At 36.7% G+C, this 144,179-nt stretch overlaps 1 protein-coding gene across 1 annotated transcript; it reads left to right on the top strand.

Annotated features, from left to right (window-relative positions):
- The first annotated feature begins 137,547 nt into the window (after positions 1-137,547).
- LOC136747812 (leucine-rich repeat-containing protein 4C) lies at positions 137,548-142,840 on the top strand. Its single transcript, XM_066701032.1, has one exon. The coding sequence runs from the start codon at positions 137,599-137,601 to the stop codon at positions 139,516-139,518; it is 1,920 nt and encodes a 639-aa protein (XP_066557129.1). The 5' UTR covers positions 137,548-137,598; the 3' UTR covers positions 139,519-142,840.
- Positions 142,841-144,179: the final 1,339 nt, after the last annotated feature.

Below are 144,179 nucleotides of genomic sequence, written 5' to 3'. Positions count from 1 at the left end.
TTGCAAGTTTCAGACTCAACCATTGCAGAGCATTTGGAATGTACAGAATGAGAGGTACCCAGCTGTCCATTGTGCAAAGAAAGTCCCAATGTGCTTTATATCAACATATGTTTCTGAGAGCTCATTATCTTCTATGGGAGTTATAAAGTCCATAGCAACAGACATTTAAATTACTGTCTTTGTCCCGCTATGACAAAGTATGAAGCAGAGGTGAGAAGAATGCAATCCCATTGCGTTAACACTTGGTTTAAATTTCAATACCCAATGCAAACTGTGATTTCACTTGTTGTAGCAAAGGTTATAATAATGGTGGTGAGTAAAAGAGGGATCAATACAAACTTTGTGCATGACTTGAGTAAATATCACAGAGCTCATCTTTTTATATTGGGCAACTAGTTAGTATTTGATTTTGTTTTTTGAATGAATGTGCAGATTTTAAATATCTGCAATGTACAGCCATGGCAGAATGTGAATTAATATTATATAATATTATAGATTTTTTTAAATGATTAATTAAAAAAAAAAATGTAAGTGTATGTGTGTACATGGATTCTGGCCCCATGCCTTCTGTATTGCAGTTAGAACATCTATTCATGTTACCCTCAACGTCTTCAAAGCTGAAAACCCCTGAATTATAGTGTGTGACATATTTTATCCATCCATCCAGCTATTTTCAATATTTAGTATAGGGCCATGGTGAACTGGAGTCTAACCTGGTAGACAAGGTGCAAGACATCCCTGGATGGGAAGCCGATCCATTGCAAAACAGCACATACATATGACTGTAGGGTGATTTGAGGAGCCACTCATCCTAAGAAGCATGTCTTTGGCATGTGGGAGGAAACCATAGTACCCTTCGAAAATCCATGCAGGGACAGGCAGATGCCGAAGGCCAGAATCTAACCTAGGCACTAGGAGCTGTGAGTCAGCATTTGTAACTACTGTGCCACTGTGCCACCCTGACATATTTTATATATTATCTAATTTTATTTTATTCAGCCAAGGTTTTTTTTGTTTTGTTTCTCCTATAGTGCACTATGGCTGATGTCATGACTTCCTATTAATATAGTATCTGCATAGTTCATATCTTTTTTTTTTTTTTTTTTTTTTTTTTTTAAGTGTCCAAAAGATGTTCACCCTCTGTTTATGTCTATATATTCGTATTCTGTCTATGTTCATCACTAAGCCCGGAAGCCCTCTGCATTGATGAGATACAAAGTGACATTTACCCACTCTCCTTAAAGTGCTGTTAATTTCTGCTGAGCCTAACCTTATTGTTAATTAAAATGCAACTTATAATGTCAAGCTGTGCAGTGGGGATAAGTGCCATCAGTAACATTTGTACGTTTTAGGAGGATGTGCTTCAAACAACTAACACATTTGACAGTATAAAATGAGTCTGGATTTCATTAAAAGTGTTATGTTAGTTTCTTTGAACTTATTAAGTAGGCTGCTAAGTGAAATGACAATCTCTGAACCCAGAGTCTGTCTGTCTCCCATAGTCTTGTCAAAGGCCACAGTGTGAATACCCTACAGGATTGAAAGGACTATTTCATATAAGAAAATGATTGTGTGCCAACAGCCAAACAACTTCCACATCTGGCGTGTATTATCAAATGATGGAACGGTGAAATGCCCAACTGTAAATTCAATGGAATTAAACAAATAAATCCATATGGGTTAGCAAAAGATACCAAGCACTGTATAAGAATAACAACTGTTCAGCTACTTTCTGACACTGGTCTGGAGACAAAGGAAATCATGTCAGTGACAGGGATGAAAGCTCAATTCACAGCTATTGGACAGCAAATTCACAGGAAAGATGTAATGGATCTACAATTTTAACTTCAGCAAGATCCAAAAGTCAAACTGTCAAAAGAGCCAGTCAAACTGCTAGCACTGTATTGTTTCCAATCCAGGTAATCTGCTCCCTGCCAGCTTCCCCACCTCCAGCAACAAGTTCTGACAGAATACTACAGGACTATTCAGTAACTGTGTGTTCCATATATTGTATTGTGTATTGTGTTTTCCTTAAAGAGTACCAATCTGATCTAGAGAGAGTTCATCATTTAGATTTTATAATTGCAACATATTACCTACCAGGCGATTTTTTTATTTGCAAAAACAAGCAGCGATAAAATTGTGTTGTCGGTGTCTATTTATGGTATTTATTTATTTAATGCAGTGCATTGGGACTCTATTTATGATTAAGATGTTAATGTCTTTCCATTTAAAGGCAACTTCAAAATCCCCTCCTGTCTCAAAGTGCCCCAATGACCTCGAACCATATAGTCACCTTAGTAATAAATTGACAACATAGCTAGATCAAAAATAACCATGATACATTAATGTATGTGTGTGTGTTATTTATATAAATATTTGAAAAACAGTAGCTATTAATAGGAACCACAGGAAGCATTGTTGTGTGTGTAGTGTGTGTAGTGTGTGTAGCAAGGGTGTACAATAAATGTGCAAAATAATTCTGATCACCATTACTTCAATGCCCAATATTGATCATTGCTGTGTGAACATATGGTCATGGTCACTTTGAGACATGAGGCGACATTAAAGTAAACTTTAATTGGATATGCATTACCATTGAAATCAGAGATTAGCCTTGCTAAACTGAATACTGTTTCCATAAAAATAATGAATAAAGGCTGATAACACATTTGTATCACTATTCATCTGTTTTAGGCTACTTAATTTGTATTACTTGCAGTTTTACATATGGCTAAGTCACTGTATATATTATGCAAATTAATAATACATTTTCATATGAAAGTCATGCAGTCTTGCATTAATTAGAGTATGATAATTGGCACACATTCTCATGCAAGCTTTTCACTAAGAATCCAGGAAAAAGACCTGACACTCCGACCCAGTAAACAGACTATTTGGGAAATAGTATGGATAAACATAATTTGTCTTTAATTGAACTTTCATTTCATGTTAATTTGTCTTGTTTGAATTTTGTCGCAAAGTTGTTTTGATATGTATGCTTATCTGCCATTTTGCTTATCGATCTTTTAAATACAGTGAATAGTTTGGTATTCTTTTAAAAGTTAAATGTTTTCTCCACATCCATAGAAAATAAATGTATCCTTTGTGCAGAAAATATGTTAATACTACATTGTATTTTATATTAATTATTTTTTTGCGTCAGTGTCAATTAAATATATTAATTCATTTTTGGCTTCTGTTTTTACCTATGTATCTGTCTGTTTGCATATTTGACACATTGTTCAGTGTGCTCTTTACTTTTATTTTATATAATGTCTTTAAAATGCTTTCCTTCTTTACATGTCTTTCAGGAGTAAGATGTGCTGGCCAGGTCAGAGGGGGGTGTAGGGCTATGCTATGGATTAAATATTAAATGTCACTCATGCTAACTACAATTTAAAATAATAATAAAAAGCTTCTTATATAATCCAGAACCATGTGCTTTTTATTTTTATTTTTTTAAGACAATAGATTTAATGTTGGCATTATTTTATAGGTATTACATGTAACCGAGTGGGCAATGTTCCTTCCCATGCAGACTCAGCAGTGAACAAACTCAGCTTTTTCCACTCAGGGTATTTTAATTCAGGCCACTGTGTATACGTATATGTTAGATTCAAATTCTTGTTAACATAACAGCGTTCTTGGGTTAAGCTTGGACTGTTGTGGTACGTCCAGGTACCGCCAAACAATTTGGCATACATGCTTACAGTTTATGGGTCTGTTAGGAGCTGGGGGTCATGGGTTCAATCCCAGGTGGGCTGCACTGCTGCTGTACCCTTGAGCAAGATACTTTACCTAGATTGTCAACACAGACAAGAATAGTAGACCCCCTACTTTGGAGCGAAGGAGGGGGTCCGTACTAGTCTGTAGCCGGGGTGAGTCGCGGGAAGACGAGCTGTGTGGTCCTAATGAGAATGGTATTGCAGAATTATAAAGATGGGTTGGGTAATATGGTTATATATAGTTATATAATGATTAAATACAATCAGGGGAGCAAGGTAAGAGGCATTTTTTTATTACTTTTAATGAGTCTTCATTTTCCCTTTCAAGTATAGAAATCAGCCTACTCTATACAGATGGGCATACTGGATTTAACACACTAGGGTTTGCCATGTGTCCCATAACACTTTAAGACTTTAAGCTGACTCTAAACTGAACGTTAAAAATGTGTAAACTGGACATTTAACAGGTATGCATTTGCTATTTTTTTTTTATGAATTAAAAAAGGAAATAAGGTTATCTTTGTCCTTCTGCAGGAATGTACATTTCACATTTGCTATTCCTATAGTAAGTGTCACATTCCCTGAACTTCCACACTAATCAGAACAGTAATACTGAACAGCTGTTCACGCAGTTTGAGAGGTAAATGGAATAGCAAGGTCACAATGGATGAAGTTAAAATTAAAATAAATGAGCAGAGGATATTTAAACATGTTGCTTATAAAATAAATAATTATTATGATAATAGTGAGCCACAATCCAGTTTTATATCTCAGGCTATATCACACATTTCTAAAAACTATGACCACATGTAGGTATTAATTATTTCAGCAGGAACTTCAGTTAATAGTCGAGTTATTTGACCATTGAGGGCCAAACGGCATTCAGGTTTCTGTTCCAAATTACCTCTAAATGACTTAATTTCAACTATGAAGCTGCATAACTAGTAATATTTAAATTGGTCTAAAAAAGGGTGACTTGTACACCTGCTGGATTGAGGCTCTCGTTATTCAGGGTTGGAGATCCCTGGTTCGGAGGCATCTTAAAATACTTACTGTATCTCACAGAGTTATTTCAATCAAAAAGCCCTCATTAAGACCATGAAGGTGTTCCATGATAACTGTATCTTTTGACAAAAGTAAGTGCTTAAAACACTGTAGTTATACGTTTTATTCTGTGCCATTTAATTAACAATAAAATGCAAACATAAGCTTGAGATCTAATGGGTAGGTGATGTGGTTTATTTATCAGACCTTGAATAACTACACTCTACTATATAATTTTGTGTTTTATTCTGGATATTTATGGTTATTCAACTTTACTGTTCATAGATATTGTTACATTTCAATAGTCCATACTGTGCTTTAAAGAATCAAGGACAAATTACTTACAATGGAGGAGGCTGTTAATTTAACAATTCCAAAGTATTTTAATTGACAAATTATGAGAAATTAGGTAAACAGATAAACCTGCCTGTTACTGTATCCTAATTACCTTGTTAAACCACTTAGTTATTCTCAGATAATGACTTGGTTAACCCAGATTGTGAGTGGATGTATATTGTTCTAGGAAGATATACTCAACAATGAACGTATTATAAGTATACCGTTGTATATATACATGTTTAACATGACCATACTCTGTATAATAAACACATACATATAGGCTATGCACCTTTGTCAGTGTCTCCATCAGATTTCACTGAATCTGTAATTCAATCTGAAGCTTGGATGGCAGTGTGTGCTGAATGGATTCTCATCAGTCTTTCATTGAAAATGAAATCTCATTTCAGTCCTCAGTTTTAGGCAAATAAAGGTTTACAGAGCACAGATTCAGACAGTGATAAAAATAAAATCAAGGCTGTAACCCGGAATATGTTGCTGCAAAAAACGTTTTCACACGTTTTGTAGATGAGGAGGAGAAACAAAGTAGGGGCAGATAACATTGTTCATGCAAAACAAAACAAAAAAATGAAAAATCTAAAATACTAGCAATTACATATGCCCTTTAATTTAACAATGCAGAAAAAGGCTGAATTGATTGCAGTGTTCTCTTGACAGCTACCTGTTGTCAAAATGTTCTGTTCTGATAAAGGTCAGCCCATGACCAGGCCTTAATAGCTTGATATCCAAAAATAGTTCATTTTATCCTTCCCTGTATTGCAGGATGTTCAAACATTCTTAATTAGCTAAGTACAACTGAAGATGCTGAGAATCAAGTGTAAATTAATCAATAAGTAAAAATGTATAAGTCTAGTAGTCACATATGCAAGGTACAATTATAGTAAAACGCATGAATTCATGTCTCTCATATATGTCTGTCCATTAATAAACCTGCACCACGTTAAGCACACATGGAAAATATTTTCTGGTCAAATTATTCAAGAATTGTTAACATATAGTACTTTGATTGTCTTAGATGACAACAAAACAATTACACACACATCTCAATCTGGTTCTTTAAAAAAAAAAAAAAGCTGCTTTGATTTTCTGCTGGGAACTCTAAACCAACTCACCTTGATTATAATTGGAATCATATGATAATGTAGAGATGCACAGAATTGGAGTAAAAGATCTACAGGCATGTCAGTATGGATGATTCCTGCTGAGGAAATTAATAAGATGTATAAATAATTCCTTGGGCATCCTAAACAAAAGACGAAAAGGTTTTATTTCAGGTTGATCTGAATTTTCATAGTAATCTGTGGCAAGCCATGTAATGCAGAATTAAACAAGCAAACAAATAATAACAAAACTTCTGAACACAGGGTTTTGTATGTTCTGCTTTAGCATTGAAATGGCAGACTTGTTTATAAGAGGCAGGTGGGAGTCTCAGGCTTGCTATGGCAACCAGTTTTGTTAGACGAAGAGCTTTGACACCAGGATTGGTGACACACTGAGTAAACATGAGTGAAAGGATTGTAATTTACTTGACATTATTTAATCTGTTTTCATTCTTGTTTGATCGTAAAATAACATGAAGATTACTTGTTAACCCTATGTTTTTTTTTTCATTTTTTATTTATGGTCAGTGTCTATGTTATTAATTTTAAAAGAACATTTTTGAAACCCAAGTGCTTGTTTCTGGTTTTCTGTTTAAATATTAATATATACTCAATTTATCATTTTATACAGTTTTCACTATAAGACAAAAACAGAGTAATGAGGATAATTACTGGTCTCGAAGCAATGGCATGACCATGTTAAAATACATTGATCTCCTTGGGATTAAGGATTTGAAAGGCATTGAACAACATGGTAGAAAGGTAAATCAATCTAGAACTAGATCAAGCTCAACAATGAAACCATGAGAGATGCCTTTTGAATATAGGTGGCAATTATTTACCCAAAGGGTTGTGGGAATCTGGAACAAATTATCAAGTCACATGGTTAAACCTTACTCTCTCAGGTCCTTCAAGAAATGGCTATATTTAATTCTGGGGTTAGTACATTTGTTTTCATCCAATAAAATTATATAAACCCACACACATACAGACATACCATGATCCTACAAAAGATCCAATAAACAGAGCCATTCGGTCACACTACCACTAAAAATAGCTGCTGCAGGGAAGACGAATCCCATGCTCTTGTAGCTCTTATCTGTATTTCGGTAAGTGTTGAAACGTCACATCCCAAAACACTGAAGAGCTCTCCTTAGCCATCACAGTAGCCATGACTGTAATGAAAATGATACTTTTAAGATTTGAAAGTTACTAGAATGATAGAATGAACCAAACACCGGGCACCTTACTTGGACATTTCTACTAACACAAGAGTACATATAAACCAATAATTGTAATGACTGCACTAGTTCCACACTAGTGTTGTGTAGCGTAAGGTACACTTATAAATTTCAAATAAAGAAGTGAATTTATAGTATCACCTTATCACGAAACCTGGAATCTTGTAGAACTAAATTTCTGTAATAATTGGACGCAGACACCAATTCCAAAGACATAAATTGTCAAATGTATTCAAAACAAAGACTAAATGTAGCACTACACTAATTATACAAAAGGGAAAAACTAATTAAAATTCAACTCTAGATCAACAAATCAAAGACAAATCACTTCCGTGACCAAATCAAAGACCATGGGATCGCATATGATAACACAAATCGTTAAACAAAAAAGGTTATAAACACATTGACTACAATACCGGTTAGTAAGACGAAGGTGAGTCTCTCGTTAGTATTATTAGTCAGACATTAAATAACTACGCAGGTTAGTATTTATGTCAGGTAACTTCTCGTTATATATATATCAGTCTCATTTACGTTTAGGTGCCGAGAAAGATCCTATCATTACTTGTTACCACAATTTCCCTTAACTGATTATTATTCAATGATTAAGGATAGGCAGGGCCACCAATAATCTAATGTCTATTAACTTGTGTCAATTTCAGACTAAACAGTTAAACAGGAATGAGAAGATATTTCTCGGCGTTGATTTTATTTCTAAAATTATCAACAAAACAGTTTAATGAAACACACATTTATATTTAAGAAAACTAAATGATATTACACATTCTAGAGTTATGAATCACAGATTAACATTTCTAATTGATTTCTCAAATGTCATGAATCATGAACTCCAAACTGTTAAACTTATCTGAACTTCGTCGCAGAGAGGCCTCTCTGTCTTCGGGCTCAGATAACAGCACACGGCACGAGGTCCGTGTGGTTTGGAACAAAGGCAGTCTGGTTCGGCTTTGTCCAAGAACTTCCACTCAGTCGATGCACCTGGAAGTTGGGGTTTCGCGAAAGTAGAGTCGTTTCCAAACAGATTTTCCACTGGTTTGAAGGCTCCAAGGTTGTGCACAAAATCTTCTTTGTAAGCAGGGGTTCCACCGTAGTTACTTGAAGACAAAGTCTTTGAGGAAAGCAGGGCCCTGTTTGTTCCAAGGGTCAAGTTTCTTAAGACTCAAATAGCTATTTAAATGACTGACACTTTCGTATACAGTCGACTTAGTCAATTGTCCAGCTGTAAAACTCCACTGATCAGGTGGGCACAGGCGGGCAGCGCAGTCTGTAAAGTTCTTTATTTAATAAAGTCCTATAAAAGAATTCTTTGTACGGCTCAATCTCCTTCTCCCAGTTTAACTCTTCTGTTGCCGGCAAAGACTTGGTTGGTTTCTGGTTCCGGTTCTGGCAACAGAGCTACAGGTTGAGCTGTGGCAGCGAGTTACTGGTTCAGGTGAGAGAGAGAGTGAGAGAAAGGCCGTGCGCTGTTCCTTATAGTCTGTCAGATCAATAGGTGATTGGTCCCTGAGTTCTTGAGATTGGATTTCAGTTTCAGCCCCCAGTGTCCTATTGGAGGGGGGCTTGATTTATGACTGATGTCAATCCATGCCATCTTTTGGAAATGCCGGTTGGCCTGGGTTCGTATCTCTATGTCGGGATTTCGGCTCTCATCCACTTCAAAGAGTTTTTATCACCTACAGGCCCCTTTCTCCAGACATCTCATAGCAGAATTCCAAACTATTTGTCCTCTTCTCGGTGCCATCCTCCCCAAAACTGTCACTTTGATGCAAAAAGCTGATGAGCTACGGAAATCTGATAACTTTGGGGGGGGGAGAGGTCTTCTTTAGATCAGTGCTTCAGCTCAGAGCCCAAATGCTCTTATCCAAATACACCCAACATAACGCTACAGTTGAAAGACAGGGAATGCATCCAAAGCAGCAATGAAGCTGGTGTCATATGTCACACAATATGAAAGCATATACATCTTTCATATTTACATGTCTTGAAGGTAGCTGGGAATGATACATGCATGCTCATTGATTGCAAACCTTAGCTACAAGACTCCTTGGATATCAAAAAAAGGCATGAGATTACCACAGATCAAAGGGGAGATTAAGCAGGATATGAAACATGTTGACAAGACAAATTACTGACTCCTTTAAAAAGCTGAATAGGTATTAATGTCAGCAAGGGGCTTAACAGAAACCATTTCATAAAGTGGTAAAAGCAAGGATGCTTTTTCTTTTTATATTTTCCTTTTATGAATGAGAAGCACAGAAATAATGGATCCAGCTACATCCATAAAAGCACATTTTAAGAGCAATTGCAAGAGCAAGGGCTGTTGATGGTTTAGTTTATGGAACCAAAAATGGGAATTAATTACAGATTAATGTTTCATTCATAAAAGAGTGCTCAATCCTATGCTCTTAATAAACACAGCTAATTAAAAACATAAGATAAATTCCTCCACAAATATTGATAGCATTTTTTAATAAACACTAAATGCATGGATATTCTAAAATCCATGAATGAATGAGTTATATACAGCACCCTCTATATTTATTAATCCCCTTGATGAAGTGTAAGTAAAAATGTCAGTTCATACTTCAGGAAATTAATTGTCTTTGGCTATGATAACATGTTGGAGATGCTTGTAGTCTCGGCTTGTACTTGTGCAGTGCATTTTTAACTACTGAACCAAATTTGTGCTTTAAACTTTTGAGGTTCGTGCTTGAGATTTGCAGATGGTGATGAGCAATCAATAAAGCTGATGTTTTGTGTTTCCTTAGTCATTTCTTCATAAACGAGGCACTGAGCTTTGAATCATTATCAGACCAAGCTTGAGTAAAATATTTTAGTATATTATATATACAGCGGTTGATCAACAGCATTAAAACAAAACACCAAGCATCACAGTGGGTATGACATCACCATGGGTATTTTACATGAAATATACTCTAAAAAAGTTCATTTTTTGTTTAATCTGACCACAACACATTGTTGCAACTATAGAGTAATTCAGATGCTTTTTGGCACTTTAATCCCCTATGGTAACAGTATATTTGGCACCAAAAATATGTGTGTACAAATATATAAATTGGGGTGACCAGAGTCCTGGGTTCAATAAATAGGCGTGGGTGTGTGGAAACAGTCACACATAGGCAGGGATATGGTGCCAAGAATTGTGATTTTATTAGATGCCATGCTCCATAAACAGTCAAGAAACCAAAACCAAACCCTACTTAAACTCACACCAGGTCCCACTCTACAAGCACAACTCAGACAAACAAGCAAACAAATAGTCCAAATCACATATCCAGAATGTAAGTTCTTTATACAATTTCATACACATCATGAAATCATAAACAATCTTTGATTAGGCTTTTTTTTTTTAATTCAGTGTTAATACTTTGAGTTGGAAAAAGTCAGGTCCCAAGGACCAAGATTAAGAACAAGAGTTCTAAGGCACATGTTAGGCTGGGTAATCATCTCGGCTCATTCATAAAAAACAAGGCCAACGTTCTAACCCAAGTACGCACTGCACAGATATATTTAGTTATGAAAAAATAACCATGCATGCATGAAAAGTATAAATTACTCGATAACTACTTGATCCGTTTTGTTGGTTTCACAAAAAGGCGTTCCTTGTTAACAAGGTCTACAAGCCCACCAAATCAGAGGTTTGAACTTGCAGCTGGTTTTTTTTTCTAGATATTTGAGCCCCAAAATAAGACTCATTTGTAAAGTGATGGTTTGCCATTCTGTAACTATTAAATTGTGAATGGATTTTCATAATCTATATCATATACAGTTCTCCATGTCAAACATGCCAAATGCCATCGTGATCACCCCTCAACATCTAGTGAATTCTACCTGTGTGTTGCAGTTAAGCAAGTGAAACAAAGCAAAGTATTGTGTACTGTAATTAAGTGTGTGTAGAAATCCCAGCAACCAAGTGAGCAGCCAGCCTAGATGCTGTGATATTTGCCATGCTAATCTGTAGATTATTGGAGCTGCTACCGTTTGAGTAAAAGAGAGGACAGGGGAGCGGGGAGCAGACAGCAAGCCGAGCGGTTGTCTGGGAGATCCGTGATGGTAATGATAGACATCTTCAAAGTCTGCCTGAAAGCAGATTAAATTATAATTAGTTTTATAAACCTGCTTGCAGTGCTTTTGTCTTCTAGAAATAGCAACTATGTCCTGTCATTTATTTTCTTCCTTTTTTCTTTTCCTTTATCAAAGTGCCTACTTGTATTAATTGAGAATAACGATCCTCTATGAGTACCAGTTTTAATTTTCTATGCAACCATTGTAAAGTTGTGCCAAATAAGTCATTCTTACTTGTTGCATGTTAATTTGTTTTACTTATTATTGTCTTATAAATGGGAATAAATCCCTAGTTTGTACTGAATTTATATTGTGATTAAATTATTTAAATAAAAAATGTCTAACAATGTCAGTCGAGACCCTCATTACTTTAACTTCCAAATGGAAATTAATTAGATTTGTGGCTATTGTTGTTTTCTTGTTTTTTTGTATTGAAAATAGATTACATTCAACTAAATTGCCCATCTAATTAAAATGATGTTCACAGTGTTTTTTTTTTTGTAATTAGGACAATTTACTATATGGAAAGTGGAGAAATATTGGTGACACTGTACATAATTGAAACATATTCTTGATGACTCCAGCAGATCACCCATGCCGGGTTAGTAAACACCTATAACTCATCTTTAGATAAGACTTATTGATCTTAATTTGAAAATTGTATTAAATAATTTGGTTATAGCGCAAAAATGATTTCATCCTGCATGGATTTAATCTCTCATACACAGAACCTAGGCTTTTTAATGAAAGAGTGTTTTGACATGTTGTACAGTCAAATACAAGAATACAATATGCCTTGACATTTTATTCCAGAGTTCTCAAGGTGACCCAAAAACTACTGCTCAAAGTAAATGCTAAATCACATCAAGACTACTACTGGCTATATTGTTGTTGTATTCTTTGTTTTGTTTTGTCTCTACAAACTGTATCTAAAAATATTTTTTAGATATGAACTTTTTTGTTTTGTTTTGTTCTTTGCAACAGATCAGATCTCATATATTCTATACAGTACCCCATACCGCAGGTCTACACTTGACAACCTGGCTCCATAGTATCAGAACACACCAGGTATCAGGTTTTTACCGTCTCCTCTAAAACAATCCAGTCAAAAAACAAAGCCTTGTTTCATTTATTTTCTTTTAACTCCCATAATAAGCATTTAAATATTATCACCACTGGTTAGCAATCAAAGATCAACATTCTCTGTTGCTTTCACAAGTTCAACTTTATTGTTTTCTAGGTTTAGTCCCAATCATTTTCCAGAGCACATGAAAGCTGCTTGCACTGTTTTTGTATTTGTTTGTTTGTTTTCACTCCTGTCAGGCCCGACCCATAATATTTCATTAGGGTTTAAGTTAAGGTCGGGGAATGAGGAAACCAGCCCATCAAATTAAAAAGCTGTTGCTCTACTTTGTGGTTTAGGACCATTTTCATGCTGATGAGTAAACCCATTAGTCATGCTCCTGTGGATACTGCACAATGCTGAAGGATAACATGTATAACATAATCATGTGCTAAAACTATACATAGAGCTGGCAAATCTTTTTTTTTTTTTTTTTTTGTGCTACATATTCTGTTCTCAATTATGATATATGAACTGGCCTATTTTATCGAATCAGTGTTTTTGAGATTATAACATAAGGGCTATTATTAACCTAATGCTTGATAGAAAGTAAATATTGGTTAATTTATTCGGGACCTTAATTACTCCTTTTATTAATTGTCCCCTAATTTTCAGCTCTGTTTAAAAAGTGTTTGACGTTTGCATTGCAGTATGAAGCCCAGTCCCCTGAAGTGAAAACAGCAACAGAATAAAACCTGTTGTAGCGGGGGCAAGAATGTATCGGTAAAAACAGCAAAACAAATATATGTTTCATTGAAAAACATTGAAAGCATGGACCATGAATAACATAATGTACATTTAGTATAGAATAATAGTATAGGACCCACAGCCTGTTTTTGCTCCAGTTTTCCAATGAGAATTACAACATTCTAGCAGTGACATTCTCATTAGATTACTATAATACAGAGAGAAACAACTGTCAATCTTACATAAACAAAACAGAAGCTCATGTACATATCTCTGTTTGGAGAATATTGCTGTGTTGGTGTATGTGTGCATATACGTATGTACACACATGTATTTAGGCAAGAATCACGCAACTCAGAGAGCACTATCAGATAGCAAACAATGCAAATGTGACGATATGCGTTACTCAGACACCATATCGCATACACCTCTATTACACTTCATATAACAAAATGTAATATTTTTCAGTCCATACTTTATGTATTCAGTTACATCATCATATTCAGTGAATATGTATTAAATTAACATAGATATAAAGCATTATAAAACAAAAAGACACTTAAAATGTTCAATTCAGATCAAGGACAATTTTAATCATTAAAAATCGCTGCTACCAGGCCACCTGGAATTAATTGTCAAGGCTCCTTAATGCGATTTCAAGCAGAAGGCAGAGGCGAAGATGTTGCGCTCAAAAATTCAAAACCAAGTGGACTGGGAGGGCAGCTGCCCCAGCTTCCTCCCCACAAACCCATTACTATGTTTGTGATCTGTGCACATTTCTGACAAGACAATAAGATAGATACATTTTTATTTGGAATTCATTTTAAATCAGTTTAATTTAATGAAATGCAATTTGTGTTTAGGTCGTGATTCCTTGCTGCCCTACTGTTTTCTCTGTTTTTATGTTTGAAATGTTACATTAAAATGTATTTAATCAACAAATGTATGTATAAAATAAATGAGAAGAATGTTGCCCCAGTAAGCGTAAAATTATGACCACTGACAGGTGAAGTGAATAACACTGATAATCTCGTTATCATGGCACCTGTCAGTGGGTGGGATATAATAGGCAGCAAGTGAACATTTTGTCCTCAAAGTTGATGTGTTAGAAGCAGGAAAAATGGGCAAGCGTAAGGATCTGAGTGACTTTGACAAGAGCCAAATTGTGATGGATAGATGACTGGGGTCAGAGCATCTCCAAAACTGCAGCTCTTGTGTGGTGTTCCCGGTCTGCAGTAGTTAGTACCTATCAAAAGTGGTTTAAGGAAGGAAAACCGGTGAACCAGCGACAGGGTCATAGGTGGCCAAGGCTCACTGATGCACGTGGGGAACGAAGGCTGGCCCGTGTGGTCCGATCCAACAGACGAGTTACTGTAGCTCAAATTGCTGAAAAAGTGAATGCTGGTTCTGATAGAAAGGTGTCAGAACACACAGTGCATTGCAGTTTGTTGCGTATGGGGCTGTGTAGCTGCAGACCAGTCAGGGTGCCAATGCTGACCCCTGTCCACTGCCGAAAGCGCCTACAATGGGCACGTGAGCATCAGAACTGGACCACGGAGCAATGGAAGAAGGTGGTCTGGTCTGATGAATCACGAGTTCAAGGTGTTGACTTGGCCTCCAAATTACCCAGATCTCAATCCAATCAAGCAACTGTGGGATGTGCTGGACAAACAAGTCCGATCCATGGAGGCCCCACCTCGCAACTTACAAGACTTAAAGGATCTGCTGCTAACGTCTTGGTGCCAGATACCACAGCACACCTTCAGAGGTCTAGTGGAGTCCATGCCTCGACGGGTCAGGGCTGTTTTGGCGGCAAAAGGGGGACCTACACAATATTAGGCAGGTGGTCATAATGTTATGGCTGATCGGTGTATGTGCGTGTGTGCGTGATTGTGTGTGTGTTTGTATGAATAATATAAATAATATACATCATATAAGAAATATTAACAACTTGATCTTGTCCATTCTCCAGAGTGTAACCATGTAGGGACTTTTACATTCACACTAAATTAATTTGACAATGATTTCTGTGATTGACTGTGTGAGTGTGTGATCTCTTGGTGTGTGTTTGTGTCTTAATAACATCCCCCAGTGACTTTGGCATGCTGGTTCACACTGAGGATCAGAAATCTCTTACTGTGTAAAATAAATAAGGGAAGCTTAATGGTACTAGTGCCCTCTGGAATTTCCACTGATCCGAGAGGTATCAGGCTTCGAGCAGGCAGGCATGCAGAAAATAGTTGTTTAGTCAATGCATAGAATTAAGTATACCTTCAAGGAAGATGTTTTCTTTTAAAATATTCTTCCCTTACAAGCACGTCCCAAACAAAAATGTTTGGGTGTCAAGAACCCAGCAATAAGCAGCAGAATGTACACTGTTCATAGCTTTTGATCACTGTGTGTAGACTTTTATGTGCCTTCTCCAAAAGGAATATATTTGTTTTTAATTATCTCCAATCATATGTTTTATTTAATACATTCCACCAGGTTGTCTGCAGCTTGAGATGGTGAATGAGCCAGACACTTTCCAATCGGCTCAAGGACATTACATAGCCATAGGGTTTCTAGGTGGGGACACAAGCCTGTTGTGGTTTACATTTGTGCTCCATACACCTATTATTATGTTATCGTTACCAGAGTGTGTCAGAAATTCCACTTTGGCTCATTGCACGTTGTGGTGGGGGAGGGGGGTTCTGATGCATTCGTCATCATGGCCAGGACTTTGCCTTAATGAAGCGAGTCTAGGCCAAAATAGACACCTTTACCTTCTATATGAATAAAATTAGAGCTATAGGGCATGGTATAACTAACAAACAATATTTTTCTTTAAACACTGGTCAGTTGACATTCATGCTTCTCTCTACGTTCAGTTTTCAGTATCGAATACTTGTGGTTTTATGCAACTCCCCAAAGACAGAAAATGGTGAAAAAGGAACAAAGGCTGGTTGCATCAGCCTCCTACCCTTTTAAGTTTACATGTATGAGTTTGGCTTTGAACATGTGGGGGGTGGACACCACAGCAATGAATAATGAAACTATTTGTGTATGCTAATCAACAGGTGCAAGGAGACCTTGGTGTTATTTAGTGTGTGAAATGTAACATTGTTTTAAACCTGAGAAAGCTCTTTTGTGTTCAATGGCTTTTTAAGGTTCAAGGCACCTGCAGCGAATCGGAGGAGGAAAAAAGTCACAGGGACCTTCACAGGCACAGGATAATGGGCAAATATGTATTTTAATAGCAAAGGGTAGAGCCTTTTGATCAAATGCAATAAGAGTGTCAACGGTTAGTAATATAAATCTTTTTCTGGTTTCATGTGTCACACACCAGCCTCGGAAAGAGAAGTTGTGAGGGATTATAGTGTACAGTGTCGTTGGTAAGGAATATATGTATGTGTGTGTGTGTGTATATATATATATATATATATATATATATATATAATGTTATACTTTTTACCATCTTTATTATCACAGTACATAGAGAAAAATAAAAATCAGCTACTTATAGTATACATCACCAACACCAATGTGTATCATGAGAACATGCATTCATCATGCCACGTGTCAGCAGTGCAGGCTGCTGGTGGTGGTGTGATGGTGTGGGGTGTGTTTTCATGCCACACATTGACCCCCTTGATAAAAGTGGAGCAACGTTTTAATGCCACAGGATATCTGAACATCATTACCAATCAGGTGCATCCCTTCATGGCAGCAGTGTATCCATCTGCTAATGTTTGTTTTCAGCAGGATAATGCCCCATGCCACAAGGCTAAGATTGTCCAGAAATGGTTCCACAAACATGACAGTGAATTCAGCCTACTGCAGTGGCCTGCCCAGTCACCAGATCTCAATGCAATTGAGCATCTGTGGGATGAAATGGGATGGGCTATTCAGAGTAGAGATCTACTACCCACCAACTTTACACAACTGTAGGAAGCACTGGAGACAACATGGGCCAGTATCCCTATGTAATGTTTATGACACCTTGTGGAGTCCATGCCCGATGAATTAAGGCTGTTCTGAGGGCAAAAGTGGGTGCAACTCAATATTAGAAAGGCGTTCCTAATGCTTTGTACAACACAGTGTATGTATACTATAAATTTAAAGGAAAATATCATATATCTTAGACAATCTAAAAAAAAAATCACTCTTATCCCAATAAATCCCCTACAAACAATCAAAACCCCGTTAAGAAAAAGTGCAGATACAATACAAAAAAACACGAATAAAAGAGTACACTACAAACACACACAAAAACACACACATAAAACATATAAAATCAGTTGATTGGTGTGGTCAGTGGCACAGAGGGCCTTTCAGACATCCGCATGAAAGAGTCCAGATCTCCAGTCAGATTGTAATAATGATAATCTAAATGAACCTTGAAGTACACAAGAGACCTGGACAGAGGGAGAACACACTGCTGCTGCAGCTGCTCAGTCTGGCTTCTCTTACTGCTCAGGAGGGACAGCTTGGCTCACCACACTACAAACTTTGCGAGCTGACAAGCGTGTCTGTGGCACTTCCTATACTGCACTCCTAGTATGAACAGTGTGAGAACAGTGTGAGAAAACTGAAGGCTCAGCAGTATGAACAGCCCCCCAGCACATCGAACAGTGTCTGTAATCTGGGGCAGGGGCAGTAGCGGCGGAATGGCGTCTGTCTCTGGCCACAGTATCTCTCAGTCGTCACTCAGTCTGAGAGAGAGACAGAGAGGTAAATACATATAGATAGATACAGAACAGACAACAATGACACTAATTATTAACAAAGTGGTTTCATCCATTATGTTCAAATTTTTGCCAATTCAATCATTTTCAGCAAGCAATAGCGGGTCCTGGGTTTCTCAGCCATTGACTGATTGGAACCAGTGTTATGCTAATTTCTACAGTGCTTAAAAATGTGTCCAACAGGGTCTGGAAGGGTTAAACAGCACTCTTTGGAGCTGACAGCAAATGTTTCTTTATAACACACATAACGTGTCCATCATTACTACTTGCTTTGATAATTTACATTGAAAATCAATTCACAGATAATGTCTTCTATTATGTGAAGATTCACATAAGAAGTTGAAAGGATTATGTTGCTCTTCTGGTATTTGTGTCATAAAAATGTCCTTTGAAGAAGCTCCATCTTCACATGTTAGGAAGTGCAGTGGGATGGGAAAAGCTGCATTGGTGTTGCATTAAGGCAATGTTAATGGCATGAACACCACTTCTGAGGCTAATAAACATATAGTAATATATGATCAATGTCTCTGTGACTAATTTTTACTTAGCTAATACTGTTCACTTAAGTAGCAACTTGTTTAACCCCAAAAGAAAGGAAAGTCACAATGAGGATGATGATGAAGAAAAATGTAATTTAGCTATGAGGAATACCTGGGTTTCAACATTAAACATCCCCATGTGTTTAATCTTTGGTTATATATGTGTAGGTAAATTATACACTATGTGTCAACCTCAATCAAGCAGCTATGGTTATTGATTACTTCTTATGACCACAAAATGGACAGAAGTGTGGTGAGAGCTCTTTAAAGTGTCATAGATCGAAAAGTTTTAGTGCAACTGCAAATATATTCCCTATAATATAGCCTGGGTTTAATGTTAAAATTGGTACCGTTTAGTAAAGCCAGGAGAAGAAAAATAGAAAAAGGTAAAATGTGTCTGTGGTGATGATGTAGCTTGAGGTACAAGAATGTGAAGATTAATTTCTCTCATAGCTTGGCGTTAAATACAGATTTATCATATTACAGCAAAATTCAGGATATTGTGCTTACAAGGTTAAATTCACATGGAATATATCAAAAGAGCAAAGGGATATAATTTTGGAAATGAGCAAAGTCTTGCTAACATTGAAGAAGATTCTTTTTTTCTGCTGTAGTTAGGGTGAGTGTTGTGATACTGAGACGTGTTGAAATGGTCATATTGAAAAGCGAGGTAGAGGAAAATTGCACGCGAATAGACAGATCGACCCAGATATTCCAGCATTGCAAATGTGGATTTATGCAAAATCATCACAGTTGTGCTTTTTGAAATGTAAAATTATAAACATAAAAAGTGCTTCTCATGTACCATCCATCACTTGCTAATTACTATATAAAACATCTTAGTAATTGCATACAGCAGCTTTACTTTTTTCCTCTCTCTCTCTCTCTCTCTCTCTCTCTCTCTCTCTCTCTCTCTCTCTCTCGTAGACACAAACGCTTCAGAATTGGGAATCTTCACGTTTTGTGTAGGAGGATTCCTATTTTAGTTTATTTAACTCTCGTCTGTCCACATCTTATTTGCCTTTCAATGTCAATCACTTCTGGATAAATGTTGCTATATTAGTCGAATAGTGTGGTGGTGTACATGTGGACATTTTTTGGATAGTATTTGGCTTGCATTGTATTGCTTTAGAAAATTGAAGCTTCCAGGGCTCATGGATCCAAGTGTATAGAAAAAGGTAGAATTATCTTTTTGTGGACATATGGATGGGACTTAGTTGAAGTGAGGTTCCTCAGGCTAGCTATGTAAGTAGAGATGCAGCCCTGTGTAGGGAGTTGTTAGAGAGTTTTTTTTGATGCTGTGAATGGAATTGAAGGCCAGTAGAAATGCACTGTCTGAAGGAAATTAAGAACTGCAAAGGCAGCAGTAATACCTGGGCTAGCAGAGAAAATTAATATTGCAACAATTAAGATTTATGTTTTGTAATGTATTATTTGCTTGTTGGATTAACATGCCAGTTTGTATTTTGTTTGTTTCATTAGTGAAACAATTGAATCACTCCTGTCTGAGACTCCTCTGCCTATTTCAGATGTCTGTCTCTGAAGTATCCACCTGAATAAAGTATTTATATTTGATGTGAATTCACATTTACTCTCTTCCAGCAGTAATATCAGCCCCCCTGTTAATACAAGTTGGTGGTGTGATATTTGTAAATGGCATGTGACTGTATTTAACAGCATTGAAGCAAGAGTAATTAGTGTTTGCTGGGATATTAGTCTCCATGGATATAGCCTTGTTGCTGACTTTGTTTTGATGATCTACCTTCAGGTTGAATTATCCATGAATAATATAGATACATAGATTTTAACCTGTATTCATCAATTTCAATGATTATATGAAATAGACACATATAGTTAAGATTGGGTTAGGTTTTCATTGAAACTGTATTATTCGATTTAATTAATCATATTAACCATATTAAACAATTGCACATCCCATACAAATCCACACAACCCAAAAACAAAGAACCCACTAGTTCACCCTCCTCAATTTTACAAAACACACATATTAACACACCACATCAGCTCAAACCATTTCCAAATTATGCATTGCTTTATACATTTTGAAAATCTACTCTGATCTGCCATTCTAAAAATATGATATGATATTGCAGTTTTGTCCAAAAATGAAATGATTCAGCTAGATAGTACACTGTTTCATCTTTCAGAAATCATAGATACATTTCAATAATGATTTTAAAGATAGATAAATTAACAAACTAGATAGATAGTTATATAGATAGATAGTTATATAGATAGATAGATAGATAGATAGATAGATAGATAGATACATACATACATACATACATACATACATACATACATACATACATACATACATAGATATGTAGTCAAACCTATTGGGATGTCTGAATGTGTTATTGAAAAACTCAGCATCTTTATTTAAATAACTTTGAATCATATTCCAGAGTATATTTATGTTGTTTTCTTAATTTCTCTTTCAAGCTTATCCCATAACATTCTAGTTAGAGACTTAACACCCAGGTGACTTAAGAAAACAGTCCAATCATTTCAAAACCTTTCAAGTTTTTGTTGTTGTTTTATTTCCCGATGTGAGTAATTGATGTGAAGACTGGCTTTGTCATTAGCATGAGAAGAAACAAACCATTATTCCTCAAGTCACATTTTTGTAGCCGAAAAGGTCAAACATTGCTTCATGTATCCATAACTCTTTTGGTCAATTTTTATGGTCATCACTTTTTGATGGCTTACCCATCTGAGTGGAGGATTGTGAGCTTACTCATATTTCCAGATTCTAGAAGATGATGTCTCATGTGGAATGTTTTCAAGTGCAACTGAAATCAGTTACAAGTAGCTTTTGAAATGGGCAATGAACGTATGCATATAGATAAAGCAGTTCTCATTTCTTAGCAGGATTGCAGTAAGAGTTTCAGGTGGCCCTATGATTTTGACCATTTATGTATGTCGTACTATCAAATCCTCAGACACTCAGACATTGAATAGTCTATCTGGATTTCTCTACAGTAGGCAGCATGCCCATTACTCTCTTTTTCGGACATGGTTATGGTATGTTACAAACTCCTGTGACCGCCATTTCAAAACCTTCCAACATTTCTTCTGGAGCTTGTCAGACCATTTGTGAGACAGGTATACGATTGTGTTTGTACATAAATAATCAATACACATATGAAAGCACTGTCTAAATGATTTAGCAATTAGTCATTTGCATCTTTGTTTTGTTTATTTAGGCATCTCAATTATGATCATGAAATAACAAATTCAACATTAATCTTTGGTGAACGCAGATCATTTTTATATAATTAGGCCTTTTAAGTACAATTCTCAGTCTTTAACAGTGGTAATTTTGTGATACATTTATATTTATGGAATTCATAAGATGCCATTGACATCTAAAAAATACAAACATGCTGATACTCAAGGCATCCCACAGTTTAAAAACAAACTGAAGAGGAAGCCATAAATAAGTGAATAGAAAAGCTTTGAAAATGTAATTTATTTTTGTCAGTGTCTTTCTTTTTAAATGATTGCATTTAGGAAATTCATGACATCTGTCAATGTTACTGATTGAAAGTGTTTTGATTTTGCAAAATGAGTAATCATCATGAGGATTTTAAGTGGAAATGTTCCCTTTCTAATCTCCTAGTTATGGTTGTCTACTAGAAAAGCTGGATGATTTAGGAGTGAATTTTTTTTGGGCTGCCTGCCATCACCTTCCCATGGCTGGGATAAAAACAGGTATGTGTTATGAGAAGTATTGTGGATGCCAGCTACCATCTTATTGTTCATCTAAGTGTTATGACATCTTCTGTGTTGATGCATAGCTGGGGGTTCCTCTATATGTGGGTGGGTGAAGGAGTAAGGAAGTCAGAGTATCAGCAGTGACAGCACAAGGAGAAAATACATACCAAATATTGATTATTCTATTATTGAGAAACACACAAATGAAAAAGAAAAGAAAAGCAAAGAAACCACTAGCCCTAAATCTGAAATTGCTTTTTCTCAGTTCCAGCTGTTGCCTAAACCCTGACAATCCAAAGCTTTATTTAAGATACTCTGTCACTACAACCACTTCTTCTACCACATAAAACCCACTCCTGCACATTTTTTTTATGATTATTTGTACAATGAGTCTAGCAGTCCCAAATCCAACCATTGACAGACCTGCCAATCACAACTTATGATTGTTTTAATTAATTTAGACCAGGTTTCACTATAGTGCATGACACTTTGCAAAGTAATCAAATAATAATACACAATTGTATTACGTATATAAGTGATTTTATTATCCCCCCCCCCAACTTTTCAGATTACACCATTTAGACATTTAGATATTTACAAAACATGCTGTGTATTTAGTGGGTAGAGGGCATTTGACCAGAGTGTTACAACAACAGGTTAAGGAAATTAATGATTATAGGTCTATTCTCTTTCAAGTCCAGATCATTTCCAATAGTATTGTTGTCTGGTCTTTTTGATACTGCTCCCTGTTTTCAGTTTCAAGTGCTCAGTGGGTTCACATAGAAGACAAAAAAAATCCACTAATCTAAGCACTTTTGTAACTCCTTGGCGATCTTGTCTTGGCCTGGTGCCCTTCTACGGTAAGTCAGGTGCACCTCCAGCTGTGCAGAAAGCAGCAATGTAACAATCTCCTGCGGAGCGGATAGGATGTGTTATATCAATTATTGTTATTTATTCGTCAGGAGGGCTAAAAGCCTAGGGGGTACACTGGAGACTAAGGCAGTGAGAATTGGTTTCAATGCACTGTTCTAAGCAATGTTTGTAATTCTATATTGATTTGTCTACCTTTACCATTGTGGTTGGAATTCAAAAGTCCCTGGAAATATTCAAAGTTCTGAGATGATCCCGACTGGCTTTAACTCTTTAGAAACAAGTATGACATATGTCATGTTTTTATCACGCTTGTCAATGATTATGACAAATACATGACACTGGGTTCTGAAGGGTTAACTTTCCAACCTCTTTTTCATATTATAATTAGAATACAAACCAGAAGATTATGCAGATCCAGTCTATTGAGTAAACTCCTTTGAACTTCTAAAGACTTGTTAGTGGCAGATAGAAATAATGTACTTGTTCATCGCAAAATGCTGGAAATGAGTCCATCCTAAAATGTAGATTACGATATCAAGCCTTACCCTTTTTCAAAAATACTGAAACAGGATTTCTCTCTCTTTTGAAAGGTTTTCTTCTGAGACCAAAGGCTTTTCCTTCTTTTAAGTTGGTTTTGAACCCTTAGCAACCTTTGTTGTACCCCATTTGAAAGTATTAATTTAATAATTTGCATTATTTGCAAATATTCCTGCATTTGCTTTTGTAGAACTGTTATATCAGACACCCAAATAACCTCAGTCAAGCAATCCACACTGGACATGGGTCTGGATTAAATCAAAACTGCTAGTAGCAAACTACAAACCTGTACATCATACCGCTTACATTTATGATTAGAAGAAAGTGTCATATTACTAAAAATTAAGTACAGTACAGTTCTGTAGTTTTCTATTAGCGGGTGGGTTTTGATTTAATCCCAACCATGGTCCAAAATATAGTTCATATATATATATATATATATATATATATATATACAGTTAGGTCCATAAATATTTGGACAGTGACACAATTGTAATAATTTTGGCTCTTTAAGCCACCACAATGGATTTGAAAGGAAACAATCAAGATGTGCTTTATGTGTAGACTTTCATCTTTAATTTGAGGGTAGTTTAATCCAAATTACACCCATTTGTATATGTGGTCCCCCCAATTTTAGGGTCTCAAAAGTATTTGGACAAACTAACATAATCATGAATTAAATTGTGAGTTTCAATACTTGGTTGCAAATTCTTTGCAGACAATGACTGCCTGAAGTCTGGAATCCATAGACATCACCAGATGCTGGGTTTCTTATCTGGTGATGCTCTGCCAGGCCTGCACTGCAGCTGTTTTTAGTTCCTGCTTGTTCTTGTGGTGTTTTGCCTTCAGTTTTGCCATCAGCAAGTGAAATGCTGCTCAATTGGATTCAGGTCAGGTGATTGACTTGGCCATTGCAGAACATTGCACTTCTTCACCTTAAAAAAGCATTGGTTGCTTTCACAGTATGCTTCGGGTCATTGTCCATCTGCATTATGAAGTGCTGTCTAATGAGTTTTGAAGCATTTGGCTGAATCTGAGCAGATAATATAGCCCTAAACACTTCAGAATTCATCCTGCTGCTTTTGTCAGCAGCCACATCATCAATAAATACAAGGGAACAAGTTCCCTTGGCAGCCATATATGCCCATGCCATAACATGCTTCACAATTAATGTATTATTGTGGTTTTTTTTTTAGGTTTTTTAATTTGTTTATTATTGTAGTCCAAAAGCAGTATTCTGAAATGTAAACTCTACAGGTACAAAGAAAACCAATTGACATTGTACAGGAATATGAAATACAATGTTTTTTATCATTGAATTTAGTTTCTCTGCATGGATTAAAAACCTGCATTTAAATGTGAGACTCCTAACCATATGTGAAGTCTTACTGTAGTGTTTGTGCGTGTATGTTTCCAGTGTGGATAAATGACAGAGTAAAACCTCACTGTCTGCCCTCAGTCTCTCCTGATGCACAGTAATTCTTGTTATTGCTTCCTTTTTTGCTAGGCTTACTACATTTTTAATAAATACATGTTTGTTGATGCTATAGAGATCTCAAAAACCTGCAAGCTTCATAACACTGTACCGGCACTTTAAATGAAACTGATTGCACTCTTTCAGAACATAAGCTCTAGGCAGCACCAGTATCTTCCTCCTATGTTGGCTATGGAGAATTATCAATGATCTCTTTGCCAAACTTTAGTTCATTTGTTTCCCTACTCCATTGATCATTAGCTGATCAGGTCAGGCAGCACATAGAAAGTCCCCAGATCCCCCTTAACTGTCAGTAGACTCACAGTTAGGATGCTTTTCAAGACTAAAGGCAATGCTGGTTATTAAGACCAGACAGAAAACCCTGGCATCACATTATCCCCCCACGTGATGTATTCCATAGTGACCCAACTACTGAAGACATAGGGAAAGTGCAGGCCTGCTGCTCAAAAACCAAAGAGATCCAATTTACTTGAAAAGAAGATGACTGGGTAGCTGGAAATGCAATGTGATTTTCTTCTTTACAATATCCTGCAACTGTCTGAACAGATAACAAGGCTCTTTATATATGAGACTGTTACAGTGACGCCACTTCCAAGAACTACAAGAGCAAGACAAACCCTCCTGCCCAGTATTTTGGCATAAAATAGTTGTTGTTCGATAGGACAGTCAGAGATGTGCTAGTTATGGTGGTTCTAATTTGAGGTCTGGCCGCATATGTTACACAAGTTCAGGGTGACCATATGTTTTCAGTTTTTGCAAATACTGGGATCAAGTAAAATAACAAATTACACAACAGTTCTACACAGTAGAACCATAATGAACTCCAAGCTCAGCAACTAAAGCCGAGGCACAAAGGTTACAAGTATCACTTCCTGCAGCTTGCAAGCTTCTGGCAGCAGCACCGGGGGTCTAGGACACACTGTAGTGAATTACAAATCAGTGCTTTGAGTATGAAAGTCACTACATTGGGGATACTAACCTGCAGCCTGACACAAAGAGTTATGGGTGTGTGGAAGAACCCACCTGTGATGTAGGTGAACTTGACTATCCTTGGTTTCTTCAAAAAACAGCTGGATACAATTCTGAAATTGATTAAGTACTAGAAATCAAACAAGAACGTTGGCTACAACAGCCCCTTTTTATATTGAACACTGAAGAAAATATTTATCTGATGGTGATATTTCCCAGTAGAATACCAAAACAAAAAACTGTGTTTTATGGTATCCAACTAAGGCCTGAATTAAACTGTGAATAAAATGAAAAGAAAAAACAAACAAAAAAAAAAACTTTGACCTACCCACCAATTTAAACCAGACCATTTAGTAAAGCTTTTTCTTTATCAGGCTTCTTCCTTCAATCCAGGGGAAATGTACCTTCAAGCTATGGGATTGATATTTTCCCACCTGGCAGGTGGGGCAAGGTTGTAATAAAATAGTCCTAAAATTCATTTTTATCTTTCTAGAGATTTTGATCCAGAGGTAGAAACCAAAAGTATTTTGAAGAACTCAGTATGTAGATTTTAAGTATGTATGTATGTATGATTATTATTATTTAATGTATTTTGTTGTATAATGTTTGCATTATAAGTGTACAGTGTTCTAGCATTATTCTTTACAGTCAGGTAAGGGATTGATGTTTTGGTATCACATTCCCTGGCAACTGACCAATATGGCCTATTGTGTATTGTATTTTGGCCTCTGTAGCCAAGAACCCTATTCCAATACCTGTAAGGATATGCGAGTATAATGCATATTTTGTATAAAGAAAGCAAGAGAGGGAAGACTGGTTGTGTGGACATCTAGTGATTATACACTAGGTTTTATAATAATAATAATAATAATAATAATAATAATAATAATAATAATGTTATTATCATCATCATCATCATCATCAAAATGGCACTTACTGTTAACAGCATGACGTGTTGCTAAAAAACTAATTTCTAAGAAAGACTCAAGTAATTGCAATCTAAAATACTGAACAATATGCCTGAAGTACCATCATTTGGTTCTATGAAAAACATGCATTTGTTGGCACAGTTGAACTCAATGAGGGTTTTTCCTTAAGAATGAACTACAACCAACCTTTATATTACCATAGGGAACCAAAATCTCAGTTCACTGGCAACTACACTGAGCTCCTTTCTGGAGAGGAAGTTCTGTCTGTGACATTTGAGCTTTGGTTATTACTGACACAGATACATATATAATGCTATACAAATGCAGAACGTATGGATTCAGTGTTAAGTACAAATCATAATAGATACTAACAGTTTATCTTGCCTTAAATGGCTGGTTGTTACTGGGTATGCTGATGCAGGCTATGTACAAAGATGTACAATTTCCCATTAGCTGAAACGTTTTGATTTCGAATACAACTGCAAAAGCATCGTTATCCCCGTGCTTTATGGCAAGCCAAATTATTATTTAGAGATATCTCTAAATCATTTCAAGATATCTTTAAATAATTTAGAGATATATCTAAATGTTAATTTGGCAAACCAAATCTGCCAAACTGTCATTAATATTAACATATATTTGACTTAAAATTACACGTAAATCATTTCGAGATATCTGCAAATCATTTAGAGATATCTTCAAATGACTTCCTGTGGGTTAATGACAATTCGTCGTCCCCATCATTATATATTCTCCACTTGAGCATTTGTAACCATGAGTGCATTCACTTATTGTATTAGAGCCATAGAACACAATATGTGTATATATAGTATTATTATTATTATTATTATTATTATTATTATTATTATTATTATTATTATTATTATTATTTCTTAGCAGACGCCCTTATCCAGGGCGACTTCCAAAATATAATATAGTAGGCTATATATACACACACACACACACACACACCTATTTTGTATTATGTATTATAATTAATGTTTTTACTCGATACATTTATTTGAAACAATAACCACATTTTATACAATTAATCACGACAGCTGCACGCTACTTAAAATAGGTTTCATGCAAAAGTTGTATGTCAGGTGGCGCAGTGGTTAGGCAATAGCACTATTAACCTTGTATTCTGGGTTTAATTCTCGATTGGTAGGTTTAGTTTTCTTACGTGTACATTATTATTATTAAAATATATAATTTCCTGCAATTAAACGGTATCAGAGTAGAAATAATAATTGGAAGGCGATTAATAAGGATTTTAAATTATCCTAATTAGAATTGCGTTTCAATAACACGGTTGAGGAACATGAACTAGTAGCAAATTAGACTCATTAATATCCAGTTAGAGTTGATCATTATTCGAATTCAGCCAAATTTAATGTAAGAAATCAATAATAATAATAATAATAATAATAATAATAATAATATATACACATATGTGTGTCCTATGGCTCTAATACAATAAGTGAATGCACTCATGGTTACAGATGCTCAAGTGGAGAATATATAATGATGGGGACGACGAATTTTCATTAACCCACAGGAAGTCATTTGAATATATCTCTAAATGTACTTTTAAATTAGATATCTTGAAATGATTGAAAGATATCTCTAAATGATTTGCAGATATCTTTAAATGATTTAGATATATCTTGAAATATTTGAAGATATCTGGAATTATTTGAAGATATCTTCAAATATTTGCAGATATCTTGAAATGATTTAGAGATATCGCTACATATTTTTAGATATCTTTAAATGAATTACAGATATCTCTAAATGATAATTTGTCTTGCCATACGTGCTTTGTATGGGAACTGCAGCTCGACTCAGACGCTTTGCATTCAAGTGGGCTGCGAAGAGGGACATGTGATGACGCATCCCGCCGGTAGGTGGCAGCCGTGCTTCGTGATTGCAGACTGGAAGCTGCTGCTCTGGGCATGCATACTCTCCCTGTCCCCCTTCCCTCCATGGCATCAAGTGTTAATGCAATTGACCAATCAGTGGTAAGATGATGGGAGGTAATTGGGTAATTGTATTTTACCCATCACAGAAGCGAGTAGGAAAGGGTGCGATGGGAGACTACAGCCAGACCTGCGAGTCTAGAGAGTAGAAAGAGAGATGGTGATATGCCGAAAGGAGAGGGAGGATTTCTGCAAAACTGCAGCTTGCAAGCTTCTGGCAGCAGCACCGGGCGTCTAGGACACACTGTAGTGGATTACAAATCGGTGCTTTGAGTAGAAAAGCCACTACATTGGGGATACTAGCCTGCAGCCGAGACAGAAGAGAGCCCTTTCCCCTTTACCAGACCTGTGCTTTGTCAGAGGTAAATGCATGGGGAGATTTTTTTTATTTAATTTTTTTTGGTGTTGATTTCATTTTACGAAGTGCGTAAATGTGCATCTGATTGTTTGCAGCAGCCGAATTTGATCTGTTTTGCAGCCGTATCTTCTCTTCCTTGAAGACACTAAGTAGAACGAACGATAACCAACTTGTGGATTTCCACTACATTTTTTTCTTCTTTTTTGCCCCGCTCTCCCCCTGTCTTGGGGCTCAACATGCGACTGAAATGCTGAAAACTGCACTGCAAGAAGATCTAGAGAGGATTTGGGGGGGAAATGGTCGGATGTGTGCATTGATGGATGTTTCTGATGACCGTCGGGTACAGAAGACGTGGAAGTATAAATGAGTCGTCAATGCTAAAGCATGCACTGATTTGGAAATCCGCAATTGAAGGGGAAAAATAAACTCCGCTTATGAAGGGGCCACGTTTATTAGTCTAAAAATGGAGTTAGTCTTATTTTCCGAGAGGCGCTCTGATTTCCAAGTCAGACGAGTGCAACGATTACAGAGGGGAAAATAACTGAAAAAGAAAGAAAAAAAGAAGATTTGCCTGACGCGAGATTGGACTTCCTCTCATCCATCCAAAGAATATATTATATACGCACTCTGTCCATTAAAAAAGGAAAATAACCATCTGCAAATCCGCACTGGGCTGTGAGTGGAAATCTAATCAGATCCCTTAGGGTCGGAGTGCTGAAAAAATACAAAAAGTTACATCGGAAAATACAAGAAAAGAAAAGCATCATACTTTGGGAAGATGTAAATCCCAGGACTATAATGGGGCTTCGGGGGAGAAAAACCCATATTCTGGATTCGGTTGGTCGAAATCGCGAGAAATTGAAAGAAAATGCACGTCTTGTACACTGGTGAGAATTAGGATACATTCTTGAACAGAAATTGGGATAAAAATAAGAAGAATGAAGCGGGTGGCTTTTTTAACCGAAATATCAGTTTAAAAGGAAGTACCGGTGGCTGTCCCATAGTCTCCTCTGAGGTTGTGCTTAAAAGGGGATTCATACAGCACCTGCCAAAACATATCGCCACCGTTACACCATTCATTAGTGGAAAACTTACATAGGATTTTTTTTTCCTTTATTTGGATCAGAGAGCCAGAGAAGCTGTTCGCCCTGTCTTTCCCTGGATCCGGCTGAAATTGATTGAAAATTGCAGATGGATTTTCGTTGCACTTGTCTAGGGGGGGCGGGGGCGGAGGGGGGGGGATCTGAAGCAGATTCCGCGGATTTCTCCTTTTGATTTCCTGTAAAACCTTCAAGGGAAAAAAAGTGAGTATTTATTAATGTATTCTTTATTATGTTTATTTTGCCTATTTCTGTTGCTTTCGCCACACACGCGTTGTTAATGACACATTGGTTGATTATTGTGGTGTAATGAAACGTGGAGCGCAGGCAGGGACGCATCTCTCAGCCTGGATATTGGGGGGCACTCTTGTGAAGATGGCACATTGCAGTGACCGCGGCTCATGGCTTCGTGTGTTTTCTGAACTGTGCAAACATGAAAGTCTCTGTGCTTCAAGACATGACTCGATTTGTTTAGACTAAACTAGTGTGGTTCATTTTCTAATTGAATTATATGCCCCCCTTGCACCTGGTAAGAAATCATAATGAAGCCCAGATACTATTTTACATGTCAAATAACACAACACTTTCCCGATCTGATCACTTGTGCTTGCTGTGGAGGCGATCACAACTCCATAGAAGATACTGATGATACATGCATATACATACCTTCACAATACATATTTAAATATGCGTGTCTGTAAATATAAATGTATGCCATGTAATTTAAAAGAAACTGAAAATTGAGTAGTTTGTGGGGAGGACTGTAGTTGTCAGGTATAACGTAATTCCGTTTAGTCTGTAGATTTAGTTGACCTCCCTGGCTTTCCCATAATGTCATGGATGCGATGCTAATCATGGCCATCACGGCATCTTTATTAATAGTTTTAATAAATCTATGAATAACGTTTTCCTGTTGTAGACGTCACACGTCGACACGTGTCTTTGCCTTTAACCCGTTGAAAGCTTTTTGGGAAGAGATCTGAAGCGAAGTTTACACGGGTACCGGGACAGTCTTTCGTCGTTTACAGACCAGATCCGAGTATAAATTCTACGCTTCAGATGGATGCTGTGGACGTGATGCAGTAAAAGAAATAGACGATACATGCAACTGAACACAGAGCGGTGGGTATCCCAGTAAAGCTACATGTGTAATTCACCAATTAAAATACAAACAATAATGTTAATTTCAAATCTACACGATTTAAACTGTGCAGCTGAATATGATACCAGAAATTGAAGCGTGGACTGCAGCATCACAGTCTGTATGTGGATTTGGTTTGTCATTGGATGTCTTACAAGGAAAATGGTTTAAAAAGCAAGCAATTACCCAACCCTGGCAGGTCATTTGTAAGAGGAGCCTTGCTCGAGTTTTTCGTGTTTGTCTGCTGTTTGTCTTTGGAGTCGCTGTCTAACCTGTTCGCTGCTGCTTCCCAATTACTAGCAAAGAGAACTGTCCACGGGCAGCAGGTGCTGAATTGTATTGCGCATGCGTGTGTGGAGTTGGACGCGAACCGTTTATTTCAGTGTCAGTAATCACTACCTCACAGCCTGCATAGACAGCGTGTAGAAAATTAAAAACCTGATAAAAGTACGCCTGGATGCTTATCATTATGATTGAAACCACAAAGCAGAATATAGTTAAATCGAAGTGTCCTACTATATTATATAAAGCTTTACTTATAAGGCAGCAATGGTTCTCATTTTACACATATAAAACCTAGGGCATTATTATTATTATTATTATTATTATTATTATTATTATTATTATTAGTAGTAGTAGTAGTAGTAGTAGTAGTAGTAGTATTGTCACAACCGTGGCATATTATGTTTAGAGAATACCAAGTGTGTTAGCAGTCTCTTGTATCTGAATTCATGCAAAACCCTATATTGCATTACAGAATTACTTCAATCCTATATAAACTATGCATAATATAATTCTGCTGCATGTTCCCTTAGAGTCAGTCAATCGATCAGGAGAGAAGCTATATATATATATGATCATTGTTCCCATGCGTGCATAGGATATTTGTAGATATGCCATTCACTAACTAGGGGGCATTGCTCTCTTCTTTTAAGTTATCGTACGCATATTTCTTTGACGGTGTCTATGTTTAGTTTTCAATACTTTGGTTTTGCTTACTTTTGTACAGTACAACAAGACTGCTGATACCTTGTTAATGTGGATAGGTCTCCAAAGTGCGAATTCCCCTATGGTTTCCTCTATGGCATATATATATATATATATATATATATATATATATATATATATATATATATATATGTGTGATTGTAGGTCTAGGACGACCACCTACTAAAGGCACATTGTGTTGCGTTATTTTAACTGTCAGCCAGTACGCGTCTGTGTGGTTGTCCTATTGTGTGGTGTAGTGCAGCGCTGGAGTTACAATCAAGCACAATGATTTATGGTCCATTTTTTAAAGGTTACATTATATATATGTTTTCCTTTCACGGTTTAGAGTGTCAATCATTCTTTGTAACACTAGCATGGACGACTTTAGCATTTGCATGTACTTCAGACTTTAACGTTTAACGATTTTGCCGTCTGTCACCATTTCTTATTATATGTCCGTGGGCAGTGTTTGTCAAATTCAGTTGAACGAATTTTTAATTGTTTTGATAACGGCAGAGATTTTTTCTTCTTCTGTGTGTCCGTGTTTTGTAAGTTATATAGTATTTTCGAGCATCTTGATTATTCTGCTGGACCTTACACAGATGCTCAGATTAAATTAATGGACACTGACGAACATAACAGGAATTTTAACAGTTGCTCATGATGACACAATGATTTTGATTTCAGAAGTGTGATAATATTCTTGGTTCAAATTAAAGCTTGCTGTTCAACGAGATGAAGCAATGCTAAATACATACTGGCATTCTTACTTTCTTAAGCAAACTCACGCAGCCTTTCCTCATGTCAGTGTCTACTTTCTGCCAGTTTTACCAGGGGGTTTTGACAGAGACCAATTACAGAGATAAGCTAATTCAGGTTCATTCCTATTTAAATGCAGATCCAATTTTAAGCAAATGCAAGATGGACAAGCTGGCATGAAAATGTTGACAGCCGAGTTTTGCTTCACTGCATGAAGAAAAAAAAATGGAGCAGGCTTTGCAAGGTAGAATGGAATCTGCTGTAAGGTTAAAAATACGGAATAATCCCGAGATTTGAATAAACTCTCTTTTTTTCAATTACAAGATTTGCACTTTGACTTTATGCTCATTCAGAGAAAGAGGCTGATATATAGACAACATTGATTTAAATGTTATAGAACCGAATTGATAAATTCCTTAATCATTGTGGTCACTTAACGTTCTAGCTGTCTGTAACATAAAATTATACTGCCTGGAGGGGAGGCAACCATTAGGCTTAGGCCTTAAGCCGTGGACCCCCAGAGATTTATTTTCTCCTATAACAATCTGCCCTGCTTTAGGAGGTTTTGATTTTCTCTCCTCCATGCCTATCGGTTTATTTGTTTAATTTGTCTGTTCATTTTCAATCTGTAAAATGCTCTGTGGCTACCATGTGAAGGGCGCTATACTAAATACAAATGCATTGATTTGATTAAGTTTATTTCATGTGTTGCAATGAGATGTAGGCTAAATATGCAAGGCCTTAATGATTTAGCTTATGAAAGGCAGTCAGTGAGATTTCGTCTATCCCAGTTTATTGCAGATGTTCGGTACAGGCTGAGCAGAACACAGAATGTGAAAAAATAACTAGAAATTTCAGTCCTTTAGTCCTCTTAATCCTTGGTTTAATATATGTTTTGTTTAATGGGTCTTATTTTTAATTTAAGTCATTTTGATGTATTAGTGTTGTCCAAGAATAGGTAAGTAGCATTGGTCTCAAATTTCCACAGTGCTGTAGAAACAAAATGGGCCTTTGTCTGCAGAATTGGGGTCGAATGCAAACCGTGATCTATTTTGAATGTCATGTTGTATTTATACTTTTGTATTTGTATTTTAACTCAAAGGCTATATTATACCTCTCTCTATTGTCATGCGTTCAACTTAATCAATTGCACCTGTTATTCATCTTCTTAATCTTTTAAGTATTAAGGAATGACACAGTTTGGCAAGTACAGATAGGGCATAGGTAATTACAACTTAACATAATGCAATCTGCCAAATTAACGATAGTAAACAAACTGTGCTCATCAGTCTGTCAAGGTCTGTTGTGCCATTGTATTTAGTTTTGCTAGTGAAGGCATTACATTTGTATTTGATTGAGCAAAAATGTACACTACCAGCCAAGGTTATTTGCACTGTCAAATGAGAGAATTCAGATAGTGTCCTGAGGAAGAAATACCTTCCCAATTCTTTTTCATAATGTAAGGCCCAGAAGTTCCAAAACTTACAACCAAAATAGAATAAGGAATAAGCACAATAGCCTTTTCAAGCCTTTTCAAGCAGGGGTCTCCAGTTATGGTCTTGGAGAGCTGTAGGGTCTTCAGGTGTGTATTCCACCCGAGTACGTAACTGTTTAATTTCAAATAATTGTCTTAATAGAATCAAGTTAAATACTCTCCCCAGCTCTGAAAGTGTTAATGATAAAGGGAGCTTTGAAAGTGAAATGCGACCCTCCAGAACCAGGATTGCTTTACAGCAGGGATACCCGAACCAGTCCCCCTGCTCTGCTGGTTTTTGTTCCAACTGTGCTCTTAATTGAACAATATATTGCATTGTTAGTTCAATGAAGGATTCAATTAAGCAACTGCGATCTCAGTTGGAACTAAAACCAGCAGGACAGGGGGTACTCCTGACCAGTTTGGGTATCCCTGCTTCAGAGCATTAGCAGGATCATTGTTATTTTTCTCAAACTGTGTCTGACTAAACATCTTGCCCTTCTGAGTCACATGTTAGCTCTTCATGCTACCATCATCGCTTGGCTTCTCCGTTTATTTGCTTTCCACTCCACAACACTTGTTTTTATGTTAGTTTCATTTTTATATATCTGTTCAGTCTGGTCCGCTAAATGATTACATGCAAGCAATCATCAAAGGCACTTAAGAGATTCTGATTTTGTTTTATCAAGTTTGAAAATACATTTTTAATTAATCTGGGTGTTTAAAAATGTGTTTAAAAGGGGATTTTGGGAAAAGACATTTACTGTAGAGTGGGCCTCATGTTATCAGCAGTCTGTTTTGAAAACAGAGATATCCAGACCTTGGACTGATGGACATTATGTCCCAGGAGGTCTTTGTAGTAATTACAGCAGGCAGACAATACTGTTTATGTAAAACCACAAAGTCTTGTTTATATTCTAGTCATGCTTTATTCTCTAATAAATGTGACCAATGATTTTGGTTTCTGATTTCTAATTCTAATCAAGTGATTTGCAATGTATGTGCACATACATGCTGTAAATCATATTGAAAGGTTTGATGATACTTACTTACTATAGAAAGTGTCCATCGAGGTAGTGGGCCTATTGAAGCAACAGTACTGTCGAAAGTGTATAGTGTGGAGAAATGAAATGTGGTAAACTTTCAAGTTTGTGCATCTTGCATTTCTATTTGATCACCTGAGCAACACCTTAAACTTGAAGCTACAGGGCAGTAAAAAGGTCATACCAGAGATGTATTACAGTGTGAAAGCATTTCATCTTAAATTACGTTCATGGGAGAACCATGGAAACCCTTTCCAGCACAAGACTTTACTCAGGACATTGACAAGCTAGTCTCATTAAAAATGTTTCAGGGCATCTCAACAAATGAACCCCCTCAGAGCAGCAATTAGGTAAGATGGGTGTTTTGAATATTTTTAAGTGTTCAAGATTAAGTATAAGTCTAACAAATTCTAAACAAATTTAGTGTTGCAAACTTTGTTGAAATGACAGTGAACAATTGTAAATAGGGACGAGCAAATATTTGTGCGGCCCTCAAATGAAATGTGATGTTATCATATGTCCCGTGGTAAACTTGAGTTTGATACCCCTGCTGCAGATTTATTTCCACATAAAGTGGTTTAACTTCAAAATCACTGAAAAAGGTTCTAGCCATTCTGACTTTCATTTCCTTTTTTACTTAGATGTACTAAAAACACAGGCTGGTTTCCAAAGTCTAGCTGACGTTGTTTGATGGCAGGGCGTAAACAACCACTGCTGAACTGAGACCAGATTGTGTGACTCTGATTTTACACCAGTGACAGCGGAAGGCTTTGGTATTTCAGTGTTTGTTTTCTGCTGTAATAAAATGAAGTTGGTGCCTTATTTGCGAACCTAAAAAGATGGAAGTGACTCATGGTTCTCTTTCATCATAGATAGTAGTGGAAAGGTAAAATATATTAATAAACACTTCACAATGTTGACATGCCTCCACTGCAGTTCAAAGCAAACATTCTCTTTGTCTTCTCAATTATTCAATTGGACACACTCCCACACACAGCTGGTTCTGTAATAGTTACACTCAAGTTATTAGTTTACAGCAAAACACACTTGCACTCGGCGCAAACAAAAATAATCTCCACTAATCCTTCCCAATTTAAAGAATCTCACCACATTTTTTTTTATAAACAACTGCCACTGTGGATCAATGAGATGTTACACATACAATGGGATCATGTGGAACATGCTATACAAAGCATTCATACATACAAATGGTGGTCACATTCAGCTACCTTATATGGGAGTCAGGTTTCATGTAATAATAATATATGACGGTTTGTATTTTTAAGGTTTTGTTGTTCCTCTAATAATGTTTGCAAAAGTTCTGAACGCACATTCAAACACCTGGTTTTGATATACTGTAGTGTGTGGCAGGAAACCAGGATCAGAGGGAATCCAGTAATTAAATGTCATTGACCCAGTATTCAGAAGTGGCAAGGTACTGCTTATGATTAGAATGCATACCAAGAGCTTCAGCTCTGAACTTCCCTCATTCACTGAATTTGTATCTGACTGTATCCTTAATTGTAGAGAATTGCTTCAGCTGTATCTGCAGTCTTAACTTCGAAGTGGCTTTGTTCAGTTTCTCATTAGCAGTAGAGATTAATATTTCCTCATTCCCTCTTTTTAGTGACTGCAGTACCAAATAATATCTGAAAGAATACATACAAATGTAAAGACAAGATGGGGAAAAATGAGAAAACATTTGAAGGTGGCCTTGCAGAATTGAATTTCTGAATGTATTTGTTAGGGAGAGGATAGTAATTGCTTACAATCTGAAAATCGCTCTTTGCTTGGAGGAACGTACTAGTCAACAATGACTGGGAATGGTATGTGTGAAAGTTAGAAAGCATAAAGATGTCTTTAGTGTGGTCAGAAAAAAAACTCCCTCAAGCACTTGGAATTCAGCTAAGTTCAAGTGAAGCAGTACAACATTAAATATGCTTAAAAAAATGAGAAATACAACAAGTGGTGATGAAAAAGTCAGTAGCATATTCTCTCCCATTGCACCTCATCATTTTGACAGCAGTGTGTGCATTACTGAAAGGAAAAAAGAGCACAGATGATATAATGCCGTTGCCTCTGGTGAAATGTACTAATTTTATTTTCTTACCTTACTAAGCGTTCTGAGAGATGAATATACTGTGCACAATGCAAGGATGCGGCTTTCTCATGTTGATGGTGGTGAATAAAGGGGGGAGAGAGTGTAAAAATTCTCATGTTTAGTTCCACAACTGTTGATACCTTTTAAAGCCTTTCATCTCAACTGATGTGCTAGCGATTTATTCTATATCTGCCAGGCTTGCAAGGCTAGAACTGAGTTTTATATAGAAACGCTTTTATTTTTTAGGAAAATGAAGATGACGTGGGAGAACAATTTAACCGTCTGAAACCAGATTAGGTATAAAGGAAAAATGAGTCAGTATAAACTGCATGTGTTTTGTGACACAGTTGCTACATGTGTTGTATTGGTGCAAATATAAGGAGATTATTCCAACACCTTTTTTTTTGTTTTGGTCAGTTTATATAATTGCAAGATCACACAGAAAACAAAGTTACGTATAAAGCAACAAGTGTAACTGAAAGTGGTATTGAAGCCTGAAATGCCGCGAATCGTAAAATTAATCGACTGCAGGATCAAAGGGTGATGTTAGTGAAATGTTTTGATGGTATAAAGCGATAAGGAAAGTGCTTCCTCTTACTTGGTCTGTTTATAATTTGGTTATTTCTTCTTACTTGGACACTGTTCAGATGTTAGTGACTGAACTGTGTTAAAGCATAATGGCCTTTCCAACTGATTTAATCTCAGGAAGGCCTTGCTTAGAAAAAGCATTAGCATTTATGTCGCAGACTACAGGGAACGTTTGTCAGAAACAGACCCAATTTATCAGGTTTCAGACCTTTATCTCTGGTATACATTTCTCAGTGTAGTTAATGACTGTGAATACAACTTTCAAAGGGAGTGAAGCAGCCAGAAACAGGTTTATTTTTGCAGCTCCTGGATCCTCACAGTTTCCTTCAGGATATGTTTGTACTGGCCTCTTTCTGGGTAAAATGAATATCTCCCTCCTCCTGCAGTTTTGAAGTTAGACAGAATAGGAGAGGATAGTAGAGTCATGATTTCCAAGTGTGAAAAACGGGGATCGCTGAGAAAGAAATCATCACTCCCCAAGGTATTATTTATGTTTTGCTGTAGGTTTGAAGAAGCTGCAGTGTTATGTGGGAGTCAGTTCAAGAGTCAGAAGCACTCATTTTTTATAGACTTAACTGCAAGGCTTGTAAATTACCTGTGTACAAAAACAAATACCTCGGAAGTTAGACTTATGTGTTTATCACATACAGATGTTGTGGTTAGCTGGAATGTTGTTTTCCTGCCCTTGGCATGATACAGATAACAAAACCAGCTTAAGTGCTATGGCAACACAAACAGGAAAAAATGCTTCGAAATGGGCAACAAGTGACACAGCCTGTTAATGGTAACTTATAATAAGCTTGGCTTGTGGTTTGACTGATCTGTTTCTATTCTAGGCACTTCATGTTGTCGAGCAATAATGTGAAAATAATCTAATTGAAAAAGTTCCAAGTAGATTACATTTATGAACTGTCGCAGATGTCGGATAATCTTTTTTTTTTCATCTGTTTTGTTTTTTGTTTTTGTTAATTGGTTTTGCCCTAACATGTGGTTTTGCCTTGCTCAAGCCAAGAAGGTTGCCAACAGCAGGGTAGTAGTTAATCGCAAAGGTGACTCATGGAAGTGGGAAACATGAAGTTCCCTGAAGAATCCCCCTTGCTTGTGCACAGTGACCTGAATTGGGTCGGGTGAGTCAGCTCCAGCATGCTCTTCATCTTGAAACTTAATCAGATCTTATTTATGTAATTCATAATTGCAACAATAGATAGACAAGAAAGAAAAATGCTATGTGCGCATCTGTGAGTGTAGGGAGACACATACGTCAGCTTTTGCATGGGAAAGGTTGCAATTGAAGAAAAGGTTAAACCATTTAGAAGCCTTTCTTCATCACACGGTATTGGAGCTCACCTGCTGTCTTTATTTTTTAATGAAGGTGAAATTGCATTAGGACCCTAATTAAGGAAAAAAGACCAAAAAAATTATAATAATGAAATGCTCATGTGAAAGCTAGGACAAATCAACTTTAATGGGTAATTTCAAAATGCAAAATGGTGCTGAAGTTGATTGTTCTTATCTTGTTTCATTAATCCAATTTCCTTTCACAGAGAATCAGTGCGAAACCTTCAAGCAGCATAATTAACAAATCTGTCTTGTCGAGTGTGTCACTGTATTGCTAAAACAGATCAGGTACAACTATATTTTGCTGCTGCTAGCTCTGACATGGGAGCAGATAGGATTATGAAGGTGCTAGAATTATGAATTCTAGAATATTCTATTTCTGAGCTTTGTTGTTTCAGCTCAGGTTATTTACCTGAAGTAAAAGGAAAGTTGTTTGTTAAAAAGCTGATCATTGTGGAATTTAATGTAAAGTGGCTGAATTCAAATATTTTCTTTATGGAGCACATTTTTGTCCCTTTTATCTGCATCATTGACAAAATGGAAAAAAATAAGGATAGTTAATCATCAGTAAAAATCATATTTGAATGTTATTAACAAGGTAGTGAACAAAGTCCGTTGTATAGGGGAGCATGATATGGAGGCAAAATAATTAAATGTGAACAGGCAAAATGTTTATAACCTTAATATGTGTTTTTTGTATTACTTATATTGCCTTTAAATTATGCAGAGTGGCTCTTCAGTATTAACATCTTTAATGACAGAGCCTGTTTACACTATGTGGTCTCAGAAAGAGAATGGTGTAATTTTCTACCGCTCACTGGAAATACTTTATGAAATCTATTATCGCAAATGCCCAATAGCCATGAATTGAATTTTATTCAATAATTTTGAATAATACTTTCAAACACCATTCAATCATTTTGTGAATAATATGAGCTAAAGGTGCATTAAAACTTGGAGAGCTAGCTACTTAATGCATTATCCTGTTTCCAAAACATTATTGCTGCATTATGGGCAGAGTACTGGGTGTTATAGCAGCCAAAGAACTCCCAAGTTAGATAATACAGTAAAAGGAGTAATTACTACCATGTGACATCACCACAGTTTCTGTTCATGTCTAGCCAAACAACGTGCATTAGTATGCTTGCTTGTTGCCAGTATGGTAGGTTATTTTATTCAATGGGAATTATATTCATAACCAAAACAATTATTGAGAATATGTGGTTGGAAACCATTTTGTTAGGCACCCTATATGGCATAGTATTTACGCTTCTGAGAAGAATAAACATCAAGTTAAATGTAAAACCTTAAAAATTGAGCACCGAATGAGAGTGCAACAGCTTCATGCTTCAAAATAACTAGGGCTGAGCTTGTGATTGCGAGTAAAAAGGTTTTCACTTAAATTGTGGAAGCAGTGTGGGTTGATAAAAGTAATCCTCAGTGCATGGACCATTCAAATGCTGTAATCACTCTTAAAAACTGACATTATAACAGGTGCCTGGAATATACATGGTGACTACTAAAAGTGCCAAGCCAACCTTGAATTCTAGTCATTTGAACATAATGATTGTAAAATGCAGCAAAATTATTTTTCTAGATTTGTCAATGCAAGGGGCTGAAATCAGTGGGTGGAAATCTAATATCAGCATGGTTTGCTGCTCTGCAGGTTCCACAATTCGAAGCAAGGATAACTTTGTATACCAAAAGTTGTGAAAGCGGCAAAATATCTGTAAAATTATTAGTAACATTTTACAGTAATAGCTGCACATTCCTTTTTAATTAATGTATGAATACCACATGAATAACACTTGGATATCTCATGCACTTCCTCTCAGCTCTGATGCTGATCACATATATAAGACGTAAACCCAACCTTTACCTGTAAACCCTATCACTAACTCTCATCATAAGTTTAATCTAAACTGTTACACATACTAACAACTTTAGAATTCAGAGGGAGTGCATGGCATATGCAGGTGTTATTCCAAAGATATTTATGCGTTATTGTAAAGCGTCCCCAAATTATCAACTCAATCAAAATCCTAGTCATCTTGCCTCAAAGTTAAAGAAGGACTCCACAATGACCTTGTAGCTCCAACGAGATAAAGCAAGAGTGCTGTGTGAATTCCGCTGGTCACTTTATTACTTCGAAGGCTGGTCTCTGACCTCAGGGCATATGCAAGGTGGTGGAGCTCCTAACAAGGGCATCTAGTGGAATAATTCTCTAGAGTGCAGGATGAATCCTATAGCCATGATGAAGCTACAGTCATATGTCTATGATATTACTGAAGTTTTAATCACAAGCTTCTAGGAGGTGACACACAATTGGCCCAGCACCACTTTGGGAGTCCTTGCATCTTCACACATCAGCACCTCCTGTATCAAGCTGCATGCCTGCGAGTGCAATTTATGTTATACTTGGACTGGGGGGCACACTAATTCAGTGCCAAAGAAAAAAAAGGTGTGAGGTGCATGGTTTGTCATCCTTCCTGAAGAAACACAAAGTCATGGAGGTGATCTAATAAGTAGAGATTCATAATGTATTATATATATATAAAGATGAGCATGGAAGGCTCTGGACAGGATTTATCAAACATGATTTAGTTTGCTGATCTGTTAAAGTAAATAGTACACTTCCTTAAGAAATTCCAATACAGTGCCTGAGTATTGTGAAATGATTCAGGGTTCTATATAATTTGCAATCATTCCAATTGGAGATTCAGCTGAGGTCCTTTCAACTTGTCACTGAAGAACAAATAGAGGGATTTTGCAAACTCTAACATTAAACATTGTTGTGTGTCGCTTGGGGGTGTTTAGGTAATGTGTCTTTAATTCCTCCTGTCATTGTTCAAAATCAGGCAATATAACCAATTGCAGCAGCATGTTGAAGTCAGACAGACAACAGCCCCAAGGAAGGAACTCTTTATAGGAACCCTTTAATCTTGAGAGTGATTGCATTTGACGTACAACTTTACCAACTCCTCAGTATTTATTTTTTGGGAACCTCCACTATTTACTCTTTAAAGGTCCTGAGGGACTATTCAAAATGGTCGGGTTGCTAAACCCGCTGCCCTGGGCAAATTAAAATGTAGACGTTCTCAATTAACTGCTGTAGTCTACCTCCCAAGTATAAAACTCCTAGAAGTAAGAGATTGTCAGTGGTAGATAAAGTCACCTCCTACTTCTTTCATATTTAATATAAGACTGATGTATTATTATAATTACTATTATTTGTTGTCCTGTTCCAATGAAATTAACTGCCTCATTGGAACAACATCATTCAGCACTTCTCGTTGATTGCTGATATTCCCCAGTATATTAGATATGCCATTTTTATATAAAGACACTCAGTAAAAGTTGAGGAATTGTTGCCAAAAATGCTATGTTTTTAAACTTCTATTCTGTCTAAGGTCTTTTGTATTGATTCTTAACCCCCCCAAGTCTGTGGCCAAGTCTATGGGGCTGAAAAAAGTGACAGCATTGCTTTCTAGTAACAGAATTGCGTTCATGTGTAAATGTAATGTTTGCATGGGTTTTTATGGAGTCTAAACAAAGACTAGTACAACCTTTTAAACACTGGTTGTTAGCAGGACAATCCTGATGTTGGCTTTCACATGCCTTATAATGACCGAATGTTCTTCATAGTGAATCCACAGTCAAGTCATTCAACACTGGTCTGAAAATAATATTTGGATCATATTTCTTACATTTAATGTCCTTCTTTGTATGTTTACTATGTGGATTATCATGTTTTTGTTTTATGGTCTTGGGATGTGAATTTGCTGTTTCAGGGCCAAGACCTATACCTTAAACCTAAGTGTTGAATTTATAGAACTATACAAACAGTTGTGATACCACATTTATCATACACATATCCCATGGACACCCGGATATAGCTGAAGCACTTGTCCATCAATTGGTTTGATTCTTATTGCGCTAGCCCCATTACCAAACCTTGCAGGGCATGAATTAGATGGGCACTTTGCCACAGAGGGGAAAAAAGGGCCCTTTATTTCAAAATGCAAATGACAGTTCAGACTTGAAGCTATTTTTCACTGTCTGCTTTTATAGTTCATTAAGAAACATTGCAAATTAATGTAGCACCTATTTGTAATTCCAATAAAAAGTGCAAAACATCCACTTATTTTTCAACAGAATAAGTTATTCAGCAAAGTTCAGAGCCAAACGATTTGGGCAATAGACTCATAGTGTTTGAGTCTAGTTTTAAGTTCCTCATGAAAGATAAATTCACTAATCAGTATAATAGGTTTTATGGATAGAAATTGAGTGTTTTTAGTGGTGTGTTGAGAAAGTCACTTTAGTTTGTCTCCATCTAGCCTCCTGGGAAGAGGTTAATATTTTTTGTGTTTCCCCCTGAAGCTATTTCCAGAGATGTAGGTAGTTGTTTAAGAAATCAAGGAATTGCAACTCAGCTCTGCCAGATTTCCCCAGAGAATTACTGTAAACCAGCACTATAAGTTTCCCAGGGGACTGTTGTGAAAAAGAAGGAAGAGGTGCATCACCAAAGGGTCTTGGTACTTTATTGTGTGTGTGTATATATATATATATATATATATATATATATATATATATATATATATATATATATATATATAATCCCTGATATATCATCAATCTTAGAACAATTAAGAATCTATGTTCCCATGCACATTTTCACATTCTGAAACTGCATTATTTATAAATATGCAAATTTGTGATTTTTAAATTAAGTGTTTAAAACTTACTTGCCATTCTTACTCAGTGAAAGTGACCTTCAGCTGTATGACCTTTTGACCAACTTTTTTCATATTTAATATTAAGACTGATGTATTATTATTATTATTATTATTATTATTATTATTATTATTATATTCCTAGAGCTCCCAGATCTCTGGACAAGGACAAGGCTTCTGCCTTCAATACTATGTCACAGTGGTGGAGATCGGTGCATAAATATGAATACAGGGAGGCCTGGGCTGTGTTTAATTTTGATGTGTTCTGGATGAAACACCTATTTGCATATTCATAAGTCTTCCAAAACACATTCAGAGTGTGAGGGATCACACGGCAACACAGAGAAGTGGATAACAAACAGCAATCTAGTGACAGTCTTGAAAGTGCTTAAATATAAAAAAAATAAACTCCATGGTCAGATAGTGACATTTTTTGTAACATTTCAGTCAGCACTGTGGAGTAGTGGTTAGGGCTCTGAACTCATAACTGGATGGTTGTGGGTTCAAATTGTGGGTGGGGCAGTGTTGTTGTACCCTTGAGCAAGGTACTTCACTTAGATTGTTCCAGTAAAATGCCCAGCTGTACATATGGGTACAAATGTAGGTTGACCTGGATAAGAGTGTCAGCTAAATGACAAAAATAATAATTACCACTCTTTTACAAAAGAGTGTTGTTTTTTGTGTGTTTTTTTTTCTTGTGCCAAAGGCAGGATACAATGCACTGCAGTGCTCACAGCACTCTGCAATCTGTCTATATTTCTTTCTTGCATATCGGTTAATTTCTTTGTTGTTGTTTATGGTTTGTTTGTTTTTTCACCCGATTCCTTTCCGGGGAATCTGTGGAGAGTGAAAAAGCTTGGGGGAAATCCAGTGCATCCTAGGGAGCCACAGTAGGTGAGATAAAATGTCAGCATGCTGTAATTTCAGTCTTTTTAATAACAGTTATGCTTTTTTCCTAAAATTGACTAGAAAACCCAGTCTGAGTGGCATATGGCAAAGTGGACGGCTGCCAGGACACTTTAAATGCATGGAGGCGCAAATTTGTGAATGCAGCTCATCTGTGTACTTTATAGAGGACGAGCTCCACTCTCTAGGATTTTGTTTTTCCCATTATTATTATAGGGGTAAAAATAAAATAAACTGCAGACATAACCTCTGCTGTAATTGATTATTTCAAAACCTTCTGGAAGAATTGAGTGTTGTTGGTGAAATAGTATTCGTTGTAGGATCTTCGAAGGTCATTATTAGCTCATGTTTCTGATGTTCAGGGTCATTTTGGGGTCTAAAGCAAAGCCTGGAAAATGTTGGGACGAGACTGATAGTGTGTGTAAAACCATCATCATTAATCTTCCTTTGGTAAATGTTGAGTAACCCAGCAGACTATGCACAGTGTGTTCACATTTCACAATTACAGTCATGCAGGTTACTTGCCGTTTGCTGCTGTAGCCAGAACCGGATCTGTTTAATAAAAAGGCTAGAGATTGATCCATTGTTTGTAAACCTCACATTTTATATATATAAAATTAAAATGTGACACATTCCCTAAGTATGTATGTATATTATATGAATGTGTATATATATATATATATATATATATATATATATATATATATATATATATATATATAAATTATCTATACATCCTTTCCCATAACTTCAGATTGAAAAATATATTCTAGAAATGTGTAGAAAATGTAAAAGAAAATGTATAAAATAAAAAATAAATAGCTTGCTTGTATAAGTGTCCACCCTCCTTGTAATAGCAATCCTAAATTAGGTGTAAGCAGTCACCTTCATAATCACACATCAAGTTAAGTGGCCTCCACCTGTTTGTAGTGATTGTAGTGATTCACATGATTTCAGGATGAAGTAGGTCAGGGGTGTCAGACTCCACTCCTGGGTCTGTGCTGTTTTTTGTTCAAACAGGCGCTCCCAATTACTTAATTAATACCATTATTTACTCAAGTAGTCTTATCTAAGACTTTCAAATTTTATTTTTATAGCCAATCCTTTACAATTAGTTGATGACTCAAAACACTGAACCCACAGAACATTTCAGGTCTGGAGAGTATTTAATTCATCCAATTCATTGTTTAATTAGACCAATTAAGGAGCCAAGAGCTGGGCTGGAATAAAACCCAGCAGACACAGCAGCCCTCTAGGACTGGAGTCTGACACCATTTCAAAGCAAAAACTCAACCAAGGAGCTTTCAGAAGAACTCCAGGGAAAGGTGTTCAAAGGCACTGATCATGGGATGGTAATACATGTGGAAGGTGTATAGCATTACCAAGAGACTGCCAAGATCAGACCATTCCTCCAGACTGGATGACTGAGACTGACTTTCTATAGGCACTGTATACATTATGAGCCATTTCATTTCTAGGGGGCAGATGTTCCACACTGCATTTAATTGTTGAGTAGAGAAACTCCTACACCTGAGAGGGATCCTACCTTCTGAGACACTTTACTAATGGTGTGGGTTTGGGGTGTGGCAGCTTAGGTATTCAATTGGTTGTAGTGGAGCATGAGTGGTCCAATTCCATGGGTCAGTGGTTTCACTTGGTGGCATTTGTGCCTCTCTGGACTCTGCAGAGGACAAAAGCCTCTCCCTAATCTTTGTTGGGGAGAGAAGTAAGGAGAGATGCATTTTACTGTTAGTGAAACCTAACGGCTGTTTTATAGTTTTATTATGTAAGAAGGATCTGAAAAACTCCAAGAAGGAGATATTTTTTCTGTTCTTGATGAACAAAAACTTCTAACACCAACAAAGCCTGTTGAAAGTCAAAGGAAGGCTTTCTGAGAGGAGGTTATTTCTAGGCAGTCTTTCTGTTTTTTGTTTTGTTTTACAAACTGCACCTGGCCCTCAACATACTACTTCTCTCCCTCCTTAACAAATACATGTATTAGCTGGGCATGTGACCGCTGTCTCTACACTCCACAGTACAGGGAACTTATTCACATATAAATATATACGTGCATATATAAATCTTCTACAGAAAGGATATTATCAGATTTGTCAGATCAATTGTGCACATTTTTTTTCTCATGGTTTTTACTATTTGTATGAAAAAGTAGTACAGCAGCTGTCATTTCTAAGACAGTACATCAATATAAAATGTAGACCTTAGTTCTATAGGATATCATTTTCCAGAGCTAGACTGAGTGTTCTTACCAAATTGTTACATTAAGCATCTATTATGTCAAATGCTTATAAATACTTTATATCTTAAAATTAGCCCTGCAAGAAAAAAACAACCCTTTGCTTTACTGGATACATGTGTTTTTGTTTCTGTTCATTTTATTATAGTGCTGACACCGGACAGGTTTATTAGAACATAAGAACATAAGAAAGTTTACAAACGAGAGGAGGCCATTCGACCCATCGTGCTCGTTTGGTGTCCATTAATAACTAAGTGATCCAAAGATACTATCTAGTCTATTTTTAAATGTTTCCAATTTTTAAGCTTCAACCACATCACTGGGGAGTTTGTTCCAGATTGTGACGAATCTCTGTGTGAAGAAGTGTCTCCTGTGTTCTGTCTTGATAGTTCACTGACGATGTAAACAACCTGAATGGGGTGAAATGCCAGGAAGAGGATCTGTTTGTGCACATGGCAATTGACATTCTGCTAGCATCTGAAATATTGAATTTTCTTAAAATATACTTAAAACAGCTATTCATTTTCAGAGTGAGGCATGGGAAATTCTGCAAGTAATTAAATGATATTCAGTATACTAACTAAATATTGATTCAAACAAGCAGTCCTGTTTATAAAGTAATAATGTAGAAATATGTTTAATTCAGAGCACACAACATGACAAGTTGGTAAAGTTTCTCCTTAGTCACAAACATTAATCTTACACTTTTAATCCTTTACCATTTAATATTTTAGTAACATGTTAGTCACTGTATTTATGATGAACCATTCCATGAGTCATAGTGGATATGTTTTTTTATAATGTGTGGGATTTGCTTTACTCACAGTTCTGGCAGTCCAAGAGCCCAATATCATCTCTTAGGATTCTCCTTTATTTTTCATGCTTTCACTTTTAAGAAATTCATCATGTTCACAGGTTTATAAGTTGAGTGTTTCTGTGAAGGTATTTTGAAGGAATTTAAGTCAGAAATAATAGTGAATTGGATGTGGGAGAGGGAAAAAGTATGCGCTTACACAACAACTTAAATAATTAAAATTTGTTGATGAGAAATTAATGGTGATGATTATGTGGAAATTACAGATGGGCTGGGAGCTGAAGGTGGGAATGAAAAAGGATTGCCAGATTATTTTTTATTCATATATTTTTGCATACAAGTAAATGTGGCAGTTTAATCAATTTTTCAGTTTGTGCATTTTGTATTAGGGTGGATAAGCGTTGGATTAGTATCCAGGTGGTGGCACCTTGGATTCCCTTTATGAGCTGTATATAATGCAAGTGTGTAGCATTTTTAATTGAAATACATGGCACTGACAGACTGGAAATTGCTTTCAGTGGTCATTTCCCCTTCATCTCATGCATTATCATCACAGGAATACAGATATTTAAATCTATATTGATTGGTTTAGCTCCAGACCGCATCAGTGATTTGCATCTTCTTTCACTAAACGTTCCCCAACATAGCTCTGGGTCTCTGGACTCTAGCTTGCTGTGTGTCCTTAAATCTCATCAGCAATCTCTCTCTGGCAGCTTGCAAAGAATATGAGGGAGGGTATTTCAGCTAACACTTTTAAATCTTAATTGAAAATATACTTTCATACTTTGTCTTTTTGATATGCTTTAGTAGGTGCTATATTTTAAACCTTCTTGTGAAGGACTTCTTGTGTTTTTCAGGAAAACTGCTATATTAAAAATAATGTATTATAATCTATTTAGAAAACATGGCCAGGAATATAATTAAACACTTCCACACCCTACAATAAACTGTCAGTGTCCTTGTCCTATTGACACTCTTAGATTGCAGACAGTAAGCACAGTACACAGGATTAGTTCACCGTACAATCATGAGATGTTAATGGGATTCCATTCTTGTGATCTGACAGCTTACTATTCTACCTTGAAGCTCTGTCAGCTCCAAACCATGTGATATAATGGTAGGAATTGGCTGTAATTGATTGTTGTTTTATTTTATATACAACTTGGGAAACCACAGTTCTTCTCAACATGACATTTTTCTTCTGAGACAATTCATTACTAATCATGGGCATCTCGTTCCAATACATCTAACAATACCTTTTCTATCTGTGAACATTAAAATAATGATGGAGCTTTTTCTCTTCAGTTATCTGGTTGACGATAAAACAAAGTGAAACAAAAACAACAAACATGCTGTTTAAGTAACAAGGGCTTTTGTTTTGGGCTTTATTATTTGGAATAATTGTGGTTTAGCATATTGAGAGCAAAACAGACACTGTGTTGATTGCTAATTAATCAGTCCCAGCAACTGCAGTATCATATTAATGACCCAAATGGCACAGATTGTCATAAATGGAAGATAATTATTTCTTAGCACAGCAAGGAAATCTTTCAGATGATATAAACTGCTGTGTTGGGTTTCCTGGTTTCATTTTTAAACATGTAAAATATAAGTGGCAGATCCTTACTTTTTATCACATGGCCTGGATTCATCAAAAGTTGCCCTCAGTGGATATCATTTGACATCTGAATGAAAAAATAGGAATTTGACAACTTTTGCAGGCGATCTTCAACCTAGATTTTTTTTTTCTGCACTGGCATTGAAACCGAGTCAGCCTGGAACAAAACAGGTGGTCCCCTTCAGGGTACATTGGCAGATTGTCTTAGTTTGCATTTTCATTATACTGATGAAGAGAGATTGCTGGGACAATTTCAACCCAATTAACAAGGTACTTGCACTGTGTTCCAAAATGAAATGTTTGAAAGTACAAATCTGACAAGAAACAACATATGTACAGAAAAAAAGTATAAATTAGATTTATTTATCCAATATATTGTACCAATGGATAAGGACATCTCCAAGCAAATGCTAGTAATGGTTCAAGGTTGAGTTTAGACAAAGAGTGCCAGCACTCCACAGATATCCACCTCTTGTCAACAGGAGTGTATTGAGTTTAGTTGAGATGTGGAAATGGTAGAGCTCAGTGAAGAAAAATATGTATCTGTGTTGTGAAACATAATAGGTATTGAGTGAGTATTTGGGGAAAGCATGCTAGACTGCCCATTTAAAGGCAAGAGCATTTGCAGTGCTCTGAAAGCATTGATAAACAAAATGGAAATGTTTGTGGCTATGGCAGTCTAAAAACCCCTGAGTGCACAGACAGTCACACACTAGTTACTCCAAGTCCTTCCCCAGAATCAGGAAGATTTGTTCTAATTTGACTGCATGAGAGAAAATGAGAGCCCTCAAAGAGCAAGTACTCTCCGTAATTATACAGCACAAGCACCGAGGTCTCCTATGCAGTATAACACTGCATTGCATCTCCACACAAATATACTTTACCTTTCAACGGTCTACAGCAAGCCTATAACAGCATCTGTCTTTTTCTATTAAAAAAAAAACAAAAAAAAAACTTGATGTTATTGAACACAGGCTACAGTTAAAGGAATATTTGCCAGACTTAAATTATATGGGATATAAATTTGAACGTGTGATGTTTTTTTCTCTAGAGCTACTTCAGTTGAAAATAATGGGACTGATGTTGGAATAACCTCAAGTACCCTAATTAGCCTTCTCGAGACTTAATTGTTCTCCTCACATGCCCCTTCTGAATGAGACTAGTGCCCAGTATAGTTTAATTACGGCAGCTGCAGCAAAAGGCATTGATTCTTCAGGAAGCTGAACCTCTGAGTATTGAAAGAGTAATATAATGTTAATGCAAGTTGTGTCTTCATACATGTTTCATTAAAACAAACAAACAACAAACAGCAGCCTAAATACATATGACAACTAGTATGTTACAGTGTGTAATGCTAAGCAGGGTTTTGAATGTCACTTTCTATTTTGGTCACTGTGGAAGAAAATGTGGGGAAGGGCTCACAAAATGTATAAGAATATGGAGAAATTGTAGTTAACAACAGAGAACAAGGATGTGATTTGTAAATAGAAAACAATGTACAATTATGGAGGCATATGTTTTGGACTACAGTTTGATGCAGTGTCAAAGATAGACCTCAGAGCGTGTATGCTAATTTAGGGTTTACACTACCTAAACCTGTTGCCTGAGCTATAATAACAGGTTGGTTTAATTTAAGATTTAAAACAATTGGAAAGAAATGGTTAAGTAAGGCTTTTTATGTATTTTATGTTTTTCACATGTTTTCATGTTTCATATTCCTTTGCGTTATTAGGCGATGCTCAGCAACCTGTAGTTGTAATTACTTGTCAGCAGCATTCCTTATTGTTATTGGTTTGGAAGAAGAAAAAATTAAATTAAAAAATTAAATATGGATGATGCCTGAAATTGCAGCTCAGAGAAAATTATACTGCTTTGGAAGCATTGAACAAATTAAGTATTCTTGGCACCACGGAGGAGTCAATTATTAAGTACCTGTAGGATTTACATTGCATATTCAAAGGCGATAGTTTTGTTTTTCGTGATGTTTATCCGTGTTACGTGAAGAGTGTTTAAAGCACTATGACAAATTATTGAGTTGGGGTCTCCGATTACTTTTGTTTTATTGGTCAGAAGCCTTAATTGATACATTTGCATTGTAGAAGAAAATGCATAATATAGGTCACATATATGTTTTTATGTGCAATTTATGTTGATAAATCTACAGAAACCTGGCTGTCTGCCTTTGCTTTCAGAAAGCTTTCTTCAACTGCTCTCATTTCCACATTTCAAGAGGGATTTGATCATATTATATCGTTTAACTTTGCACCAACTGCTGTATTGCTTGTTTAGTGCCTTGGCTCTTGTTAGGATTATGAGCACTACTGCCTGAATATATTAGTGAGCTACTGCTAAACGTGTGTTGATTTGAAAGGATTGTGGCAGCTTTTCTGTGCCTTTTCTCTCACTCGGTGTCAGTGACATACTGTTGTGTTCATTTCAGTGCTGTTGGACGTAGTTCAAGTTAATTAGATAAGAGCTTTTTTGTAAAGTGAAATACAAAGAACTTCAGCCCGAGTCTTCGAAGACATCCTTTTATCATTGCTTAATTTACAGTGTCTGAAGTGGGATTTAGGAATAGGACCCTGGCATCCATGAAGACGCCTATTGAAATATGCGACAGTGCCAGGTTTTGTGTAAGGCTAACGGGAAGAATGATTTTGCCGCCCTAGTAAAAACTTTAATTGCAGCTAAAACAGAACAAGAATGAAATGGAGAGCACAAAAGGTCTTTCATACTCTGTGGCCTCATAAGCATTGTAAGTTGCAGCATTTAATTTAATCTTTCATATATGTTTCACTGATTTGTCTTTTCTTCAGTTTTAACCACATTACAGACTGTACGCTCAATACTAGCAACAAGTGCTTCAATAAATTAATCTCTAATTAAAAGAGAAAATGTTCATTAGTTGCTAGAACCATGTTGATTTTGATAACAGAAATCCAACCTGACAACACTGTTAGCCTTGGTATGCAGTCTTAATTTGAACACAGCTATCTGCTAAAAGAAGTAATGTACTGTATAATTGTATGATAGCTTAAACACAATTATAAATCAATTAATCTGTGAATCCAATGTTTGTGCCATGAAATAAAAACATAATTGTTTTCAGAAATGTGTCTTAAACTGTTGATTAAACAACAAGAAGCAGGATAATACTGGGAAAAATTGAGAATTGAGAATGGCGATGCACGAAGGACATACAAAGTTTCTTTCCTCCCTCATTAGTAAATCATTCAAGGGCTCCGATCAATCTGCAAGAGTAATCTGCAGGACTGACCCTTCCTTCTAATATGTCTGTGTGCCTAATCGTAGGCACAACACAATTCTATAGGTAAGCCCATATTAAAACTTATGGTATCATATCAAGTGTATTTCCAATTTAGCTTTCCAGTAGACTTTAAAAAAAAATGTGATTTTCATTACTTTGTATGACATGCACTCTAGATGTTAAGAAGATTGAAAGGATAGTGTGTGATTTGTAATGCTAAAAGGACATTGAGATTAGAGGTTTTGGACCTATGATCACTGTTTTGAATCTAAATTATCTTATTGCTGACTGTGTACAAGATTCCCAAAAGTGTGGAACACAATTGGCTAACATGTTTGCATTGGTTTGATTTGGCTAAGGTTTCCTTGGCTTGTTTGCACAACAGTGACCTCTATGGCTCTATGGCTCCATGGCCAATATTGCTATGAGTGGAAGCTGCATCCATCTTTTTGATGAAGATAGACTGGTCTGTGCTTCCTCTGTGGACCCGCAGTGTGATAATCAACACATGGATCGGCCTTCTGTGACGATGCATGATAGCACCTAAATCCTTCCAGCATAAAGCCCAAGACCCTTGGCATTGAATTGAGTAATCATCCATTCCAAATTGAGAGGGAGAAAATGGATAAGAAATAAAACATGTTCTGCTTATGATCAACAACATATAGCTGGGAAAATGTATATAAAGCACCACTTTAAGACAGAAAACACTGTGTTTCAAAATTTGGAAGGAGAGAGAGCCCTACCAGAGTGTTTCTGTGGGCTGGTGTGCTGCATGTTTAATACAGTTTGTTAAGAAAGGCAATGCTTTTAAGGAGTGAAAGCCTTGGCCTTCACGCTTTCCCTGTAACTGAACATGCTGACTGATCAGAGGTCCTGAGGTTTCTCCTCAGATATCAGTTCTTTGCACAAATTCCTAAGCCCAGGATAAAAAATACTATTATGTTATAGAAGAGAAAGTTTGAAATTACATTCTTAATAAAAAGAAAGTGTGTGTGTAGGGGGTAAATCAATGCATGATTAAAAAATAATTGCTCACAACCTTGTTTTCATAAAAGCATTATTAAACAATATGCAACATAGGAAATTATGTAAAGTCTATACATTTAATAATGTTTATATATATTGGACACGGTGCCATGTTCGTTACAGCCGAGGCTAGCCGAGCAAAAGTGATAAGTTCACAGTGCTTAAGGGAAACAAAAGACACAAACATAAAATATAAAATCTCTCCTGTGAGACTACCTTACATGTTGACAGATCCCACTCTATACAGAAATGTAAAAACACTAAACAGACAGACAGACAGACAGACAAAGCTTCCAGTCCAATTAAAAATCTGTGATCATAAACGTCTGTACAGTCTGTGGTCTTAATCCGAAACAGGTCCTCAAACCAAAACGGTCAAAAGCCAAATATCCTACCAAAGTTGATTCTGCTACATACTATTCGCTTGGAAGCTCCCCAGCACCCTGCTCAATTCCCTGCCGATTCCTCTGTAGAAAAGTCTGTGAGGTGGCATGGATAATCCAACAGGGGGTCCAAAGCTTTCTGATGCAGCAACCCTCATACACTATGTTCCCTTACGGTGCTGCTATATATATGTATAAATATATGAAATCACCATCAGCCCATATCAATCTACTGCTGGATGAAGGCCTCTCCTAGATGTTTCTACTTTTGATATCCTGCAAAGTTTATGATTTCATCTTCCCATCTTTTATGTGGTCATCTTCTATGTGTTTTTCATCTCTTTGGGTCCATTCAATAGCTTCCTTTGACCATCTTTGATCTGTTCTTCTTGCAGTGTGCCTGGCCCATTACCATTTTAATATTTTCAATGATGACACATATTTTTGTTTGTTCTTGGTTCCATTAATTTCTCTTTATTTCTTTGTGTTATTCCAAGCATACTTCTTTCTATGCTCCTTTGTGTCATCTGTAGTTTCTGTATCATTTTTGCATTAAGTGACCAGGTTTCACAGCCATATGTGAGAAAGGCAGACAAGGAACACTCAAGGCCCGATTTAATCAGAATAATACCAAAGTACTTTATTCAACAATAACGAAGCACTCCAGATGAGTCTTCCTGACTGGCTGTCTCTGAAGTTTTTCTAAATATACTGTCATATAGAAGATTACTCCCTTGGTTGCTGAGCAACTACATTGGCATCAATGAGGTAACCCAACTTTATCACTTTGTTCTCTATATGGCCTTGGATTCAAATGTTTTTCCAAAATCTGATACACAGAAAATACAGCACCTGGCCTACCCGGAGTAATACACATTTGTACATGGGTTACACAGTCTTGCTGCAAATAGGATATGTTTGGCATCTGGACAGGGCACAGTCCCACATCAGTTACATTACGAGAATTGGGACATTTGTGTGTACAGGCTGCTGGCAGTTACTCTTAAGGTGTGTGTGCATTTTAGCCTTAAGAGGGACCCTGCATATGACTGCGGTCCACTTCCTCATAGTGCCACAGCGAAAACATGCTGCAGAGAGGGCTAATGTGGCTCTCACTGGTTACACTGGGGGCTGACAGACCATGGATAGACCTCGGGAGACGGTGTTGCACAACATGCTGGGGAAATTGTGGTTGACTCAAGCATGAACATTTGGAAGAGGACGCACACCCAAAAGTAGCAAACGGAACTGAATCTCAATGGAAAAGAAAAATGAAAGCTGCACACTCTTCAAACACTCCCAAGATTAAAGATGACATTTTATTAGGCCAAAAAAACCCCAAGAAGAACAGAAAGAAACCCACCAATGTTTCAGCTAAGAATCACACACCCAAACTTGAACCCATGGAGGATTCTGATCACAGAAGTTCTGTGTGGACAATTTGGCTCAACCTTCAGTTTGTTCTTGTATTAGTAAAGGACCGACTACATAGTGCAAGGGGCTTCTAAGGTTAATTAGCCTATTAAAAAAATATCATGCACTGTGGATCCATGGAATTTGGGTAACACACATACAGGATTGTGGGGAACACACCACTCGATAACATACTGAAATTGTGCACTGGGCAGTTTCATACAGCTGTCTACCATGTGCTTCCATGCCTGCAAGCCGTCAAGGATGTAAATGAATGTCACACTGAGTCATCCCCTAGTGCGTGCTGTCATTTTCCATGGGAACAATTTCCCTGTGGTAACATTCGAAGGTGCACCAGATTTCAATACTCCACAGTGCCCAGTTCTCGTGGTACAGTTGTGCAATTTGTCCATTAAACTTTGTTAGAAGCCTGTGTCTACCCTGTTTATAAGTAACACTGTGTGGAACTTCACTACAGTGTGACCTACAGAAATGCTGAAATTAGTAATTTGGCATTTTACATCCTCAACGCCTACACTCCCTTACTGAATCATGAAATGTAGGGCCAATAGCCCTTCATTATTTAGACTAAATCAAATTTGCTTTTTTGTTTGTGTCTGTTTTAATTCCTCTACCTCGCTAATCTGAATATGTATCCTATAATTGGTTTAATCTTTGTGGTCTGCCCCCACATTGTGCGAGTTCACAAATGCAATACTTTATTCATAGCTCCACATTCGCATCTCCACAACACAATGCTAAAATGATTTTCATTTGGACATCCCACTTAAAACTTAAAAAGTGTTCATGCAGTTGTGAACTCATCTTTGATAATAGGAAGGAGCTTAGTATTGTCTAATTGTGTGCAGCACAAGTCCAGCTTATGTATAAGTTACTTTGAGCACAGGCTATGCATGTGGGGTCGCAGTGTGCTGGCTTGCTCTTCTCCATACTGAAGTGTACATTTGGGACTTTTCAATCCGTACCAATACTTACAGAATACAGGAAGTGCATTTGAGAATCACCAACAAGAATGTTCCTCTTATCAAAATATTATTATCTTATAATTTGTATTTATTTATGTATTTTATGTCACATCTTATTTCAACATATTATGTTAAACCCAAAGAATGATTTGTATGCAGAGCTTTAGTGAAAAAATCTAAAATTGCTTTATATACTGCTGCTATTATGGTGGCGCTTTATCAGATGTTGCTAGAGAGCTTGGAAAATACACAAACATCATGCTTACAACACTAATCCCAAGTAAAGGTGTTTTTCAGCTGGCGCCTTTCCCAGCAGCCAAAACAATGTTCATTCATAAAGCGGTGTCCATGAAAGGGAAGGATCCTCAAAGTACTCTCTTCCTAGTCGATCAACAGTAACAGTGGTGTTGAAGCTGTGGCTGGAATGAAGGGCCCATTCAGCTACGGCAACATGCACAACCACTAGACAATGAGAAACAAATCTGAAAGAGAAAGGACTTCATTTAAGAATTTGAGGCTGGCCAAATTGTATTAAATCAGCTTTTAAACTGGGTTTCAAAACCCTGCACATAAACTGTCATACGGTCTTTTATGTTAACAGGACAGAGAAGACCTTTGTCTCACATGTCTGTTTCCCCCCTATATTACCATACTGGCGTAATAGATTTTATTCAAATTGTCCTCAGTGGTGGCCCAGCCGGGTCTGACTTCTGAGATGTGGTGAGGTCTTCTTCCAATAGGCCCCATTGGAATAAGACCTCACCGCATCTCAGAATAGGTTATGTTTAAAAAAAGAAAGAAAAAATCAACAGCAAAAAAAGCCTTAAGAAAGAATAAAAGTTGATTGTCAGCACATTCAGCCAGGTAATGTTTCTGTTAACCATAATTCTTTCCAACATCTGACCGTCCCTTTCTTACCCCCCCCACCCCCAACTCCCAACCCCCAACAACCAGGTTTACAAAACCCATTCATAGTTTGAGTGTCCTAGAGGAATCGATCCAGACAGTATAGCAATGGCAAACAGATGTGTATTGTTATAGCTGGAATCTGACGTGCCACTGTTAATATATCCACAAGGCAGAGACCAAAGTAACTGTGTGTGTGAGAGAGAGAAATATAACGGTAATTCTTGTGTTCACCATAACCTCTCTTTTATGTAGGATTTTTTGTTGTTATTTATTTGGAATCTGCCAGGGAACTCCTCGGTGTATGACAGGAGAAAGAAATACAAAAGAAACAAGCACGCTGACGCAAACACGTTTAATATGAGTCTCTGGGCAGAAAATGTGCCATGGTAATGCTGCCATCCTTACCTTACATTTTTTTCAACATAATATTAAAAATTGCATTGGTGACTGAATATAATGTAGCATTAGTAGTTCAAATCTCTGACAAGCTTTCACTTTAACTGCAGCAAACCTGGTTCAAGAAGGCTTCCATTTTCCCTTTTTTTAATTTTGTATTATTGCTTTGTAGTAATGAAGATGCCTACTGTGAAAAGGAAAACAAACAACAAAAAAGAATCCTTCTCTGACCAACATTGGTCTCTCTCTCTCATAATGTAAAATGGTTTAATTCATGCTTTTATGTGTAGAGAATTTGCTGTGTTGATAAATTTCTTTGTGGAGGTGGCTGGCTGATTTTGCATTCCTACAAATGGACTGCAGGTCTCGGAGGAGTCTCTTGCATGAATCTGAGCATACATAAACAAATGAACACATACAGTGCTTAATTGAGGAGATTGGTAGAGAAGCCCATTTGTTTTAAACCGTCACCAAGGCCAGTCAGTGGCTCACAACAGGATGTAAGTCAAAGCGCAGTGTTGTTGTGCTGTGCTTATATGCTTCACTCGCTGAGTTTCCTAGCAAATGCTTTTCTGGTAGATTGCAATATTGTATTTGCTGCTGTTTGTATTCAGGGGATGAGTGGGAGATGTGTACTTGTTCCCATGTTTGTGTACATTCAGCAGAATTAACCATTCAATTTCACTGCACACAGGCACTTCTGTTACATAGGGAGTCTACCTGTGTAGAGTCTGCATGTTCTCCCTAGGCCCATGTGGGTTTTCTCAGGGTGCTTGGGTTTCTGCCCACATCCCAAAGATTAGGTTGATTGGCTACTCTATTGCCCTGTACTTGTGTGTGTGTGTAGTATTCGAGTTATGGCTACTTATGCTCCATGGGGAGGTTTCATCCTGCAGTCAATTGATTAAGACTGATGGATGGAGATTATATATATATATATATATAACATATATTCATGTTGCACTGAAAGGGTTAAACCCCAAGATTTAGGGAAAAAAAAAATCTGCTGTCTGTCATGTGAGTAGCATCACTGGTTACCAATAATAGCTCAGTTTTTAATTACTGTACAGGGTGTCTCTGTTAATTAATGCATTTTCAAGCTGCGTGTGCTCCGACTGTTAACTCATAGTGCTTTGGGGGCTCTCGCTCTCTCTCCGTTTTCATCAGAAGTTATGGGACTTGCCAGCTGAATACATTCCCTCAGCTCTGTTTTATTTTAGCTAACCGAGAATTTATCCATAGCCATTGATTGAGGAAGCCAGCCAGGCTGCCAGTACATTGTCATTTCAGATTGTGCCAGCCAAAGGCCACAGATGCCCTGGTCAAAATGGTCTTCCTTATGATGGTCATATGTGGTTTATGATTCACGTTTAGGCAATAATCTTACTAAGATTGTCTGGGATCCTTTGAGTTTCTTGTACTTTTTTATGTTGTACTTTCAAATAGTTTTTTTTAAGAGTATCTATAAAACATCTTGTGGAAACATCCAGCTATCTCTGTTTGGCTGCAAACATGTAATAGCCAAAATCACACCATGGTTGGATGTGTTACTGGTAATCAAAGCAGCAGGTTTATTAATAGTTATATTGCACCCAGTTAAGGCAGAGAGATGATTCCTGTGTTTCAGTCACTAAGAAGGTAATTCGGATTCACCGCTAAAGTAACCCTTAGAAAATAGTCTGGTGTTTGAATTATTTGTGTTCTGATGCTTTTTGCTGTTTGATTATTTTTGTGTGTGGAAAAAAGTAATGAACTAAGAGCTCATTAAGAGTATTTAAATGATCTCTCTATCCATGGAACTGGTAAGCTGGTATCAAACAGTAAGCAGACATGACCTGCTATAACATAATACAATTATGTTTAAAGCACTGGGGTATTAAAATACCACTGTAACACTATGGCTAGTTATAATTAAAAGTTTCAGTATCACTGCTTATGTTTTTATTTTATGTTTTGATTTACTGCATTGGATATTTTTATGTTAATGTTTTCTTCAGATCAGGTCTACAATGGCTTGTAGCCATCTGTTTTTCATTACAACCAAGATTCTTCAATGAAGCAATTATTCACTTACATGAAACAGTTTAACCGTTTTCACCAGGTCCCTACCCAGCAAGTAATGTTTTACAGGAATAAAGTAAGCCAGCTGCATTGTGCTATTCAATAACCAGATTTGAAGAGCCCTGGTCTGCAGACTTCTGCTCACACAATGGAAGAATGGAACACTCTGTATGTACTGCAGCAATCTCCTGTTCAATTTCAGAATTAAATTAAATGAATGTCTGACAGGATGCGTTCACCCTTACCATAATAACTGTAGTAGTTGTGTCATAAAAAAATACAGGTCAATATATGTGGCAAATTAATCAAGGGGCCTCAAGGTTCCCAAAAAAATTGTTCCTTACTGCTATAGGGTGAGTGACACAGGCTGAGCTGCAGAGAAGTAATACAATTTACCAGATTTTCCATCATTTTATGAAATAAAATTAGCTTAATAATACTGTACCACCCATGCTGTATTCCTATATTGTGTATGAGGTTCAGTAAAGGAGCATTGTTTTTTGTATTTTTTGTATTGTATTTTAAGATTTATTTTTGAATAACAGCTCTCAAGATGAACAACACAGCGACCAAAAACAAAGGGCTGGATTTTCCAGATTTAGAAGAAGAAAAAAAGACCAGTGAATTGCATTTGACATCTTTTTATAATCTGAACCAAAAGTGGCCTGTCAGACAACCTGACTAGGATGTTCTAAATTAATATGCGACCTTCAGATGTTTACCAATGTTATATTAACCTGACAGACGAGGTGAACTTTAATTAGACTTATTATACAGGAAAATACTTGGTTTGATCAAGCTGGTATTCAGCCTGTACTTTCTACATGTTCATATATTTATATAATTGCAGGAACATCAGGAACCTTAGTAAGTCCAGCAGTTTTTTTTTATTTATTTATAGCGGCAGCTGGCTGACTTGACTTCAATGTCATTTTTTAATTTCTCGGGGGGAAAACAAAGTTGTTGATGCGCATTAGTTTCTTGTCAGAGTGTTACCACCCCATTGATTTGAGATCTCCTCTGTGACCTCCCCACTGTCCAGGCAAAACTGTACCATACAGAATCTAAATAGACAAGGTCCCATTGCGGAAAAGATGGAAAACTCACATAGCAAGTAGGGGAAGGTTGGACAAAGCGGACTACAGGAGCAAATCAGTGTGTGGCAACATCTTTTAGCAGGTCATCCAAGTAACCTAAGAGGATGCCTACAACTTTCCAGTAAATGTTGGTATCCTGACATTTGTTTTTCAGCGAAGGTGGTGAGATATAAACATTGAAAATGGTTGAGAAAAGTCGCTTTATTGGTTGTGTCCATTTAGCTGACTTTGTGATCATATTACTGTGTCTCACCAAGTGAAAAAATTATAAGACCATATGCGCATTGTGTTCTACAGTTAGGAAGAGGTGGACTTGGTCTAGCTACAATACATATGAACAGCCTGTACAAGAAAACTCATCCAATATATACTAATTGCTTTTATTTTTTTCCCCAAAAAATATGTATGCCCCAAAACTGTATCTTGTTTTTCGTTAGAAAAATTGAAAAATATTGAAATTTGATAATATTCTAAGCTTTAAAATACTGTGAAATATTGAAATGTTTTATCCTGGGGAATGGTATATCCTGTTTACGTTGAGGATAAAGAATTTTCAATTATATGTTTCAGTTGTTAAAAAGGTTTGTATGTTTGTATATATATATTTTTTAATGTTTTGGCCTGTGGTATATGTAGATTCAAAGTTCACAGTTATGCCAAATAAGATACAATTAGCAGGAAAGCTCAGATAAAAGCTGATTGGTTGATTATTGATTATTATTATTTCTGGTCTCCCCTACTGAGACATGACATTGCCCAAATGGTTATTTATAATATAAATAATTATCATAAAAACTATTGGTTAGTATTATGAATGAAGGTCTCTGTTCATGTGACTTGAGGGGAATGTGCACAGCATCTGAAATATTGGTTTTATGCATGCTTTTGTGTTTGACTTGTGGGTATGGACATGATACTGGGGCTCAAATATATAGTTGGGGTCTAGGAGGCAGCAACTTACAAGCAGGAATATGGTGAAAAGAGGTGATATTTATTAAATACAGTGTTCTGGTAAGTACAATCAAAGTAAAACTAGCTCCTCTGGAGCCTAACTGACTTCTCCAGTCTCTCTCTAATAACAGAAAAACTTACAGCACAAAATACATGGCAGACAGTCCAAATCAAAATCTGTCAAAAATCAAGTCCTAGTCCAAGCAACAGGTCAATTACCTTTGTCTTTTCTGTTTGTTTCACTCACACCTGCTCACAATCCAGCTCGTACAAACCTAACAGACAAGGTGTGCTGACTTCCTGAATTTCTGCAGGAGTCAAGCCATCCAGGGGAGTCCTGTGGGTCAGGTGCTCCTAATGGCTGCCCTGAAGTCCTGGTGGATGAATAAGCTATTTTGTGACACAGTGTTGCTATAGTGAATGGGTAAGATCTAAAGCACTCTGATTAATTCTATCATTTAAGCAACTTAAAAAAAAAGGTAAACCCTTCCAAATAATGGCAGATAAAATAAACCCAATATGAATGCTCTTCCAGGTGTTCAGGATATGTTGTGTCATAACTTCCTGGATAACGGTAAAACTATAAAAACACTGGATTTATCTTCTCCATGGCAACTTGAGTCATTCTTATCAAGTCATCCAGAGTGTTAACAATTCACAGTTAACTCGTTGATGCTAAGTGTAGTTTCTGTAGATAACATGAATTGTTGTTGTGTTCAGGGCTCAGAAAACTGTGAAGACAAAAGAGGAGATTCATCCACACTGGAGACTGTGCATGTAAACCATCCCACATTCCAAACAGAACAAAATCTCTTTGATCACAGCGCATTCCAACACTTGCATCACTGGAATCATCCCACTCGCCTTTGCTGGTTTGGATGAATAGACTTATGCATAGCAATGTATGTTACAGTGTGTGATTTTCAGAATTAAATATTTTCACAAGGTAAATAGTAACTCTCTTATTCCAGTACATTCTGAACAAAGTAATTTGTTTTATCAGTTGTATAACAGGTCATTTAAAAATGAATGCCTGAGGTGACTGTATCACCTACTATATATATATATCACAATGGAGCAAATCAATTTGGGTAGACTGCCTACTGCTGATGACTTTCCTCAAATGGACTCATCAGGAAAAGCACAAAATATGAGAGCACACTTGATAACTTCACAGTTACAACTGTTAATTAATGCATACCATACAAGACAAACTAAAGTTTTGATGCTACGAAAGCAATCCGAGTCCATTTGTGGGACGTCATCAGTGGTAAGCAGTCTACCTGTATATATATATATATATATATAGTGACCTTTCATGCTGCAAGCAAAGCTCCCTAGGCAGGACACAGTGGAGGTAGACACCAGAGCGAAGGCAACAGTGGCTGGGTTTATTTTTTTATTTGTCTTTTTTTTAATGACAAATGCTGAGGAGGGTTTACACACACACAAAAATAAATAAATAAATAAATAAATAAATAATAATAATAATAATAATAATAATAATTAAAAATAATAATAATAATAATAATAATAATAATAATAATAATAATAATAATAATAATAAAATAAAACAGCTGGTCCCAAGTTATATCCAGTCTCTCCACACAAAAAAAAGGAAAGAAACACTGTTCCAAAATATAAGTCTGCAGCCCTGGTTGCTTCTCCTCTCTCTCTCTCCAAACAAAATAAAACTTCACTTAAATGGTGTAGCAGGGGGGAGGAGAATCAATTACATTGGCTGCAGGTGCTGTCTGATATATACGTATATACGTATACGTATATGTATATGGTCATTCAAAAAAACGAAAACATATACATATATATATATACGTATATATGTATACGTATATGTATATATATATATATATATATCTATATATATATATATATACGTATATATGTATACGTATATGTATATATATATAATATGTATATGTTTTTGTTTTTTTGAATGACCATAATGGTCATAATTACTGTTTATCAAGTTTTGTCCAAACTGAAATGAAAACATTCACTTCAGTAGCTACCCAAACAGCACAAAAGCACACAGTAAAAACAACCTAGGTAAAAATAGAATTTGTTGTTTAAACCTGAAAACAGTGCAGGAAAGCATAACCTTGCAAAATAATGCAACAACCATTTTATAGTATATTGTAAATACATTTTTGAAGACTCGGTAGTGCTCTCTCTATGTTGTGGTGATGCACAGATTAATTTGTTTAGTTTAAAGTTTTATTCTTAATACTTGGATGGTTCTTGTACTGTTTGGTACACATTTGAAAACATACAAATCTACTCTTTAGATAATTGTTTCAGTACTTTGTACTTTTAATCTAGAGTCATGCGGTGAAGTGGTTGAGAACTAATTCCTTTGGGCTTCAACAGAAATGTATGTATGTCCTCAAACACTGTTAGAAATTAAACTTTATATGCTTAGAAAATAAAACCAGTATGTTTTATAGATTTTTTCCACTTGAACTACAGGAAGCAATATTTTGATCTGGTTTTACAATTTTAATCAGTAAGCTGATTTGCATATGTACAGGCCCGTCTGAAGTTTGCCAATGAATATCTGAATGATTCAGAGGAGAACTGAGTGAAAGTGTTGTGGTCAGATGAGACCAAAATTGAGCTCTTTGGCATCAACTCAACTCGCCGTGTTTGGAGGAGGAGGAATGACCCCAAGAACACCATCCCCTCCGTCAAACATGGAGGTGGAAACATTATGCTTTGGGGGTGTTTTTCTGCTAAGGGGACAGGACAACTGCACTGCATCAAATGGACGATGGACGGGGCCATGTACTGTCAAATCTTGGCTGAGAACCTCCTTCCCTCAGCCAGGGCATTGAAAATGGGTCGTGGATGGGTATTCCAGCATGACAATGACCCAAAACACACAGTCAAGGCAACAAAGGAGTGGCTCAAGAAGAAGCACATTAAGGTCCTGGATTGGCCTAGCCAGTCTCCAGACCTTAATCCCATAGAAAATCTGTGGAGGTTCGAGTTGCCAAACATCAGCCTCGAAACCTTAATGACTTGGAGAGGATCTGCAAAGAGGAGTGGGACAAAATCCCTCCTGAGATGTGTGCAAACCTGGTGGCCAACTATAAGAAACGTCTGACCTCTGTGATTGCCAACAAGGGTTTTGCCACCAAGTACTAAGTCGAAGGGGTCAAATACTTATTTCCCTCATTAACATGCAAATCAACGTATAACTTTTTTGTAATGCGTTTTTCTGGATTTTTTTGTTGTTATTCTGTCTCTCACTGTTAAAATACACCTACCATTAAAATTATAGACTGATAATTTTTTTGTCAGTGGGCAAACATACAAAATCAGCAGGGGATCAAATACTTTTTTCCCTCACTGTGTACTGCCATTTTCCCTGATTTTGTTTTGTTTGTTTTTCAGTGCCATGCTCTTTCATTTGGGCTCAAAAAGTGCACAGTAGTCTTGCAGCTCATTGACAGCTCAGGGATTCTGTAAAAATAAGTTTTAGAGAGCTGTATCGTACCAGAGACAAGCTTGCCATACTAAAATATGAGACATATCAATCACGCTGCATTGCTGTTGACACATTTCCTTATTTATAGTGAGCATATAATTAATGAAGGTGTGAGGACAGCTCCCCCGCCTTTCTCCAATACCTTTGAACGTCTTCACTGCGCACTGAGAACACTATATCATGTGGAAGTCCGAATGCCTGGCTTAGTTGTAATAATTAAATTCCACTTCCTCTGCTTTCCAGAGCCGTTACAGACTTAAAGAATCTCTTTTTGGTCCTGTGAGGCGCCTGGAACATGGGGGCGAATTCATTAAGTGGAAGCGTGCCTGCAAATCCATTCAGCTCCATTACAGTAAATTTCAATTTAATGCTTTACAACTCTGACGGATATCAGACAAGGGGACTGGGTGCCGTCCCTAAAGTGAAAGCTTAAAGGTTTTCTCGGAAGCTTTTAAAGGGGTAGATACTCAACCACTAACTGGTGTGGTGTAGTCCATATTTGGCCAGGTTCACAAAGCTCAATTCTGAATGAAAGCATTAGCTTGTTGTTTGAATTTCACCTCTTGAAGTACAGTTTAACAAAGTTATATATATTGTTACAATGAATAGTTGTCACTTTCTTTATTTGACTTTTGTGACCCTGACTTGGGGACATTTATGTCCAGTATACCAATTCACTTGAGGATATTGAAGAGAAGATAAAAACCAAGAGCTTCTGAGTTGAGGCTGTAAATTATTAAGAGCAAATATATAACACTGAAGAGCAGAGGCTGAGAGTGAGGCTGGTGTGTAAAGTATATGACCGCGGAATGTCTTTAATTTTGTTGATTTGTTTTGGTTGTTATTTTGTATACCTGTATGTTTTATTTTTGTATCGTCAGCTTTTGGTATGAATACTTGTCAATCACTTAAAAGTTCTTACCAGCCTGAGAGAGTTGATGTCAACATACCTGCTGGAACATGTTCTACAAGCCAGTAGTTCATAACTGCATAGCCATAATGTCAGATAGGAAGCTGACAGAGCTCCCACTGATACCACTGTAAGCACATTGGCCTCTGCCAGACCTTTACCTGTTCAGCCACCCAGGAGCCCAAGCAAAATTTACATTGTTGAGATATTGTGACATAAGACTGACTGAGACTCTTTAGAAAGCTGGCTTTTGTTTACTGTATTATTACTGTATCATCATCATGTTCCTAGTTTCTCTAACCATTTGCAGCACACTCACATTCCTGCTAAATGAATACAAAGCAATTGGAAATGAAGAACATCCCCCTTTCTCTGTTGCAACACTGTCGCACAGACTGTGGTTACCTTGTTTACTTTGCTTCCCACTGAGTCTTTTGTGCTTTCAGTTAAATTATCAAAGTGGTTTGATCTACTGTAAAATATGCACATGCTTGCAAAGCAAAACAATAATGAATTGAAAGTTGTCCTCCTGTCATTTTTTTTGTATGTGTTCTATAACATTTTACTCATGCTTCACTTTGGTGAAAATAATTACAGACTACCAGTTACATGCATAAACTATTACAAATACAATACATCTGTGTGCAGCCATAGTTCCATAGGTTTATAATTTAAGTGCAGTCAATTGCAATAAGCCCTCACAAATGGATGTAATTTAAGATATTCTGTCCCAAAATATGTAATTTTACTGTTTTAACTTTCTTATTTCTAATGAACACATTTGTTGTACAACTTTAATTTTATTGGGAGAAAAAACCCTTAAGGCAAGTGGTGCCCTGTTGCTAGAAGGATGTATATCAAATAAGAGTTATCATGTTTCTGTATCTTTACTCAGGTAGATGTAACATAACTGTGCTGGGTTAGTGATTTAACATTCTATACAATGCCATGTTTCTTTATGTTTTTGGTACGTAATATGCAGCTATATGGAAGCATGACGTTTTGTTTGATCCTGATTTTCAACACATTGGTGAAATTAAAGTGTTACGTTTAATACAAAACCTAAAATAGAAGTATATTGTATTTAAGCAAAACATCTATAGTAAGTTATTGTACTCTGCTGCAGCATTGTACTGTAGTACCAATTTACTGCTGTTTCTCAACTCCCTGAGACCAGCCTATTGTTTCATTCACGTTTCAAAGCATTGACACATGACAATCAGTGGTTATAATTATACAGGAATTCTAGTGAATCTGCAGTTATAGTAATGCACAAATGAAGTGTTTTCTAATGTTGTGATCTATACACAGAGGCTGTTGGACATAGCTGTGGAGAATACCTCATTCTGTAACCATAAAAACGTTTGGAAAACGTGGCAGGCCATTGTCAATATAAAGATTGTGTTGATACTGAAGCCCACAGGAAAGGGATCTGTTTCCACTAAAATGTTAATTAACAAAAGTTGTTTATTCTTAGGTTTGTTAATAAGCTGCATCAACTGTATTGCTATTGTCATCATTTTGGTTGTTGCAAAAGATTGGAAAGTTTTTTCTTTGTATAGAGTTCAAAGGGTAAATTTACCTGGGTAGAATTGTAGAATTGTGGCTTATGTTTTAGTATGACAGTAAGATCAGGTGTAGGTGTATATACAACTGTAGTAAAAAATATTCACAACCATTATTATTCATTATTGTACTTATTGATCAATGGCATCATGTGAGATTGTTAGAAACTGTAAATATTCCATTTTAATGAGATAAGAATGGTGGAAAAACATTGATTTCTATGTGTGCCTGTATATATTTCTATTTTCATCGCACAATATATTCTAATGCAACATGGCTGATTAACATGACCCATTTTTGCTTAAGCCCCTGTGTGAATTGTCTTCTGCAAACAATGTGATTGCACTTCACAAAAATAGTGGGGAAGGCAAGCTTTGACCTATGTTGACTTGTTTTAAATGTAGACTTCATTTATTTTTCATTGCACTTTATTTATTATGTAATTTAATTTGGCAGGAGGGAGACAAAATAAAGTGCACTTTAAAAGCTAATTGAGGTTGCTTTTTACTGAGCTGGCTAGTCAGCATTCTGGCAATCTACACAGTCAATTCACTTTTCTACTAATAATGTTAGGGAGTGGAATAAAATCACTTTCATTCGATTTTCACAGAACCATTGTTAGACAGAGCTTAAGAAAACTGTATGTGGAGTATTTCTTACTGCTGCTGTTAAACAGATTAGATACGGTGAACTTATTGCTATTTCAGGAATAATCAAAGGGTTTATGGAGTGCCTGGTTAATCACAGCAATTTTAACAATAGCCAAGTATGATTTAGAAACAAAATGTGTTCAAATACTCATGGCACATCTGTATTATGTGTTTAGTTGATTTATATAAACCTAATGCATAGCTGGAGCTATGGAAGTCATAATGACGTATAGAGGAATATTGCAATGAACTCGCTCATCCTTTAAAAGGAAGATTTTACCAAATCTATTATTATGGCCAAATCTCTTCTTATTTGGTGTGTGTCTTGATTTCCAGGGGGTTCCAAGCATAAGACAGCAAAAACAATAACAAAGAGGTTGGTAACTGGAGAAAAATGCACATTTAAATGCTGGTCACTTCCTGTCTTTCTTTTGGGAATTAGTACATAAAGGAAGTGATACATCCACACAAATCAAATTACTGCTGCTAATACATAACTATGTCTACTAACAAAAATATGTCACTGTAAAAAATGACTTTGTATTAATAATAAAATACTACTACTATTTCATGTCTATATCTTCTAATAACAATAATACATTTAATCAATATAGTTAAAAATGCAGGACATAAAGAGTAATATTTTATTACTGGTTTACTTTAAACTATACTAAACTATTACTGGTAAACTATATACATTTCAGATACTCTGAAAAACAAAATAATGAACTCTTGAAAAATTAATAAAATCAAGTAAATAGTCATATGTGGCTTATTCCACCCCCATTGACATAATACATATTAAATCAGCATGTATTACTCGTGACCAGCCTCTTATTTTGAACATGAGCCACATTTACTAATACATCCAGAGTCTGCTGTAGGGGTTGCAGGCAAAAGATTCAGACTGCTTCTGCCCCTGAGACATAAAAATCTCTTTCCATTTTTAAAAGTATAAAATACATGCAGTCTTTGGTAAATTTGGTTTCAGGCTTTAATTTTGTTAAATATAGCAATTCTCACAGACCTAAATACTGCAACCCATCAGCTAATAATAAACAGGATTAGGTGGATGTTTCTTTATCATTAGCAGTGTGTGGAAAATATTCAAAAGAACATTTTAGGCGTGCATTTGAACATTGTGATAAAAGGAAAACCTGAATTTTCCCAGTTGTGTGAATTTAAGATCACTGATACAAAACTGATATATCCAAGGACATTTCAGATCTGAAAGCCATAAAAAGAGCCAGGTATGAAATGCTTAAAATTCGACTCCTAAAGCTAGAAATCACCATTCATATCTCATTCCCAGCTGGGCCTGTGAGGAGAAAGGGAGATAAAGGAGAAACTTTTTGTTTCCATCTATTGGAAATTGACAGCTTGAAGCTAAAGGACATTAGGAGAATAATGAAAAAGTATTCTTGAAATAAAGGGTTTCTCATATTATGTTTTGTATTTCAAAAATAGCTATTAGTATATACACCAATCAGCCATAACATTATGACCACTGACAGGTGAAGTGAAGAACACTAATACTCTCGTTATCATGGCACCTGTCAGTGGGTGGGATATATTAGGCAGCAAGTGAACATTTTGTCCTCAAAGTTGATGTGTTAGAAGCAGGAAAAATGGGCAAGCGTAAGGATCTGAGCGACTTTGACAATTGCCAAATTGTGATGGCTAGACGACTGGGTCAGAGCATCTCCAAACTGCAGCTCTTGTGGGGTGTTCCAGGTCTGCAGTGGTCAGTACTTATCAAAAGTGGTCCAAGGAAGGAAAAGTGGTGAACGGCGACAGGGTCATGGGCGGCCAAGGATCATTGATGCACGTGGGGAGCGAAGGCTGGCCTGTGTGGTCCGATCCAACAGACGAGCTACTGTAGCTCAAATAGCTGAAAAAGTTAATGCTGGTTCTGATAGAAAGGTGTCAGAACACACAGTGCATCGCAGTTTGTTGCGTATGGGGCTGCGTAGCCGCAGACCAGTCAGGGTGCCCATGCTGACCCCTGTCCACTGCCGAAAGCACCTACAATGGGCACGTGAGCATCAGAACTGGACCATGGAGCAATTGAAGAAGGTGGCCTGGTCGGATGAATCAAGAGTTCAAGGTGTTGACTTGGCCTCCAAATTCCCCAGATCTCAATCCAATCAAGCATCTGTGGGATATGCTGGACAAACAAGTCCGATCCATGGAGGCCCCACCTCGCAACTTACAGGACTTAAAGGATCTGCTGCTAACGTCTTGGTGCCAGATACCACAGCACACCTTCAGAGGTCTAGTGGAGTCCATGCCTCGATGGGTCAGGGCTGTTTTGGCGGCAAAAGGGCCAATATTACACAATATACACAATATTAGGCAGGTGGTCATAATGTTATGGCTGATCAGTGTATATGGTTGAGATACTTTAATTCTTAAACAACCATAGAAAAAAAGAATGTCACCATTAAAATGTTAAAATATAAATTGTATTTATATACAAGTAAAGTTAGTGTATTTGTATTATGATTTAAAAACAATAATATACAATCATATTAATCATACTATATGTCTGTCATTGTTAGAAACTGACAGTTGCATAAAAAAAGACTTTCTGGAAATCAAGGTCATGTGAAAATGAATGCAAATTAGAAAATGCTTGCAGCAAATAAAAGTTGGTCTGCTTAATGTATGTTTAAAGAACAAAAAACATGTAACATGTCTGGCAGCAATAATATCTTAACTCTGTTCAGGTATGACTTGAAAAAATTGACTAGAAGGGCAGTGTGCAAATCTATGCTGGTTGAAGCAAATCCTTAAGCTGTGCAACCTGTACCGCTTTCAGTATTTGCTTGGGTGTTGATGAAAGTTATGACTTTACCTCTACTGGGATTAATTATTTAGCAGCATGCAAACACGGCTATTGCTAGATTGTGATGTTTTTGTCTAAAGTATGACATTTAGATTTGGAATCCTATGAGCGAAAACAACACACTTAATAGGTTTATAAAAGGCAATAATACAAATGCATATTATGTAGGCAGTTTAAAATACACTCACCTAAAGGATTATTAGGAACACCATACTAATACTGTGTTTGACCCCCTTTCGCCTTCAGAACTGCCTTAATTCTACGTGGCATTGATTCAACAAGGTGCTGAAAGCATTCTTTAGAAATGTTGGCCCATATTGATAGGATAGCATCTTGCAGTTGATGGAGATTTGTGGGATGCACATCCAGGGTACGAAGCTCCCGTTCCACCACATCCCAAAGATGCTCTATTGGGTTGAGATCTGGTGACTGTGGGGACCAGTTTAGTACAGTGAACTCATTGTCATGTTCAAGAAACCAATTTGAAATGATTCGACCTTTGTGACATGGTGCATTATCCTGCTGGAAGTAGCCATCAGAGGATGGGTACATGGTGGTCATAAAGGGATGGACATGGTCAGAAACAATGCTCAGGTAGGCCATGGCATTTAAACGATGCCCAATTGGCACTAAGGGGCCTAAAGTGTGCCAAGAAAACATCCCCCACACCATTACACCACCACCACCAGCCTGCACAGTGGTAACAAGGCATGATGGATCCATGTTCTCATTCTGTTTACGCCAAATTCTGACTCTACCATCTGAATGTCTCAACAGAAATCGAGACTCATCAGACCAGGCAACATTTTTCCAGTCTTCAACTGTCCAATTTTGGTGAGCTTGTGCAAATTGTAGCCTCTTTTTCCTATTTGTAGTGGAGATGAGTGGTACCCGGTGGGGTCTTCTGCTGTTGTAGCCCATCCGCCTCAAGGTTGTACGTGTTGTGGCTTCACAAATGCTTTGCTGCATACCTCGGTTGTAACGAGTGGTTATTTCAGTCAAAGTTGCTCTTCTATCAGCTTGAATCAGTCGGCCCATTCTCCTCTGACCTCTAGCATCAACAAGGCATTTTCGCCCACAGGATTGCCGCATACTGGATGTTTTTCCCTTTTCACACCATTCTTTGTAAACCATAGAAATGGTTGTGCATGAAAATCCCAGTAACTGAGCAGATTGTGAAATACTCAGACCGGCCCGTCTGGCACCAACAACCATGCCACGCTCAAAATTGCTTAAATCACCTTTCTTTCCCATTCAGACATTCAGTTTGGAGTTCAGGAGATTGTCTTGACCAGGACCACACCCCTAAATGCATTGAAGCAACTGCCATGTGATTGGTTGGTTAGATAATTGCATTAATGAGAAATTGAACAGGTGTTCCTAATAATCCTTTAGGTGAGTGTATATTGGTGCTATATAAACTTCAGGAATAAACACAAACAAGCAATCAAAAACAGTATTTTACATATGTTATGTTGAGTAGCTCAATTACAAGTGGGCCGCTATTAACTGAAAAGGGAAATGTATTAATCCTAATGTATTTATACTTGGTTTAGCAAGTGTAAAAATGTAGATAACTAATGTACGTTCATGATGGATTTCAAGTTTTCACCTTTGCAGTAGCATGGCTGAACCCTACACAGCTATTTCCTCAATTAGCCATTTTAATGTTAAAAATACATAATTATGTGCCTACTGTACAGTTTTAAAAGCTCAGAAAATTTAAAAAGTGTTCATTTCTTTGTTTTCTGTTTACAGTGCTGATATCAGTGTTTATAAAAACATGTTAAGAAGTAGAAAACAAAGCAGATGGTCAACAGAACTACGATTTAAATGTCTAGCAATATCTTCTATCATCATGTTGATATCTGTGTATCTGGATGAAGGCTGACCAAGGATTCTTTCACACAATTCATTCTGTTGCTATCCTTATCCTGCTTGCTCCTGCAGACTTCAGTGTTTTCATTTCACCATCTTCCAGATTTTCTTTCTTGGTCCCTTTTTGTTTCTGAATCTATTTCAGCATTTCTTCAAAGCCTCACGTCATGTAGACATAATGGGCTGTTGGGGATGTCACATTGTACGGATTTTGCTGCTGTCCTTGTGTAGCACTATTTTTGGCATTGCCTTCTTGATATCTGGTCAGTGAAGGACATTTCAAACCTTGTGTTATTTAAATCATTCAAAATACAAGCTTCGTAAACAGTATACATTTTTTATATATATATAATCGTTAACCTCTGTACACAATGGCTGTACTTTTTAGAAGTCTATATTACTTGTCCTGTGTCTGTGGGGTACAGTTGACTTCTTGACTACTTGTTCTTTCAGCTGGTTGAACAATCTTCTATATCTTTATAGTCTGTTAATGAGAAAATCTGTTGGTGAAAATCTTGTAGACAACCAGCATTAAGTTAATTGATCCTTCAGGTCGACTTAGCTTAGTATTGTTTACAGCATTGTTCAGATCAGCTGCTGTCTTTGTTTATTTCATACATTCTGTAAAATCTCTTGCCAATATGTTTCCCAGTTCATTCCATTTGCCCTCCTTTAATACTGTGAATCGATATGTTGTGTATCTCCAGGTACTTTCACATTCCTGTTTCTTCATAACATCTTCAGCTTTGTCCAGGATTATTGTTCAGTTTTGTTTCTTTGCTTTGTATAGCAGCCATAGCACCTTGAAACATGATTTTTGACACATTTCTGAAGTTTAACAGTGCCGGGCTTGGTCAGCATTTGGTGATGTAGGGGTACACTTTTCTCTGTAGACCAGACATTCCTCTCCAATGTCCCTGAACAGTGAAATGTAAATTAGAAAATTAGTCTTTCAAATCTGAGGTTAAGACAAAGTTTTGCATCTCTTTCTCTAATCATCCAAATTTTTTAAGAATACAAGGACAACAAATTCCAGATTCTCTGAACAATCAATTTCCCGTTTTTAACTGCTCCCATCTTCTTTCTCGATGGCAGGATGTATTTTTCCCCTGAAGTCTTTCTTTGACTTTCTCTATGCTTCATTTGTTTTCAATTGTTTCTTTAACTGATATAAACTTTTTCAAGTCTTTAGTGCTGCACTTCTGTACTATTTTATATTTTGGACTGTCACGCTTTTTAATTTATATTCCTCATTAGGTTTTGGGTCTCCTACATCATTTTCTGGTGATGTTTAATGTCTCATCTTATGGTGGTGTGATTTGCTATACTTCTGATGTCATGTTGATGTTATTGTTGTGGTACATTTATCTCTGGTGTTTCTACTGAATTTTAATGATTGCAGAATCTGTTTCTCACATCTAGTTTGCAAAACAAGTTTGCCTTTTAAAAGTATGACTTTCTTCTGTAATCTAAAATACGTTTTAAACCAGATATATTTCTAATCACTACTTGTGCCAAAGCTGAATACTGAGAAGAATGGTGTGTTTCAAAGAATTTCAGGGGTCTGGAACAAGCTACCCAGCCATGTAGCTGAAGTTGTCTTTCAGGAAATTACTGGATTAAATTGTGAGATCTATTTAGGAACTTAAAAACAAATGAAAAGCCTGCTCAATTGTGTACCCTTTCTAACATTATAGTGTTCACAATCAGAATAACTTATTGTTGGACTCAGAACAGCCTGAATTCATCTGGGCATGGACTCAACAAGGTGTCAAAAGCACGCCACAGGGATGCTGATCCATGTTGGCTCCACTGCTACCTATAGTTGTTGCAAATTGGCTGGTGGTAGATCTCTACTCTGAATAGCTCCTTCCATCTCATCTCACAGATGCTCAATTGAGTTGAGATCTGGTGACTGGGGAGGTTACTGCAGTAAGATGAATTCACTGTGATGTTCCTGGAACCATTCCTGGACAATCCTAGCATTGCGGCATAGAGCATTGTCATGCTGAAAACATAAATTCACAGATAGATACACTTCTGCTATGAAGGGATGCACCTGATTGGCAGTGATCTTCAGATATGGCATTCAAAAGGTTGCTCCATTTGTATCAAGGGACCCCACACCATCACACCACCACCACCAGTCTGCATTGTTGACAACCTGTGGGATGGATCCATGGATTCCTGCATTTTTCGCCATAACCTGGTTCATCAGAACAGTTCCTTAGCCCACTGAAACCACAGTTTCTTGTTTTTTGCGGACAGAAGTGGAACTCAGTTAGATCGTCAGCTGTCATACATCCATCAGTGACATGGTACATAGAGTTGTATGTTCTGATATGCCTCTTGTGGCACCACTGTTTTACCACTTTTTCACTCAGCTGTTATTTGACTGACTGTAGTCTGTTACTCTCCAAGAGTTGTATACAGTTCCATTGGTCTCTTTATCAACGAGCTGTTTCTGACCACAGCTGTTTCTGTTGGCTGGATGTTCGATACACCTGTGACACCCCAGCAGGGTTACTGTTTGTGACATACTCATACCGGCACTCCTGGTGGCAACTACAATGCCCCGTTCAAAGCCTCTTCAATCTTTTGTTTTGCCCATTATCCCTCTGAATTGCGCACACAAAGAATCCCTAGGTACCTGCCTACCTGCTTTAAATAGCATTGTCTGAACATGTGATGCTGTCACTCACTGCATAGTCCATTTCATGGAAAGGGAAGGTATACCTAATAAAGTGAATCACCTGGAGATGTGCCACCCTGTTAAGAAATACCATCTACCTTAATAGTACTGAATTCTTCAGGTTCTTGCAAATTATGCATTTAATCCTGCTTGCTCATTGGTGTTTCCTTGGTAGTCGAATAGATGCCCACTCTTGAGTTCCACTAGGCTGTAGTGAGGGCCAATGACCAGGGTCATCTAGATCAGTGGTTCCCAAACTTTCTGGGTGGCCTCCCCCAAAAACATTTGGGTCAGAGCTCGCGCCCTCCCCATGTCCCACAAGTTCATATTTATATTACCGTTTTTTTTTTAAAGGCCTCACGTTTACCAAGGATGAATATACTTTAAAACTTTGCATTTCACTTTTCACAATTTTATTTGGCCATTTACATTGGAATCTCTCTATGCATGAACCTATTCTGACTCTAGTACTGATGAGCCTAAATCAACATAGTTACAGTAACGCTCTCTTTCCATTTTATACAATTTTACTAGTTATTTCATATATTGGATAATCTATGCAGCTGTAATGAAGGTTGATGGAAGGGTGGGATTTATTATGTCTTGTCTGTGATTGGCTGACAATGACAGATCTGCGTGACTCCACCAATGGGATCAGTGGAATTCTGCAGATCTGCGCAGATCTGTTGAAATCTGCGGTGCTACAAGAACGCAACCAATGGCTTCCTCTCAGATAATTTCTGTGTGGAAATACTTTGACAAAGTAAATTAAAACACTGTTAAGTGTATAATATGTGCAGTGCAATTAATATACCAGAAATCTACAGCTGCTATGTTAACCCCACGTGCATCAATGAGTGTTGGACGCCCATGACCCTGTCGCCGGTTCACTGCTTTTCCTTCCTTGGACCACTTTTGATAGGTACTGACCACTGCAGACTGGGAACACCCCACAAGAGCTGCAGTTTTGGAGATGCTCTGACCTAGTTGTCTGGCCATCACAATCTGGCTCTAGTCAAAGTCGCTCAGATCCTTATGCTTGCCCGTTTTTCCTGCTTCTAACACATCAACTTTGAGGACAAAATGTTCACTTGCTGCCTAATATATCCCACCCACTGACAGGTGCCATGATAACGAGATTATCAGTGTTATTCACTTCACCTGTCAGTGGTCATAGTGTTATGGCTGATCGGTGTATTTTGTTTTCACTGGATCTTGAACGCACAGGTATGTTTCTGAATTTATGTAATAAAGTTGTTATGTTAAATGAGTATTTTAAAATAAAGTTCAGAACTTCTTGCAATTGCAAACATTGTCACATTGCATTATTTCGCATTTAATGTATTTTTTGTTAATGCGTTTCCAAAATATTGCAGCAGAGAGTCCTGGTGAGCTTGTTTCCCACCACTTGATGGAGCTGCAAGTTATTCTCATGTATTTATTTTACCGTAATTATCACCTCATATAAACTGCTGTGTATTTTGGTCTGAAACTACCAATTAGTGGCTGCCTGACAATCCTCTATTCTGATTGGCCAGGACTGGATATGGAATAATCCAATAACTGAAACCCAATTTCCACTCTTGTGTGTCACGACAGTACAGTTTGTAAGTGTGTAAGTGTAGAAAAAGTAGTTTCACAGAGATAGGTCGATGCAAAAGATATCAGTTTATCCAATGCGATTTTCGCGGGGCGGCAATCAACAGCTGTCAGATGCCCTTGTTTATTTCTTGTGTCTCGTCCTGACTTTTTACACATTCAGCTATTTCCCCGCGCCCTCCTATAAAGGGTCTTGCGTCCCCCCAGGGACAGTTTGGGAACCTCTGGTCTAGATCAATAACTCAAGCATGTTTATCATACATTTCTGGTATCTGCCTTTGTCAAATGCAAACCAGCTTCTGGGGAAGGAGGGCTGTAGTTCAGATTGTGTTTTCATTATATATGGAAATTGATTATTTAGGAATCACCACAATGCTGAGTTACCTCTTCCTTTGTATACAGGTATTAGCTTTCATAGTGTTTCACAATAAGTTTGAATCTGCCATGATCTCAGAATGCCACTGTACTTCTCCTTATGCATATCTTACCCTCCTTTCAAACTGAAGATGTGGAAGGATTTTGAAAAGGGGAATATGCAGGGTTCTTCCAATGTTAATTTGCCTATTCTGCCTTGTGAAAAATCCAGCATGAAGTTAAGAAATTTGGTACATCTACAATGGGGACCAAGGGAAAAAAGTAATTGAACGTTAACTTCCACTCTTGAACACCAAAGATAATTGCAGCTCTGTCTGCCCCTGCAAGCCATCAAGGATACAAATTATGGTCCCATTGAATTGCCCTCTGGTTTGTAGTGTTGTCCATTGCTCTCAATAGCCCCCATGCAATTAAGTTTTCACAAATGGGTTTCAGTAAGCCAACTATCTCTAATACAAAACTGTATAAAATGCATATGGTATAACAGAACATTTTGTTTTTAATGACTAAATTAAGCAGACTTGGGTCAAATGGCTAATCCCTGCACTGCATATATCTCTTAAAAATGAGTGACAACCATCACAGTGTATGTCTCCCAGGGGGGCTGTGCTAGAGTCTGTTGGCTGAGGCCTACCTCCCCAGGGGGACTCTATAGAGGTTTTCAGTTTCTATTTCCAGTTCAAAAATACCTCTTTTCATGTACAATTCCATATGCAGTCTATTCAAGTCATGGAAAGGGCCCCTTTTGTTGTATTTTGTGTTGGGTGAGGGAGGCCAGTGAGCATCTGAGTGATGCTTCTCATCAATACGCAATTTAACCCTTTCCATATAGGGACATCCACTTGTATGCCAGCTAGTCTGCATCAGCTGTTTCAGAATGCAGAGTCTGTCGTCATACCTTTATGGGAAATGTCTTTATAATTTGAAGATTTATGCCTGTGGTGAAATGAAATAAAGATGTGCCACTGTGGTTCAGAATTGAATGTCAATAAATGGAGCCCAGGTTGAAAGACAATACTGAAACTCTTCACTTTTCATGCAGAACTATACCAGAAACTGGAACATGATTAGAAATAATACATATAAGCAATTTCACTGCTTCTATGACACCAAACATTGGGACATTATTATCATAGAAGGTGATAACAGAGAGCACACATCAGTCTGACCCAAGGACTGTACCTCTGCTGTCAATATTGTATTTGAATTGGATATACATAGTCCTGGAAAGAATTGGGTTTTATGAGACAACAACTAAAAGGCAGCAGATCATTCTTCACCCTGAGTGGCTTGACCGGTCATGGTTAACTGGTCCAATTATGATGTGGATTGAAAAGAGTGTCAATTTCTCCAGGCTAAGAACCACTTGAAATAGATTGTGCTGTACTGAACGGATGTCGTTTTTGTTTTTTCGAATATACCAGTGGATTCCCTCTAAATCAGCAGAGTTCCATAAAAATGATCAACACAGAACTGCAAGATTTCATGTCAGACCTAAATTTAGAATGGTCAGAATCCAACAGAAATTAAGGGATATTCCTAATCTGAAGAAGACTGTTTCAAGTGTAGTCATTCCCATGTTTTGAAACTTTTCTGAGTCTCTATACTGTAGGAGAATCTGAGGGTCTCGATTGCTAAAATTGATGTGGTGTTTCATGTGACTCAGATGACTGGCAGCATTTAAGGGTTACTAAGGCCATTACAGAAAGAGTATGTCTTGAGTATGTGTGTTCCAAACAGAATGGTATCAATGCTGAAAAATAATTGGCATTTTAAACTTTTAATATATAATGACCTAGTTAGTACCTGTATGGATCTCCTACAGATTTCCACAGTGAAAATTAATCTACCTGGGCTCTTTAAATCATATATTTAGCATGGCAATTTTCCCATTCTTGTTCCCCATACTGTTAAAGAAAAACAACAGCTTGGTTGATTGGTAATTCTCACTAGTGTTTTTTACTCACTTGTTTTACAAATTTGTATGTCAAGCATGTCAAATGGTAATATTAAAAATGGTCCTTTTATTATTTATAATTAATTATTTCCTACCCAGGACAAACAATACTTGGCTGGATACACTGACTCACCAAGTCATAGAATGGATAATCATTATACATTCTGCCATCCTGTCAATATTACTAGACTGATGACCATAAATGGATAAAGGAGATCAAAGGTCACAAAGAAAGTGGCTTTCTGCCTCCATGTTCAGTCATGTTGTCAAATTGTAATATCAAGAATCTGTCAATTGTCTGATATCAAATTGAACCTGAAACTATATAGTGAACCAGATTTTGGATACATGATATATTAGTTATCCACCCTTGCCCCCAGGTGGTTGAACAACCTACCAACAGGGGTACTACCTTCTTACTCCTCACTGTTATTTTATCTGTACTTAGTCTTGCCTTTTTAATTGCTTTAATTGAAAATGCATCACTGCTATAGGTTATTATGCCCGCTTTGTCCCCATAGCTCATGGCCCTGATGTAACCATTACCTAATTTCTGCTTAAACTTGATGTACCCCTGAATAGAATCTTGTACTGAATTTCCTACCAGAATATAACATGAGTTACTTAAAGGCTTCTTTGAAGAAATGTACTTGTGCTTTTGTAAGATTTTTTCAATTAAATGTGTGTATATTATGGAAAGATCAAGGTGCAAAAAATGTATGTTATGAAGATGACGATGCTAATAATGATAACAATAACAATCGTAATATTTATAATGATGATGATGATTATGTAATAGTCTTTAGTGTGAATCTACATTTAGCTTTAAAAAAGAAAAAATATGTAACTGGCTTAACCTGTAAAAAGTAATACTTTTGAAGGTAAGAAAAAGAGACACAAACACAGCTGTGGCTTGACTGACTCTCTGTCCTTTTGATGCAGACAAAGCTGATCTGACCCACAGTTGTTATTTTTAGTATTATTTCAATCTATACTTTACAGTGAATCATGGCAAAAAGCAAGTTTTGTATCTGCAATCATTGTTAACTTTGCTGACATCATAATACCATATTTCCAGGCTTTATATTTTACCTGAGTGATGATGGCTCAGGGTAGGTCCTTTGAGCTTATTTTCCCATCTTGCCCTTGTGATATATGTGAGCAAACTCTGTATTTAGGCCATTGTAAAATATGCAGAACCCTGGGCTACAGCGTGGGAGGCAGTGGGTTGAAAAGCTATGGTACCAAAGCAGTTAGGACACCAGCCAGTAATGCAGTACTGAGTCTGGATTGCCTGCTGTGAGGAACAGCAGGTTTCATTGTGTAAGGAAATGGTGTCGAAATGCAGTGGATAAGAAAAGTGAAACTGGTTGCAGTGGTGGGCTGTGTTATGAAAGGCAGTAGTCTGGGTTAACTCAGCAGCCTTTGGCAAAATTGTGGGAGGTATACATAGTGTAAGTTGCTCAGTTTTACAAGTAAGAGGCTACAGAGTGGGAGGCAATGCGCTTTACTTTTCTTCCGGTGGTTTTGCATGACCTTAAAGGAAAATTAAGATGAGTAGCGCAATTGTGATAGATGTTTTGGGATGTCAAAATGATCCACCAGTCCTGTGTCAGTTAAAAAAAAATAAAAGAATGATGGAGTGAATCCTTTGTGAATTCCATTAAAAAGGAAACGTGTTTAATTAAATTATGTTGTGCCAGTGACTTGTAAGATAAAATTGTATTAATTAATTTGTAAGATAGTGATCACTTTGAACGTAGTAAATATGGATATTTATCAGTTGACCTTGGAAGTACAATGCTAGCAGATGATTGAAAACAAACTATCCAACTATTTATTTAATATCATTCGTACATAATGCTTTCCCCAGGTATACCACATGATTGTACGTGGGTGTTTTTTGTTATTTTCTCCAGGTAGTCATCTGTTTGCTCACAAGAATGCTATAACTGTAATCTGAATATGTACCCAGTTGGTATGTATTTTATTTATTACTATCCCATTTTACTCATCCTTTGATCTTGAATGCAGTTGGATTTGCTATCTGCACTACCATGGTAATTCAGCTAACAAACTAGCACACATTCCCAAGCCTGTTCTGCAGGAGACTCTTCCTCTCTCCCAAATGCAAAACTAATTGATTGCTGGTTGAAAGTGTGGAGTCCTCGCCAGTAGTTTTGCTGTGGAATATGTTACGGTATTGACATTTCCGCTTAGAGACTTGACCGATCTCAGCCGGGAGACAAGCATTTCTTTGGAAATTCCACGTCCATGGAATCATGGGAATTCCCCAGGGTGTGAATTATCAGCCCTGGTTATCAACTTTAAACAGTCTGTTTCGGGACTTAAGTAATTAGGTCAGCTTATATTTGGAATTCAATGGGAGTAGTCACATCAGGAATTAACGTGCTGGACTTTTGGTGAGAAAGGTAATGGACTAACAATGGTTAACAATCGTTATGCTAATTCTTTGACTAGGGACCTCTGTCTGTTGCCTTTTCTGACTGCAGCACAGATGCATGTAGAATAAGGTAGGGAGCTAAAAGAAACACAGCTCAAGGATGCAGGTTTCCACAGATACTGAAAAAAGTCACCATATTCAAAACAAGTTGCTGTACCTGCCAGTCATTCAATGCTCAGAACATGTACTATGCTATTCTATCTCCCTTTTCACTAGGGGGGCATTATTAAGGGTTTTTGACAGAAACTGGTTTAGCACCCTGAATTATCTGAATACAGAGTTCAGTTGTTATCTCCAGAGACTGCCTGTTAGAATTTAATAATTATTAGATTTGAAACAAATGCTGTGCTTTCAAAATGCATGCTGTTCTCCATAAAGTGTTCAATGGAAGTAAAAAAACGTTGTCCAGTGTTTTTTTTCTTTGCCGTTAATTACCATATTATAAACTGTGGGGATAATCCAACACTTTGTTGTGATATATTGGTTGTTTTTCTTTTTGTGGTATTATTTGTACAAAGTGTCTCTGTTCTCACTATCAAGGAAATGGGATCCTTTTATTTCCAGTCCAGCAGCGTTTAAGAGATCTGCAACAGCTTACACCAGGTTTTTATAAGGTAGTCTATTCTGATGTTTGGTGAGGCGATTTAATATATTACACATTTTTTCTTCCCCCAAGGCATTTTACATATAGCTTTCATCTCGCTATTGTTCTCCAAATTCGAGCGCTTTTGTTATCCTTTCTTCTTCTCCTGTTTCCCCTCGTCTTTCATGCTTTCTTCTTTTATGTGTTCTCCAGCTAAGCACCTTTAAATGAGTCTATCATTTGTAATGTTAGTCTATCTGAAAATAATCATAAAGTCTACTGGGAACCAGTGATTTTGAGGGTCAACAATTTAAACCTTTTAAGCTGACACCAGTGGTTGTAAAATAAAAACAAACATAAATATAAAAAATAAGGAAAAAAGTATATCAGTCCATTGAAATAAGTCAACAGTGATTAGTTGAATAGTTTAATTAGTTAAATGACCTTACAGTTGCTCTCCTTCTCCAGCCTTACCCACTCCTGGAAAAAGACTGTAATGAAGCAAAGGAAAAAAAAAAAACTTTATGCAAATGTAGTTTCTCAGGCACAGAAATCTCCTTAGCTCCCAATGCTAATACACTGTGCCACTTAATCAAGAATATTAATTCCATATCTCCTCCTGATTACATTAATTCAGTTTAGTACGAGAGCTTAATATAGGGTTGTAGATTAAGATCCTCACTGTAGGCACTCCATTCCCAACCTAAGCAACTTCTGTCTTACAGTGTGTTCATCAGAGCAGCATTAAAACACTGTTTATCGGGCCTCATTTTTCATTTTGGCTTGTGATGGATAAAGCCTAGGCTCATAGCAATTCTTTCATTAAATGTGAGGCTGTGCAGTGCACCTGCTGATTAATCTTGCATTTTTATTCCTTTAAGCATAAGAAACTTGCATATTGCACAATTAGTATATTTGTAGAGTATAATGACTATAATCACCTTCTCCAACCAGTTACTAGTACTAGCTTATCCATGCAGAAAAAGCACTGATATTCAAGTACTCCCAGTGACTCTGCATTCACATCATGACTTGGCAGTATGTCTATACACCCACACCTCTACGAGGGTAGAGATACCTCAAAGAAAGTAATTTTGAAGGCTTTTATTTCAACCTGCAATGTGCCAAATTGGTATTCTTATCCTGTTTCAGTACAGAGCTATTTTGGATATGTTTCTTTCTAGGAGATGAGAAATTATGTATTTAGTAGAAGAAGAAAAAATATTTCACAGTAACATTCATTAACCTTCAACATAATCCACCTGTTTGCTTGATGTACTGTTATATTCATAACCTTATATATGCACACACAGTAATCGCTCAACATACGTAAAACTGTATGTAACCAAGAATCACGTAAATGGAATGTGCATTACTCAGACACCATATTTTATACACCTCAAGGCAGCATTTGTCAATACTTAATTTATAGAGATACACAGTTATACAGATACATTTTTTATTACATTTCATCAGCTACTATATCTAACAGTTACGCAGACAGTAACACTGAAACATACAGGGTAGAAATGCAGTAGCACAGTGTTGGCTAATAAGCAAATGTTTATGGAGAATCTTGGACAACAAAGCTTCTGGAAGATTAATTACCTTGCCTTCCTTCATCGACCAAGCAATCACCGAACTCCCTCATTCTTGAAATCTAGGCAGAATCTGATTCCACATTAAGCAAAGATGTAATAGACTCTTAATATAATTTATTTATTTATTTATTTATTCTCTTCTGCTTGCAAACTATCTAAATTAGGTCTTCATTTTATCAGGTAGTTTCTTAATCAAAGATGCTCTATTGGGTTGAGATCTGGTGACTGTGGGGGCCAGTTTAGTACAGTGAACTCATTGTCATGTTCAAGAAACCAATTTGAAATGATTCGACCTTTGTGACATGGTACATTATCCTGCTGGAAGTAGCCATCAGAGGATGGGTACATGTTGGTCATAAAGGGATGGACATGGTCAGAAACAATGCTCAGGTAGGCCGTGGCATTTAAACGATGCCCAATTGGCACTAAGGGGCCTAAAGTGTGCCAAGAAAACATCCCCCACACCATTACACCACCACCACCAGCCTGCACAGTGGTAACAAGGCATGATGGATCCATGTTCTCATTCTGTTTACGCCAAATTCTGACTCTACCATCTGAATGTCTCAACAGAAATCGAGACTCATCAGACCAGGCAACATTTTTCCAGTCTTCAACTGTCCAATTTTGGTGAGCTTGTGCAAATTGTAGCCTCTTTTTCCTATTTGTAGTGGAGATGAGTGGTACCCGGTGGGGTCTTCTGCTGTTGTAGCCCATCCGCCTCAAGGTTGTACGTGTTGTGGCTTCACAAATGCTTTGCTGCATACCTCGGTTGTAACGAGTGGTTATTTCAGTCAAAGTTGCTCTTCTATCAGCTTGAATCAGTCGGCCCATTCTCCTCTGACCTCTAGCATCAACAAGGCATTTTCGCCCACAGGACTGCCGCATACTGGATGTTTTTCCCTTTTCACACCATTCTTTGTAAACCCTAGAAATGGTTGTGCGTGAAAATCCCAGTAACTGAGCAGATTGTGAAATACTCAGACCGGCCCGTCTGGCACCAACAACCATGCCACGCTCAAAATTGCTTAAATCACCTTTCTTTCCCCTTCAGACATTCAGTTTGGAGTTCAGGAGATTGTCTTGACCAGGACCACACCCCTAAATGCATTGAAGCAACTGCCATGTGATTGGTTGGTTAGATAATTGCATTAATGAGAAATTGAACAGGTGTTCCTAATAATCCTTTAGGTGAGTGTATATATATATATACATATATATATTGTGACTCAGTAGAAGGTGTTGTACACAAAGGGAGGTATATTAGGACTCAATGGCTCCCCCTGTTCAAGCTTCCAACCAAGCTACTCTGAAATGCACAGTCGCACCACTGACAACCTGCACTGAACGTGTGCACACACCTCTGAAAGCCAGCTGGAATACACCAGGAAGCCAGCCAGCTGGAATACACAGCCAGCTGCCAGCACTAATCACCAGAGCACTATAAAATGGCCCCTCCTCAAACATGAGATTGCCGAGTACCTGAGGGGAAAACCAAGGGAGTGCTTTTGAAGCTGTGAGAGAAATAGAGTGGAGTGCAAACTGTTGATTTAGAAAACCAGCCTGGACCACACCACAAACCTGATTACAGCTTACGCCCAACGCATCCTCACAACGACCACAAGATTACATAACAGCCTGAAACCCCAGAGCTTTTTTTGATCAGGAAGCCGGATAGGGGCCAGAAGGTAGCCAGGAAAGCACTGGCACTGTTAGCTAGCACTCTAACCTGAGATAGGTGTTATTTTGCGTGCAGACTCTTTGTGAAAGCTTCCCCTCTATTTCCCAAACCTGTGATATAAAACTGGATTTTCAATATAGATGAGGGGAAATCCAGAAGCTGGAGTAGTAACAACAAAGTGCTCTGTCTTACTGGAAAACTAAACCATATTTGCAAGATTTGTCCTATACATGTTCAAACTGTGTGCAATCTGTGACCAGTACACACTAAAACTAATACAATAATATTCAAAACTGAGGCAGGCTTCATATACTTAAATCAGTCATCATATTTTTCAGACAATTAACTTGAATCTCTTGGACTGTCCAGACTCCAAATCTGCATCCAAAAGACACTGGTAATCTTCTCAGTACATCCACACAGACAGACACTTTAATAGCAAATGTGACTTGCATCATAATGAGAAACCCTAATGAGAAATTTGCATCAAACTGCTTTTTTTATTATTATTATTTCTGGTTATACAGTCGGCTTATGTAAAATAGGTGTAAGTCAAGGGTAGACAGTCCTGCTGCTGGAGAGACACAATCCAGCGAGTTTGTAGGTCATTTGAAGCCATAAATCATTAAAATGGTGGAGTAAATGTACAAATGTTTATATATGTTTATATATAAATGGGATGGAGTAAATTTAGAAGAAACAGCATGCTGTTGAAAGAAATCTACCCATTTGCCTGAAGAAAAAAGTATTTGATCAATGCATACTACCAGCACTTACTTATGGCTCTGAAACCTGGTCACTAGGTTCCTCTCTAAACATGTAGTAATAATGCATTGCTGTATTCCTACTACCATTGTTTTTCTCTCCGCTCCTAGTCACTCCTCCCTGATGGAAGCAGCCCGCATTCTGCTTTACTGAGCCGTTTAATTAATTCCCCCCCAGGGATCTCGGGAGGTACAATGCCTCCCAGGGTGGTCCGGTTTCACCCCTTCTGGGACAGCATCACAATTTACAGTAACTCCAACATTTTATAGTATATGGCTTTGAATATCTTTAAAAACTGGCTGGATTGTGAAGTGAATGTACAAATATTGATATCTATTTATCTACCAAGATATATGGCAAGTAAACATACTTAATATAAATAAATACTTGCTTAACTACTCAAAAGGAAACTGATGAATTAAGAACTGCCTACAAAGCCTTCTGGATTGTGTCTGTGCTTTGCCAGCTTGTAATGTAATCTACCTGTGTTACAGTAGTGCAGGGGTCTATTATATTGCACCAGTTATTTGCTTGATTAGTCTCATTAACATGATCTTCAACCACTACTAGAGAACGTGACATATTGGGTCTTTGGGGATAGGGTTAGAGACCATCACCATTACCGTTATACACAATTGTTATATAGTACATTAACTTATACAGTTGATCTACTGCCATAGTGTCTACTATAATTCATCCTATAGTGATACCTTTCTTTTTTATGTAACCATTTTACGTTTGCAAGTTGCAAAACAAAAATTGTACTTGATAATGTTTAGTATATGGAACTAGTTTTTAAATTTAAGTTGCTTTTTACAGACCAGTATTCATATAAGATCTTATATATAATTCAATATATGAATCAGTTATATAGATGGCACTATTGTATCATTCTTCTGACAAGTCAAAGAGAGAATGTATTTGGGTTCAATAAAGTGTCAGTCTTGTAGGAATTAAAAAAAAAAAGAAAATGGGCACAATAAAAGAAAAAATAATCTCCTGGTAGGGAATTCGGGATAGGATGCTAAAAAAAAAAAAGCAGTTGTATTTGCTCTATTCACATTCAATATTAAATATCACAAAGATTTTTTTTTTAAAGATATCACTACCCTAAAGAGAAATGTGAATGGTGTCACTATTATCTCTTCAGAGACTCAGAAGTTCACAATCTAAAGAGCAAGAGCACTAAGTGTGTTTATCAGGCAACTTATATTTCCCATCTGTCCCCTGCTGCAATTCTACATAAGAAAATGGAGAATGAGTTTGTGTACCATGAGAGATTAGATTGTTTTACATATGATGATGGAGTTGTCTGTCTAGGCATATAAGAGAGATTTCCTAAATGGAAAATGTGAGTGAAGAAACATAATCTGATCAAAACCACACACTCAATTATATTGCATATAATTCTTCTCTATAGATAAGCCTGGCAGCCAAGTGTTGTTTACCTGTCTCTGTTGATCTGCCTGTCTATCCAAATGTGTCAAGGGTGGTCTGTGGCATGGCTTTAAAAGAAATCCTGACTATGCCACCCCTGTTATTTGTGAGGAAGGGGGAACCTCATCGCCCTAAATCTCAGACACACAGACACATCGATAAGTTAAAAGTTTTTATTTTTATTTTCTTATACAACACTGTCCACACAAGGATTAATAACTAAGGGAGGGAACTTATCGAATCTAAGCTTAACCTTTATGTCTGTGGGTCAGTCAAAAACCCTACCCTAATGAAAAACATCTTGAAAATAACAAACAAGCTAAACTAAAATATAATCTAAACCCTATACTAATTCCCCCAAATCAAATACATTAATATAGTTCAGTTCCACAGATCACCTTGAGAGTGTTCACAATGTGCCTATCAGTCTCTCATAAATCAGTGCAGAACACAGTCTTAGTTCTTTTGGGAAACAACTCATCCCTTTGCAGCTTCTGTCAGAGCAGCGGGTGGCATCCAGTAGTGCGGGACTCTGGGGCTTCCAGGAGTACTTTGCTCATCCACGCCCATTTCCCGGGCTCTCTGTAAGTGGTCAGGGGCATCGTAACTGTTGTACTTGTTCTTCCTCCTACCCTGCCCCAGGTGAGTAACCAAGCTTCTCACCCACTCTCTCCAACAGCCTCCAGCCTAATGCTACAGTTCCAGCCACCGCCTAGTCTCTGTCTCTATATCCCAGGACTGATGCAGGTGTTTTACTACAGGGACTACAGCTTATTAACCAAAAACGAGCAGGGGATTAGTCAAAAAATTAAAATGCAGTGTAAAAGGAACTTGTGAACAGAACAAAACTTATACATAAGTGAAATAAATAAATACATCACAATGTAATTTAAACAAATTAATTCATGAGCTCGTCACCTCCTATGACATATATCTGTTGATTTCGATTTGCCTGCAGGGATTATATAATAAACCATGTTTTTTGTTGCTTTTATGTGATATGAGTAAAGGTATACTTTTGTTAATAGAATATAGGACAGCTGCTTAAAATGCATTTTGACTCAAGTTCCCCCCCACCACCCGATTGTTCTGCTGCTGGAGAAAAAGTGAACACTGATTGCTCTGAGATACAGAGCTACTCCCCTACAGTGCATCTGTTTCGAGCCGAAACATGTCAAGTTGCAATCTTCACTGCAGTCACTTTAAAAGACACTGAACCTTCTGCTGTGTCTGCCCTGTGGACAAAGACAGTGCTGTCAACCCCCAGCTTTCACGGGCCCCAGTTCAGTTGTCCTTGTCACACCCTCGGGATAGGCATGAGACACACTTGCCAGCTCTTGTCAGTAGCTTAACCTTTCACAAACGCTTAAATCATCTCTCCTTACCTGCACTATATCTTGGGATCCTAGACAGGCAATGAATTTTCAGCATCCAGTTCTGTCAGTCCTCCACTTCCTATATTTTGTCCATGGTTTGTTCTGCCATTAATTGGCTTTGTTATTATTTTTTTAAGTTTGTCTCCAGAATGCTCTACTGTTGAAAGATCTGACAAAATACTGCTGTTATATCTATTTCAACAACTATTATTAATTTTACAGCATGGTGGAGTAGTGGTTAGGGCTCTAGACTCCTGAGCAGAGAGTTTTGGTTGCAGTCCCAGTTGGAGACACTGCTTTATCCCTGAGCAAGGTACTTAACGTAGATAAGTCTAGTAAAAACTGGGCTGCATATATGGGTAATTGTATGAAAAATAAATGTAATATAGTGTAACAATTGCTCTATACTGATAACAACAGTTCATAGGTTGCAAAGCATTGAGATGACTCAGTTATAAGGTTATAGAGGCACTGAAAGGTGGAGATTTTTCCAGATGTGTATTCTAATTGGAAGACCATCCTTACCTGGAAGTGTTGGCCCAGGAATTGTTTATAGAACTTGATGTTTTGGCTGCTTTTTTGTATGTCAGATAAGTATTTCTTGTACCAAATCTAACACCTCCATCAAATATTGTTTTACAGTTTTTGATTGAGAGCTGGGTCAAAGATTTGATCCAAGCCACACCTCTCATGAGCATATGTGTTGTTTTGTTAGTCACATGAGCAAGATGGCCTTAATGAGCTCCTGTCTTTTGCAAGCTATATTGCTTTCTTATGGACTGCTTTTTCTAAATCTTTTCCTGGAAGTTGATATGTTAATAAGCTAAGTTTAAGAATTCATATGTAAGACTACTAATAGTTAAATGGATTAATTAATGTATAATGTTGTTGTTGCATACATAAGCTACATTAAATACTGATGATGAAACAGCTATGTAAATGGTGAATTTGTATAACAGGCAACCAATTGTTTCCTTATTATTCTGATTATTAATTAAAAGCTCTTGTTAGGTGTCAGATGTCAAGTTGCTGCAAATAACCTAATTTGTGTTAACTACAAACTTTGAATAGTTGTACTAGCTAACAATTAAACAACACAATTATTTTATGTGTATATGGCACACCTAGTAATGGACAGGTAAGCTCATACAGTAGGTGACACTAATTTACTGATACTTCATTATTCTGTTTAAATAATAACCAAACAAATATGAACATTACATTCTAATATATATATATATATATACAACATTGCCATTTAAAATAAAGCTTCCACAGTAAGTAATGTGGTAACCTGTTATTGGATGATATTAGGAATGCTTTTATTCACATAAACGCTATTACCTGCATCTTGAACATCCATTCATCTATGTGTTGCTTCCTAACAGGAGCTGATTACAGAAATTGCATATTGATTTAGATGTTTATGTATATGGCAATATTCTGTAATGCATTAATTGATCTATTACAATTTACAAGTTGTTCACTTTTAAACTGTGAATTGAAAGAGTGTTCAGGTAGTTGTTCCTTCAAATAAAAAAGACTGCAAACCCCCAGTGGATACATGAAACACATTTTGATTGTTTGTGCAACATTAACAATTAATTAGAATACATCCAATAAAATACAATACCCCATGTAAAAAAAGATTCACTGCCTATTGGAATATAATAAATCTCCAGTATTATAAATCTCCATGTATTATAAATAAGGATGTTAATAGTTCTGATACTTTCCACAAATTAATAACATATTAATTTCTGTCTGCTGTTTATTTAATTGATTAATTTAAAGTGGGGATTTAGTTGTCCTTTAATCTAATTAATTGTCAAAAAATGATTCCCATTAAAGACTAACTGAAATGACTCCAGCGCTGTGTTTCAGATGGGTTTATTCATTGTAAACACGTGTTCTCCTTTTATCTCACTGTTAGATAATTGGTTACACTGTTTATCATATGCAAATATGTAAATGCCAAATATATTCTTTTGTTTCACTTATTTTTAGAATTAACCTTCCCATTCATACAGAAGAAAGGATTTTAAGAAATTTGTTTAATTATGTGTCTTGGTGCTGAAACATTTTGCAGTGCGGATTGCTCATGCAGAACGTTCCAGCAATCCAGTATTTAAGGGCCAGAACATTTCTTGTTTTCATTCCACCTGACTATTTAATTAGTTAATTGTAGTTAATTAAACCACTTTGACCTGTTTCTTGGACTAATGCAGGTGATATTAAAAAAAAAAAAAAAAAAAAAAACAATAAAACCTGCTGTTTTGTGAAGAACACTGAAATAGATCCTCATATCGGTTCACGTTATTCTGTCATGTTTTAGCAGAGACTAAAAGTATGTTTTTTTTATACACTACAGGAAGTCATCCAGATAGATGCTGATAAATTATAATTTCCACTCCACTAACTGTATACACTCACCTAAAGGATTATTAGGAACACCATACTAATAGTGTGTTTGACCCCCTTTCGCCTTCAGAACTGCCTTAATTCTACGTGGCATTGATTCAACAAGGTGCTGAAAGCATTCTTTAGAAATGTTGGCCCATATTGATAGGATAGCATCTTGCAGTTGATGGAGATTTGTGGGATGCACATCCAGGGCACGAAGCTCCCGTTCCACCACATCCCAAAGATGCTCTATTGGGTTGAGATCTGGTGACTGTGGGGGCCAGTTTAGTACAGTGAACTCATTGTCATGTTCAAGAAACCAATTTGGAATGATTCGACCTTTGTGACATGGTGCATTATCCTGCTGGAAGTAGCCATCAGAGGATGGGTACATGGTGGTCATAAAGGGATGGATATGGTCAGAAACAATGCTCAGGTAGGCCGTGGCATTTAAACGATGCTCAATTGGCACTAAGGGGCCTAAAGTGTGCCAAGAAAACATCCCCCACACCATTACACCACCACCACCAGCCTGCACAGTGGTAACAAGGCATGATGGATCCATGTTCTCATTCTGTTTACGCCAAATTCTGACTCTACCATCTGAATGTCTCAACAGAAATCGAGATTTATCAGACCAGGCAACATTTTTCCAGTCTTCAACTGTCCAATTTTGGTGAGCTTGTGCAAATTGTAGCCTCTTTTTCCTATTTGTAGTGGAGATGAGTGGTACCCGGTGGGGTCTTCTGCTGTTGTAGCCCATCCGCCTCAAGGTTGTACGTGTTGTGGCTTCACAAATGCTTTGCTGCATACCTCGGTTGTAACGAGTAGTTATTTCAGTCAAAGTTGCTCTTCTATCAGCTTGAATCAGTTGGCCCATTCTCCTCTGACCTCTAGCATCAACAAGGCATTTTCGCCCACAGGACTGCCACATACTGAATGTTTTTCCCTTTTCACACCATTCTTTGTAAACCCTAGAAATGGTTGTGCGTGAAAATCCCAGTAACTGAGCAGATTGTGAAATACTCAGACCGGCCCGTCTGGCACCAACAACCATGCCACGCTCAAAATTGCTTAAATCACCTTTCTTTCCCATTCAGACATTGAGTTTGGAGTTCAGGAGATTGTCTTGACCAGGACCACACCCCTAAATGCATTAAAGCAACTGCCATGTGATTGGTTGGTTAGATAATTGAATTAATGAGAAATTGAACAGGTGTTCCTAATAATTCTTTAGGTGAGTGTATAAGTCAGATATCAACAATATGGGATCAAGACAAACAGCAGAATCAGACTAAAACCCTGTGTTTCTATTTTTCATTGAAGTTACATTCTCTCTGTGAGTAATTAATTCCAGTGCAAGTTGTGTGACTTGTGGTTAAGAACCTTACTTAATGAAGATGTTCTATTCAAAAGAGAAAACACAATAATCATAATACTTATGGCACACATATCAGCACTGTAATTTAGCGCAAACAAGGGAGTCACTAAACAATGAGCTGATTGCCTCAGAAGCAGTGAATTCATTTCTAATCCACAGAAGATGTTTACCCATGGACTTTTAATCATTGATTCCAGGTGTTACCTTCTGAGAACATTTTGCATTATTGTTTAATTTTCTGTCTGTTGTAGTCTGCCAATGCCAAACCACCTACATGGACACAGACTTTCCTTAAATGATAAATAGAAACACTGGGATCTAATTTGATTCTGGTATTCATCTTGTTTATTTCTACCTTATATACAGTTATAGGAGATGATTTCGACACAGTAGTGTTCACGGTGCCTTGATACCCAACAATACCCAGCACAGTATCATGTCTGATACTATGACAATATTTTAATCCTATTGCCATTCAATTCCAGATGGTGTTTTTGCAAGTACAGAGTGCATATGAAGCTGATATACAATTAATAATGATTTGGCTTGGTGGAATGCTGTTTGTTTATTTGATTATCAAAGGATGCAATCAAAAGATCAATGCTACTGACTATACAATTCAAATACAACCAGTTAAAAAGCACAACAGCAAGTGTAAGAGATGCTGTTTTATATGTCTTATATAAAAAGAGAATTGACAATGAAGAGAAAAGAAAAAATAATAATAATAACATTCTCTCTGTATCAACTGGTATTTAAATTGTTTTTTAACAGTATGAATGTCCACCTTATGTATATTTTGCATTTTCTGTTATTATTTTTGCTCTATATATATATATATATATATATATATACACCGATCAGCCATAACATTATGACCACTGACAGGTGAAGTGAATAACACTGATAATCTCGTTATCATGGCACCTGTCAGTGGGTGAGATATATTAGGCAGCAAGTGAACATTTTGTCCTCAAAGTTGATGTGTTAGAAGCAGGAAAAATGGGCAAGCGTAAGGATCTGAGCGACTTTGACAAGGGCCAAATTGTGATGGCTAGACGACTGGGTCAGACTATGTGTCAAAACACACAGTGCAACGCAGTTTGTTGCGTATGGGGCTGCGTAGCCGCAGACCAGTCAGGGTGCCCATGCTGACCCCTGTCCACTGCCGAAAGTGCCTAAAATGGGAACGAGAGCATCAGAACTGGACCACGGAGCAATGGAGGAAGGTGGCCTGGTCTGATGAATCACGAGTTCAAGGTGTTGACTTGGCCTCCAAATTCCCAAGATCTCAATCCAATCGAGCATCTGTGGGATGTGCTGGACAAACAAGTCCGATCCATGGAGGCCCCACCTCGCAACTTACAGGACTTAAAGGATCTGCTGCTAACGTCCTGGTGCCAGATACCACAGCACACCTTCAGAGGTCTAGTGGAGTCCATGCCTCGATGGGTCAGGGCTACTTTGGTGGCAATAGGGTGACCTACACAATATTAGGCAGGTGGTCATTATGTTATGGCTAATCGGTGTATATATACAGTGAGGGAAAAAAGTATTTGATCCCCTGCTGATTTTGTATGTTTGCCCACTGACAAAGAAATGATCAGTCTATAATTTTAATGGTAGGTGTATTTAAACAGTGAGAGACAGAATAACAACAAAAAAATCCAGAAAAACGCATTTCAAAAAAGTTATAAATTGATTTGCATGTTAATGAGGGAAATAAGTATTTGACCCCTTCGACTTAGTACTTGGTGGCAAAACCCTTGTTGGCAATCACAGAGGTCAGACGTTTCTTGTAGTTGGCCACCAGGTTTGCGCACATCTCAGGAGGGATTTTGTCCCACTCCTCTTTGCAGATCCTCTCCAAGTCATTAAGGTTTCGAGGCTGACGTTTGGCAACTCGAACCTTCTGCTCCCTCCACAGATTTTCTATGGGATTAAGGTCTGGAGACTGGCTAGGCCACTCCAGGACCTTAATGTGCTTCTTCTTGAGCCACTCCTTTGTTGCCTTGGCTGTGTGTTTTGGGTCATTGTCATGCTGGAATACCCATCCATGACCCATTTTCAATGCCCTGGCTGAGGGAAGGAGGTTCTCACTCAAGATTTGACGGTACATGGCCCTGTCCATCGTCCCTTTGATGCGGTGCAGTTGTCCTGTCCCCTTAGCAGAAAAACACCCCCAAAGCATAATGTTTCCACCTCCATGTTTGACGGTGGGGATGGTGTTCTTGGGGTCATTCCTCCTCCTCCAAACACGGCAAGTTGAGTTGATGCCAAAGAGCTTGATTTTGGTCTCATCTGACCACAACACTTTCATCCAGTTCTCCTCTGAATCATTCAGATGTTCATTGTCAAACTTCAGACTGGCCTGTACATGTGCTTTCTTGAGCAGGGGGGCCTTGCGGGCGCTGCAGGATTTCAGTCCTTCACGCCATAGTGTGTTACCAATTGTTTTCTTGGTGACTATGGTCCCAGCTGCCTTGAGATCATTAACAAGATCCTCCTGTGTAGTTCTGGGCTGATTCCTCACCGTTCTCATGATCATTGAAACTCCACGAGGTGAGATCTTGCATGGAGCCCAAGACTGAGGGAGACTGACAGTTATTTTGTGTTTCTTCCATTTGCGAATAATCGCACCAACTGTTGTCACCTTCTCACCAAGCTGCTTGTTGATGGTCTTGTAGCCCATTCCAGCCTTGTGTAGGTCTACAGTCTTGTCCCTGACATCCTTGGACAGCTCTTTGGTCTTGGCCATGGTGGAGAGTTTGGAATCTGATTGATTGCTTCTGTGGACAGGTGTCTTTTATACAGGTAACGAGCTGAGATTAGGAGCACTCCCTTTAAGAGAGTGCTCCTAATCTCAGATCGTTACCTGTATAAAAGAGACCTGGGAGCCAGAAATCTTGCTGATTGATAGGGGATCAAATACTTATTTCACTCATTAACGTGCAAACTTTTTTGAAATGCGTTTTTCTGGATTTGTTTGTTGTTATTCTGTCTCTCACTGTTAAAATACACCTACCATTAAAATTATGGACTGATCATTTCTTTGTCAGTGGTCAAACGTACAAAATCAGCAGGGGATCAAATACTGTATATATTTTTTTTATTACTATGTAGATGTCGCATGCCTTGTCATGAATTTCATTGTCCAGAATGATGCATGTTATTTGGTGCACTTGATAAATAAAAGACTTTGACTTTGACTATGTAGAACAAAAAAGTTTGACCTTTTCTAAAAAAAAAAATGTAAAAATGTATAAAATGTATTTTATATTAATTGTGAAAGGAGGTTTTGAGGTCCTCTACAGGTTAATTATGCTAATGCTTAAAGCTTCATTATTGAAATACAAATGAATACTTGGATTTGATTTCCATGTTTTCTGTGTTACTATTATTATTTTGTAACCCCACTATTAGACATAGTTATTAGATTTTGGTATCATGACATTAAACTGGCATAGATATATTGTAGGACATTACTTTAGCATTGACAGTCAAACATTTACAAACTGAAGTCAAATCAGTCTGGAACTGAAATATTGATACTTTCAGTGTTCAGTACACTAAAAATCGTATCAATAAATACATATAGTATAGTATAGACCTGTGAAAAAGCAAGAATGTAGAATATAATCTCTTCTAAGATAGCTGACATATTACTGTTCATATTTACATAAGCAGAGCTATTCCAAAACTAATAAAATACAGTAAAGTACTAACACAAATCTGCCAATTGCTTCTTACCAAAATGTCCTGTTTAAACTGTAGCTTCATTCCCCAATGCCTTTAAAAAATCCTCCTCTTCATAACATTTCTTTCTAACTGCAAGAATAGAAGAAAATAAAGTGAGATCAAAATGTGAATGATGACAGTAATCCTTGATATAGTGATAATTTCTGAAAGCTTTAAAATCTCTACTACTCTGCAGGACAGTGTAGCAACACATAACGAAAAAAAGCAAGTTATTCAATCCTTCAGCTTTAAAATACAGGGTACAGAGCTGTGTATAATAAAATCATCTTCAGAAACCTTTATAGAAGTCCATTACGTGAGATGATAAGACATTCTAGTTTGTATGTTTTCATTGGGTCCATTTGATTGAAGTAGTGCTAACACTTCAGGAGAAAAAATGAATGTTGCTTTGAATGATGTTTTACCATTTAATCTTACTCTGAACCAAAAAAGAAATCGATGAAATCGATGGGTGTTAGGTGGTTAGGCTTGAAGCTGTTAATACATGTTTTTGCTAGTTTCTACTGATTCTCTTTCATAATCTGTCAGTTAGAGAAGCAACATCACTTGATGTGGGGGGTGTTTAATGTGCAGTACTTGGCATCTTCATGTGTTTTATCATTTTAGTTTTGTTTGAGTTTCATTATACAATGGAAGCATAAATTTAAGGCCATAGAGAGGTCATACGATTCTGTACTGTGCAAAGGATGGAAGTCATTAATGTGTCCCAATGCTTGGATTTATCTATAGAAACCATTCATGGTCATTACATTCAGTTTGCCGGTCTGAAGAAATTAGTAGTACTCTTTTTAAATAACATCTTCTTTTTTCTTTAAATTGCGAGTGGGCACATCACCATCACAGACTTGTTAAGGTGTTTCAGATTTGATTTGGTACAATTTTAATACAAATGTAAGTCACCCTGGATAAGAGCATCTGCTAAATGACAAATAATGTAATGTAATGTAATATCCCATCCTGAAAATGTTCCAGGTAAATATTTCACAAGCATACCAAATAACTGACTAAAACCCCTCTCAGATTTTGGGTCAAATGTGTATGCAGAGCTCTTCAAAAACATTTAAGGTTGTGTCCACCCCTGAGGTGAGCCCTTATAATAACTCCTCTACAAATCACCACTTCGATACTGTCACCTTCAAAGGTGTGCACAAAGAATAAGAGCTGAGGTTGATAGGAACCAATTGGCAGGTCATTGATAGATTAATCTGATTTGGGTTTAATGTGATTTTGGAAGAGGAGTGATGTCTCACCTTGATAAAAACAGGGGTGAATACAATCTTAAAAGTGACGAGTATCACAAGTTTGTATTATGGTACATTAGGTACGGTACAAAAAGATGTAAGATATTGAAAGCGATTGGCGCTGGGTAATGAAACCTCTGTCCTAAATTCACTTAAGAGCAGCTAAAAAGGTTATAAAATTAACACATGGAAGCGTTATTAAATTGCATATTTCCATTAGCAGTTTTGGCATGTACAGGAAACATATTAAGTTACTTGCTCTATTCAAACAACTTTTATCTTGGAGACACATTGGGATCACATCCAAATGGGACCAACGATCACTTGTTCCAATGGGCAACGTCAACCAATACAAGACAATGGCTCAGTGTAGCCACCATGTATGTCCTCATGATGACTTGCATGCATTGAAGGGAATGACATACAACTGCATGAAGCTGCCAAGAGGGCAGTACGATGTTCGTTTTTACCATTTTCCCTCAAGTTCGCTGTTGACTGTGGACCACATTTTCCTGTTGTTTGGTTTATATTTTTAATGACCAACTGACTTGATATAAGTTGTATTTGTAATTAAACAATGTATTTGGTTACCTAGTACTTTATTAAATATATGTCTTTTGGTTAAATTCTATAGTTGTTAATTAATGGCATTCGTCAACAAAACAAAAGCCTTTGGGGTTTTATGTGACGGGACTCTTACAGTAGGTAGATTGATGGCTTTTCTTTTCATTTTTTTCATTTTACTGTTATCAAAAAAGTTATGTCAGACCAGTACACTCACATATCTTTATAATTATACATTTAAACAGGTAATATATATATATATATATATATATATATATATAATTAAAAAATGTTTGTTTGTTATGGAGGAAAGAAAGTCTAAATTCGTTCTAAAGTCAGTGGTCTTTCTTGGAAGCTGTTATTATTTTGCGTATAATTTATTATTTATAGTATTTACAGTGGTTTTAACAATTGATTATTGCTTTAATGAGTTTATGTTCACATGAAGTAATAAAATTAATGCAAATTAAGGTAGCCTAATTCTAAACAGGGAATTTCAGTGAATTATTTTAACATTCCAAACTATTTGTGCTACCGTAAAAAAAACATTAGTGTACAAGCATGAACGCATAATGATTTACAAAACAATTAGTAATCTTCTTCTGACCCAATTACCATAGAGTATCCCAGCCTCTTAAAAAGGTAAAATATACCCATTCCTATCAGCCAGCAAGGAATCTGCCTGAATAATTATCAATGGATAGGTATTAGTATTTAGGCCTTGTTTTCAGCTACCTTTAATGGTTCCCTTTGGGGCAAAGGCATCTCCAGGCAGCTAGTCCACTTCACAGTGAGGTTAGGGGAAGCAGAGGCCGGTCCATCTGTTGACTGCTGGGAAGCCTGTTTGGAGTGATGAGTTATGGACATTAGCCCAATTCCTTTTAGGCAATAAACTCTGGAGGGGGAAAAAAAACAGCAGTAAAATCCTTCTGCCAGACTAAAGGTGGAATTTGTCCCAGCAAATGGAAACAGACATACCCCTCACACTCCCAGCAAGAATGAAATATCTGTCTCAGTTTTAGGTGCCTCAAATACATTGCTGTTGGCCATCACCAGATAGATAGATAGATAGATAGATAGATAGATAGATAGATAGATAGATAGATATATGGTGTTGACTAGTAATGGAATATGAGTATTGGAGTTACATATCCAGATTCATTTTTTAATTGAGGATTTTGTTCCACTTCTCAACACACCATACCAATACAATTAAAAATACAAAACTGAAATATCATTATTGCATTCCCCAGAGTTAATACTTGGTGGAAGCATATTTGGCAGCAATTACTGCTGAGTCTGTTGGGATACGTCTCTACCAACTGTGCATTTAGGTCAAAAAGGTCTATTTTAGCTTCATGAGATCACAAAACTTTATACCACATGGCTACAAAATCTCCTTTTTGTGTTCTTCAAATGGGATTCAAGGTGGCCTTCCATGAGTACCTAACAGGCCAGATTTGTGGAGTGCTTGGGACATTGTTATCATTGCACACTTTGACCAGTCTTGGCAATACAAGCCTGTAGTTCTTGCAATATCGCCATTGGCCTCTGGCAGCCTTTTTGATCAGTCTTCATCTTGCTCCGTCATCTAGTTTGGAGTGATGTTTGGGGTCATGTTGGTGCCATACACCTTCCGCTTCTTCATATTCATCTTGACTGTGCTCCAAGGAATATTCAAGGCCTTTGATCATTTTCATACCCATCAACTGATCTTTGCCTTTCAACAGCTTTGTCCTGGAGTTCTTTTGACAGCTCCTTGGTGCTTACAGTTAAGTCTTTGCTTTAAAATGCACTACCTAGCAGAGGAAACCTAAAGGATCTGCTGAATCTATCCTAAATTTATGTGAATTACTACAATTTAACACAGGTGGAGGCCACTTAAGTTTTATGTGTGATTTTGAATTCGATTTCTTAGCCCTGACCTCATTTAAGATTACTATAACTAGGGGGGTGGTCACTTATCCAACCAAGCTATTTCAGTTTATATTTGTAATACATTTTCTACAAATGTATAGAATATGTTTTTCACTAGGAAACTGTGGGGTGAGTTATCTAGATAAAGGGGGGGAAGGGTTCCAGGCTACAGGCAACAAAAGGTGAACATGTTGAAAGGGGATATAGATTTTCTATATGCACTGTAGAGGTATAGACTTGTTTATTTTAAAATAGGAATATCAAACACAATGCGAACAAATCAGTAAATGTACAACTTTTGTAAAAAAAATATGTATACTAAATTGAGAAGGGTTGCCTTTTTACTTAATATATACCTTCATGATAGTTTTATATATTTCTACATATCTAACATGTCGGTCTTCTGTAGGTTTTGCAAGGCAATATCAGACAACAGCTTCTTAACAGTCCGAAGGCTATTCCCCTGTCAAATGATGCCTAAAATTATGGTAATGCTTTTCTTTTTCTTTTCTTTTTTTGACTCAGTTTTTCCAGTGGTGTCTACTCAAGCATTTATGGTGAAATTCATTTCCACAAGTAAAATGATTTTGAATAATACAAGTGACAAATAAATGTATAGTATGAATTGCCCTTAATGTCTATTTTTATGTATGAATTCAGTCATTTCCATAGGAGAAAATGACTGCTGCTCAGAAATAATTAAAAGACTTATCTTGTTCTTCATTATTATTTCTAAACAGGTAAGTAGAATAGTAGAATAATTTCTATGCTCAGTAGGTAATGGGTTGTTTTTTAAGATGCACCTGTACATCAGTCACATAGATTTAATTTTAAAATTTTTACAGTGAGGTTGCAGTCACGTTATGCCAGCAATGTTTTTACTCTACCTTTAGCCCTTTATCTAGACAAAATATGAATACCCCTAATGCTGTTGTTGTTTCTTACTTAACTGTAATGTGCCTGAATGTGAGGTTAAAGTTTATCCAAAAGCAGACTTTTCAGGTCTGATTTAATCAATGACTGTACAATTAGCAAATATCTGCATTCATAAACACATTTTGAAACAGTCAGCCGAATTATGTAAATAGCACAGTTCATGTGGTTGCAGGTAAATGGACACATTTCCGAAAATTGAAAGCGCATGATTTAGCACTCCCTTAATCCCCTATTGTGACACCAACATGCAAACTGGTCCACCATATTGACAAGATACTTCAGGAGAAAGGCAACCCAGTTTATCTGAATAGAACCAGGCATTAAATATGAATGCAGGCAAAATGTTCCAATTAAAATAATGGTTCACTTTGTCTAGGGTATGTAAAGAGAGACACAACCTCCCTTGAGCAGATTATAGTAGCAATTTTGTGAGGAAAAACAAAAGCCTGGCACTACCACATTATGTTCATTTAGATTCAGTATTTAGAAGTTAAAATCAGGGGCTTTGAATATTTACAAATCTAGAGACCAAGAGATGAACATTGGAGACCATTTTCCATTGAATAATTCATATTTACCTTGCAAATCCAGACAAATGAAGACACAGACATGTGGTTAGGGACTGTGTTATTATGCACCCAACTGGTGACTCAAATGGGGCCTCATGTGTTGGGGGTGTTGATGGCAAATTCAGTTTATTTTGGGGTTAAGAACGACGCACAGCCTAAATCAGGCAAAGTATGAGAAACACACTGGAGGGGACTGAATAATGTCAATGGTCAACTCTTCGGTTCAAAGCTGAAACAGAATCAGTAGCTCTCTGAAGACAGGAAGGTAAAAAAAACAACTTTGTTTGGTCATTAACAGTGTTGTAATATGTATTTTGTTGTTGTAATACAGTAATAGTAATATCATAATTTAGAACGTGCATCTATTCAAATATATCACCTGATCAAAACATGTAATACCTAAAACCTTATTATTGTTGAACCATACCACTTTGAAAAGTGCTGCAATTTTCCACGAGAGGAGTACAGAACTGAAGAAAGGCAAAAGTCTTTCTGAACAGTTGTCGTTTGTAAAAATAAATGATGTGCAGCACTCGAAAATACATATTCATCCTCCGTTTTCTTTCCCCTGGAGTTGTGAAGCGGCTTTATTATTTATTTATTTTTTGCATTTTTAAATCCAATCAAAATTCAGGACATGTCAGCTTGATTGTAAATGGAGTCACACACAAGAGTTTTGAGCTCGACTGTTTTCTAAATCCCTCTAGTGGAGATGTGGATAATAATGGAGGGGTGGAAACATTGAGGGATTTTGGAGAGGGTGAAGATATTAATATTCACTTAGGAGATTAAACTGCTTTTTAAAAAAAAAAGCATTATGGAAGGAATTTCAATTATTTTTGGTATAACTGAAGAGGAACACAAATGGTGATAATAACCTATAACCTATTATAATTTGTAGTTTATTGTTTTTGCTTAAACAAAGATAAGAGAACAGTTTCTGAGTAAAACTTAAATCCAAAATCTGTTATAAGCAAACGTTTTGGCCATGTTTCACAGAGCCAGTTTAACCAAAGCCTTTGCTTCTTATTAATCATTGTGAAGAGACCAAGCCCAGAGCATTGGAATGAGTGACATTTTTGAAATTTTGCCCATTGTAATGCATTGACATTTTCTCTCTTTTAGGAGAAGCCAAAAGCTGAAATGGAGAATGAAAAAGTCCCAAACCACAAGTGACTGCAAGTGAGTTGGCAGGTAAATTGTAAACCTATGTTGTAACCTAGCAGATGCCAGGCAGTGTCATCTGTGATGTTCTGATCTTTCAAAACCATTTTCCTCACTGTCTTCACAGAGAACTTGGAACTAGTGTTAAAATTAGGCCTCTTCAAAAAGATGCCTTAGGTTGGCTTTCTTATTATCATTATCATATCAGCTCATGTTGTACTCGCAATCCTATCTCTCATTAAAAAGGCAGACATTTTCAAATTCTGTGCTATTTTCATTCACAGTACAATTTTTGTTTTGTTTTTTGTATTTAATTTTTGTATTCGAGTCATACAGAATAATATATCTTGTAATTCTAATTCTACTAGGACAAATGATGTTCTATATTACAGGTTAAGGCCTAGTTTTTGACATCAGTTTTGGGCACTTTCGTTGGAATCTGAACTATGTAATAGCTGTCCGTGACAAGGAAATCTGTATTTTTTTAATGCTTTTTAACCTACCAACCCATATAATGGTAATAGAATGTTTTTATGGATCAGTTCAAATCAATACACTATTTATGTCTGTAAGTATTTATTTTATTAAGTCTTCTATTTTATCTCAAATTTTAAGCTGATTAATTACAGCTGCATAGTAATTGTACTACCTCTGTCACTTATTACTTTCCTCAGAAGGCAGTGCACAGAAACCAAATTATGCCAGACAAGTCCATTATGATGGAAAAAGCATAATATTGCAAATAAAAGCAGGAATCATGTTTTTAATTTTTTACAAGAATCACTACCTTTGTAAGGACATTTATGCACACCAACAGCTGTGTGAGTACTGTACATTACGTGGCCTGAAGCTGGTGATCGAAATGTGAAAAACAGTACTGTGGCTTAAAACAACAGTGACTACTGCTTAAGATACTCGTAATTCACTCTAGGGTTACTGAGGAATGCAATGGCATATTTGGTAATAAATGAAAACTGTCCTCCCAACAGCGCTGTGTCTCTGTTTTTAGCGCTATCTTCCGGGTTGAAAAAAAAATGGATGGCTAAAAAATGCACGCATTGAAGGATGTGTGTAACTTGTTTCCTTTTCTTCCATTGTTAGTGCAATACTTGATACTTGATCATATCATATTTTACATTCACATGAGAACCAATGTAATTTGCTACATGATTTTCTATTCCAATCTGCAAATGTACTGAATCATATGGTTTATTATTTATTTAATGGCAATATACATTTCCAGAAGTATCTTATGTTGTATGCCTTTTATCATGATATATTTGAAGTCAACACTTTCTAGAATGCTTGAGTTGCATTTGTTGTGGGGTGATTTTCTCAAACTGTGTCCTGCAGCCTCTGTTTATGTACATACTTGGATATTCAGTTTATTTCAAATGAGCTTCATTAGGATTACAAGGGCATTGCCAAAGCTTTCAAAGCAGCTAATAATGCCTGAGGTCTTGTTCAGTTCAGGTTTGGGTTTTGAGCTGTTATGGAGTGCAGTGGCTAAGGTGGGAGTTGTTTGAAAGTGTGATGTTAAAGTTCATTGAAGAGAAAGAGCAAAGAGTGCTGGTCAAAGCAGAAGGAATATTGTCTGTTGAAGTGAGCACTTCAGCTTTTTAAAGATGCAAGCTAGGCTGCATTGTGTTGCATAGAGAGACCTATTTAAAACAAACAAACAAAAAAAACCTCTCCTTTACCTCTCACACCCAGGAGAGTACATTATGTAAACAACAGATGGTAAAAATTGGAAGACAGAGGTACCCAGTCCCTGGTTGCCTGAGCTTTCGTAATTTTTTTTTTGTTCTTGGGGGGAGGGGTTGTCATTGCTTATTATAATAACTAGACTATGTGCCTCCTATTTATTTATTTTATTTTGCCTCTAGAAGACCTCAAAGTAATGTCAAAGTTGTTTTAGATGTACACCTAAAAACATTATCATCCAAAAACATTGTCTAATGCTGCTGTGTTCCTGTGTGGTCTGAGACTGAGTTTACCAGACTGTATGGCTAATGAACTATGAAAAAACAAAAGGCAGTATCCTCTGAGGTATTCTGCCCCCCTTCCCCCCCCCCCCCCCCATGCAGAGTAGCATATTTACAATTCACAATTCACAACATTAACAAGATAACACTGCACACTTCCTCTTTTAGGATCAAAGCCTAATAGGGAAATATGCAGTGCTGATTTTCAAATTGAAAACGTCAAAAGAGCAATTATTACAGCTTCATAGAATCTCATAGAATAGAAACTATACGTGAAAATACATATTTAAATGTGCTTGTTTTGCTTTTGATATTTCCAAACAATTTTGAGCAGAGTCAGCAAATAAAATGTGACAGCCAGCAACATGCATTGCCAGTTAAGTGTGCAGGGAGCCTTGTGCACGCTTGCCTACACCCAACATGCTGCTGAAACGGCAAGTGCAGGTGTTTTATACAGAAGAGTAACCTGGACAAGTGACATTTTTGTTTAACACCACAAATGTTGCAGGTCCAGAAGAAATGGGTTATGCTCAGTCTTTGCAGTTGCTGGTGACCCAAAAAGGTCATGCTCCCCCTAGTATCAGCTATTCTGTTCCAAACTACAGAATATCATTGCTACACATAGAGATTTATGATACATTGTCTTTAGTGTTTGGGTATGTTCATTTACATATTAATCTTATTTTGTGGTTTGCAAGGGGGAAAGATAGATAGATATTAGCTTTAAATAAACCAGACCAGAATAGATTAAGCATAGGCCATTTATTTATCCATGTATGTATGTATTTATGTTAATGTACATTGTCATAATTGTAGTACGAAACTACGAGACAGAGGAGAGGGCAGGCGTTCTAATAAGGTTCACTTCTTGTATCATTTTGAATACCCATCTTCTGAAGAATAGGTTTTCTAGAGAAACGCCATGAGGAAAATATATAAATGTTTGCCATTTTGGTTTTTAACATAACTTCTCTTAATCAGGATTGAATATATGCATGCCTTTTGCGGAAAAATAACTACAGTTCTAAAGTATTATTATACATGTAGGCTACTCTGCTGGTGGTAGCTAGTCTGGTGCAGTAGACCTAGCATTAATTTACAGAAATAAGTGGTAAAAAGAGAAGATTACTGAATCAATGCATTACCAAAGGACAGTTACCTACACAAAGATTTATCAGGGATGAATTTTAAGCATCCTTAATTTAAATAAATAAATAAATAAATAAATAAATAAGGATCAAGCCTTCAGAGTATCACAGAGTTGCTAGGCTGAAAAACCGCACCTATCCATCTGCCTATAATTCTAAACCCTTTTTTCATTTTATTTTTTTAATGTGCTGTAAAACATTGATATTGCCGTAGCAGAGTGCATCTGCAAATAAAGTGATGACTTATGCCAAGCCATTAAATATGTTTGTCATCTCTCTAACAGGAAGCTGAGATTTAATCCCGTGTAGCAAGATTAAAATGGCTCTGCACCTTTATAGAATGCTGGTATTTAAAAAGAAGCTATAATTTTGAATGAGCTCTTGCCAATTGGTTGACCCATGTTTGTGCGGGGAAAAAATATAATAGAATTATAACTAGGTGGTCCCATATTATGATAAGTAATTTTGTATTGTTTTGTTGGTTTTGTTTCACTTCATTACCTTACCTTACTTTCTTATGTGTACCAGAGTATTTTGCCTGAAAGGCCAGGGAGCAAGTTGATGGGTTTTAGCATAGCAACAATAAAAGTAAGTAAAAGCAAGCTGGTAAAGACACTGCTATCTAATGACCACCTAAATGAGGATCAATGGTTGCTTTGTTCTACTGAATGCAGCTGTGGTTGTCTTGGGGGGGCAGGGGGGAGGCAGTAAATAAATAAAAAATGGATGTGTTTGTTTTCTAAACCTGGTTTCCTTTGAGGTGCAGATCCATAGCTCACTCCAGGTGGTCTTTCTTGTTTTATTAACGTCAAGGCCATTTCCTGCAAAAAAACAGATGATGCGAAACACCTTTTCTGTAAAGAAGAATTTATGTGCGCTTTTAAGTGTGCATTTCATCATGATTCGTCGCGTGACACCCCTTCTGGAGTGCTTTCTGATAGAACTCTTCACATATTGATTGTGAAAGAGACTGTGTTGGAAGATTTATTCAGACTGATACCTATCAGCATTAACGCCCAGTGGTTTTAAAGTCATCAATAATGCGACTGACTGAGTGTGCTCCTGGTTAATTGTGGGAATGAATCAAGATTGAGCACAGTGGGAAAGTACATAACACAATACATCTCATAGAAAAAATAAAAAAATAAATTGTATAAAAGAACAAGGTGATCATATGTAGTGACTGCAATATCTGGATTGTTCAATTTAAATTAACATTTTTTAAAGGAGGAAAATGAGTAGTGTCTAAAATGGATCAACCTTTTATGTGTGGCAAAAAAGGCAGTTATAGATTATTGAGAAGTCCCTATTACAAGTCCTTTATTTTATTGATTTTCTCTCCCTGTTCCTGTGGGAATTAACTGAACAGATATTTGGGCTGATTAATTTAATTTAGTAGGTCAATTGATATTACAGAATTTAGGCTTCAACTTACAGTATAGCATAAGTCGCTGATTTTGCCAAAACAGTAGAAGGAGAATAACTAACTATGGATTGGGAGTGTACACTAATAGTATGCCCTCCTGGCATGTGTTGGAGTCAAGGCGAGTTCACAGTGCAAACAGCAGAGCATACCATCATAGAGGGGAACAATGTAACTATCTCTTATAACATTGAGACATTGTCATTGTCGAAAACACAGGTGTCTGGTAATCTATAGGACTTTCTGTTGGGTGTCATGCTTAGGACAACTTGACTGACTCAGTAAATTGCAGTAAATTGGATACCACCTGTGGGAAATCCTAATCACAGTAAGTTAAAGTCAGCACCTGTTGAGGTATTCAAGGGTCTCTTGGCTTGTATTTGATATGGAAACTAATACATTTTAAAGATGGTAGGACTTTTGGGTAAATATTTTACCAAAATGCTTGATATGTTTAATGTTTGCAAGGAACACATGCAAAACTGTCCAGGGATGTTCTCAGAGAGACCCTAAGGGGTGCCTAACAGTAGTCTGGAAGCATTGCACCTAGTATGTAGAGAGTGCCTCCAAATGCATGCTGCTCAATGATTGCAAGCTGCAATCCTGGCTGTCGATTCAGTGGACTGTGACTGGGAGCTCCCAAGGAGTGGGCACATAATGGGCCGAGTGCCTCTGGGTTTGGGTGCATTCCAAATCGGCCAAGGTTTCCACTGCTTGCTGAGCAACAGCGACCCCTGTGCCCACAGTGTAATAACAGAGAGCTCTTTCTGCATCTGAAACCGTAGCTCTGTTGTCTTTGCTGAAGCAGTGCAGTGTAAAGTGTGGCAGGATGGCCCAAAAGTGAACCTTTCACAGAGAGCATGCGTGTCTGTATCTCCCTGGTGGGAGGGTTGAAGCAGCATAGAGGTTAGTTAATTAATGGTGGTGGGGTGATTAAAAATCGTAGAAAGCAGCATTCTCACTCGCTAATAATTTTTTGTTTTTAATCCTTTACCCCTTTGTACTGATCTTTATATTTTATTTTTAATATTAGCAATGTAATTTTCAGTTTTGGGATTTGGATGATACAGGGGAATGACATATCTTACTCAGCCCCTCCAGAAGTGTGATTACACCTCTGAATAAATAAGACCTTAATACATTTGGCAAAACATTGTTGTTTTTGAATTACAGACTGAGAGCTTCAACTCCAACATAGTTTAAGCTCACGAGCTTTGGTTGTAAATTTGTTAGTTGTTGTTTTTGTTGTTTCAGAAGAGCATTTTTATTTTTCTGCAAGAGGTTTACTGGTCAAAAGAATATTCATAATTTGCATAAAGCTGAGAATTGAACATTAACCCCAAAACCAAATTATTTTGCTATTGCTTCAAGTAAAACATTTTTTTTTTCCATTGTTAACAAGTAATGTAGTTTTCAATTATAATGATTTTAAGCTATGTGGGCATTTTGCCTATTTGAGGACAGCATAATCAACACTTAGATTTGTTGGAGTGAATTTCCCTTCTAGGCCCATGCAAGGGGGAGCAACAGTGTCAACCTACAATTGAGAAAATGGCCAATAAAATGATTGAACAAAGAAAAACATGATGCCATAATGTACTGTGACAGAAACAAACCACTTCAGATTGATTCATATAATCAGAATGTGTCCCCAGCTACAGTAGTATTAGCACCCCTAGATATAACCCTAATATATCCCCCCTAATATAAATTATGGAAAAGCAGAAAACAGTTCGGTTATCTTTTGTGCCAAGTCATTTTTTTTCCTTTAGCAGTACTTTCTGTATCAGCTATACTTACTATATTCTGGTTATTGGTGATTGGGCTCTTAACTGATTATATATTTTCATAACCATTTAGAGACTGCTATAGACACATTTTTGCAAATAAATATGTCTCCTCTGTAGCTGAACTAATAGGCTATACATTAAAAATACAGAAACAGATGGAAAATATATACTATCCTACACTATACTAATATATATATATATAGTATATACCATATATAATCCATAAGATTGTATGTTAGTGTTGTATGGGCCCAGGCGTTTTCATTCCAGATTCCTGGTCTTTGAATGACATTCTTTTGGCTTGATTATTGATGAGTGTTGGCAACTGCATGATGGTGATATTTCAAGGCTATGAAGCCAAAACACCTGTTCCTTAAAGTTGGAGAAGTAGTGAAATTCACATTGAGTGCATGGCATACCATTATGGACACCAATGCACATTTCTAATCCTTTCTGAATGTTTAAGGTAAATCATGCAATTAATCGTGCAATCCCATTATTCTAAGTAAGTGTCCATTGACAATAAATAAGAGAATAAGAGCATATTGTCAATGTTTACCCCAGCTAGTTATGCCGCAGTGTTGTTCCACCCTGCAGTTAAATACATCCACAAATACACCAAAGTGCAGATCAAATAGGTTCATACATGTATGTACTTATTTTCTTTTATTTTGAATTGCAGTCTCAGGTTTATTGACATGGATTCAACAAACTTCAATTTCCCAGGATTATGTCACTTTGCATCCCTCCACCACCACAAACACCACCTGTGCAACAGCTCTTTGGTTCATTCCACATAGTGGAGGAGTTCCAGTGGCCTCATCCCAGTGGGCAAGTGAGTTCAGGCCAAAAATTGTATATAGTCTTGCTCCTTGGGGGGTTGTCTGAAACTTCTGAATCAACAAATGGCAGCATTTCTAAAAAGCCACTTCTGTGAATAGAATAAAAAAACAGAAACTGAACAAGAACAATTACAAGTATTTGTTGCCATACTAACTGTATCTATACTATCTGTATCTTTGGGTAGGGGCATTCCTTTATTGATTTTAGAAATATAGTTATTCCATCATAGAGATAGGAGTCATTGTTATTTGAAACAAGCTTCGGAGGTTTGTCATCTTTGTTGGAAAGTTATGAGAAGAGGGAAGGGGAAAAGATGGCTACAAAAGTAAGGGATTGAGAAAGCTTGAGGCCACATTTTGTGAGTAAGTCTTTGAACAGTGTTAAAAGTCAACTTGGTTATGTGCGTTTCCTGTCAAAACATTCTTTGAGCTTCAGTCGTTTTTAACATTTATTTAATTAATAGAAACACATTCACTAAAAAGGATGTCTTAAAATAAGTTACATATGATGTTGCACTGTGTTTAATTTATAGCTGAACTTTTAACCCATTTCTGAATGGATGTGAGTCTGCCATTGGGAACACAGCCTGATTTGACTGGACTTGAATATTTGTGTGTGCGCTGATTCTGCATCTTATGCACTATATCAAAATGAGAATATCATTGTACAGGCACTCCTCTGGAGTAAATAAGCCCTAAAAAACACCTTCCAAAAAATGTATGTTATCACAAACTCAAGGAAAATAGTTTTCATTGTAGAATTTACTGGTAAAATATCAAAATATTGTGTCTTCAGAGCAGAGAGGAATTATTTGTCTCTATATCATTGTTTATAATGCTTATGGTAAGGGTGTCCATTCTGTACTGATTACCCACAAATCCCCCAGATCATTAATGACTAAAGGTGGGAACAATTTAATTTTGACCAGAGGAAGTTTAAATAGGTTCAAAGTTGATGACTAAAAGTGGCCTAAAACCTGAATTCTGGCTATCTAGGGCCAAAGTTGTCCGACTTTTACTTAATATAGTAGTCATCAATATCGTATGTTGAATTAACAGTGGATGTCTGTTCAAAACACATTTATACAAATCGTCCAGTCACTAGTCCTCAGAGAAAATTAAATGAAGAAGTGTAATGACAGTGAAGACTCTGACTCTCTCTTTTTCTTTTCATTTTCTTTTTTTTTAATGCATCACATTCTCTAATTAACTTTGCGTGGCTCCCTTTCTAAGAATAAAATCATTCTCCTCCTCTAGCACAAAAACAAATTATGAGATTCTGGAGAAAAAAAATGCAGAAGAATGAAATAACTGCGGTTGATGTTAAGTGGGAATCAGATTAAAAAATATGACAGGCTGTTGGATATGATTTTAATTAATGTATTTATCCTTCCAGCATTTATTTACCAATTCCACCCACGTTGTCGAAAACCACATTGCTTGACGTGATCTATGGTTGAAATTTGTCTTGTTCAATAAAGATAAAACACTGTAAAGGGAATGTGTTGTATATAATCAAAGATTGTATGGCTAACCCTCGCTGAAGAAATGTCATCAATTACATCTCAGCTTTCTCATCTTTTTAACTTTTTTTGTTGGGGTTGTTGATCACATACTTCCTATAGTATTGTCACATAAACCAGCACAAACTGAACTAGGTCTCTTCTTTTTTGGAGTGGATTGGCATGGGTTAGTGAAGATGATGATGATGATTGTGTGGGTTTATACAAATAGATGTATGTTTAAAAAATAAAACATTGTTGATGATTTAACAATTACATATGGATATATGGGTTATTGCTTAAACTAGCACCTTCACCTGATAGAGCATGTTATTTTTTTAAGTGTAGTTATTGTAGTATTAATGTGAGATGTTTTTTTTTTAAACAACATAAGTCATTAAAGCAATTTCTATTCTTGTTATGCAATTTCTAATATACATAAATTCATTACATGTAATTTAAATATTAGAAATTATTTTATTTTTTAAAGGCAGTTGATGATTTATCTTATGTTTATGGTAATTACATGAATTTAATGAATACAAATAAAAAGTAAGAGAAAACGAGAGAGAGAGAGAGCAAATGAGTGGAAAAATAATTCTAATTACTTTACCTCTTTATCGTTTCACTCATATGAAATATTCCTCAGCAAACTGTCTTCTAAATCAGTACTTCAAACACTAGCAATGAAGGATGAACTCCAACAGAATTTAGTCATTTCTTTCCATTTACATCAAACATTAAAATATTTTGTTGTTAAATACCATAATGTGAATATAGGGGGCAATATATATACTGGTTATTTAGTAGATTTAATCCATCTGAGACTGAACCTAGGCATGTAAAGCAACACTGGTAGCTTAATACATTACTTTAAGGATTTGATCGTTACTTGCTGTTTCTTGATTAATGTTTAACCAGAATATACAGTACCTTAAAGGACAAGTAATTAGAGCCAAGGACAGGAAATAAATATTTGTCGGATACGTTCTGCCTACCGCAGTACAACAACCATCCCCTGAAAAACACAGTAGGCACAATAGAAGTAGCAGTTAGAATCCGAAAACCAAATACTCACCTACAATACACATATAATGATATGAGCAATACTTTCAGAGGCAAGGAAACCCTGATTTATGATGAACAAACAATAAACTTTACATAACTGTGATACAAATATAAAATTGCTGTCAACAATGTAGATATACATGGCACTTATTAGTCTCACAGCTGTAGCATTATTTTGGAACTCTGAACACAAACCTATATTTTTTTATTTTGGGGATCCTTTAAAAAACAATTGATTATCATTGTCTTACCTACTGATCTTACAACTTTGAAAATGTTGACACATACTGTTTGTTTGAGTTTGTCTTCATGAAAGAAGCGCAGAAGGGAACTGGAGAGTTGAAATGTCATCTAATCTAACCTAATCTGTTTGGATATACAGCTTTCATTCAAGCAATGCTGACTAGTTGATATCAACATGACAAATAATAGGCTAATCATGAAAATAATAATACAAAACTATATATTTCCTTTCAGTATGTGGCTTGTGAGAATGACCAGACCTGACCTGATCTTACATAGTGTTAGGGCCTCTGTTTATGGCTATTTACTTTTTCATTAAAAAAAAAAGTAATTTACACCTTTTTGTACAAAAGAATTCTGGCACAGAGTCGGACTCCAGGTCATAATGGATCAACTCAATCATCAAATCTACAGGAATCATAGCACCTAACAAGTCTAACAATGTTTGTTTGTATACTAGTATCTATGCATTTACATTGTACTTTTAAATTGGTACACTCGGTTTCTGTGGGGCAGTAAAATTATATTTTTGGTCATATATTTGTTTGGGAATTATTATAATTTGTGTGTACTCAATACAGAGTCTGGTTGCATGGATATCCCCATGGTCTGGTTGCATGTATTATTGCTCCTACTTGCACCCTGCAAAATTAATATTTTTAATAACCAATAAACATTCACAACACATACACCCTTGATGCAGTATACCTAGGCATGAACATATCCATTCAATCAGAGTTTTTGTTTTTGTTTCATTGGTGGACCACTTCTGCATCCAGACAAGAATGTCAACAATCAGTTGTTTCTGTGGGGACCACATAGCTTGAGGAACATCTGACAAAATACTTTATTTTATAATATCAATATCACCATGTTGGAGAGGCTTTGACATAAACAAAATGCTGATTAGACTCTTAATGTTTCAAAATCATGTTAATGTAAAGAGTTTTAATATCCAGTAGATATCTTAATTTAAAGCTTAATTTATGATTGCAAAATGTAGTCAATTTAGCATACCTTCACAGTATATCTGTGATAATGAAGTGGTATATCAGGTTGTTAGCAACAATAAACTAAACTGCTCTGCTCTGGCTATATTTGACTACACACAAAAGATATGTGGTGTAAATGTCATACAACACACTTCAACAGAAAGCCCAGTTTTAAGCAGGTGAGATATATGGTAATTAAAATTGTTTGATGAGAGGAGTGGTTTCTGGGGTCTGATGCTTGGTAACAGTGTTTGTGTTAGTATTGGAATATTTCACTTGAGGTGAGATTGTTTTAGGAAGCTGTCACTTGGTATCCAAAGTCTTCAATTTCTTGAATATTTCTGTTTTGTTTTGTCTCCAATTTTAGTTTTTTCCTCACTCCTTTGCTTCAGAAACACTCTGCTTTAACAGTGTAATTGCCATAAGATTGAGCAAATGCAATTATGTTTAGTCTGCCCTCAGCTTGTTTAATAAACTACTTTTCTGTTAAAGCAGTCTAAACTTCACTGATCATGTTACCAGTTAATGATGCAAAGACTCAGGTAGTAATTATAGTGTATCAAACTCTCCCAAAATAATAAAAATATCCTTTTGCTAAAACAATACAGCAGAACTATAAAATAACAGGAATCATAGCTCATTTTGTTTGAGGGCGGGGTCTATGTTTTTTTCCCTACTCTAATACAGCTGCTATGGTAAGGCCACATAAATGATCAGATCATTAACAGATTCCACAAGTGCCCTGGACCTATTTACATAAAAGGACCATTCAAATATGTTTTCCTTGTTTGGATTGCTGATTCTTAAAAAATAAAATCTAATTAGTCAAAATACCTCCCCCTGTCCCAAAAAACAAATAAATAAAATAGAAAAATAAGTTGATTTATGCAGAACTGTCCTTTCTGTTAATAAGAACATTGCCTCTAGGGTACAGTTTTCTTTTTTTCATTTTGTTTTTTTGTGTGCATAATTTTAATTTAAAGAGAATAAATAAACATTGAGTTGCAGTCTAGCAGAAGCATGCCTGTGGTGATGTTTCCTCTTAGGGGTTGGCATGGTAACCAAGGACAGGAAGTAATGCCAGCTGGAAAATGGTCGCTAAGGCGAAACTGCAGAAACTTTGTCTGCCTTTTCTGAAGAACTAGTAGGCAGCTGGGGCCAAAACAGGAGAGAGAGTGTCAACTAGATGTTTGTTTGTGTTTAAACTGGGCCAATGAGCTTTTGACATTAGTATTCTATTCTCTGATATTATCCTGCCTGTCATGGATAGAAATTTGGCACACACATTCCTGAACATGGAGTTGACTAACTTGGATCATTTTAAAGAGTTGCAGAATGTATTAGTGTGAGGAATACTGTTTGATGGCATCATGTTATTTGTATTTAAATGTATTCTGTGTCTACAGAATGTCTAGCCTACGTACCCTATGTCTACATTGACCTTTAGTTTTAGCACATGAAAAGGGTGCATCTTTATGTGTTTGGTCAGTATGTATTTATTTGTGTGATTATTATTATATGTATTATAGTCACACTAACAAGTTAGCTGTGTGTACTTATCAAAGTACACCACTTATATACAGAAGAAACATCTATGTACTACATAGTCACAAGCATTTGGGCAGAAAATACATCAGTTCACAGGTGGCTCCTATACTGGTCTTAGTGACTACTGCAATCCGTTTTTTATGTCTGGAGGAATAATGTGCCAGTCTTGTCTCATCGACTTCTCCTGATTTGACACTACAGTTTCTCCCAGGGGTGTTCTATGAGGTTAAGAGCGACTAAGTGCAATCCATGAGAAGTTTTCATCACGATTCTCCATTTACACACCTGCTTTGTCACATTGCTTCATCTTGTTCATATATGTACAAGCTCATACTTTAATACCTCAACAATGTGGGGAGAACAGTGTTTTCCAGAATATCACAATATGCTTGGTTGGTCGTGTACTTTATGTACTTTACAAAACAGTGGTTAGCTCGCAGTCATAACTGTTCATTATGTTATACTAAGATAGACGGTTACCATTTTGTTTGAGACAAGGGACTAGTGTCACTCAGATAGACTGTTTCAGGGTTTTTGTTTTTTAACAATTTAAATGTTTAAAACTCAAGGAAAAGATGCAGACACAGCAAAGTGTACCAATAGCTTCGAACAGTCCAGTAAAAGAGCTGTCCGGTAAATACGAATGGTGGTATAACCTCCCTCTCCTTCACTTGTGGCTTGGAGTGTTTACACGTTCTCATTTAATTAATTACATGCCTACACATTAGATACAGGTCATGGCAATTGTATACATATTTAATCTGTGTGAATTATGAACAAAACATGTCATCAGCAATAATGCAGGGAAATTGTGTATGTCACACCATTCAGCATGTAGAACAGATTTCTGTTATTGCAGAGAGAAGTATGTGGGTGTGTTTGTGGGTAGATAAGCTAATAAACATTTTAGGTGTGAATACTCTGATACATCATCTGCATTTTTTTTTAATGTTAGATGAAATGTGATAACATCTGCTTTTTCCAGGAGCTGACCTGATTTACTTCCAGAATGCAGTAACCTTCTTTTAAGTGTATTTTATTGCACATGCATTATGATACAATTGAATTTGTAATATTTTACATTCCCTGCTGCATGTACTTTGTTCCTTGTATTATGAATGTCAGATTAAATTCCTCGGCATTCAAGGAAAAACATTCATCAAGACAACTGCATTACTAGAGTCAAAAGGCTTTTTCACACTAGTGCTCCAGCCCAGGGTTATGACTTTTTAGCAACCTGAATTATTATTTGAATTGGTGTGAAAGCACATATACAGGCAGAAAGTGGGATGACCTAAATGGGTTAATCTGGGTAGAGCGAGACCAAAGGCATGATGGGAGTGTGTCAGCAGAGCATATAACATGTGACCACATCTCTGTGACTGTAGATCTATCCCCCTTGTTGAAATTGTAGTGTGAGAGTTACCCCATACCCCACACACTGTGTTGCAAACTGGGTAGGGTTGAGTTGAGGATGCTAGTGTAAAAGGGACATTGTGTGCCTGTTTGTTTCCTGATGCCAAGTTGCTTTTACCAAGTTAAGGTCTGATCCAACCAGACAGATCACAAGTTAAAAACCCACTACTACGAGAAAGGGATACACAAATATAAGGATTAACCATCTATCCAAGAAAAAGACACCAACAATGATTGGAATTGCTGGTGGTGTTTCAATATTTAGATTTGGTCCAGGTCTAAGACCTAATAATTATATTTAATACCTTTCTTCTGAAGAACTTGAGTAATACTAAAAGAATGCCTGTGGTGTAGTGTGAAGTGATCAGGTGAATTAAATATTAGTCTACATCCTGTGACAATTCAACTAGGAAATCTAATCACAGTCCACAATGCAGATACAGCAATCAAAAGAAAGAAAATAAAAATACAACCACTTAATGTACACATTTTGTTACCTTACTTAGATGTATGACTCATGTGTGTTTTGATTGGTATTTGGGGTACTGCTAATACATTTAAGACAGTATATCCTAGAACTGAGGCTCAAAGCACATAAATGTTCTGAATAGGAACAACTTTAAAATACGCACACACACACACACACAAATAGTAATAGTTATAGACAAAACTTCCTCTGCTGATAATGAATCCCAGTGACAAATGTCTTATGTAGAGTCATTGTGAAGGGGTGATGTGAAGGACACCTCAGTCTCCAGTACGTATTGTGATATTTTGGAGAATGGTATATAAGGCTTTTTATAGTAAAGCCTGTAAATCTACCAGCACTACAAAGCACCCAGTCACAAAATGGAGTTTATGCTACAGTGGTTCAGGGTATCATTGAAAAAATGTTGAAGCCTGACGTATGAAATAGAGAAATCATATAAGGGAAGCACATCTGATTAAAATATATATATATATATATATATATATATATATATATATATAAAGAGAGGCTTTCATCCAGCTGCTGATGATAACAATATGCATATATACAGATATCGCTTAGATAGGTTAGTATAGAGAAATAAAACTGTAGTGGTGCAAAGCTGTTCAAGAGGGAGAAAACTGCATAATTGTGAGGGTGGCATTATAATAGGGGCAGTATTAAGAGGGACAACTGTATGTCCTGACAGTCATAGAAAGAAATCAAAATTACTGGATCTTCCAACAGGAAAGACATTAATGTAGTTGGCAGGGAAAAGGGAACAGTTGTGGGTCACAGAAAAGTCTTTGTACTTTCCCTTTTCCCAGAGTAAAATCAGATACCCCTCTCTTTTGGAAGGCTGCATCACTGGAATGCTTTCTCAGCCCCACTGAAAGCTTACTCAGACAACACCATGTAGGACACCAAGACCCCTTTCAGTGCATTTGGATCTCAACTTCAAAAATATTGATTTGTTCTCCTTTGTGCAAGATGGGCCTTTTGAAACCTGTGAGTAACAGCCAAGCCTATTTCCTTGCTGTTGCCTCCAGGTCTGTGTTGACAGGTCTAGTATTTAACTTCAAAGAGGTTTCGATAAATCAGAACAAACATTAAAAAAGCGTGGACATTGTTTTTGTGGAGGGCGATATTTTGTAGTCTTGTGTCATGTGAAAGTCAGGGTCTCAATGCAATATTACTTGTAATGTGCTACTGCTACCCACCTCCTATATTATCTAGTTAAACCTAATAAAGTTGGTAAGGCTTCACAAAGAATGCAATGAGGGAATCTGTTTTTGCCAAGCTCCTCAACTTTCAAAAGCTGGGCAGACTTGTGTACTATGAAAGGAAACTACTGTTAACGTGCTGAATACAGCCCAAATAAGTGGGTTAAATGCAGAGGTTAGAATTAATTTGCTCATAATTTTTTTAAGTCACTCTCTTAAACTTGGTCTACAATGGCCAAGGCTTGACAGTGGTCTCTTAGGGATCCCAGAGCAATTTACTAAGGGTATTGTAAAAAAAGCCCAGTTGATTGGGCAAAATAAACAATTACATGGGTATAGTGGAGGGGGGATGTGTGTGTGCATGTGTGCGTGTGTGTGTGTTTGGGGAGGGGGGTAAAGTAATCATTGAGAAGAGCAAGCTTTGAAATGTGTAAGCACTGGAGGTAGAAGCAGTACTGCAAAGCAAAAAGTGCCTCAATGAGGCATGTGAAATTGACAGGTAAACTGATTCCCATCATCACAATGTCCATTAACCTACAGGGTGTTTATATTCACTGTGGCATCTTAAATGCGTGACGGGAGCATCCCAGAACAGAAATTGAACAAGACCTGGATTCCCTTAACTAACGCAGTTGAGATCAGTGTGGCAACAGAAGGCAAATCACAGGGCAAACCGGTCTGTCTCACTTCACTGCTATTTCTTAAACAGATCTCTTTGTGACTTCATTATCTTCCTATTCTCCTTAGTTAATGATGCATATTATTGTCATATTATTGCATCCGTAGCCAGGGAGACATCCATTAAATGGCAGACGTGAAAACCTTTCCTTGCCACTTTTCTTTCATTATCTCAGTTTTCAAGTTAGCAGTTAGTTTTCCATAATGGTAATATGTATATAGTTTTGTCAGTGCACTTAGGTGAACTTCAGAAATTAGATCATTTAGAAGCAACAGTTTAGTATTTTTATGTAAGTTGCCCATGCATTAAAAATAGAAAAAAACATGTTCAGATTTGAGAGCTTTTTATACATTTCATTTTAGTGTGTGGGTTATTGAAAAACTGGGCATTTCAGAAAACAATTAAGTCAGTATGTTTTCCAAAGAGCACTCTAATGCATACTCCCATTACTGTGGTATATTTCACAGAGAATGTTGTTTCCAATAGATGCTAGAGTAAAACTGAACGCTGTTAAGTGACTCATTGCACTGCCAAAGTAAAACAACAGTTACAGTACCAGGGTGCCATATTCCCACACAGTAAATTACATTTCTCCTTTTCATATTAACTGCATTTACCTTGAAATCAGCATTTCTTGCCCACAGTATAGGCATTCAAACTTATATTCTGTTGGTGGTCTGGCCCTTGACTTGACATCTGCTGTTCAGGAATCAAAGAACGTATTAGACTCCAGAATCATGATCAAATAAGTGGAGCTCAAACTGCACCCATGCTGAAGTTTTCAAATACATTTTTGCGCCGGTGATGAATTCACAGCTTGATCAAAGCCAACAATTCAGCATGTTACAATTGAAAGATGTTTACAACCTGCATTCTCAAGCATTGTTTATAGGATAGAGCAGTAGTACAAGATGCCCACAGTGCAAAGCTTCATTAATAGTTTGGATGATTATCCCTTAAAAAATATTTATAAGACTTATTGCTACTTGCTTTTTTAAATAAAATCTGTAATCTACACCTACTAGTATAACCTCCTATTGGGAAGTCAGATCAGAATTTTAAATATAATAAATATTTTACAAAATTGGCACAAGATTAAATTAAATTAACAAATAAGTATTGTTGTACTGTCTTTTTTTTCTCTCTGAAATGAACAACCCACAATAAAAACACAAGAGGTCCAGGTTATTCCCTATTAAACAATTTGAAAAGCAGAATCACAGGAAATTCAACCAGTTAGACCTTTCATTTGTATTGTCATTTTGATTGACATTGACCTGAAGCATGTGATGTGATGGAGAAACAAAATGGACTTGTGAATCTATAGGGACTTTCTTGGGAAAGTAATAGGCGGGGAAGTTCATTTTGGAGATTATTTATTTTCACATTGCTTGAGCTGTGTACATAAGTTCCAGTGTGAAATCAATCCAAACATTAAACTTACAGTTTCAAGAGAGAATGGACTGAAATGCTTCTTTAAAGAAGCAGTTCATGGGATAATAAACACCAGCCATGTTGTTTTGTTGCTACATATGAGGCTTGATATGATAGTACCATCAGGGTGGAATGGTTTCCGCACTCTCTATTTCTTATAATGAGAGCCACAGGAGTTCCAAAGCCAGGTTCCAAAGCTGTATGAAAGCTTTATAGCATCATTGAACAGACATAAATGTGACACCTTCTTTGAGTGTGAATGGCTATAGCAAAGAAATAACATAAAACAAAATTAACTAGCAATTGTGCCTTCTCAGCACCAGCAAAACCTCTATGGAAGGGCTACAGTTTCAAACATTTGTTACTCAAAACAATATCTGAGGACAAAACCAAATAGCATGCTATTATTACACATTTCAACAGAAGTATACTGGTTATTTTGAAGAACATACTAAAACAACACAACTCTCATTATCCTGGAATGTAGGCTACACTCCAAGATTGTGCAAAGAACTTGATCAGCACAATTGGTTAAGTTTCTGCTTCATCACTATGGACCTCTTGTTTACACACTGCAGGCTTTTTATTTACAATCTTGGGGATTGTTCCTGGTATTGTACATTTTCAAATTACTCTTGGTTGTCCTTTATGTTGCAGTTTACAAAGGTGCCATATTTTACATTTATGACAGCAAGTACTGTATATAGATCCCTGCAATGAGTTCAGTAGCAGTGCAGATGGACTTTATGAGAGTTTCTCACAAATGTGTCTGTTCACTGATTAACGAGGAATACAATGTCCGATATATTATTATTAATAATGCATGTTTATAGTATACTTTTTTATTTTATTTCCCCCATTTTAATTCTCTAACCTAATGTACTTTTCCAAATCATAGAAAGAAAGTAGAGCACAGCATATAAACCTAACACTTTTTTGACCTAGTATTAAGATCTCTGGATAATGCAATTCAAAATGAGTGGTTCAGGCCTTCTGCAGACTTGCTGATGGCATATTTTAGCATTGTACACTCAAGGGCTAGGTGAAGATTCTGGAAATTGATCTATATTACAGCAGATATACCCCAGGCAACTTTATGGCAGCCCTGCATAAGATAAACTCACGTATTCCATACTCACATGTTCCCCAGAAAACCTCTTGAGTTGCTGCATATAGAGATACAGTGTAATACAATCTTACCAGGAAAAGCCATAGTATTTCAGTTCCTTGTGCAATTTAGTGTTAGATAAAACACATTAAACATGAGAGGCTAGCAGCAGTGGGAAAACATATTTGTTTAAGACAAATGGCATGATCCCTCCTGACAGAGGGAACATGTTCAAACATAGGGTCGTTGAAAAACATGTGCTATTCTCTCAGGGATAGCATAAGAAGGGAGCACTTTAAACTTAGCAAATTAGCAGAAAATAATCAGACAGGGTCATTAAACAGGCAGTCTCAAGCAGAGACTGTGGTCCAGATTTACTAGTTTTTGCACAGGAAACTCCCATTTTCTACAGGGGATTCTTAAACCCAACAATGCAACCAACATGGCATTGGAGATCTTAATGTATTTGGGGTTTCAGGGAAATAGACACCTAAAGGCAGAGATGGGATGCAATAATTTGTAATTCATTATTTACAGTGAATTGATCAATATAAAACCAAAACAAAATATAGCTCTTCGATTGAGCCTACCTAACATTTTATGTCCCTATCTTACCCAGCTAGGCAGCTTAGATGTTCACAGAACAAAATAAAATATATCCCGCTTGCTTCAAACCTGACTGTAACACAGGTAAGTCCTCAGCCAGGAAAGGCTGACGTGGTTTCCATCCCATTCCTTTCAAACAGTAGTCTGTCCATCTGATTTTCTTGGTAAATCTGTGTTTTGTTTTGTTCACATGGACAAAATATCAAAAGTTAATCAAAACTAAGGAGAGAAATAAAACAAAAAGAAAAAACTGCCACCACATTATGAACACTAAATTCGTTGCAGTATTGCTCCAAACCACAACATTCATACAGGTGGATTCACTGCCCTAAAGCGCCCTTATCCCCGCTTCTCATTTGGCTTGATCATTTTTCCCATCTCTGTGACGTCAATCGGCACACATTAGGCACACAAGCTGAATCAGAATCCAAAATCAGTCCCAGTCCGTGTGTGTGTGTTGCTCTTGCTTGCCTCACTCCAGCTCCTAGACCTATGGGCAGTGGCATGTAGGTCAGGTCACGGTGGGAAGTGTAACTATGGTGGATTATTAATACCCAAAGTAAGATGCACACTCCATTGGCGGCATTTAGTGCAAAGAGAATTATGAGTCTCTGGGTTGGGGGTCATGACAACCGCTGTAAATTAATGTGGTTCTTCATGTGCAGGTTACGAAAGCAATTCATTATATCAGAGTACCATAATCAGAATTGTAACCCTGCCAGAAGTTCATCTTAATTTTGGCACAAATTACCCTCCATATGTAACAAGGGGTTTTGGGAGATGCAATGTGGCCATTTTGTCCACACACAGTGCACAACACTCCTAAGTATATTCATGTCTATGTGTGTATGTATGCAACTCATCTAAATTTAAGCTTCAGAACATGAAATGGTACAAAAGATACAGAATACAGAAAAAAATACAGAGCCTTAAATCTTCTAGGATAGCTGGTATGTGATCCAAATTATATTGCTGATATTTTAAATTAGTTGGAAAAGAGGTCAAAAGACCTATAAAAGGACATTGTGAAACTATAATTGTAAACAGTCATTTGATGCCACAGTTTTGGCAGAATGCAGCAAATAACTAACTATGGCATTGCTGATGTGCCTCACTGGATTTACAGCTGAGCTGAGATCTAACTTTCTTGGTTCAATAGCTTGGCAACACACTAGGATCAGTTTTTATGCAGTGGTGTGTCCAAAAGTGGCGTAACAAATTAAATATTTATCAGCATCTTTTATTAGCAAGTTCAATGCAGCTGCCTCCTTAAAGTAAATATACTTTGACAAAACAACTTTAATACACTACATTACATCTCAAAGGTGAGTCTGGGTCTTGACAAGGCTCCAGACAAATTCAGTCTGTTTCCCTTTTTGATGCTGGTGTCTGTCAGAATTTGCATAGATGTGATGGCATCAGTTCATTCCACTTGCTAATTGAAATATGTAGCTTACACTTTACTATCACACATTAGAATACAGAGCAACCATGAACAAAAAAGTGTTAATGTTAAGTCTACCGTGTTCATAATAATTTGGATAGTTATCAATAGGTTTGGATAAACAGAAGTCAAATACTTCAATTAATTTTAATATCCATGTAGATTTGTTTTATCTTTATTAGATTGACCTCAGCTAAATTAATACTAAGTCAACAATATATGTGTAAAATGCTAGAATGCTATGGCATTTTTGTCATATACCATTTTGACAAATATTGCATAATGATTGCCATGTATGGCTCCACTTGTGTTACTATGATTTCTGGCAATGATTGATAACGTAATGGCACTGTAATGGTAATGTAATGTAGAAAAAGGTAAATGAAAGCACTTTCTGAAAGTCATAAAGCTCTCCAGATTTTCTAATCTCATAAAATGTATACAAACTGCCCTTTCAGATATGGAAGGCAAGCATTATTCTAAACTATAATGGGTGACTTAAATCATATTAAACTTTGATATTCCTGTAATTGTGCAGATTTAGACACTATTGTTGACATGGTTTACAACAGCATACAGAGTTTATAGTTCACTGACAATACTCTCCTTGCTAGGCAGTTTACTGTATTATTATTTGTATTATTAATGTAATTGGAAATCTGTCACTTTACTATTCGAGTGCACCTTGACATTTTACAGTCTGGAAGCGTGGCTATATTAAAATTACACATCTAGTAAGCACTGACAAGGCAACTGTGTTGGAAAATAAGGAAAGTAAAAGAAAATACTGTTTGGAAATGATGCCTTGTGTGACATTTATACACAAAACATTAATCTTATATCCACAATGTGTCTCAGTTATGATTAGTTTTCCACTCTGCTCTGATTTTGTTGTGCTTTCTAAGCATGTCTTGAAACATGAGGAAAGTGAGTGAAACTCTTAAATGATGTCTTGTCTTCTTGTCTCTCACATTTTGACAAACAGATGAACACATGTACATTTTATACTACATTGCAATTCGACTGAAGGTCTGCAACAGTAAAATAATATATTAAAATTAAAAAAAGAACATCTAACCACAACTACTGCTGCAAACACTTTCACTAAAAATGCCCCATCTTATTTTTTAGATTTCCCACTGAGAAATCATGGCAGCCATTTTGGGCCTGCACTCAACACAAAAGGCATCACATTTTCACAGCTGGAAATTGAGTGCTTTTGGGGAAATCCCATTGTAGCTTGACAGGTAAGCTTTGATTAACTAGATAATAATAGAATACACAATATATTAATAATGTTGGATTATTTCATAGTTTCATAGTTTTGTTGTCATCCTGAAAATGTCCAAAACTTCATTTTGGACACTTGACAAACAGAAAAATATTGTAACAGCATTAACTGTAACTGATGATTTATTATTAATATCAAGTTGTACATGAACTGCTGGTTATTGTTATTAATACCTCTCTGTTGCTTTGGAGTTTTAAGGCACAAGCAGATGTGCATGCTTCAATATGCAGTGTTAATTACAGAAAACAAAGGGAAATGCTAAAGTTGTATTGCTTCCTAAAGAGGTTAGAGACTATTCTAGAGTAACTGAGCTTATGAGTAAATGGTGTCTATAAGGGCTGTAGGGATGTGTGATTAAGTTAGTACTGCTGCAGAACTATTAATTATTTACACTTTTGTTATTTAGTTCTGTGCTTAAAGAAGAAAAACAAATCTTGAATTTTGCACCCTTTGGCTAGTATTCGCAGCATGTAGTACTAAAAACCAGCTCCTTAACAAAAAGCTACCACAGATGTTTATTCAGGTGCATGCATTGATGTGGATAAAATAAATGTAAGAAAAAATCTCATGGCTTGTTGATTGGAATTCTGTTTTATTCATTAAGAACACAGATATGATTAATATTATTGTTGTTGTTTGTGAAGATTATTATTATTTGCCTGAAGTATAGCCCAGTGACTGATACAGTGAAGATTAAAAATGTGTGTGCTGTACCAAAAAAACAGAGTACAACCCAATTCCTTCAGATGTGATTCAGAACTGAATGCATTTCCTGTTGCATTGTCTTTGAGCGTGGTATATTTTAAATAAGTCAGTAGATGTCACCACGACAGCATAAACAGAAACTGCAGAATAGAAAAATAGGTGCTATATTAAATATGGTCACAGCCTTTTATTTGAACAGATGCGGTACACTGCCTGGCAGAAAACGTTTCCATTTGCTTTAGTTTTTTTTTCTTTTTGTACGTCCACATCTCCTTTATTTTTTATGTTTTATGTATTTTTCATTCAAAAGGTTGCAAACTTCCCTCACTCGCTTTGTCTCTGATTCATAGCTGTTTTTTCAGTGTTTGATTGAGCCCGGCTGCTTTGTTTACAGTGAGATAGAGAGCTGTTGCCAATTCATCATCTCTGGGGATGAAATTTAAAATTTATTCATTTTATCTCATTTTGTTTATCACTTTTCTATCTAATTCCCTATCTTAGTAAATTCAATTTCTCCAGCCCTGTTGTCAGATTGAGGCCGAGCTATTGAAAACAATATGGTTCTCTTTTGTATTTCAAGAATTGCTTTCTGTAGCATTAGCCTGCTTTCTTTGGAGTTTAATTTCACCCCACGTTAAGTTGACTTTATTTTTCCTTGGTGGAGCGTGCTCTTGCTTCTAGCGGGCCATCTGCCATTAGCCTCTTAGAAAAGGTCCAGCATTTTGAGAATTCCAGGCTTTTCCTTAATGGTACGCTATTTAATGAAATGTATACCCTTATGCAGTTAATCAAATCAAGTGATGCAGTAAACGTTTGATACAAGGAACTTCAATGCTCATTTCCACATTTTTTCTAAAGAAATGACCTTCATTTCTTCAGTATTCTTCAGTATTCTTCAGTACAAAATTGTTGGTTAATACAGTATGCTTTTTCTAGATCTTACCTCCTGTGTAAAAATCACAAAATAGATAGAACACTGTTCAAATTAAAATAAATCAATCAAGGATGGAATAATTAAAATAGAAGGTTTTGATTCTAATGGTGCTAATTTGTCATTTAAACAAATGTTGGTATTACTTACCAGGGTAAAAAATAGGAATATCTTAGTGTACCTTTTAGTACACCTTGCTCTTTGAAGTAACTTATTAAACATGGCAGCACTGAAGGATAATATTCTTTTCATATTTTATAATTGAAGAGATTGCTCTTTCTGCTTCCATTTCCCTTCCTTAACCTTAACAAACCAAATCAAAATTGCACTAGCAGATATCTGAGAAAATGTAGTCTGAAACTAGTGGTTCACTTTTCAGAAAGTAAATGCAAATTAAGCCAATTCCTTCTGCACTGAAAATTGTGTTTTAAATTAATGGACTTTTTATGTCACTAAACTTTGTGATCAACAAACATTACTGGCTCCTGTGGGTTAAAGCCAGATATTCACCTGGATTTTCTTTGTTATAGTTCTCTTTCTCCCACTGGTTTCCAGATTTTTGCAGAGAATGTGGTCTGATCTCATGCACGGAATCACACTTCTGTCTTCCCTTGGGCAGTCTCAGAATTGGGTTTCGCAATTAAAGTATTAATGGCCTCGTTAATCAAGCAATTAATCTTTGGCTACAGTAATCACCAGCCTCTCCGCCGGCAGTGAAAGCTCCCTTTTTACCATGGCCGTTCAGTTTGCTGTTCTCATTCCACAGGAAGGAAGCCTTACATGAAAATTCAGACTCATCGGACCGTTTAGTACTGGGTCTTCTACAAATGACAGATCGCCTCAGTCACATGTGGGAAAGGACCCGGCACACCTCCACACACAGTGATTAGTGGCGGTTATATAAAACGTTTGTAAGTCGCTATAGTGAATTGCTAGAATATTAGCATCTCCAGTATCTGGGTTGAAATGCATACACAAATAAAGTGGTAATGTTAAAGGATCTAACTGCTTAATTTAAGAAATAATTAAAGCTATTCTCAGCTTCTGCAAAATTAAGATACTAGAAATATTGTACTATATCCACTACCCAGGAAAAGCCGATATGCCCAGGAAGTATTTTTGCCATTGCTCGCCACAGTAAATGGCAACTCATTGATACAATCAGGGGTAGGGTTGGGCTTGAGGGGGCAGTTAAAATCTGTGCTTTTAATATTGCAAATCTCAGTTGTTAAATAGAGATTTTGGACAATGGATTTACTGGGCTTATTACATTGGTGTATTATTGGAATCTTGGGCAGGCTGGTGCATTTGTTTGTTTGTTTGTTTCCTTTTCAACAATGAGCTTTGTTGTTTTTAGTTGTTTCTGTATTTAACCAGAATCCATTGAACAGGAAAATGGGATACAATGACAAATATATGTTGCATAATATCTTGGCACTTGTCCTTTGTTGTCTTTCTGGATGCTGTTCTTGCATGAGCTCAAGATAGAAACATTGTGCGATGCTTTTACAGATTCTAAGCTCCTGACTTGTTTTCACTTCAATGTGTTATGCAGATGAAGTCAATGTGCAAAGGGGGGAGGGCTGGTGCAGGCAATACTCAAAATATGTAATCTTCAGGCAATAAGGCAAGGATTTTTTAATGCACAGATTTTCTGGATATTATCTGGACAGATTGAAAATAATTTTCAGAAGCCCAGAACTGTTTTATTTCAGAAAAGCATTATGTATACAGTTTTAACAAGACATTTGTGTAGCTAAAATATTCAAACCATTTTCTGTTGTTTGTTTTTTAATGGTTGTTGCATATGTCAGAAATCCATTTTATGGGAGTTCAAAAAATTGCCAAACTACATTATTATTATTATTATTATTATTATTATTATTATTATTATTATTATTATTATTATTATAACCTCATTAATAAACAGGATCCAAGTGTGCTTTTTTGAAATTCTAATGAGCCCAATATATCCCAAAGGTTTTCAGTTCTTGTTTTTATCCCTACAATTGTATGAAATTAAACTTAATTTGTTTTGTGCATTGTCAAACCCCAAAGTATCAGTGTGGTGAAGTTCTGTATTATAGATTGCTTTATGTGTATGTACACTGACTAGATAAACAGCATATGCAACAATTTAAGTGATATTATTTCTTGTGTCATTTGTTCCACTGGCGATTCCCATCACCTCGAGCTTTTTATAGTTCTGTCCTGCATCAGCAAGGGGCATTTATTATATTCTATTACAAATTCCTTTCCTAAGACTATTCCCTAAAGGCTGGTATGCAGTATGCCTTATCAGGGCGCCCTGTTCGAACCATATGTGCAGTCTGCACTGTTTTGTCTTCAATGAAGAAAAAATAAATACAATGAAACACATTGGTTCACTTCAAGCGCATCATCCGATTAATCATGCTACAGTATATTGCTGTGCAGCTAGCTTTATCCCTGGTCACAAGTGCAGTGATACATTTCATAAAAGGCGCATGTGTGATATAAAATAATAGAGCAACTAACAATTAAAATAACAAATCATGAATTCAAAAAGTATGCTTTTCCATATGAACATGTCAAAATGTCCTTTACCCTGATTTTTGCTGTTTTGTGCTATTAAAGCTCTTTGGGAATAGTGATACATAATGTGGAATTATTTGTAACATAATTACAAATAACACTGTTTTATTTACTTTGTAAACAACTACAATATGCATTATACCTTGCCTATATTTTTCTTATTCCAGTTCCAGGTGAATGTATGTAATTCAATTTTAAATGTCCTGTAATGTTTTTTTTACCCAGCTTAATTTTTGAAAAATGATGATAGTTAAAAATTTTAATTAATACATTGCTCAGTATGGAAGATTAGATCAGATTGGCTCTAGTTCTCTGCACATTTTATAATCTTATTGTGAGCTAGACTGTACTTTGAAATCAATTCTATGTATAGGAAGCTTTTTAAAACAGATTTGACATCTCCCTAGATGCTTTTTCCTTTACAAATATTCTGTGATAACTGATAAACAATAGTAACAGGATCACTATGATAAGCTCTCAATTAAGATTTCAGTGAAAATGAGCACTTGCCATTCCTTCATGTCACAGACCTGCGGAAATAAAAGATGTTGTAAATGACTTTTCTGAAATGGGTCTCTGATACTTGACTTAAATTAGCATTTTCTAGAAATGCAAGGGTTGTAGAAGAAGCAACACATTTAGCATGTAACAGTATAGTTTGTTTTGTGTGTGTAAAAAACATCAACTATTTTTTTAAAGATAAAAAAAGGTAGCTTTAAGCAAGCTTGTTACCTATAACTCTACAACTAAATACACGTGGATGGAGAATCTCCACAAATATAAATGTGTGTGTATATATGTACATACACATTGATCAGCATCGTACAGCAAACGTTTTATGTCAAAACTGTTTTCCTGGAAAGTTAACACTTTATATTTCGGTGAGTTTTAATAAAAAATACTATGGATTTACTATGAACCATATAATATTAAAACAATTCTACAAGAAGCATGTATAGTTTGGGTATCTTAAGTCCCAATAAGATATTTATTTCAACATGATTTATTTTAATAAAATTTGAATGCAGTTAAACACTTTTTTTAAGTAAATGGTTTTGTGTATATATATATATATATATATATATATATATATATATATATATATATACACAAAACCATTTACTTTTTTTAAGTAAATGGTTTTGTGTATATATATATATATATATATATATATATATATATATACACACTCACCTAAAGGATTATTAGGAACACCATACTAATACTGTGTTTGACCCCCTTTCGCCTTCAGAACTGCCTTAATTCTACGTGGCATTGATTCAACAATGTGCTGAAAGCATTCTTTAGAAATGTTGGCCCATATTGATAGGATAGCATCTTGCAGTTGATGGAGATTTGTGGGATGCACATCCAGGGCACGAAGCTCCCGTTCCACCACATCCCAAAGATGCTCTATTGGGTTGAGATCTGGTGACTGTGGGGGCCAGTTTAGTACAGTGAACTCATTGTCATGTTCAAGAAACCAATTTGAAATGATTCGACCTTTGTGACATGGTGCATTATCCTGCTGGAAGTAGCCATCAGAGGATGGGTACATGGTGGTCATAAAGGGATGGACATGGTCAGAAACAATGCTCAGGTAGGCCGTGGCATTTAAACGATGCCCAGTTGGCACTAAGGGGCCTAAAGTGTGCCAAGAAAACATCCCCCACACCATTACACCACCACCACCAGCCTGCACAGTGGTAACAAGGCATGATGGATCCATGCTCTCATTCTGTTTACGCCAAATTCTGACTCTACCATCTGAATGTCTCAACAGAAATCGAGACTCATCAGACCAGGCAACATTTTTCCAGTCTTCAACTGTCAAATTTTGGTGAGCTTGTGCAAATTGTAGCCTCTTTTTCCTATTTGTAGTGGAGATGAATGGTACCCGGTGGGGTCTTCTGCTGTTGTAGCCCATCCGCCTCAAGGTTGTACGTGTTGTGGCTTCACAAATGCTTTGCTGCATACCTCGGTTGTAACGAGTGGTTATTTCAGTCAAAGTTGCTCTTCTATCAGCTTGAATCAGTCGGCCCATTCTCCTCTGACCTCTAGCATCAACAAGGCATTTTCGCCCACAGGACTGCTGCATACTGGATGTTTTTCCCTTTTCACACCATTCTTTGTAAACCCTAGAAATGGTTGTGCGTGAAAATCCCAGTAACTGAGCAGATTGTGAAATACTCAGACCGGCCCGTCTGGCACCAACAACCATGCCACGCTCAAAATTGCTTAAATCACCTTTCTTTCCCATTCAGACATTCAGTTTGGAGTTCAGGAGATTGTCTTGACCAGGACCACACCCCTAAATGCATTGAAGCAACTGCCATGTGATTGGTTGGTTAGATAATTGCATTAATGAGAAATTGAACAGGTGTTCCTAATAATCATTTAGGTGAGTGTATATATATAACTACACTTCACATCTCAAAATGGCTGTTTTTAAAACCACATTTTCCAGATAGCATATGGGGCTTCTGTATCCCGGAGAGTAGCACACTCACCTGAAAAGAATTGACAGCTAATACCATGCCTATATAAGGTGCTCTCTTCTCCTGGAAAAGGGGTGTGGTAGTAGAGAAGTAATATCTGTGTGTAACAAACTGTGTGTGTGTGTGTGTATGTGTGTGTGTGTAGTGAGAGAGAGAGAGAGAGAGAGAGAGTGCATAATATTTATTATTGCTGTTTAATGCATTATGGAAATGTATATTTCTTATTCTTCAGATATAGTTATTTTAAAGATAATGAGAGATGCTTTCAAGAATGAAGGGAGTCTATTATTACTATACCACCTTTTTTTAGATACATTACTCCCACATTGTTGTGTACACCCATTGACAGTTCTGTATTACACTCCCCAGAAGAAAACTTACCATGCAGCATATTTTCTCAAGAACATTTGTGAGTCAGCATCAAAATATCTTGGATTTAGAGACATTTACTTGGGATATTGTGTATATCAGTGTAATTTAGGTGTACGTGTATGTTCCACCATCTAAATTGGACAACCAAATAATTTCAAATTTAGGAGACTATTTTCTCATTAAACAACCACAACAACAATAATCAGCCAACATGAAGATCTTTTCATTCAGGTTAATGCTGAGAAAAGAAGACTTTATGAAGTGGTACCATTATAAGAGCTGAATCATCTGCATTTTGCAGTGTTTGGATGAAAGTGAATTAACATCAGTGATGGCACATACCGGTAATGTTAAAAATAAACGGTGAGTAGCGTAGCTAAATCAGTGGTATGCTGCATTTTATAGGCCAAGCACTTATGAGTGTTGAGCATGCTGTTCATCGCAATCAAAACTTTCAAGATTTGTTTTCTTGATTGAAGGGCTCGTGGGTGGCAAACTATGTGTTATTTACATCCTTCCAGTTAACAAGATACATAGGCCTCAGCTTTTTTTGTGGGGGAGGATTGGAGCAAAGAAGAGAAGCTAGATTTTACATTTGTACGGGACAGTTTAAGAGTGTACCTCGAACACCTGAAGCTTTAAAAAACCAGGGTCACTGCAGCTGAAGCTTTGTGGAATAATTAATTTACAAATGGCAGGTGAGACTGGAATATAAATCTCAGCAGTCAAGCATGATTAAATATGTGTAGGTGATTGACGTGATAAAACGCATAATCTGCCGTGTTCTCTATATTTACATTAGTTCTATTGTCTTTTCCAGAGAAATGATAAGCATATGACTAAAACAAATATTAACAACATGATACTCTTTTTCCTTATTAGTTTCAAAATTAAGTCTGGTTTGATTGCTGTATTGCACTCTGGAGTTCAAATTTAAGGTATTTATAATGACAAACCCTATTATCATAATAATTACGAACTGAGTTTCAGAACACAAGCTAATAAACCACATATACTGCTAATATAAATCAAGAAATAGTGGTGTTTAAATTAGTTTTTATTATTATTAAATACTGCTCATTTAATCCATCCTAACCCACAAAGTATATAACCATCACATTTATTTTCTAAATATACTCATTAAAGAGTATGTGCAATACATTTGTTATATTTTACTGTGTGATTGTCTGTATTCTTCCTACTTCTAATGTAATTTGCCATTATACAAAATAATAATAATAATAATAATAATAATAATAATAATAATAATAATAATAATAATAATAATAATAATAATGGAAAAACTGCTCTTAGCTAAACTTGGAAATCCATAGATAATATGACAAAACCAACTCAGCTGGTATTGAGTTAGAATCACCTAAATCAAGCTACTGCAATGAAACTGAAATAGACAGTGTGTAAGGTTCTGGTTCATTTTGAAGGATAGTTTTAGACATTCTACAAAATATGCAGTAAGATTAATATTAGCCTAATTACACTTAACTACAAAAAATAATTAATTAATTAATTATTGCAAAAGCAAAGCAATAAGGAAAGACAAGAAACACTTTAATTTGACACATGCAGCTTTCCTTAAGGAACAAAATGCATTAATTATTTTTATACACGCAGGCCCAAAGGTATGTGGATTGCTCACAACATTGTTCTTAATAATGGCACTGGGTTTTGGTTTGTAATGCCCATATATTAGCCTTTAGTATTTAATGTTTTGTAGTGTGTAGTAAATGTATCACTTGCAGGGCAGTGAATGCATGGTCAGAGGCTCATTTGGCAGTAACCACTACATAGTCTAAGTATATTCAAGTTCTACAGTTGCTGCCTTAATAAGAATGGACACAAGATATCTGCACAGTATAGATAGTGAATAATTTTGTTTCTTGGGGGTGGATTGTGTTTTTTTTCAGGTATAAAATATCTGCCTTTTTCATGATTAAATGTGTTTCATATTTTAACTCATTTATGTATGCATTACTATATTGACTGCTCTGTAAGAATCATCAAATGGAAATTAATTTGTTTATTGTTTGTGTACATTTTTTATAGTGATTTGTTGCCAGACATTGTCATAAATATTAATTGTAACGAAGAGTACTGGATTAACAAGAAGCTTCCTGTTAAATAAAATTAAATATTGAATGGAAATAAATACTTCACATCCAAAAGATGCAGGTTATGCTTTGCGCTTAAATGGCTTTACATCTAGTGCATGGTTGAAATAGATTTTCGGGCCTCAAAAGTAATTGAGAAAGGTCCGGTTTATGTGTTATAGATCCTTCACAATTTTGGAAATCAAGTAAGATTTATTTGTCTGTTAATCCCTTTAAATACATATATGGCCTCAAAACTACTAAACGACTCTGAATAAGGCTAAAGACTTTTCAAAGTGTAGGATGCAGAAAATAAGACCATTAACCATAGTAGTTAAGCTTAGATGCCTCAAATCCCATACTATTTTCAAGTTTTACTTACACATGAGCTATCCATTAGGAATGGCTTAAGAATTCATGGATGAAATTGCTTTCCATGTACAATACTTTCTTAATGATTTTATTTGGAGACGTTCTGTACAAAGCTTGCTTAAGAGCAATGTGTTTATATAAGGTTTATTTTAAGAGCACACAGACAACAATTTCTGGAGAAGGAATTAATCCAAACCAAAGATAAGGCAGGCCACCCTCTTCCAAAATAAACCACTTTATTTTTGCATTTTATTAAGCAACTGGATCTCATCAATTGTAGAATTTCCATGCTGTAGATAGAAAGAAACATGCCTTTTAGGCCCAAGTCTCTATCACTTCACCAAACACATCTTTTATTAAACAGACTCGGCTTACTATCATCAATGACTAATACATAATGGGTTTCTGCTCTCATTGCATCTTAAATTGAGTCATTGAGATATTCTCCTGTTTAGATTGTTTGTTTGTCTTAATGGCCTCCTTTAAACCCACTGAAAATTTCAGTCTCTTGACATTCGCTGAAAATACTCCTTCACTGTTTTTTGTGTTTTTTTTTTTACACTAAATTAGGTATAAAAACAAATAGTTGAATTTTGAACATTCAGTTTCATGTGTATGTGCTTTGCTATATATACATTTTTCTTTATATGCAGATTGTCTCAGAATAAGCTGTTGAGGCTCTACCTGGGCTGTATCTGGTAGTTTTATGCCGTTCAATGTTAATTCTACTAGTAGAATTATTCTGTGTGTATGTCAGAACACGAGGCAGTCTTACTTAAGCATGATGTAAAGACTTCTACAAAGTATTTAACTACACTTTACACAGTGCTTGTTAACTATTTGAGTGCCACTCCATTGTTCAACTGCTCTCTAGGCTGAATTAATGTTAAAACAAACAATATTTTAATTAATGATATTTATTAAATGAATCACCAAATAACATTGTTTCAAATCAAAGATCTGAATGTTTTTGACAGTAACTATTTAGTAATAAGTCATGTATGTGCTGAACTAATTATCTGCTCTCTGACTTACAACTTTCTGCTTGCTTTCCTTCCAGATTGCTCGATTCTTCAGGATCCCAAAGAAAGGTCCACCAGTCAATAAATTATGAATGTTGAACAAGATGACATTGTACCTGCAGCAGACGATGAGAGGTCGTAGGTGGAATAGGGCCCTGTCCGACCCTTTGTTTGTTCTGCTGTTGGCTCTTCAGCTGCTGGTGGTGGCTGGCTTGGTGAGAGCCCAGACCTGCCCTTCGGTGTGCTCCTGCAGTAACCAGTTCAGCAAAGTCATCTGCACCCGGCGAGGCCTGAGGGAAGTCCCTGACGGCATCTCCACCAATACGCGCTATCTCAACTTACAGGAGAATCAGATCCAGGTCATCAAGGTGGACAGCTTCAAACACTTGCGCCATTTGGAAATCTTGCAGCTGAGCAAAAACCACATCCGGAATATTGAGATCGGGGCCTTCAATGGTCTGGCCAGTCTCAACACATTGGAACTCTTTGACAACAGGCTCACCACCATCCCCAATGGGGCTTTTGAGTACCTCTCAAAACTGAAGGAGCTCTGGCTGAGGAATAACCCTATCGAGAGCATCCCTTCTTACGCCTTCAACCGGGTGCCTTCCCTGAGGAGGCTGGACCTGGGCGAGCTCAAGCGCCTCTCCTATATCTCTGAGGGGGCCTTCGAGGGCCTCAGCAACCTCCGCTACCTGAACCTGGGCATGTGCAACCTGAAGGAGATCCCCAACCTCATCCCTCTGCTCAAACTCGATGAGCTGGAGCTATCGGGGAACCAGCTCTCTGTCATCCGTCCTGGCTCCTTTAAAGGGCTCATCCACCTTCAGAAGCTGTGGATGATGCACGCGCAGATCCAGGCCATTGAGAGGAACTCCTTTGATGACTTGCAGTCGCTGGTGGAGCTCAATCTGGCCCACAACAACCTGACCCTTCTGCCCCATGACCTTTTTACTCCCCTGCACCACCTGGAGAGGGTCCATTTGCACCACAACCCCTGGAACTGTAATTGTGACATCCTGTGGCTCAGCTGGTGGCTCAAGGAGATGGTTCCTGCAAACACGAGTTGCTGTGCCCGCTGCCACTCTCCCTCCAGCCTCAAGGGGCGCTACATTGGGGAGCTTGATCAGAACTACTTCACATGCTATGCCCCAGTTATCGTGGAACCCCCTGCAGACTTGAATGTGACGGAGGGCATGGCCGCTGAGCTAAAATGCCGGGCATCCACTTCCTTGACGTCGGTCAGTTGGATCACACCCAATGGAACCATAATGACTCACGGGGCTTACAAAGTGCGGATTTCTGTCCTCAATGACGGCACGTTAAATTTCACCAACGTAACAGTACAGGACACGGGGACATACACCTGCATGGTGAGCAACTCGGCGGGCAACACGACGGCTTCTGCCACACTTAATGTGTCGGCCACCGAGAACAGCAGCTTTAGTTACTTTACCACAGTCACAGTGGAAACTATTGAGCCCGCTGTGGAGGAGGGCAGGAACTCAGAACAAAATGTGGGGCCCACACCCCCAAGCGGCTGGACGACCACGTTCACAACCACCTCGCTGTCTCCCAGGAGCACCAAGTCCACAGAGAAGACATTCACCATCCCTGTGACAGAAGTGGGAGAAGGCAGCCTGAATGGGCTGGATGAAGTAATGAAGACTACAAAGATTATCATTGGGTGCTTTGTGGCGATCACCCTTATGGCAGCCGTCATGCTCATAATTTTCTACAAGATGCGCAAGCAGCACCACAGGCAGAACCACCATGCACCAACAAGGACAATTGAGATCATCAATGTGGATGATGAGATTACAGGGGGATCTGCCCTGGAGGGCCATCTGGCCTTGCCAACAATGGAGCACGAGCATCTCAACCACTACAACTCCTATAAGACATCTTATAACCACACCACCAACACAATAAATTCCTTACACAGCTCTGCGCATGAACCTTTGCTAATTCGGGCAAACTCAAAAGACAATGTACAAGAGACCCAAATTTAATTTCTTTCATAATAAAACAGATAAAAAATACAAAAATAAAACATTAAAAATACAAAAACAAAAGAAACTAAAAATATATCAGAGAGGATGTGGTGGGTGATAACATTTATCAATGACATCAAGAACTAGGGTATGTCTACTGTTTCAAAAAGTGTCTTTACAAAAACAAAGTTTATTTATTAAAAATAAAATCTATTGTGATTTAATCAAGAAAAAAAGTCATGTATTCTGCAAAAATCTTTTTTTTTTTTTGTTGCACTTAATTAATTTTTGTTTATCTGTTTTTGCCATGGGGAAAGAATGGTTTACTACAAATACAGTGCTTGTAAACTCTGTGTAAATCTTTATGTTTAAAATCATCTGCTTTAGGGTCTCACTTAAGGCTGATGCACAATGGGAAAAAATAACCACATTCAGTTCCAATTTAAACACATGGTTGTCAGTGGACACTAATCTAAAAATTAAACGCAATAACATTATCCTGTCCTCAAAAAAGAAAACAAAAAACACTGTATTTGTAAATACAGTTTTTCCACAACATGAATTGTATTAATTGATACCAACAATGTATTGTCATAGTTATCAGTGGAGGATTAGCTCTTGATACTATTTGAACTAATTACAAAATATTAATGCTGGGAATGAGAATGATAGTGCTTTCATAAACAAATGGTTTCAACTAAATCTGCCAAGAGAAATATTTGGTGAAGAGAATTGTAATGAGACAATTATACACACACACATAGGTATATACAAACAAACACACACAGAATATGAAACAATCAAGATGAATCTTCAGATGTGGACATGCAATTGCTGTATTATCAACTTGATGTGTTGGTAATAAAAACCTTATATTGTTCTTCAGTCTGAAGTTTTAACTAACCTAAATTAAAAGTGCTGATTTATTTTCTTTTATTTGGAATGTAAACCCTACACATACAAACACACACTCACAAAACCCTTGTATAGTGCAGTTTGTCATGTTTTCATGTAGCCTCTTACTCACAGAAGTGCATGCTGGTATAGGTGCGCAGGACCTCTGTTCATTACTTTCTCTCCAGCAGCTAATGAGCACCACTCACTTTCCCTTGTCACATCGGCACCATCTGTGTGCAAATTACTCCTCTAAGGGCGACCGTCATCCTCATCTTTACCGCAAGACAAGTGATTATTTAACTTCCCCCTGTACACGCCTGAAAACTGCAGCTCTATAATATGTAGAGAACCATTACTGATTAAGACACGTCAGATCAATTTGGGTCAGCTGTTTTTCAGTTAGATTTTTCTAATATACCCTATCAGGCCTTTATTTAGAACATGGTTTGCGAGATCTAGAATGCCTTCCATGTCTGTCTTATGGGGGGATGGGATAGTTGCCCTTTCAAGCCTGCCCTAGTACATTGTCTGTGGATCATTTGTTCATGTTAACTCCTTACGCATTTCACACATCGAAGCATTGAGATTCACGCTGGCCACTTCTGGAAAAGAAGAGAAAATAATAAAATAAAATAAAAACAAGGTGCACTTGCTCTGTTGACTTCCTAACTGTTAAAAGCCTAACTGTGATTTGCCTGTGCTGGCGGAGGTGAGAATGGGAATGAAGAGTTGTATTTCATTTCAATTCTACCAGTATTATTCTGCAGTGCTACCAGATTGCATTATTGAGCATGCTTCCCCTATATAACAGGAGTTTCTTAACTTACAGTGTGTTGTGCATAGTCTCCCAGATAAATGTAGGGTACTTCAAACTATCGCTGCATAAATTACACAATTATTTCTCTAATGCTTGTGCCGCTGTTGGATATCGGAGCAGATGCCCTCTGTATTTTTCTAAATCCAGTGAATGGGTGCTTTTTGGCTTTCACTTTCTAAGTAGCTGCAAAGCAGTACAGAGATTATATTTTCCAAAGGGTATGAATTGTGTTGCCTGTTGCATTTTTATAACATCAAATAGATGAATGGGGGAAAAACATTTACAAGGCTTTTTTGCTTTTTTCCTTATGAAGTCCTCAAAAACTAGCTTTTATCACCTTGGAAACCAATGACCTCCAGTTTCTACAGCAGGGACAGAAATGTCTGCCATTATCGCTACTTAAAAAAAAAAAAAAAAAAAAAAAAAAAGATTGTTTTTGGAGTTAAAATCATGCTGGGCTTCTGATGGAAAAGATGGGAAATTGTATTTGATGGATCATACAATTCTGGGATAAGCGATTCTCAATGGAATGTTGCTTTTTAAGGTGCAGTGTAATTTACCTGAAATATTGATTTGGGTTATTTTTAGTGTGAATGCAAGGAGACAAAATACCTAATTCAAGAAGGAAATAAAGGTATGTATAATTCAATGGCAAGCATATTATTTTTAAAATTCTTTTAACACCAAAATAAGCACCTGTTACCTAGCAACACCCTTACGTTTTTTTATTTTCTTTATACAAGAGCAGGTTGAACAAATAACTGTCTCCATTAATAATAATAATCATAATGAAGGCTCATATAAGATTATCCAAATCAGACTACTTTTATTTTATTGAACAATAATGATGTGAAGCTGTAACCTTTGCATACTTGTTTTTTCTAAAACACTTTTGATGTAAACATTGTAATTCTTTAAGATATGGTGTTAACATTATCAACCAGGATTATCAACCAAATTAAAAGATTAAACTGCTTTAATTAATGGAAACACTTGATTTCCTACTTGCTTTGGTCATAAGGCTTTCTTTGAGATATTTGTTTGTGTACTTTGGCTGTTTAAATGTTGTTACTTGTAACCAAAAGTTGTAATCTAGCTATGCTATTTTTGTCAGGCCAATCATCAAATAACTGGGGAAACTGCAGTAGAGATATAAATTATAATGATATCAAAAGTACTGCATAATATAAGCTTGTGTTTTGCCTTATTTAACATCCTTTTGACCAACTAATTTCTCCGTTACAGTGGGCAAGTTTAAATGCAGAAAATACAGTACACAAAGTCCCTGCACATGCTAAACTTGCCATGTATGGGGTTAATGAGGGTATAATGCATAGATTGTGGGCAACCAATGCAGACCAGATAATGTGCACGTGAATTCAATCACCAACTCCAGTAACCCCCTCCAATATAGAGTACCCCCCACTTTTAATGTGGTCTGAATGAAAATAAGGCATTTAGAGGGATGCTTTAAAATAAGAGCCATTCAATTCTGCAATGAGTGTTCAAAGCTGAAGCCTTTTAATTTCAAGGAACAGGTGGCATTGTAACATACTTCCATACATGTTATTAGTAGAAGTAATTAAGAACAGCTATAATCATATTTCATTTTATTTATTTATTTGTGTGTATGTGTATGTATATATATATATATATATATATATATATATATATATATATATATATATTATAATATGGTTGTTTTAGAATTATACAACTTTATCTGAAATCATTATTTTTGTATACCATAAAAAAAAAGCTGTCGTGCCACATTCATTTTAATTTTATTTCTTCTAATTATACATATTAGAGCCTTTTTTATATAATAGGAATTACATATCCTGAATCTACTGTACCAGAGTGCTGGGACTTTGATGCTTTTATCCACTGTCACCTGCATGTGCTCCTTGAACAGACGTCCCATTTACACCAGCGTATTTCACAAAACTCGTAGCTCAGGTTCATTTTGTTCACATTAGGAAGCCTCTGTGAGGTTTGATATCCAACCCAAAGGTGGTTCTTTGGGACTTTCAACGCAAAGGTTACATGGAGTTTACCACTTTTGTAAACCATTTCTCCCTATCTGTTTCACATATCTTTGTCATTCCATGTTTTCAGAGGGTTGGGTTGGGTATGGGAGGGAGGGGGTAGGGGATCACTACATAATTCCTTCTAATTGTGAAGGAAAATATCTACCATTTCTTTTTTTTTTCTTTTTTTTTTAATTCTAACGAAAGTTGGGATTTTTATGGTGAATTCTAGTGATAAAATTTTGGTCTATTTTGTTTCCTTCTGTAAAAGGAATAATAACCTGGGAAAAAAAAAATGTTTTTTTTTTTTTGCTTTATCTTTTCTTTTTTTGACAGGGAATGCTGTACTAGAGGTAGATTTATATAAAATAAATTTTGGAAAAATAAAATAAAAAAATATTTTTTTTTGTTTTTAAATTTACATGTGCCAATCTGTTCTAAAAAAAAAAAAAAAAAAAAACCTACTGTGAAAGAATAAGAGAAACGATTTTCATGTAAACATACATTCATGACCTTTAAAAAGAACGCTTATAGAGATCAGAGTTTGTAGTTCATACACAAAAAAATAAGGTTATAAATAAAATATTGTTGGTTTTTCTGTATTTCTCATATATTGTTGTTTTTGCTTCACTTTAGAATGAATGAAGGCCTGAACACTACTTGAAAAATGGTGTATGTGTGCATGGGTGTGAATGCATTTGTGTGTGTGTGTCCATGTGCGTGTGCGTGTGCGTGTGCGCGTTGGTTGAGTTGGGAACTCTTTCAACACAATCATGATCCATTAATGAGATGTTAATTAATTATGAATTATTCCTGTGGCTTCTTTTGTGGCCAACTTTAAAGTGACTTATCTGCATGACAGAACGCTGTGAAACTAAATTATGGTCAAGTAATACGTTAATACTCTAATTAAATCAAATTTACATATCTTTAAA

This window comes from Amia ocellicauda, chromosome 4 (genome assembly GCF_036373705.1).
Source record: "Amia ocellicauda isolate fAmiCal2 chromosome 4, fAmiCal2.hap1, whole genome shotgun sequence".
Classification (NCBI taxonomy): domain Eukaryota; kingdom Metazoa; phylum Chordata; class Actinopteri; order Amiiformes; family Amiidae; genus Amia; species Amia ocellicauda.
This window is presented reverse-complemented; position numbering and strand designations above follow the sequence as displayed.

What these genes read in the sequence shown, in the direction of transcription:
- LOC136747812 (XM_066701032.1), top strand. Translation starts at nt 137,599, where the DNA reads ATGTTGAACAAGATGACATTGTACCTGCAGCAGACGATGAGAGGTCGT.